This window comes from Syzygium oleosum, unplaced genomic scaffold (genome assembly GCF_021117445.2).
Source record: "Syzygium oleosum isolate NSW1041296 unplaced genomic scaffold, Sole_v2.1 Sole_v2.08, whole genome shotgun sequence".
NCBI lineage: Eukaryota > Viridiplantae > Streptophyta > Magnoliopsida > Myrtales > Myrtaceae > Syzygium > Syzygium oleosum.
In genome coordinates, this window is record NW_026607492.1 from 1679638 (window position 1) to 1796137 (window position 116500).

Below are 116500 nucleotides of genomic sequence, written 5' to 3' on the forward strand. Positions count from 1 at the left end.
TCAACCAACAATTTATAATCTTTTAGCTACTTCTCTCCTGCATTATAGTATTTGCAGCCGACCAAGATTTGGAGCCAAAACAGCAGGAGGCGCAGGTCGTGCCAAGCACTTAGAAAACTGGAGCCGCTCCTTTCTGAGCACAGATGCTAAATTCGCTCTTAATCACCTCCGTGCATGCACCTAAACCCTAGACAAGCACGTAACGTTTCCAATGATTTGGCACGATCCATCACCCCTAAAGCCCTTGCAATCAGATTGAATGTATCATCAGCGCATACAATACCAATCAGTTGTGCCTGCTGTACGCCATTTTTCTGCAACTGGGTTGGTCCAGATTGTTTAAAGAAGAGCGTGGTGCACATGGAGAAATGTTTTTGTCATGATTTCAGTCATTAATTAGACGTGCTAACTGCTAACTAATCCCTGGTTAATTGGACACAAGAAGAAAATAGAAGGAGAAATCAGTGAGCTGTTTCAGAATATTCTCAACATTTCCATTTTCCAATGGGCTTTCTAAGTCCCTCCTGATACGACTGTTTAAGCAAATCTTTTGGTAGGTACTCGGCTAATTATAGCTTATATTTTTTCAATTAAGCTATCTTTACTAATCTTCTTCTTATTTGGTTCCATATGATTACAACTTTTGGTTTAGTAGAATCATATGTAATGGTCCCTTTTGATGAACGACAAGCTGAGCACATACGAACGTTGAAGCATGCTTTATTTTTTTACGCATGCTATGGGTTTTGTCTTGATAGCATGAAGACTTGATGGCATCAAGTCAAGCATGCAGTTTAATTTAAACACCCATGTGATGATAATCTACCATTGCCTACAGTTCAGGACAGTTTGCATGTTAACTAATGTTACAAATTGACCCTAATCATAAATTATTTCCATGTGGTTCTGGCTCTTTCCTAGAGCAAGCAAGAGCCAACCCTAAAGCCAATGACAAAGCTCTTCTGTGATCAAGAGACGGTTTAGCTGAATGCCAAGTTGCCAACTTTGAAATTAAGAAGTTGGCCGGAGACTAAGAAAAATAAGTGGACCGTCTTAAATTAATTTCCTTCCTCGAACATGCCAGTGTTGTGACTAGATAGTTTAATCGCTTATGCAAATAATTTGAAGTCATGGCGTGTACTTAGCTTTCGATACGACCGACATGATCATAATATATATGAGGTAACGATGTTCCTATTGAGTGTCGGGTCTCAGGTGAAGATTGTGACGGAATTCATTTTCATTCGCATTGATTACTCACGTTGACGATAGATCATTTTTGTCAGTACGTCTTACAATAACGACATGTCTGGATTGATGTTCCACTCATATCTAGTGTATCTAATTTTTTGACAAATGCATTGCAGTATATGATAGGAGCAAGACTGGTTCTTCAAACCGGTCATAATCTCAATCGTTCGACAACATAAAACTATGCATTAAGATACAACAAGGTCGACAAAAATATGGTCAATTCGATCCGTCCGTGGATTAATTTTGATTATCATGTGAGTTTATAAAAAAAAACTATGGCCTTATCACATACAATTTTAGCTCTCAATAAGTATGTTTACTGTCTAACCAAAAAAAAAAGTACGTTTACTGTTATGCATTGTAAGATTTGGTGGGACTATTGCCAACTGTTCTAAAAGTTTAAGCTATTAGATGAATAAAAGCGTAATTTAACATTTAATTATTCTAACATGTGTCAAACACCATAGCCTTTTACTGCTAGGAAACATGCCTCCGTGAATTACTTGATGGGTCTGGGCCTGGGCCTGGGCCTTCTGATGGGCCCGCCCGGGCCCGAAGTTCGGTATCGGGCATAGTAAAGTTGCTCGACATGTGAGAACCCGGCCCGCTCACCGTTTTGCCTGATTCGACCCGATCGGGCTCGTTCGGTTCGGGCCGGGCCACCGACCGCCGACCGGGATGTGTTCGCCTCACCGAAGCAGTGTTCGCCGTTCAGCTTCAGCGTTCCTTGCTCCCTCCGATCGAATCTCGTCGTTGGGTCGCCTGCGATCTGAAGCTGTTTCAGTTTTGAGCTCGCCAATGTCGGAATCTTTCATGTTCGGACACTGATGTCGTTGAAACCGAACGTGGGGACATGGTCTTCGGAGCGCGGAACTTTTGAGAGAGTCGCAATCGAGGAAGAGCAAGTATGATAGCCCTGCAGCGAGCGGCTAAATCCATCCACACAGCCGTCAGCGCCCCGCGCGTCTCTAAATTCTCCCTCCACGCTCCTAAATGTGTAAGCTTTTTGCTCACTCGCGCTCTCGAAATCTCGTTATCCTTGATCTCGTGTTCTTGGGTTTTGAGCATGTCATCTGATTGTTCGAGTTCCGTAGGTCTTGGGTCGATTCCGTTATGTGGTGGAGATGGGTTTGGGTTCATCCTCTGTATTTCACAGAAGCGTAGGTGAACCAGGATGTTGAATGTTGGTCGAGTGCAGATTTTATGTTGGGACCTTGAGTTTCAAGGTGGAATCTTGTGGAATGAGCAGTTGGTGGATTGATGAACGCTTCAGGACCTTATTAAGATCAGTGGGTTGCTCAAGTCACTGTCTTTCTTGGAGAGCACAAGTTAGATAATCTCGGGTCGCCCTTACTTGTATCATAAGGGAGGATGTCAAACCTATGATAGGTTGGTACCGTATGCAGAGAAGAGTGATAAGTAGTAAGGTTTCATAGTTTTATTCCCGGGAAGTTGTGGATTAGGTTGTCTCTGCTGAATGATGGATATTGAGCATTTGAAGCATGGTTTAAGCATTCATAAACTTCTCTAGGTGTTTCTGTTGATAAAAAAAACAGATGCAATTTGCTAAGCTTTTATTGCTAGACAAATGTCGTAGAAACCTGGACCGCAAGCTGCTGAAGCAATCAGTAATCCGCCACTTATGGTTCAGCAGTGTTCTTTTTCCCTGTATTGTATCCTTAGCCTTGTTGTAAGGTGTTGCACAACATTGCACACGCAAGCTTCAGTTCATATGTTTACTGATAGTGGAGAACTGGCAGAAATGCATCCTATCAAGCTACTTATCGCGTCACATCACTTGCTTATACAAATATTATGTAGTGTGTTGTTACTTCAAATACACTTTTTCCTATTTCAGGTGGAGGTGGAATTCACCAATGGTAGCACATTTAGGTTGTCTGCTGAGTTTCTCAGAATTTGCAGTCCTGCTGCAGATGGCAAGATGAGGTCTGTAGGTGGTGAAAAGGTTGATATTCAAGATATATGCATTCATCTCTTGTGTATTCAGAAATGCAACGGCCTACTTTCCTTTACAAAAAGAGAAGAAGAATTTTTCATGCATTCTCTTAACATGTGAAGCTTTTTTTTTTTTTGCTCCGCATGTGAAGGGGTACTGCAAAATTAAAATGAAATACTTAGCCATATCTACCTCTATGATAGTCGTTCGTCTTGTAGCCTTACTTTGTGTTCACATTTGTGGGGTCAAATTAACTTCATCATGAAGACTAGAATGATGGATTCAAATATTCTTTCTTGTGGATCCGATAAATTTGTCACTAAATAGTACTATCGCTTTACTTGGCAGATGCTAGTATTGAAATAAGTTCTACTGTTCAGATCTGCGCTTGAAAAATTCAACTTGATGGAAAAAGGCTATCCCGTGTTGCTTGCACTTTTCTTATAATAAAATAACGGCAGTGCTACTCTGGAGTTGACAGGAACTTGTTCCGATGATAAGAGACAAGTTTCTATCAACTGAGTTAACTGAACCAAATCTATCCTTCTCCTAAGATCGTCTCACAATTTGGAAATTCCTGACCCTTTGGATAACTGGTTCTTTGTTTTTAGATTCTAGGTGTTTCCTGAGCCACCAATTCCTAAGATGGCGCTCATGTTAATGGGAAAAGTATGAAAGGCTCTAATTGTGTACATAGTTTAGCTGATATACCAGTATCCTGGGTTATAACCCGCATTCAAGGATGGATTTAGTGGGAAGAAGGGTTTTTACCACTGTGATAAGTGATGCACACACCTTTGGACTTCAGCAAAGTAGTGAGTCTTTGCAACCTAGGCATAATGAGTTGCTAATTTCAGTTAACTTGAATTAATTTTTCTGTACATATGTTGTGTTACACCGTGGGGAAATTGGCTATCCTATTTGCCCATAAATAAATAAAGAAACGTCTAAAGTTAGCTTACTAAGATTGTAGTAGGAAACCAACAAAACAAAAAGATTGCAGTAGGAAATCTTCCCTTATGTATTGACCCCCAAAGATTGGCATTGAATCTGTCCATAGCTGAACTGATTTTTTTGGTTCTTCGATACCATCATTTCATTTAACGTGTTACCTCTCGAGTCTCATAATTGATCTGATTCTTATGTGGCCAAAAAGCATGCCCGTCGATGTTCATGCTCCACTATCATTTGGCTCAAACGCTACATGTTCCTCATCAGGTAATATTTGGACGTCGTCATGTTGGAATTATGAAAGTCGAACCTATAGGAAACTACGGGGTGAGGTAATTTCAAGATGGTTCCTCAAAAGGAAAAATTGTTACAGCTTGAACGTTTTTTGATTTTCCTACTAAATTCTGTAATCTTAATGATGCAGGATAATTTTTGATGACTTGCATAAAACTGGCATCTATACATGGGACTATTTTTATCATCTTGGAAGCAACAAATTTACCCTCATGAGAGATTACATTAATACACTGAAGAAGCATGGACTTAGCCGGGATCCTTCCAGAAGAAAATGATAGCGACTTATCTTCTGTGGTTGTAACTGGTAGTTTACATGGTAAGATGTTCAGCTGGAGGAAAAGTAATTTCAGCAATGGATAAGGTCTAATCTTTGATCCAATTACTTGCATGCGCTGCTCAAGAGTCGGAGCTGATTGCTTGAAATGGAATTGGAAATTTATTATTTAGACAGTTGAAGATTGTAATTTCAGGTTTCTGTTGGGCTTTAGTCTTCACAGGTATCTGGAGTAGGTTCTTTCAGCTTGTGCTTCTCTGGCTTCTTGGTTGGTGTGGTATTGAAGATTTGAAGGCTTTTCAGATTCGAGGGAAAATCTCCCAGTTCTGGATTTTAAAAAGAAGGCTTGATAATTGTTCTGATTCAGTACGATTCGAATTAAAAACGGCTGTAGATGAAAATGGACCTCCTAGGAGCCATGGAAGATTTAAAGGGATTGCATTGGCAGAAGAGTTCAAGAAGATCGAATCAGATGTAATAAAAATGATGTCTTGTCTACGACCCCTGGTGATATCATAGAAAATTATGTCTACAATTGTTGCAATTTGTGTACTAATAGTCTCAAATGCTAATATAGTTTTCGCAAGAGAATGTCTGTTTCTAGTTTGTTAGAGCATTTGCTATGTTTTTTCTTTTCTTAGAAGAATGTAGTGATAAACTAGCAGTTTGCACGGTTACATCATGTTTGAGTTCATGTCCTATGTTGTAGGGGAGGTAACACAGTTTTATGTAGTATTCAACAGATGGATGCACTCCTTATGTTTTATGGTGGAAGTTTACGCTTCAAGGAAAAGAAAATTTATATGCTTCGGTCCAACTCACAGATTAAATCAGAAAAAAAAAATGGATCAAGTTTCTTCTTTATGCTTTGGCCGTTGAAGAATTTAAAGATGTTTGGTCTGATAAATGCAAAGATCGGTACCAGATATTTGGTAGTTGGTATATCGGCAAAGGGTTTACAGGTTAAACTTGTGCAAATCTTCACAAACAGAATTAGCTCCGAAGCATAGCAGTGTAGGATTGATGGTACTTGTTCTGTTATGCAGAGGTTGACGTTTCAACTGCTGGTGGTTCAGCCATTAACATCATTGTCCTCTAAATCAACAGTTCAGGCCATGGCCATTGGGCACCCACATGACTCTAGCCCTCAAATGAGCGGGAAAAATATTACGTAGACTAATCTTATAGATGATGACGCCGGCAAATCGAGTTTAACCATCGTGCAAAATGCACGGGGAATGTGTATTTTTGGCAGGATCTTGGGTGGAGATCCCTTTGTCCCCTAATTTGAGCTAAATACATGCGAACTCTTCAATTGAGTTTCTGGCCTGGACTGCCTGATCCTGGATTTATGTTTATTTTTTAGCATTGTGAATACGGTAACGATTTCTTAAACTTGGGCAATATTCGAACTGTGGATCTGTCAAGTATTTGCTTCACTGATCCGCTACTTTCTCCAACAGCACGACAAATACGTTCCGGTAGGGGCCAAAAAAGATCAATACCAGTCAAGCCAACAGTTATCTTTTCTTAAAGGAAAATACTCGAAAATGTTTAATGATGTTGATTAAAGTTTTCAACGTTAACGTCAAACAAGTGGGGCCCGAATGAGCCGAAAAAGAGGGAACCACTTGAAAACCAACTGAAGCTTGTTGCAGATGAGACCCCCCACTTTTGTGGTGATATTAAAAAAGAGCACGCTTCACTTTCATCTCCATAGACAGTAGACACATGATGATGAGGTCTACATTGAGAACGTGGTTTATGCACCTTTTGCTTTACTTTTGAATTTCAAATTCAATCCAAACAAAAAAAGGGAAAAAAAAATCGAAAAGAGGGGCAACGTTAATCTTGGTGTTTCCAGTTCCAAGTTCGTATCTTTTTTCAGGTTTTGAAGCATTGCCTTAAGCCCCAACCATGGGAGATTCAAGCTGTCTCATGATGCAACCCTTGTCTCACTCATCAGTCTTCACCAATGATGCCACTGAGGTAACTCCAAGAAACTGCACTGTGAATTTGTCGTCTTCCTTTATGTTCTTTTTTTCCTTTTGTATTCAGATTGTTGTGTCCAGATACCGGAAGAGCTCGACGTAGTGTCCTATTCTGTTCTTGTTTATGATCAACTTCACCTGATCATGGCATGACTACCATAAATTTAGCTGGAGGGTTGGTGTAAATTGATGTTTCTTCTACTCATCACACTTCATTATATCGATAATTCTTCATGACTCGTGTTCGATGGGGTAGTCTGCTAAATATTAGTGCTAGATCCACCCGGAACTGTCTACTTGAAATGAATCAACAGGTACTCGATATAGGAGAACTTTACATATCTGTGGTTCTTGGGAACATTTGGATCTGAATTTAGCATTAAATGTACTAAATCTTCCTTAACGCAGGGGAACCCGATTCATGCTCTTGGGCAGTCAGTCTCATTTGGCAGGTTCGTGTCAGAAGAGTCCTTGTCATGGGAGAAGTGGTCGAGCTTCTCTCGGAGACGCTACGTCGAAGAGGCCGAGAAGTATTCCCGGCCGGGATCGGTCGCGGAAAAGAAAGCCTTTTTCGAGGCTCACTACAAGAAAATGGCCGAGAAGAAAGCGGCAGCCTTGCTTGAGCAAGCGAATGCAGACTCGAGCAATGTTGCTGACTTGGAACTTGAAGGTGATGAATCAGATTTTCAGGAAATTGTGAATCCTAACCAAGAGGTCAAGAACCTAAGGCAAGTGCATAATCTGGGTGGTGAGATGGAGAAAAATGATAGCAGGGAGGATAGAGGATCACAGTTAACTGATAAATCCGTCGTGATTGTGGAAAATGCCAAGGATGAATCATTGAAAGAGCTTGGAACGGACTCTTCCCCGGCCATATCCTCCGAGGTGGGCTTTGCTACTTTAGCAGTGAGAAATATTTAATGAGTTAAAAATGAGAAGGGGCCTTGATCCACAAATAAATTCTGTTAGCGAGTGTCACAATGGCTGGTCATAGGTGAACTCAAGGCTCATATGAAACTCTAAACATTAGTAGAGGCTGAAATCACCTCAGCGGCACTTGCTATAATTCTTATGATAAGCCTTGTCAATGTTTTTTATTGCCCTATATCACAACAATGAATACATTTTATGATGACTGCAGGCACTTAAAAGCACAACATCAGCATACCCTTCAGCCACTCCTTTGTCCGGGAAGAGGTACCTTGTTTATTTTTATTTGCACAGTGAAAATTCTGTTGTTTTGATTTGAATGACTGCGATCATTAAAGCATGGCAATCTCCAACGTCCATTCAACATTTCCGAGTGGTGTTGCAGAGTACCGGGGGATCACATAACCACCGGAAAGAAAACTGGCCAGAAAAGGCGCTCTCTTGCTACCGGGTAAGAAGTCTCGACTCTCATTCCAATGACCAATGATCACATTGCTTTTCATTTCAGGGGCTTACCATGTGTACTTTAGGGTTCTGCAGAATAGGATTATTGCAGTATTTCCCCGTGTTGACCGTACTCAGGTGGAGTCAGATATTGGAATGTCATCTCAAGTCTCACCCAGTCTTACTGAGTTCTGTATATAAAATACTATGATGGCAAAAGTAACATTTTCCGCTAATTGCATCCTTGCGGATGTCCTGGGACCAATTTTTCCTTTCCGTTTGCGAAGTTGGAGGACAACATGTTCAAATTGGTGCTCATCTTTCCATATGGGCTAAATACTGTGAGAGAGGATCAGTACTCCTGTTGTGCACATTGGTTGTCTTAATCATTAGCCGAAAAAAATAGGCTATTAAGATCATCTTAGTCACATCTTCTGCTTCAAGAAGCATCAACTGCTTGTGGCACATCCCTATCCAAATTCCTGTTAAAGTAGAGCTCAGTTATATTGACTCATCTCATTCTTTTTACCAGGTTTTTGAAGTTTCTGTCTGCATGCAAAAGCAATTTACAGTCACCAAAGTCATCTCCACCCAGATTGAGCACCAAAGGAAAAACTGCAAAAGGCAAGAAGGTAAGGCAGCATCTCTCTCTCTCTCTCTCTCTCTCTCATGCCATTTCTAGAAGTTAGAGAGCCGGACAAAACCATGGAGGTTTGGAAAATAATGTACAGATGTAGCAAGATTAGAGGTCATCTTCTCTAGAATGAGATTTTGTTAATCTTGAACATTTAGTATGAAATCATGCATAGTAACTTGACTGCATCGAAAAGCCAAGCTAAAAATATCCCATTCTCAAGCAGTAGAACTTGCCCTTTGCCTTTCTTTTCATTTTTTTTCTCCTCTTAAGCTTATTAACTTGGTTCAGCCTGCAACACTAACATTCACTTACACAGGACGAAGAAAGTAAAGAACCAAGTAAATGGAGTCATAGCTTTTGTTTTTGCGTGGGGAACTCTTCAAGTATTCGCAAAGGAAAAGAAAGAGCAGAGCATCAGATGAAAAGCGTATGTCCCTGGTTCATATCGACCTATTTTCCTTCTTAGTCTAAACAGTAGACAGATCTATTAGGAGCTTTTTCTTTTTTCTTTTTCTTCTCATATCTAATTTTGCAGGCCCAACACTCCTTCCCAATCCACCAGGAGAGGAAGAAAGCTCATGACAACAACGATGATGCAAAGCACGATCTCTCTATCTCCTCAAAGATCTTTGATGAATGACGATCACCGAAAACATGTTAAGGGAAGGAAGGGTCAAGCGCCAACGAAGTCTAATGCTTTGGAGGCTTGTTAATATACATCTCCTAGAAAATATTCAAGTGTAAAGATGAGTTGCTACAACTACTACATGAGGAATTGCACCAAACGCTGTTCAGGAGGCTAATTCCTGTCGAATACATCGAAGAACAATCTCTTATTGTCGTGAAACAAATATCAACCCGAGGAAAATGCTTGGACATGGACTGGATTGATTTGGAGAGCTCATACTGTATGCATAGTTTCATGCTCTCACTAGTCAGTATGCTGTAAAAATTTGGATTTTTCTGTTCCTGAAACTTTGTGATTCGTTTGAGAACTGTCTGTCTCTAGTGATTCAATCAGAAATAAAGAGAGAATGAAAGCGTAGAAAGCAAGAACGTGCATTTACTCTTACGCTATGCTTGGAACGATTGAGCGAGGGAAGTGGACAAAAGCAATTACTAACATTTTGTAATCAAGAGGAGCAAAACAAATGAAAGCGGAATGTTAGATGCATCAAGACTATAATCAAAGTAATATGGTCAATTCTCATAAGTATGGAGCACGACTCACTCCCCTACATATTTCACTCATAGTCTGTCACATCATTTCATGAATTAGCTCTCTGTGCTCAAGAGCTGATTCAGTACATTAGAAAGACTTCCGCAGAAATCAAGGAGAGATGATCATGTCTGCTGAGATATCACAGGCACACATTTCTCATGGGCAAGCTGTTTTGCTTCCTTCTCTTTCCCATGTTCAATGGGCTTCAGTCGAACCAAACTTGAAAGGTTCTTGCAGATCCAGGCCCAGGTCGAAAACCCCACATTAAAACCTTTCACTGCTTCGCATGGCAATTCTGCTGTCGTTCTTGGTGCATCCCATTTATCAATCCATGGCTACTTCGTCGCTGCTGATGCGCAAGACCCTGAAATCTTTTCGAAATCCCTCCTCCATCTTGGCGTCCCTGACCACCCATTCCCGGCGGCTCAGCTCCACCGTCGCCGCCCAAACCCAGCCCGACAGCCCGTCTTCCTCCTCCTTCACGTTCTCCGCCGACGACGCAATATATGTCAAGGCTCCGAGCCCGAAGCCGGCGTCCGCCTCCGACCCATCTTCGGTGACGATGCCGATGGCGTTCATGACGGGGTCCATCGTGGGGAGGCGGTTCTACAAGCAGGTGACGACGAGGGAGGCCGACGATGGGAACGGCTGGACCGTGATGCTCGATTACAGGACCCTGAAGACGCCTTCCAAGAGGGCTCTCAAGCTCCCGACCCACGCCCTCGCCAAGGCCATTGCTGCCGAGTGGGAGTATCAGGTGCTTGGAAACTATCATTTGTCTCAGCTCAATTTCATTCCTTTCTATGGCTTTTCTTGAATTTCAAATGAGTAGGGGATGTTTAGCTGGTTACGTTAGTGCGAAGTTGATCTGGTGTTGATTCGTTGTATAGAAGTTCTAGTTCTGAGTTGTGCTTGAAGATCATATGGTTCGAGCTGTGTAGTGAAATGAATGATCATTGTAGCAAACAGATGGGATAAGGCCTTTCACGATGCCTCTGATGAAACTCGCTTGCACGGCACTGGAGAGAGTTCCGCTTACCCGGCCGAAGATCATTGAACACCTGATGAAGAAATTCAATCAAGACCTGGTCTTCTGCCGCGCGCCGGAGGACAATGTCTTGACGAGTGATGTTCACGGTATGTTATTAGTGAATGTGACATGTGAGTTCTGATTTGCTCTTGAGTATGTTTTTGGATCTTTGATTTTGAGTCGGCAATTATGTATGGAACTTCGCGAGTTTATGCCCCCTTATTTAACCAAAACTAATATCATGTCGGAGCTCGGTTAAATCTCTGCTGATGCATTTTAACCACAACAAATCATTAGACCTGGACCAATGTTTGGGGGATAATATGCAGAATGAATCTCTCCGAACTCTTGAGCGACAATATTCTGCACTGTTTGTTTACTTAATGTATTTTTCATGTCAACTCAGCACCGCTCGTTTAGCTTTAGCTTTCTTTAGCTATGGTGACCAACTAATCTGTTGCATAAATTTCGTAGATAGGCAGGTGGAGAAAATTGATCCTTTGCTCGATTGGTTGAAGTCAGAATTTGGATTTAAGCCTGTTCTGTACTCGAGCTTTTTCGGCGGCAAGCAGGATGAGGGGTTGATAAAGGCTATAGAAAACCTTCTGAAGAACACCGATGACTGTGAACTGGCGGCGATTGATGCTATGGCTGCAGCAGCGCACTCTTTGGTCATTGCTCTTGGAATTTTTCGTGGAAAATTGCAGATTGAGGGAGCTATTGAGTTAATCAGACTTGAAGAAGACTTCCAGGTACATCTATTTGATTTTTTCTTTGTCATGGCCCAGTAACTCTCTCTCTCTCTGTCTCTCTACCCATATACCACCATTCCTTACCCACATTCATAAACTACTCACCTGGAGGCGTCACATATAATGAACGACATACGCCTCAGGTTGAAGCTTGGACGGCAAGCCAGACTCTAGCAGCGGCACTTCATTTCATGGTGATATATAGTTTTGGAGAGTAAAGTCATCTTGTATGTCCCTGCAGGTGGACAGGTGGGGTCTAGTGGAAGGCGGTCATGATGTTGATATTGCGGATCTCAAGGTGCAGATATCATCTGCAGCTGTTTTTCTTGCACTCTCAAGAAGGATTTAGTTCTAGTGCTCCCGATCCTTCAGATTTCGTTATAACTTTGTAGTGTGAGGCGCAGCATTTGTCGCTTTAGTTTTTTATACTCGTTCTGTTTATATGTCTATGGGCAACCAAACAATTTGTAACAATAAAATTTTTGCCTGGTTTGCGAAATGAGATACTGTACTTAAATGATCAGATCTCGCTGATCACACATCAGCGCATGCTTAGACTTCCTATTGACGTAAAACACTTGTGCATGAGACTTTTTTTTGTATCTAGCGATTGTGGCTCAAAAGGCCAAACCATTCACTTGTTATCTCTGCTTATGGACTTGAGTCCTGAAAATCCAAAATGAGGAAGGACTTGAAGGAAACGAAATGGCATTCTGCCGGCATACAGTTCATCGAAAACTTTACTCGCCTGCTGTTCTGAGATATCCATTAAAATCATGTAACCTTTTTTCTTGAATGTCTCTCCCATTCCGAGTCTGGTGAGTCTATAAGCTAGGAATTCTGTATCCATGAGGATTCCCTGCCTTTGGCGAGGGAAGATGATGAGCTCTAGATTTGCTTCTTAACTTTTTTGGCTATAAGGACTTCTACTACATGACTTGGCTAACCAGTGCCGACTGTCTCGAGTTGAGGCTCAAAAAAGAATCATCCAAAAGAAAATGAGGAGGAGAGCATTGCAATTCAAGGCCTCTCTTTACAGCACTTGACGCATACGGGTGGCTGCTTCGTGATGTCGCAGTCACAGCATGCTGTATCGCAGTTATTGTTGCATCCTGTGAAAGCAGAAATGTTGAGGATCAGAGATTGCAGTCCCTGCTTCAACTATGGCTCATCTGAACTAATTAAAGCGTGTGCATGAATCGCCTGTGCATGTACACAAGAAAGATTGGATATGTTCGATTTTTCATCTGCCTACAAGTTCGATCGAATTGGTTCAGTCTTTGTTAACTCCACATAGAAGCGCAAAAGAAAAGCAACAGATGTAGTGGACAAGAAACTGGTGCATTACCTGTTACAGTGACATATTGAGATGTCTCGTAGTCCGGCTGATTCACAAAAAATTGGAGCCGAGAACTCGACTGGACAAGATTCGTGCTGAAATAGACGAAGATCAAAAGGACCCCAAAACATAATCTTGTGAAATTCATGATTTCCAAGATTGTAATCTATTGCCTGACGTAAGTTAGCAGCTTGGTGGGTGAAGTCGCCATCATTCTCAGAGTTTATATAGCACATAAGAGGTGTAGACATATTATATTCAAACATTGTCTCTTTTATATCCATCCGCAGTATCATCCTAAATCTGTGTGATCAGAAATAATTCGGATGTTGCTCTTTCATATTACTTTAACCTGTCTGGAGTCCAGAAACATCATTACAAAGGTGTGAACAGTCTTGCTTAATAAGTTTTGGATAGACAGTGCCCTTGCATGTGCTTTATATAAGAATCTGCTTAATAAATTGTGAGTGCTCTTGATTGCATTCCTCCACTTCATCATATATTAGAGATGGTTGAGCAACTTCCCTCCTAACCAAGCATTCCAGAATGATCCTAACAACTTTCTTGAAAAGGTTTACATTCCCTAATGCAAAAGAAATAAGATACTGAATCGATACTAAAAACTTTCATGACAAGGTAACGAGGAGATAAAAGTACCAAGCAAAACAGAGTCTCATTCTTCATATCATATTTTGTGGCTTAATGATAATCATCCATTACCAAGATCTTAAATTCAAAATGTCATGACTTATATTCCTAACAGGAAAAAACAAGAATAATGATGGAGCCATTCATATGCCCATACAATACCAAAACTGGTTTAGTTTCTATAGGGAACATAAATCTAAAGAATGATCTGTCCAACTCCTGCTTCTGCTTCCGAATCATCGGGGAAAAGCCGGTTACCATGTTGCATGCCAGAGCTTGGTGAGAATACTCCCAAACAAAGTCTAAAACAAGTACATGAAAGAAAAGCGCAAGGGACTAAGAGTAGATTGCAGAGTCCCGCGAAAATGCAAAGATAAAGCACCAATGTCACTGCCATATCCACGCCAGTTAGAACCATGCAGGTGTATCTTCATGAGGAGCTATTCCAAATGAAGAGGAGGCAGAATCTTGCGAAACTGGATGATCGAACAAGCACGCGTTTCCATATTTACAAAGCCCAAACTGTACATAATTCCTGCAAGTTCTCCTATCCTGCAAAAAATGACCGCATGTACCTAAGCAATCGATTTTTCAGCGTGACACCCGAATGAAACTTAAGTTTGACGGCAATAATAAGAACAGAATAAACAAAAATGTCAATTTTCCGGGAAAGTCATTTGATTAGAAGATGTAAGGTCGTGGTCCACTGGAGATGAAGAATCGTAAGCGATTTTAGCCTAAATAGATTAAATCGATGCATGAAAACCGAAATACTTTTGAACTTTAATTAACAAGTTGCACAGTTCTTATGGGCAATGCAATGACTTACAGATCTCAAGGGGAGCGCCTTATCAGTTTGAAAATAGGAGGGTCCTGCCGAAACCCGGTGCTTTGGATGGTGAAATTTACAAGTATGTCCGTATTTGCAATGACCTGTCTTCATGAAATAAGCACACTCAGGTTGACCGGGTCGTTGAGGGTATTCTTCAGGAGGTAGCAGCCCTTTACTGTGCCCTGCCCCTTCTTGCGAATACGCCCAAGCCTATAAAACAACAGATTGGCGCAAAATTACCCATTTTGCAGATAATTCAATCCTGCTTTCTCAAGTAATAGCACTCCAAAACGTGCTTGAAAAAATATATATAAAGCAGCATTTACACTACTGACAAGGAAGAAGATGCAGAAATGAAAAAATAAAGGAAAAAAAAATCAACACTCGTGAAAAGACATACAAAAACACAAAAGCATAAACTAATCACATAGATTTGTTAACTCTTCCATGTGTAGAAAAATGCACCTTTTGAGAACTTTGAGAAATCCCAGGGACATGGGACAGTCCATTCTCCCAGTACGGCTGGGTCCCAGAAGCAGCATTCAAAGACCGGGATGCTAAATATTCCTGTAAAATTCCATTATATCTCAGATAATCAGAGTTTCCCATAGGACTCTCCTCAGGATGCTTCGGCTCCCTTCCAACGGATGCAAGATCGGCTGAGGTCTCATCAGGACTGAAGTCCCCAACCATTGTAGGATTAGGATGGTGAAACCTGCAATCAAGTCCATATCGACACGTGCCATTCTGCATGTAGAAGGCGCACTCTGCTTTTCCCTGAAGTGAAGTATGAAAATCATATAAGTCGCGCACATTGCTTTTAATGTGTGCTTAAAATGGAGCTTATGGATCAATTGATCAAGGGAGGGAGAAAAAGGCCTAACAAGTTAACTAAAATTGAACTTGCAAATTTGTAGCATGAAAGAATATACTCTTTACCAATCTTATTGGCAGGCCAAGGAAATTAAGTTGTGGTTGGTCTGTGATTTCAATTCTTTCTTTGGAATGGCTATATCTGCAAGCTTCTCCATACTTGCACCCTCCAGCAGTCGAGTAATACTACAAAATTAAGCGCAAAACTCAATTTTCAGGACAACACGTGTGCATACACATGCGTGTGCACAAAAGAAAGAACGAAAGAGGCGATCAGATGTCATTTTGAGATAAATGTAGGAGGCTGCTATATTGCACACAGCCAAAAAGCAAGCTATTGCTGTCACTATCAGATAGATGAAGCACATTTCTAATCTAGCCCTCATATACCTAGACATATAAACTGAAAAGGATCTTATATGAAAGCCATTCGTACGAGAAGTTCATCTCCAGTCGTGGGTGAATGTCACAACATCATTAGGACATAAACCGCATAACTACCTACATATTTAGGGAACATGCAAACATTGACTAGTGAATATCAAGAAAGTCCAGCCCATAAAGGAGTATTCATTCAGCAACCATTCAGATGTCGCTAACGCCTGCACAATGCTGTGAGTTTTGCAAGTAAGACCGGTACATTTCCTATTAAACATTTCATCGAACAACTTACCTTCTATATCATCAATTTATCACACCTCGGCTCGACTGAACCAAAGACAGAGCAACACAAAACCGTTAAAACGAGTGGCACAAATCCTAACCTTGCACTCAATCTGCTTAGTCGGCTCCAAGATCTCTCCCCTTTCCTGCTTCTCCGCGAAACCCTTCAAGAATCATGTCAACCGGTTCATACATCAACCCACCGCAAATCTTTAAGAAAGCAAAACACACACACACAAACACATGAACGAATATTACGAAAAGCCTAGGAACACATACCGAATGCTGAAAGACCTGAGGCTCGCCCATGCCCGTCCTCTTCTCAGGGTGATTGAACCTGCAATTCACGCCGAACTTGCACCACCCATTCCGCACATAAAAATGGCAGTCCCGCGCGTACATCCCAAAAGGGTAGTGCGAATTCTCTCCCCAATCGTCCCAATTCCCATCTTTCTCTTCGCTCGCTTCGTCTCCCGCGTCCTCCAAGGCCACATTCCGAATCCCCTCCACGAGCGCAAGTTCCGCGTCCGGACCGACAGCAGGAGGCGGAGATGAAGAAAAGGGTGGCGGCCCATCTGGGTCGGGCTGCGTCGGCTGGTGCCGTTGGAGGAGCTCGAGGGAGGAGGGAAAGATTTCGGCTTCGCCCTCGAAAGTTGCCATCTTTCGTTCTCTGTTCAAGAAGAAGAATGCAATGCAGAGTGAGTGAGTGAGGGAATGTGCCCCCCCCCCCCGCCCCTTCACTTTCGCTCGCGCTCGATACGGTCTCGTCTCGTCAATCAATCATCGTACACAATCACACATCAAATGCGACAAAGGTGCTATCTTTTTTGTCGTTCTCTTTTGCTTAACGACGCAAAATAATCTCCAAGAATCGACAAAAGACAAACTACATCTGAAGCTGCTAGTGTGCATGGCGAGACCACCTGATGAAAAAAACAGAAGGCCGCAACTACCGAGAGATCGAATTCACAAAGATCTGTCCGAAATCAAACATGACATACGATATGACACGAAACGAATTGTCAAGCATTACCTCGGTTTCACGAGCTTCCGGTGAGCTAGCGTCGGAGTATGCTGAGTTGATGTTTTCAAGACGGCTCCAAAATAATGAATAGGAACGGCGATTCGAATCCAAGCTTTAGATAAACAAGTATAGCACAGAGCACCTTTGCGATTGGATTGGTATAAGTATTAGTCTGCGGTACCTCGAGAAAAGGAAAGATATCATTATCGAATCTCTTGTTTTTACGGCTTGAATGACCTTCTTTAAATCCTATATCGAGGTTTAGATTTTTTTCGATATTTGGAATCGACCCTTTATCGCACCGTACCAAAGCGGAAATGGCAAAACTTTTAATACGGTAGTGGCATGGCATTCATGTTGAAATTGCTAATTTATGTTAATCATGTTTAAACTAAACTGGAGGTAATTCAATTCATTTGAATTGATATAGAGTGTCATATCTGTTGATTTGTAATCGAGGTCAATCTAATGAGATTATTGGCCAAGTCAAAATTGTATCTTTTGATCATGTATCGAGTATCAAGTTTAAAAAGCCTTCCCATATGTGCAAACGATTGAAGAAATTGTTATACCTTCATAAAAATAAGTTAGGTGCAATAAGGAGACTGATACTTTGGGCTTAATCGGACCCGGTCGGCGGCCTTGTCAAACGAGCAGGCGATCAAACTCATTATCAGCTCTACAGATAACCTAGTCGATGTTGGCTTAGTTTACTCATTCAATGCAGTCAGAACTCCAGGCACAGTCATAACTATGGATCTCTTTAATGTTTCCTCTGCATTGTCATCTTTCTGTATAATTATCCATAAGGTTACAAACACTAGCTGTAATCTGTCATCGAATTCGTCTATTGATGATCTCTTTGAGAAAGAATGAACTCACACCACGGAAAACTATGAAACTACACCTGATCCTAACTGAAATGGGCCGGGGAAGGTAGGGAAATTGTTACGCCCGTCGTCATGCGATGTCAACGTCTCTGGGAGCGTGTTGCGACCCTTGAACAGACCCGTTGCTAGCCTTTTCGCTCTTGAAAGATTTTTGGCTGGGTTTTCGTACAAAGGCGCTCTTCGATCTTTTAATACTTCGACTCCCGCCGTTGGATTTGCTTCCGATATTCTTCCTGGCAAGATCCTCTGACAATTTCTTTACGAGAGTATCGAATCGACGCCTGAATGTTGGATACCTCGATATGGACTTGGTGATCCCTCGGAGCCTTCATTATAACATCAAAATTATGGAACACGCAAACAGACTTAAGTGGCAAAAGTATTGAAATCCAAATAGAAAAATTGCAGACAAGTGTTCTCATTATGCTTACCTTCGAGCTAAAGCTTCGAGCTCAGCTCTTTTACGCTCGGTTTCCGGAGGTGGGCCTAGATATGAATTCTTGAACCTTTCAGGGTCAGCACTTAGCAAAACAAGTTTACATAGATAGTCCTCCTCAGCCACATTGACGTTCTCTGCTTTAATCTGCTCCTTGATAACCAAAAGGGGATTAAGGAACCAATCATAAAATGCATCTTTAGGTTTATTGGTGCTTGTTACTTCAGTATTATCACCTGCATTTTCACAACATTATTCCAGCAAATGTTTAAATACCTCAGATCATAGCATGCAAAAGGAAAAAAATTTACAAAGAAAATTGGTGAAAATCGCAAAAAACTTTGCTTTTAGGAAAGAACTTACGCAGTAAGATACCCATAGAATTAGCTTTTACTGAACGCAAGAGTACTTGTAGCAGGCAATAAGTCGGCAAGCCTATGCTTATCACTCCACTACCTCTGCTCGCTTTGGCATCTTCAATGTCTTGAGGGATTATCAATCCCTCAGATACCATGCTTTCTCCATAGCGTTGACACTCGTCAAACAAGCCATTAAGTAACTACACAAGCACAATTTTCTATTTGCTTAGTGAAAACAATTAAAAGAAAGCAAGAGAAAAAAGAGCACAGAGTTTATTCAATGTGGAGCTACGGAGGGGGCAAATGCGGAAGCCCGTTTCTTGATGCACACATGGAAGCTGCAGACATTCATTCCCCAAAGATGAGGTTCTTGAAGCAAAGAGGGATATCACAAGCTACCTCAAGTGGGTTCAACTCGATAATGGTGTCTTTTAGTGAAACTGTACGAGCTGGAGGACCTTTAATAGGAGCAGGCTTGGAAATAGAAGCGGCAAGAGAGGAAGTCTTTGACAGCCGGGCCTTTTGTCTCCTGTAGTTTGGCCTGATGGACAGACAATTCTGTGAGCATGTACGGAATCCACATTTCCATCAAATTGGATCTTCAATCAGAAAAAAAAAAAGTAAGTACCTAGGAAAGCAGGACCCTTCTTGCATGTCAAGAATGTCATTGCTGTATTCATCATAGATCGCCAAGGATGCCACAACATAACAAAGCCCCAACCAGATGGAGCACTCCTGTAATTCCATCACCAGATGAGTTTGACCACACAGTATGTACAAAACAGTTGTTACCGATCTCCAGATTTGCTTATTCTTAAGGTGTTCCTTGAGAACCCCCAAATGACTCCTTATTCTAGTCAGGTTGTCCTATTAACTGGCATACTATGAAGAATTTAAGGAAAGACACGCTACATTTTAAGTTGAACCACTGCTATATGAATTCAGAAAATCTACCTTGACCACCCTTAAGACTCCATTTTAGTCCTATTCAATAAAAGTTTCACTGTCAACTGAGCAGAACAACCTCGTAATATTGGTAATGCCAACTGACGAGGCGCATAAACAGGACAAACTCCATATTTATAGGCAAAACAATAAGGTACATGCGCCTAGAACTTTAGTACTTGAAATGAGAAAGGGTAGGATTTGGCAAAAGGACACTATAAGTGCCATAAGTTGTGTACGGAGATCACTTTGGTGCCATAACTTTTTTTCGGATCACTTTGGTGCCAAGTCGGAGGAAAAGAGATCACTTTAGTGACTCCGGCCAAAATTCCAGCCAAAAAAAGAGCCACGTCAGATTTCCGGCGAGCCATGTCAGCATCGGAAATTAATAAAAAAAGAGCCACGTCAGATTTCCGGCGACCATGTCAGCATTGGCACTAAAGTGATCGTTTTTCAAAAAAGTTGACACCAAAGTGATCCGAAAAAAAGTTATGGCACCAAAGTGATCTCCGTACACAACTTATGGCACTTATAGTGTCCTTTTGCCGGTAGGATTTTTTTAACAGTAGAAAGAAAGAGGAATTTAACCTGATAAACAACAACTCCTGCAAAGGCACCAAGGAAGATGCTGGATAGCATGGAGGCCAATACGGCTCCAACCACCGCCAAAGGCCAGAGTATGATGGCAAGACCAGCGAATGGAACACAAATCGTCTCCAGGAATGGGCCTTCACGACCAATGAGATCGTGAAACAAACGGTGCCATCCCTTGAAGAGCATGTAAGGGCTTTTGTATAGGGCAATGAGTGAGATCATAAGCATGTCAACCATAAATCCAAGCACTGCAACTACAACAGTACCTGGAAGATATAGCAACCTGCAAAGAAATTTCACATTAATAGATAAAAAGAAGTAGAAATAATTTTAGGAAAAATTTCTAATTATGTAAAGTTTAAAACTCCAACTTAGAGAACAAGTTGTGTCAATGCTATTTGGGGGGATGGGTGACCACATGCTTTTTACAGCTGCTCTGGGCTATATCAAAGGGACTCGTTCTAGGCAATAATCTCTCAATAGTGGGTTCACAGTTCAACGGGATTCACACAAGCTCAAAACTGCTGAAAATCACTACGTATCTTCATCCTAGGAGACATTTGTACTTCAGAGAAAATATCACTGTATAAATTTGCATTCTTGACCCGAAATTAGAGCCTTTGATCTGCACATTGTTTATTTACACTCTTAAAGCTTGTAACACCCAAGTGTAACTACTGAATATGTTGGTTGATGTCTTACTTAATAAACCCAAACATTCAGTGTAAACAAGCTCAATGTGTCTACCTGTAAGAGTTGTAACAGAGACTGAAACATTGGCTCTACGCAGGCACAATTAACGTGCACTTAGGATATTTTTTGTTTTTTTGGCCTTCGTTGCTCAAGGAATTTGACTTAGGTCAAAATTGAAGTACAGGAGCAGGCACAAAGATCAGACCTAATCTCATGATATTTCCCCTCCGCAGGCTCTTGATGCTGTAGGTCATCCATATAAGATAAGTAAGAGTGGAAGCATACATCCTTAAAATCCCGAACGATAGTGAAGCTCCCTTTGACTGTGCTCCAAGTTCCATCCTGGGAAACATTGGAAAATTGTCAATACTCTTGGTCTAGGCAAGGGACCAGCAAAACAAAGACTTCATACATAGAAGCAGTGGAAAAACTCGTTGGTCTTCTCCTCTCCAACGGCATCAAAAGTGGCAAATATTGGTGAAAGAAACCCATATGCTATTCCACCAACGACGCTGCCAGCAATGCCAAGCACTGGCCACAAAATCAAGGGAATAGGCATGCACAGTACAAGGACAAGCTTCAATCCAGGCCCTAATTGCTTCGATCTGCCAAACAGACAATAGTTAAAATGGAGGACCTCCAATTTTGAATGAGGCAACTCTGAGTGATAAGGTTCAAGGAATCACCTCAGAATACAATAACAGGTCCAGAAACAGTGAATGGGCCAAAGACCCAATATAATAGCAGAGTTGCCGATTGTTATAATAAGGCACGCCAAGGGACAAAATATGACACCTGAAATACAATATATATTCAATTTCCAGCACTCAAAATCACATTTTTATGCATTGACAAGAGAACTTAGAAAGCCGGGTTGGGGTGCAAAATGGTAATAACCTAGAAACTACGGTTGCTATCATCTAAATAATCAGCCTCTCCAAAATTTGAATAGCCCAGGGAAACCAGAGAAAAGAAAACAATGAGTTGATGCAGGATGATTATTCAAGTGGTTTAGTTGGGGAAAAACATTGCAAGGGGCTCCTGCCGCCCTTCTTGTTTTCAGCAAGTCACTGAGATGTCCTCTCGATTCAGAAGAAAACGCCACTCGGCAACGTCTAGCCAAAGAAGAATTACGTACTTGCCAATTTAGCAGGCGGAACTAATCGAGTCAAAAGTATAACCAACATTCTATAATGTTCAGAGATGAAAAAACATCAGCGACTTAATTGTTCTTCCTCCAAACGACTGTTTCCAACATACGGATCGGAAACAAACCCAGTGCAGTCACGTTCTTCAATAGCACAGAAAAAAAATGGAAGCAAATAACAAGCGAAGACTGCATAGAATCCTGACCTTTGATTGTGCCCAAGAGCAGAAGCCCAGTGAAGTAAGGCAAGAAGCAAATGAAGTTCGATATCTTAGCCAGAGCCCCTCTCGGAGGCTCCATGATCTCTCCTCAATCCCCCAAGATCTCCCTCAATCACTGCACACCCACTTCACATCTCGTCCCACTTCCTTGTTCAGACCCAAAAAGATAACAAATTTTCAGCCATGTAAAACAATCAATTCACGTCGCAGAGGAGACCCGAAAAAACAAAAACAGCAAAAGAGACCCACAAAAGAGAGACGAGCGAAACTCACACTACCTCTTCGATTCAGTCATCTCCTGACTTCTGGCGTTAGAATAAAGTAAAGAATTGAGTAAAGTTCAACCCTTCGTATCGTAGCTCTCGGTACTGGGAAATCGAAGCTCTGGATGAACAGAGGATGTGAAAAACTTGTAGCTGCGGTCTGGGGATGGAACATAAGAAGAGAACAAGACACGTTCGCAACTGTTTGAAGACCTCAAACCCGGAACGATGAATTGCGGGTAGAACAGTTACTGTCGGATTTCCGAAAAGGAAACCAATCTTCTCGACGCTTCAAAAGCTACTCTCTCTCTCTCCTGTTTTCTTCAAGATTGTATCTTTCTCTTCGGAACCATTTTAGTCACGTAATTAAAACGCAAACTCGAAGCGACGCGCCTCGTTCAAGTCCCGCTTCACTGTCGCTAAGCGTTGAAACATAGCCATAGAAGCAAGGGAAGAACCCGCTTTCGGGATAAGAGGGGGCTCACCAACCAATATCGACAAACTTTCATTCTCTGTTTCTCCTTTTTTTGGGCTTTTTATTGTTTTGGTTTCTTCGATGGATTCAAGGTAAACACATTAGCTTACGAAATGAATTCACATGAAAAATATGATAGAATTATGAACTTGACAAGTGGGACGTATTCAAATAATAGGTTCCTTGGAGTAGTAGCACTATTTAAATCAATTCCGAGTTATCTCTTTTATCTTATACGAAATGGTGTCAAAGTTTTGGTTTTGGTAACGTAACATCCAATGTGCGAATGTTGATTTTGGTCACCATTGACGACGATGAATGGTGGTTGTGGTCGGCCCCCGAATGGGAATGGGCAACGCATTCCTTTCACTTCATGCTTTATTTTGGGTGGACTGCTGTCATTTGTTGTCTGTAGGAGTAAGATCGGCGAGTCCCTTGTTTTGTTTTGGGGATAGGAGGTGAGGAGAATTAGGGTAGAAAAATGACTAAATTTTTGCAAATTTCCCTTCTCTCACTTTCTCGTGAAATTTTTTGAATTTCCTCCTCTTTTTATCTGAATTTCCTTTCTCCCATTTCCCCACTATTTCCTCACCTCTCAAAGTTGCTTCCTAATACACTTTTCGATTAAAGTTTTACCAAATGGTATTTACTTTAATGAAAACCTTTAGGCTAAAGTCCTTTTGTATTTCCCCAAAAGTGAACCAAAAGTAGCTTAAGACTTTAAGTGTCCAAGCCTCATAAAAGAAAGAGATAATGTATCGAGTATGATTGAATTTGGGAAAATGACAAAAATGATCCCTAAATTTTAATCTAATGTGCAATGTTATCCCTGAACCGAACTTTCAATTTATTCATTGTAGTCCCTTGAGTATTAGTAAATGTTCAATCTAATCCATAAACTTTATCAAAGTGTTCAATGTCGTCTTTTTATTGATTCAACTTAAATGAAATTTATCATGTGGCAGACCGGATTGCCAAAGCCCATTGTAGAAACGCCCTCCCCTCTAATTGGATTACTAAATCCCCCAACCCTTTTGGGATATTTTATGTTTCGATATTGAACATCTTTGTTTTGATTACAGCACTTAATGAATGAAGTACTTTTTCGACCAAAAAAAAAACTTAGATAGAATTTGCCGATGTAGCATCCAATCCATAAAGTATGAATGGTAGAACAAAAAAAAGTTACATGTGGATTATCCACATAAGATAATTATCTCAATTCAAGATATAATAATCCACGTCATCAAATTACAATGGACATGTTAGCGCCTAAATTTTTTTACCTTTTTTAAATTAGTTGGATAAAATGATGGACATATTAACTCATTATTTTTTTTAAATCCAACTCAACATATAATAATTCACATCATCAAATAACATCTAGTTCGTCGTTTGAGCAAATGGAAGAACTATATTGAACATTTACAATAGTTCAGGAACCACCTTGAACAGCTTAAAAGGCCAAAAATCACATTACACATTGGGATAAAGTTCATGGACCGTTTGTACTATTTTCCCATTGAATTTTAACTCTTCTTTGAAATTCAAAATTGTACATTTACATTTCTTGCTTCAAAATGGTCCATGCACTTTATGAAAGTACAAGAGAAGCAAAATGCATTTTTTAATTATTGAGTTACACTCACTTGTTATATTTGCTAACTTCCAAAAAATTAATAAATAGGTGCTTTGAGAATATAAAAAAAAAATTCCATGTGAAATAACACTGGAGTGTTGACCAAAATCAAAATCTAAAAAATCTATCATTCTTAATTTTCATAAAATTATTCTAATTTTTTTTTGCATAATTACTATATGAAATCATTGAAGAGAAAATTCGCCCCCAATCCACTTTCCTTCGGTGACTTACGTCTTCTCTATTTAAGTGACTAATTTAGTTATCTTTATAAATGATAAATAGGAAATTGATGATTCTTCGACTTCTCTAACTTTTTTTTTTTTGGTCAGACTCGACTTCTCTAACTAAGATGTGCTTTTTATTTGATGTAAAAAGATTAGAGTGCATCTCCCCTCGGCTAATCAAAGACCAGTTGACTATAGTTATAGAAAAAGAAACACACATTTGATATACTCTGATTTCACAACATAAATTCGATTTTCAGGTAGAACCGGAATTTGACTAAAACTGACCGGTTCGGTGATAAGAACCTATTGTTGATACTATAATAAGTATAGATGAACATGACTTCTCAACTTATAATTTTATGGAAATATGATGAATTTGCTTTTCCAACATATCGATCAGTGATTTCCTCCGTTTGACCCGTTAAAAACATGAAGTATACATTCTTATTAAATACCATGACTTTGAATTCACTATATATTCTCGTCAATCTAGCATTGTGAAATTATAGACTAATGTATTAACCGTCGAGATCTGTTGAGGTGCCATTAAAAGAATCAAACGGGGTAGTGGATCCTTGTCCCCGATTGAAAACTAGAGAAAACTTAAGGATTATCATGTTTGGACTATCCAATTTTACCCGTATCTTATAGTTCCATGAGATTATCATTTATGGAATATCTCATGTTCTTGCAATTTATCCATACCATGCAGAGACATCACTTCGCGTACCGATTTCATAAATTTAGTCTTATGAAGAGTGATGGAAGATTCAGAAATCCGAATGACACAACTTCACAGACTAATACAGAAACAAGAGATCAGCAAACTTATTGATAAGTTACATGCATCAACTCGGTCCCAAAACACGACAGTAGCACAAAACACAGATTCAAGAAGTATTCCACACACACACAGACACAAGATCACACCACAGTCGATCTATCATCAATGGATCTCAACCCTCTTGACCTCGGGCTTCTTCTCCTCCACCTTGGGCACGATGACGGTGAGCACCCCATCCGCCATGCACGCCTTGATCTCCTCCCTCTTCGCATTCCTCGGCAGCCTGAACCGCCTCGAGAACTTGCCCCGGAAACGCTCTACCCTGTGCCACTTCTCGGCCTCGCTCTTCTTGCCATCTCTGTCCTCGGCTTCTTTGTCCTCTGGCGCCTTCCTCTCCCCGCTGATTTCCAGGTACCCGTCGCTGTCAACCTCCACCTTCACCTCCTCCTTCTTCAGCCCCGGGAGGTCGGCGATGAACACGTGAGCCTCCGGGGTCTCCTTCCAGTCGGTCGGGGTGTTGAGCACCGGGCACTTGTTGACCACCGACAGGAACGGGTCCAAGATCTCGTTCCCCATAAGCTGAGAAATCAGAGACATTGTTAGCCGCTGAAACGGTGGTGATCAGAATATTGATTATCGGGTGGGTTATGTGTGTGTGCTGAAGTGGTTTGGGTGAAGCTTGGGTTTATAAGGGCGAGCTTGGATCCGTTCTTGAAGTTTCTTGTCTGTTCCATTTGGTAGAAATTTTTGTTTGTGGGTTGATGTGATTACTGAAAAGATAAGATCTAATCAAAGGGTGGTTCTACGACCTTCCTGCATGCTGTGCTCGCTTGAACCTTCTCCTGCGTTCCACACACTGTTTTAGCATCATTTCTTTTCCTTTTTCACCACGACTTAAGCTCTAACCGTATGTCGACTAACCTCGTAAGGTAATATGTGCAAAATCGAAACCCGGTAGGTGGTATAGGTGACTCAAACGTGGAATTGCTGTCGCTTGGTACATAATGTAAAGAATATGATTATTTTTTTTTAAAAACAAAAATGATTTGAATATGAGACGATGCTCATGTGCATCGACTGTAATCATGATTCATTTAGGCACGAATTCTTATAATATGATACTCATGCGCATCGACTGTAATCATGTGCATGTATATATATATTTGCGTCACTTGATCATATGACGTATGCTAAATTTACGCGTAGCGTTCACCCAATTAAAAAATATGGATGAACTTGATAAGCTAAGTATGCACATTCAATGTGCTTATTGATTTCTGTAATTTTAAAAGCATATAGCTAGCCAGATCAAAGTGATAAAATATAATAAAGATCAGATGTGCCTTTAGTTATTTTATGGAAGTATATGCGAAAAATGCATTAAAATTGGATGGATAAAAACTGGGAGAAGCGTATCTATGCTTTATATTTACTAGCTATTTATGCAAAAAAAAAATAAGGAATTTTTTCGTAGGCTGGTCATCATGACTTTGTTTTCCGCATATATATATATATACTCAAAAATTAAGAGATGATTCCAAAATCTTCCAATCCCTAAGTTGTCGAATACGGATAACGTTACATCAATGGCCGTGGCACTTAATTTCCATTGCATTAAATGCCCCAGAAAGATGAGGAATGAATTGTTATGCAATTGGACTAATTTTAATTTTCCAAATTAGTAGTTGCGTGTCATCATCAATCACCACAGCATGGGTTGCCCTTGAGCTAAGGTCACTGACCCCAGCTCTGCTGAAATGTCAGAGAAAATGATTGAAGCCCAACACATTTGATGTCGCCTTGACGTTACCTTACTTCAAGATTTGTCCATAATATCAATGGCCTAATTGATAAAGTATATGTCGAGGAAGCTTAGGCCCGCCTCGTTAACTAACGTAATCTCTCTAGTTTGATCATGAGCAAAGTCATTTATTTCCGGTCAAAAAGATTCCCGATAAATTAAATTATCGCCAAAATTCAAACGAGGTTTACATCTCGGGATGATAATCAATTAAATCGTGGTATTCGGCGGACCAAAGCTGGCATCTGTCATATTAGTAGATTGTACATTATGAACAGATATACAAGTTTAGGTTTAGCTCGCAATCTCTTTACCTTCGAGCTCTCTCTAAAAGACTCGAAAAACTTTTATTAAAAGCAAGAAACACACCACGTACGTCGAAACATTATTCTGCCCTTTTTTGCCTATCGTCTGTTTGCTATACATAATCATATGCTGCAAGCTTGGATTAATCTTCGCAATCTCTTCTCACAAATCGGCCCTGCAACATAAGAAAGAAAAACGTCAAATTCCATCAGCAAAAGGAAAAACATTCCCAAATAAAGGAAGAAAAAAGAAAAAAAGAAAGAAGGGATAATGACACAAACAGTCCATGAACTTTGACTCAATGCGCAATTTGATCCATAAACTTTTAATTTGTTCAATGTAGTCCATGAACTTTAGGCTAATGTTCAATGTGATCCTTGAACTTTTATTTTGTTCAATATCATCCTTAAATTTTTGGTACATGTTCAATTCAGTCCCTAAACTATATGAAAATGTTCAATGTAGTCCATGAACTTGAATTAATGGAAATAACTGCATTTAACATTTTTATATAGTTCAAGGACTGAATTGAACATGTACCAAAAGTTCAGGGATGACATTGAACAAATTAAAAGTTCAGGGATCACATTGCACATTGGGTTAAAGTTCAGGGATCACATTGAACAAATTAAAAGTTCAGTTACCAAGTTGCGCATTGAATCAAAGTTCATGGACTGTTTGTGTCATTTTGCCAAGAAAGAAAGAAAGAAAGAGAAACGGTGTGAACCTTGATACGAGGTCGTTTCTGGGCATTGAGCTTCCTGACTTCGTACCGGATGCGCTTGGAGAAGAGCCTGCTGTGCCTCTTCTCCTTGTACCGCATCACGCTCGCCTCTCTTTGCCTGATCTTGTCGCTGAACTCGCCACCGTCCTCCATAGTCACATCCCTGTTGATGGTGGCGGCTTCGCTTTCTGCTGCTTTCTCCGGGACTGTCCACACATTCTCCCATCCATCCATCGCCCCCTGCTTGATTCACACAACCAAACGAAGAAGACCCAATGAAACTATTCTCGCCTTTGAATACCATCTACATGTTTGTAGTGTAGAAACAGACGATGTAACAGGAAGGAAACGTGGGATGATGGGAGTGCGTGGGTATTGGGACTGGCGTGAATCTTTTCGAACCCTACATCTGCACATTTTCTTGAAGAGTCCACAGCATGAGCACTTCTCATGTGGGTCTTTGCCGAGACAAAGTAGCTAGACTTATTCTATTAATGGAATGCAATGGATAGAGTTAATCACGATAGACAGACCGTGTGGGAAGACGCATCTTTTCCATGAAGGGACATTATTTTCCTGCGAGCCTTGCCAAATAAAGCTTCTTCCAGCCATATGTCTGATTGATGGGTCACATGTATCACGCATATGCAGAGTTAACCAAAGTTAAAACAGGGGTGATGTATGTACTTGTATCTCACCAATCAAAAGCATAGTTTGAATATGGTTGGAAGGAATTTCCTTCAACCGGGATTATAGAAGTTAAAAAAGTGGAAAGGAAAGATTAGTGTTGGTGATTCTTTGGGCATTATCATTAGAATCCCACACTCATGACAGAATATTCGGTTTGAGTCATAACTATTACTTATTTTGAGTAAGATCATCACTGCTGCCCTATGGTGCTAATGGGAGCAAAGTCAGGGGTCATCCTACGCCATAGCATGATCGAATGCTACCGACGAACTGAGACTTCTTGGGGCGATCGAGGGGCTTCGCATCGATGACAAAAAGGCCCCAAACTATTTGGGATTGATCTCTACATTACTGGATCAACGATCGTGATAGTGCGCTAAACTCAAACCTTTTCAAGACTACAATAATATCACCGATCGATGTCATGCTAACATGGGCCCACGACAGCGCTCACTCCGGAGCAAACGGACCCCCATTAAATGAAAGCATTAAAGAAAAAGGTCAAGGAGCTTTTAGATTCCTGTGAAGCCATCCATCGAACTGAAAAAGAAGAAGGATAAACCAAATCTCTGCATAATCTAACCAACCAAAAACTCCCTACTTTGCATTTAACACGTGAAAATCTCAAAAAAAAAATCTTTAGAAAGAGATATTGATAAATTTGATTTGGCAATTACCGCAGTTCATGATATAGATCAAGTAGAGAGAGATAAAGGATTAAAATATACAGACCTAAGCATCTCAACGATAGTGAGAAATCAATCATAAGTGCATAAATGCATGCTTTTCAGGTTAGTAGCCACTGTGGCCGTGAGCCCCGGATTAATGGGGCCAAAATTGATTAATGGATTCACGTCGGTCAGAATTTTCGACTCCATTAATTTCCATAAATATGCGAAAATCATATCTGGATCGCATGCATCGACGCAAGAGCGAGGGTGTGACGTGTGCCTGTCGGTGCAAATGTTGGAAACGCGCCTGACTCGAAACGAAGAAGTGATTAGCGATGATGAATGATGATCGACGAAATAGAGGAGGGATTGATGAAGATGGTCTTACGTTATCAACACGCATCAAGTCAGGCACGGTCTGAGGCGTCTCGTGATTCGCATCCCCGCCGCACACGAAGAGCGAGCCCTTGTCGGACCAGGCGTCCAAGATCTCCTGGTAATCGAGCTTCAGCGACAGCATCGCCCCCTGCTGCGCCGTCCGCCCTCCCCGCCACGCGTCGGCGGCGCAGCTGGTCACCTCCTCCATCTCCGCCTTCTTCTCCGCCTCGACGATGACCTCGCTGTAGCACACCCACTTCTCTTCGCTCTCCCCCCTCTCTCTGCTGCTGCTCTTCATGGCGCACCGTATCAGCGACGACACCGCCGATTCCTCCTCCTCCACCACCCCGGAGGAGGCGGCGGCCGCGGCGGCGACGGCCGGGGCGGGGGCGGCGGGGTCGAGGAGGCCGGTGAGGGTGGCGGCGGCGGCGGCGGCGGCGGAGTCGAACAGCAGGGCGACGTCGTTCTCGTCCTGGAGCTGCTGGCCTTGATCCCCGCCGCCGTCGCCGCCGTTGGCCAAGTGGGCTCCCGGGTGGAGGGGGAACAGCTCCAGCTGGTGCTTCTGGCGGTGGCGGCGCACGGTCTTGCGGTGGTAAGTGCGGTTCATTTGGGGGGCGGGGGCGGCGGCGGCGGCGCTCGTCCGGGAGCTCTGAGGGGAGATTTGAAGGCCGAGGCTCAAGAACTTGGGCCTGCGAATCTTGGTTCTTGATCTGCGAGATGGGTTGGTGAGGGAGGCCAGGGTTTGCTTTTGCTTCTTCTTTGGTTTGCCGGGCATGGAGGACTTGGACCTGGTCTTCATGTCCGCAGGAGGAGGGCAGTTCTTGGGACACATCTCTCGCTGATCATCACTCTCTCTCTCTCTCTCTCTCTCTCTCTCTCTCTCTAGGTTGCTTTCAGTCAGTCAGTCCGCCATTGGTGTCTCTCTCTCTATAGAAGAAAAGGCCAGAAAAAGTGCATGAGCTTTTCGGAGCGCGGGACCCACTGTGGAGGGGAGAGAGAGATGCTGACTCATGCCAGGGCCGAGGCGAGGGGGAGAGAGGAGGGAGACGGGGGTTGCTTTATCGACACGTGGCGCGTTGCTACTGGAGGACAAGGTGGATAGTGCTGTGTTATCTAGATTTCGTTTGGCTTTGGTTGGATTTTGCCAAGATTCTTGCTTGCACCGGAGGATTCCCCCGTGAGCTTAATTCATCTCAATTCTTGAGTCACGTCGGTCTCGTGTTGTAATTATCCATACGAATGGATTTATGATGTATTAAGCTCGCATGTATCCGGATCACCCGAAAGTTTTTCTAAATTTTTGAACGGTACAAAAATTTTGAATTTCAAGACTTTTGGATCCGGGGGCGAGAGGGTAGTTTTAGCACGACAAAATGAAATGAAATAGGGAAATGAGAACGATGACTCCAGTAATTTTGTTTGGTAAATTTTGGGAATGGAAGGGAACGAATTCTCTCATATTTGGTGGTTTGGAAAAAAATGGAAGAGAACGATTCGATTTGAGTTTAGTATGTATTCTAGATTAGTGGAATACTTGATCCCTCAATTTTCCTATTATAATCCATTCCGTGTTTTTGTTTTTTTGGTAATTGTCGGAACATATAAAAAATGGAAAGTTTTTAGTTGATTAATGAGTTCTATTATTTTGCAATTCCACGCTACCAACTCCTAAATAAGGGATCTTCAAGGGCTTGTAGAAGCACCTTGCGAGTGATGTAGCGTTGATTTAGATTGCTTAACTTACTAAGCTACTCTCGTTGAGTGGCAATGATAGTTTTGTCACGACACAATCTTTTCAAAGAGGAATTGTGAACTTGGCTAAGACACGCTAACATAAATTGCCAGCCTTACAAAACATAACGTAGTGACATTTAAGAGAGGAAGTAAATCCTTTTTAAAACGTTTGCAATTTCCTCTAACTAAGACGAGGGAAAACCATTGGTTGCCAGACATCATCAACGTCTATTTTCGGTTAGGTTTGCACGTGAACGGTACTCATATTCAAACCACCAAGCAAAGGGTTTCTATGGCTAAGGACGAAGAAAGAAAGGTTTCGACTTCCAATATACCGTCCTTCGTATAATCGACACATTAGAAATGAAAATATTTACTCATCAAGTATGATTAGCACTTTAATTAGCCCAAAAGAAAAAAGAGAAAAAAAAAAGGAAAAGAACCTGGATGAAAAGAGGAAGACGGGGCATTCCGAGAATTGAACTCGGGACCTCTCGCACCCTAAGCGAGAATCATACCACTAGACCAAATGCCCAGAGCTGCCATGCTCCTGTAACTTTATAATATAATTATTTTCTGTTCTTCTGATGTACACTGAAATCACCAACTCATACTCGTTGCTCTACACATAACCATTATGAAGATGAACTGTGAAGACGATGTCTATCATTTGCAGGAACCAGGATGCATCTCTTTTCTATCGATCCTTGTCGCTCTCTATAACGTGCAATTGATTTGGTTTCGAGTTAATACGGATCAATTCAGTATAGGCATACCTTGGCTTGAGCTTAACTATGTTACATAGTTATATATCACACAACGTAAATATGGGCAAACAAGCATTAAAATGAGAAACTGTTGCTTATGGCAACAAAACCGATCAGTTTTGCTTTCATCTTCGATTATATCCTGTTCGAGTTGATTCTAAAAGTCAAGTTCAAGTTGGTCAATGGTTGATTTGAGAGGTTAATTGTCGTGAAAATCCCGAGAATCATCGTAAGAAAGTACAAAATTCGTGAACGTTTAAGACGTGCAAGCACTGTTCTTAATGATAATTTCTATCTTTTAGAGGTGTAGAAAGCAGAACCTATCCAAAATTTCACGAACTATTCGATATAGTGCGCATGGCACTGTTGAAGGAAACAATGAACAATAGCGAAACATGTAAAACCAGTAGAGAGAATATAAAAAGAGAGTGCTCCGTATATTGTTTTCCGTGCATCAAACAACAAAGAGAAAGCCGATACATATAGGAGAATTAGCAACGTCTTTATTACGAAACAGCTCGAAAATTTAGAAAGAAATTTTGATTGCGTGTGTATCTCACGCGCAAGGAAGAGAGGGAAATCCAATTTTTACACTTGGTTTGATCCAATCTCATGCGCACGACCCAACATCTTTAACTTTGTTATAATCAATCTAGTATTGTAAATCCATTAATTCGATGGACAAGAGAAAGCTTCGTGAACAATGCCGGACAAAGCAATGCAAGGAAAACGAGTTTTTTTTAAATACTTTATGCAACGTTAGTCTCTTTGTAATTGAAAATGCTTGTGTTGAGGAGCCACTAATTGCCGGACTCAAACACATTCAAAACAATTACATCGTCGTTCAAGAGCCGATGTTTGCATCAGCTTCTCTGAACTTATACGTCAAACCAGAACGAAATAGACCATGAAACAAACTCACAAAACAAAGAGAACCCAGAAACTATTTTCTCTCGAAACCAACCTTTATCTTGACTCCTACAACTTAAAGGAAAAAGAACGCGGCGGCAGCAAGAGCAGTGGGGGCCGAGATCTTGATAGCGGAGGTGCCGCTGCTGGCGGGAGCGTTGGCCGCTGGTGCAACGGAGGCCTCGCTGGAGGGTGCGGGCGGAGACGACAGGTCGCTGGAGGGAGACGATGCTGGTGCCTCAGCGGTAGCAGGAGACCTGGCGGAGGAGGCCTGAGGAGCCTCGGAGACGGGCGGGGGCATGGAAGCCTCGGGGGCAGTCGACACAGCAGGGGCCGATGCCTTGGGGGACGAGGCAGTGGATGATGACAAGGAACCTTGGGGGGCGGCAGCAGGCGTGGCTGCGGTCGCCTCGGCTGAGACTGATCCGACAATTGCCGCGACAGCTAGGGCAAGCACCACAAGTCGACTAGCCATCTTCACCGCAGTATATCTTCGTTAGCTAGAGAATTACGACTCCAAAACGAAAACGAAACGAAGAACTTCCTTCTTCTTTTCTTGTTTCGAGGTTGATTTCAGAGAATGCAGCTTTCTCTAGGAACGTAGAGAAACGCTGCGAGAGCTTGAAGATCTGAGAGGGGAAGATCTGCGACGAGAAAGAGAGGATTAAATAGGGATTAAAAGGTAGGTTAAAATAGATAATAGCCATTTTGGTTTTTAGGTTATTTTTGGTGAACGTACGTACGTGTTTTGAGAGTAGTGATCGTGTTATTATTACATGCAAGTCGACGTGCGTGGTGGGAAGAGGCCTCGTTTTATTTTTGGGCAGTGTCCTTTACTTAGAAGGATGAGAGATTTTTCTGGGAGTTTGAGGTTAATGATTGAAAAGAAAATTTGTATTTTAATTGATAACCACTTCATTCCTAGACGTGAAAAGACTTAAATGCCCCCCCAAATTCGATGGAAAAACTTCGGCCATGATAATGAATGGGATTGGCCGAATTTTTTAATCCATAGGTTCAGTCCATTTAATCCAATTAAGCTCAAGACCTCCGTGTACCGGTCCATTAGCTCTGATGCAACTCTATGGGTTTAATTAAAATGCTTTTAATGTCTATAATTTAATGATATTTTTTGTTAAGGGGCCAAGATCGATACCTAATTTTTAATGCAATTAATGATTAAATGGGTCGCTAAAATTTAAAGTGTCAACAATTCACAATCTCGAGGGTTCATTTTGTATCCGTTTTTTTAATACTAGAAATTAAAGTGTTTTTTTATACTAAAAATTAATGATTGTAAATGCATGTACCATGTTTTACTTATTTTATTTTGCGGAATCTTCTATCTGAAGAGGATTCATTGCTTTGGTTTTTCATTTCCCATTCTTTACTCTTGAGCTTGAAAAAAGACAAAAAATAAAATAAGACTTGATTGGTAAAAAGCCAGAAAAAGGCAACCTGTGAACGAACATGAGGCTATTGATCAATCTCTCGTGCAACTAGAAACACGATGTGGCTTTTCTTCGAAGGACGTGTGCGGTGCTGTCTTGTAACGATATGACTGTAAGAATAATAGCAAAGCCAAATATAATTTAATTAGTATAATCAGAAGTTGAGATATTTATCACATTATGAACAATGTTGTATACAATTACTAAACTTTAAATAATCGTAAATATATTAAATGAGTTTCTGTTTATATAGCAACGTTTGCTAACCACAATGACTGTACATTTATGAAAGTGTAGTTGTTTAGGTACAACGGAAACACTCCGTAATTAATTTAATTCAGCTAGTTGGGTGAACGGGTAAAAAAATTAGACGAAGTCTTTTAAATCCATGACATGGTTAGCTGAAGCTAGCAAGGAAGTGAAGGTCATTAATGCTTTGGAAAATAACAAGCGACCAATGAGAACTTGAAGTACTTTTCCATGTGACAAAAAGGGACCAATAATGTAAACCCTTAGCTGCTAAGTCTCGGCCAGACCCCCAAAACAAAATTAATTTTGAGAAATGAAAGGGGGTTGTGGCCGAGAGCTGGTTTTTAGGAGAGAAACCAAGCTTTTTGCTTGAAAAATTTGTCAATTCTTCAACAAATTCAAGATTTGGACCTTGCCTTCGGAGCACCCATTTCTTGTGCTGGAAGACATTTAAGAGCAATTCTAAGTATGGATTGCTATGTACGCCTAGATCGAGGCCTAAGTCATAGACTCTGTCGGTAAGACATTTAAGACCAGTTCTAAGTGCGGATCGCTATCTATGCCTCAGATGGAGGCCTAAGGCATAGATTGAATTGGACTAGTAAGACCACTATATGTATACACATGACATCGCTTGGCCTTTTCTAATTGTGAAGCATTAAGAATATAACTTTAATAATAATTATATAGCTAAATAAGATTCAATTAGTTTAATTAGAAGTTAAGATGTTTATCCCAAAGTTTTCTCGGTTGCAACCCGATAATGGATTTTACATCTTTGACACGTTGGTGTGCATCTATAGCTCAAAGCAATTGATAAGAGGACAAGAACTTGGACCATCTCGCCATCCAGCATTCAATTAAAGAGGGACTTTTACAAGTCTTCCCTTAGTTACGCCTATGCACAGCCAGCATTTATTGACCGCGTTCCAAAACATCCACAGTTATAGCAAGATCTATAAACCTAATCTATTCATAGGTTGCGATCGTCCGGTTCGAACACGCTACACCCCCAATCCCCCAAATCTTTTTTTCTTTTCGCGAGAGGAGAGAATACCGTCTGAAAGTTTTATATCTTGATAATTTCGAGAATCCGGACGATCATCAAAATAAAACCTTTTAAGACATGCTTAGGTTTGGTGTGATCATCCTATATATAAATACACAAAGACAACACATTTTGCACCCCATCAAACAAAGCTAAAAGCTTGAGCGAATCGCCTGATGGCTGAGGACCAACCCTTTACAGTGCCTTTTCCAACTCTCGTCTCTCGGTCTCTCCTGAGTCTCTTGCACTCTCGTCTCCCTCAATCCCTCTCTCTGAATTCCTCTCTAACCATGAAATAGATGACGCACTGTCTTTTCTTCCTCTTGGTGTTCGTCCTCACGCTTTCGGCGACCACGATAGCTGTCGATGATGAGGTCTCGAATGACCGGATCGCCAGATTACCGGGCCAGCCGGAGATGCACGTGGCCCAGTTCTCTGGCTACGTCTCCGTCAATAGGGGGGCGTCTCTCTTCTACTGGCTAGTAGAAGCTGTTGGAGACGGCGGGAAGAAGCCCCTCGTCCTGTGGCTAAACGGAGGACCCGGGTGCTCCTCCATCGGCTATGGCGCGTTTCAGGAGCTCGGTCCGTTCCGAGTCTCCCCCGACGGCGAAACACTGGTCACCAACCCGTATTCATGGAACCGAGGTGCGCATGCAAACATGAACAGAGTCCATATACAAAATTTATGTAATATCTTCTTTTTTCTCCATTTTTTTCACTCAAATTTCTGGTTTTTTCGTGCAGAAGCGAACTTGTTGTTCTTGGATTCGCCAGCAGGAGTTGGTTTTTCTTCCTCGACTGACAACTTCACTCGTTATGGAGACCACCCCACTGGTCCGTACCAAGTTTTTCTTCTTTTCCCTCACCAAGGTTTGGCGACTTTTTTTTCGCTCATTATGAATTTCTTTCCTCGTCTTCTGTGAATGAAATTCTAGCCCATGAAGCTTATACATTCCTGAAAGGATGGTTCAAGAGATTCCCAGGGTATAAAGGCCGAGCCTTCTACATCGCTGGAGAAAGCTACGCCGGTAAGTATCATTCAATTATCATCTTTCTAAAGCCCAGATCGAATCTCTAAACTCATGTTTTGATCTTTGACCTCAGGTCATTATGTTCCGTCGTTGGCAGAGATCATTCTGAAGAAGAACTCCAGGAAAGCTAATCCGGTGATGAATCTCAAAGGCATTTTGGTAAAGAGGGGGCAGAACTGTTTCATCTTTAAAGCATGATTAAGAATTACAAAAGAGGAGCAGATTAGTACTTGAAACAATCATATTCTTTGTATATTTCCTAAAGGTGTATGTTTAATGTTTACGGATGTATTAGTGACCACTAGCCCCAATAACTTCTTAAAAATGTCCTTCAGATGGGTAATCCTACCTTGGACCTGGAGTTCGAACTGAAAGGCAGAGCTCTATACTACTGGAGCCACGGTCTCGTCTCAGACGACACTTACCAAGGGCTGTCAAGTACTTTGTGCAGCTCTCCGAAGACATATAGAGCGAAGGCATGCAAGCCCTACTTAACATATTTGCGAGAGGAAATTGGAAATGTGAATCTATTTGATATACTTTCGACGGATTGTGAAGCTGAGGAGGAGGTAATTATTCACTATTTCACCGTGCTTTGTAACCTAACAAATGATAAATACTCACTGTACCATATCTAGATTTCTAACACTGATTTTTCTTGAACAAGGGGTCCAAGTTTTGTCTCGAAAGGATTACCTCCAGGTACATGAACAAAAAGGACGTGCAGGAAGCCTTCCATGCAATCCCCACCGCATGGACACACTGCAGGTTTTTGTCTTCTATCTTACATTATCTCCTTCTCATTTCCGATTAGTTTTAGCTTTGATTAAGCAGTCAGGTCTTATCAAACTAGTTTCTTTCGCCTTGCAGTCGCCCTATACAACATAATTACAGCCATCCTGCTAAGGAACAGTCGATGTTGCCCACCCTGAAGCTGCTCATCCAGTCGGGCTTGCATATTTGGATCTACAGGTAACTGATGATGAAATTATCAATAGAAGGAAACCGACGTGCCGACTTGTGCAACAAAAATCGATCTGTGCTCTATGGCTTTTGTTCTTTTCAAGATGGTGAACTAGTTGGAAGCGTAGCAGAAAGTCAAAAAAATAAGTAAATAATGTTTTGCTTCATAGTGTTTTTGCAGTTAAAGCAGCTCTTCTATTCAACTTGAATATCTTTCTTTTTATTTTGTATCAGTGGAGATACAGATGCAACAGTTCCCTTCGTAGCCACTCGGGCTGCTATTTCCAAGCTGCATCTCAAGAGGAACGCAAAATGGTATCCCTGGGGCCATAATAGCAAGGTAATGTAATCGTTGCTTTAATGATCCCACATCTCAGATTAAACCGGGGTTGATTAACTTTCCCTTTGCTCACGGCCGATGTCGATATTGACATGATATCAGATTGGCGGCTGGTCTGAGATATACGAAGGCATGATCTTCGCGACAGTCAGAGGCTGCGGTCATGACGTCCCCATGTATGCGCCTGCTCAAGCGCTCGATGTGTTCGAGCACTTTTTAGCTCAGAGGCTGTTGCCTAAGTATATGGAGTGATGCAATATCTGTAACCTTGTGGGATTTTTCAAAACGTTGATCTAGTTGCTATCGTAGAATATCATGTGATATAAAAATAATATCTAGCGCCGTTTCTTGTTGCTCAATTTCGGAAGTATGTTCACTATACAAACATGATCAATGTTTTCTTCAATTATGAGTATCATATTTTGAATGGGATAGACGAAATAGTGAAGTGAATCAAGAAACTTAAAATGGTAACTATGAACATGTGTTTTTTTCTTTTTTGTTAAATACGCTCTAAGCAAAAACAACAAAGAAGTACTCCAGCCATCTAAGTAAAACGAGAGAAACAAAGAGCTGCGATTTACGTTCTCATTTTTCTAATATCATTGTGCTGTCCGATCTTAATTAGCAATGGACTACAATACAACTAATCTTTATCAGACGTGACAGTCTTCCCAATTTGATCCCACTGGATAACTATGTTATGAAAATACATCCAGTGGGATTAAAGATAGCTCCATGGGAGTTTATGCATGCTTGTACTTCTTCAGTTCTTCATAAGGAAAAGGTCTCTGGTCAAGTGGAATTAAAGGGTCGGACTTTTTCACCCTAGGGGCAACTTTTTTTCTAGGCATGGCTTTGGGCTCTCCAACTAGGGCGATCGGTTCCCGGTTTCCAAAATTAAGAATTGTGGACTGATTACGTAGGATTTAGTTCACATTTTACTAATTTTTGTCAACAAATTTATGTCAATGAAGTTCACTTAGGTTTAGTTCACATTTTATTAATTTTTTAGAAGAAATAAAAAAAAAATATGTAGTCAGTCCGGTCTGGTTCGGTCCGGTTCCCCTTTGGAATTGTGAACCGAGCCGCTCAGACACCGGTTCCACTTTTAGAAATTGGGAACCGAACCGATACTCACGGGAATTGGACTCTGGTTGGAGCAGTTCCCAGTTTGGGCGGTCCGTTTTGCAGACCCTTAGCTTTAATAACATATTTACCAAATTAAGAAAACGTTAATTACCCACACGGAATGTTTGCCGGAGCGGCATGCTTCATTGCCAGTAGATGGAAGAGGAAGAGGCATATTGCATTTATTTGACCCACATGGCAACGTTTGCTAAGGGTTAGACTTCCAGGTACCGCTTTAAATAAACATTAGGGTGCGTTTGATTCGCGAAAAAGGATGAATGATTCGGAAATCATTTTTCTAAAAGTGATCGCTTGTATCGTTTATAATCTATAATAAGATAATGTACTACTTCTCGACAGATTTTCTTATCTTCTGCTCATTCTTTTTTGGAGATATGTTGATGATAATAACGGATATATAAATTAAGGTCGGATTATAGGATTAAGATAATGCAGCTCTAATCAATACAATTGCGCGAATAAATTAATTGCAAAGGAAATTAAACGGGGGCACACATCAGGCCTCCATTCATCAATGTGAATTATTTATTTTCTCTTCTTCTTCTTTTTCCAATTAATAATCTTATTAGCAAGATAGTCATGAATAAAACAAATTTATAAAATATTTATAGAAAAAAACATCCAATTGTTAGAATATTGGACGGTGCGGATTATAACTGATATTACGAAGGACTGTTGAAAGAAAATCTAATAACTCCTCAATAAATACAGGCGTTAAACTTTCATCCCTCTACTCCTATAAAAATGGCTGTTTCGAATAGGATAATAAAAAATCACTTTTCAGTCAAGATTGTATAGGTGGGGGAGCTACAATAACAATAAATTTGTCTAATTCCTTAAAAAAAAACCTCCTTAGATCCAGTTCAAAATCCACCCCAAACTTTTCTTTATCTAAAAAAAACCCCAAACTTTTGGTCCAGTCCCAAATTTATCCCAGACTGTTTTTTTTTTGTCTAGGAGAAAAATCACAAATTTTTACTCTTCTCCCAAATCTGCCTCCATTAACCCTTTGTCCAAACATTGCCGTTAGTTGTTCTTAATTTTCATATCCTAGAACGGTTTCATTTTGGAGATAACTTTCCATGTCACTTAGTTGATGCGGATTTATTATTGATGTGGAAATGCCACGACGGTGGGAGATTTGACAATAGATTGAAAATTTGTAATTTTTTTAGACAAACCAAAGTTCGGAATAAATTTGGGACTGAACCTAAAGTTTGGGGTTTTCTCCAAGACAAAAAAAGTTCGGGGTAAAATTGGAACTAAACCTAAAATTGAGGGTTTTCTAGAGAATTAGGCTAATTATCTATTCTTATCCCGGGCTCTTAATTCTTTTTCTCATGGTAGCAGCTTTCTACAATTAAATCAACCAAAGACCATGATTTTAGAAAATTAATCTTAGCTTGTGATTGCAGGTACTGCACAGAATTAAAAACTATGTCCATGAAGCAAGTGATTACGGGAGTGCTCGTGGCCATCATGCTGTTCGAGTTTGGAATGGCGACAGCCCCGGATTCTTCAAGTCGTCTCAAGCGTGAACTCCGGGCGTTCTACGTGAAACGGATGCACGAATGCCGAGATTTATGTCACGACGTGAGGGAGTGTGGTGACAAGAATAAGCAAAGCAGAAAGTATGATAAGATATGTTATGAATATTGCGATGCCTTTTGTTCTAAATTTTGGTACAATATGGAATCATGGTACCTCATGTAGACAATAAGTACGGACATACTCCATTTTTTATGTTATCGACCAAGGTTTGGCTTGCATCTTATGTGATCTGTCATGGACAATTACCCAATCAATTCTAAACATGTTATACGGATGTCGATTCGGTTATAAACTTTTCGGATTTTGTCAATATAGTGCTGAAACTTTCCGCAAAATTTCAATATAGTCCGGCCATACGATGCCGTATAATATCTAAGTTGAGGCAGTAAATAGGAATTGAGCTGACGAAAGAGACTTGCATTTCTATACTTCAGTTTGGGGTTGGGAACGTTTCGCTTCTTGCAGACTGACAAAATGTTGCTCACTAACCTAGTTGTAGTAAAAAAAATGACTAAATTTCGATCCAGACCTCAATTTTCAAGCGTTGCATGAAAATGCATGAACTTATATTTGAAAGAAAATTTAAACCTTCGATAGAATTTTAGTCAAAATGTGTGTGCATGGTGTCTGAGATGACAAATGGATCATGACATAACATATGTAGCAAGTGCCATGTCAGCATATGTTGCTTCCATATTGGTTCGAACCAATACGTGAATTGGGGGCTTGGGGATCTTCACAAAGTAAGAGCACATTCGCCAAATTTTCCCCAACTTTCGACATTCAATATGATTTTGTGAAGAACCCTAATCCTAAGCCCCAATTCGCATTGCTCTCTCTCTCTCTCTCAATATGATTTGGTGCCTTTTGCACGACACTTTGGAATTTTGTGTCAAAAATTATCTACCGGATTGCTTGAAAGTCGGGTCAACCCTCTTTCCGAACGAAAGTTGTTATTAGTCTTTCCCTATTCTTTCGATTTTTTGTTTTTTGAAACCCCGTCAAAAAATAACACATAGCCAAACTCAAACCTGCAAGCTGATCCGAACACAAGAGGCGAGAGAGAGATGATGGCAGAGGAGCCACCGCCGGCGGTTTACTCCTGCTCTCCCTCCGCCGACGGCTGCGGAGCGGTAAAGGAATGCGAGGCAATGATCCAGAGGAGTCTTCGATGTGACAATGCCCATAGACTTGCCGCTTCCACGCCTCATTTTGGTTTTCATTTGCACTTCCATGCTTAACAATTTCGCCTTTTGGCTCCAAGTAGGGTTTAGAGTTTCAGGGATTTCGCCTCTCTCGCTTCTTTGCTTCGATTACTTAAGGGTTTATACGGTGAATTCGAAAGACGACATTCTATTACCATATTTTTTGTGACCATTAATTTGTATCCGATCATTAATGTGAATTAGAATATAGGTGTGTAACTCATTTTGACATTCCTACTTTTATGCGACACTGAAATTTTGGGTCAAATTTACTGGATGACCGTTGATATCTTGTTACGCGACATTTGAAAATTGGGGCCAGGGCTCTTCCGGACAAAAGTTGATGTCTTGTTTTTTTCCTTTATTATCTAAAAACGCGTCAAATTGCAAATTTCGGACCCGCCAGTTGACCCGAACACAAGAGGAGAGAGAGAGAGGATGGCCGAGGAGCCCCCGCCGGCGGCTTCCTCCCCCTCTCCCGCCGCCGACGGCGGCAGAACGGTGAAGGAGTGCGAGGAGATGATCCAGAGGAGCCTCCGAAGTAAGAATCCCCCATCCAAATTTGCCGCTTCCCCGCCTCGTTTGCATCTCCTTCATTCGCGCGTCAGGATAAAGATCTCACCTTTAGGCTCCGAGTAGGGTTTAGGGTTTTAGGGATTTCGCCCTTCTCGTTCCTTCGCTTTCGATTGCTTTGCTCGAGAGTTCGCGTTGTGAAATGGGGGAAGACGACGTCCTGTTGCCATGTTGTTTTTCTGTTCAATTTCCCTTTCAGCGATCATTTGTCCGTGTGGAAAGTGAAGAGCTTGAGGACAATCGCTTTATAGCTTCGTGGAGCTATGGAATTTGCCTCGTCGTCTTCGGACCTCCGTTTGAAATCTTCCCGCGTGTCGTTTGTGCAGCTCCAATGGTGAGATTCCTGAAGGAGCAGTTGGAGAAGGCGGGGTGCGCGCTGGGGGACAACTTCATCAAGGCTGTTAACTGCGACGGGAAAGTCAGCGGCGGCTACATGCCGGGCCTAGGGGTATATGAGTTTGAATTACCTGCATACATCATTGGAAATGAAGTCGATCCATGTGTATACATAATGGGTCTAATGCTAAACTCTTGAAAGTTTCGTTCTTCGCATATAATTTGGTGGATCTGTTAGATAATCACCTTGGTGATAAGAGCAGAGGAATAAAGAGGCTGTTGGTGTTTGAGTTCGTCAAGCTTAGCTTGTACCGTATACCAAGCTTTTGAAGTCTGATGAACTTGTCGGGTGAAATTTGGTTTTCAGTTTATATCCTCTCGTATTTCCTCAAACCTTGTTTGTCAGAATCTCTTTTCTCTTTTTCGATGTTTCATTCTTTTGTTTGATGTGATGAGCTGTCATTCATGAGCACCACATCGCTTTCTCAGATAGTCGTGTGTAGTAACCACATGGAACTCCAAGATGATGTAAATCAAGTAGTCATACATGAACTCATTCATGCGTATGATGAGTGCCGAGCTGCAAATTTGGACTGGAGTAATTGTGCCCATCACGCTTGTAGCGAGGTATGATAATCAATTCTTGTAACTGCCGTTTGCTTTTGGGAGATGCAGCCTTTAAACAGGGCTGTTTATATCTTTGGTGAATATGTCTGATAATTAGATACGTGCCGGCCATTTAAGCGGTGATTGTCACTACAAACGGGAGCTATTGCGGGGTTACATGAAGATACGTGGTCATGAGCAGGTAAATTGAAATTTACTTGTCTTTCCCAAAAATCCATTCCTGATATAAAAATGCGTGAAATAGGGAGTACAATGTGCTCTTTGTCAGTTTTGAAGCATTTGGAATGTGTATGCGTACCTGGACACAAATGGCTGCATAGGGACCAATTGCCCTTAATTCTAGTGAAGGCCCTTGGATTCTTCTAGTTGCAGCGTATCTTATGCATCTGGGCAACTTACCTAGGCCTATACATCTCCACACTCTATCATAGAAGGACTGCTGTTTGTCAAGTCTTACAATATCTGAGTGTGCTATATGCAATTAGAATATACTTGTGTATGGTTTTATTTGACAGTTGCTTATTGAAACATTCTTTCTCGTTTTGTTTTTCTGATTGGAGACCTTCTTATGGAGCTTTACTTCAGAATTTTGGCAATTAGGAAACATTCTGGTCCAGGCCATGACAATGATGATGCTATCAAATATTTAAGCAGAGGCTGCAAAAAAGAAATTTAGATGAAGAAGGAGACTTGCAATTTTTTTGTTCAATTTGGGACTAGTGGTGAGGAAAGTCTGTAGAGAATCAGATCACATGAAAAAAGTGGGGACCTTTCAGTTTAGTTTCTTACAGTTACAGACCAACAAAATGCTGTTAATAATCTGAGCCCTTCTCTCATGTTCAAACCCAAAAAGGAAGAGCAGAGCAAATCGTCGTACTGAAACTTGTGTTGTAAATTTCCTAGCCTATTTACTTCATTGAAATCTTGAGGTCCATTTGCATATTGTATGTCTCCATTCACTTGTATCGGGTTGTGACCATTATTTTCTCGTTAATTACTGTCTAATTCTTAGGCAACTACTGAATGCTCAGCAAATAATGCAATGCAATTAAGGTTTTCAGCACTTCTTTTTTTTTGGTCGGAAGGTTCTCAGCACTTTGCTCAGTGCTCTTTCAGATATGGTCTTCCTTTTCCATATGAACTACATGAGCAATACTTTGTACTTTTTGAGCGTTTGATTGATCATGTCTGTTATGCTCATCTTGTCTTGACATTTGTAAGGAATGTGTGAGGAGAAGAGTAATGAAGTCGGTTACTGCGAATCCTCACTGCTCAGAAGCAGCTGCAAAGGATGCGATGGAAGCTGTGTGGGATGTCTGTTACAATGATACGAAGCCATTTGATAGAGCTCCGTGATTTTGTGGTTTCTGGCGCTTGTTGATGCCAATCAAGTGGAATTATTATTCCTAGAATCTTTCAATGAACACTGGAGTTCAAAGCAGATTGGAATGCGGATCGAATCTTTAGTCGCAGAGGAATAGAACAACCAAAATGAAGTCTTTATGGCTTCCATTTTCTTTCCTCTTTTTACTTTTCCCTATCAAACTGTTGCAAGATGAGCATCCCATAATTGTCTATTGTTTATTGCTTTCACCCGGCAGCATTGATGCCAATTTTTTAGGTCAAAGGATGACGATTGTTTGTCCAGGAGGTTTACTGTAGTAAAACTTATTGTTTTTGTTTACTGTGCTGAGAAAAGTTTTTATTCTTTGAAGAAATTGATGCTCTTGCTTATTCTGAGCTTATTTTGTCTATATGGCCTTAATTATACTCTGAAAACTGGATCGGTGCTGGTTGAGGGGTTCATAGAAGCAAAATAACTCGATAAATTCTGTGCTGGCTTGCCTCAGTTTTGTTGCATTATCAGAGATTATGGAGTTTAAATCCATGTTCTGGTTTGAGAACGAAGAAGTTACTCGAAAGACTTTTGCTAAGGTTTATATCATTTAAGAAACTCGTGGTAGATTTAATGCTTAAGAAATTTATCAGAACCTGATGCCATTCGGATGAGGAAGACCTTGCGGAGTCTATGAAGACTGAGAAAAGAACAAGGAAAGCCAGCATTGGAGTCACCAGGTGTTCAATTAAACGCCAAAACCTCTTTTCTTTTTGCCATAGTGATATAGAGATCCCACAGCCGGAGCCAACTACACAACCAGAGAAAACATAATCCAAGTAAACCAATAATGCCCACACAACCAAGGTCATGCATAAAATTACACAGTGGTAAATTTGACAAGATAGGATGATCGGGTTGCTGTGTTTCGCTTCTGGTATCTGTTTTAAAATCTTATCCATTTCGTATCCGATCCAACCGGTCGACGCTCTTCCGTGCCTTTTCCAACTGGTGATCGATGCTCTTTCTGGATTTCTCGTGGCAATCCACACTTCTCCGGGACCTTTGCATGTGGTCAAAAGACATTCGTAATTTCTCAAGCTTATCAGCACTGAGACCCTGATTTTTCAGCTTCTCAGGCCTGTCCGTGCTCTTCCTCGGCTTCTCTCTCCTGTCGGTGCTCTTTCTAGACACTTCGTACACATCAGTGCTCTTGCGGGGCTGTTCAAACTGATCCGTGCTTTGCCTGGAGCTGTATCTTTGGGAAGGAGACTTCTCGACAGTAGTTATGAACTTCTTAAGATGCCTTATATATTCAGGGTAGAGCTCTAAATCACAGTGATTTCCGCCTTTAATCCATAAGGGTTCATACTTCTCCTTACACAGTTCCCATAGTTGCTTCCCGTGGGAGCAATCGACAACTTCATCTGCAGTTCCCTGTAAATGGTATAAAATTGTTTTAAGCATTCGTCTGTACAAACATGAAAATAAACGAGGTCTTCAACTACAAAAGAACAGAAAAAAGCACTATGCAAGCCAAGAGCGGGATAACAATATTAATGATATCTCCAATTTCATATAGAGGAGGTCCGATCACTTTCTTTGCTACGATATGCCTACTCCTATTAGCATTGCTTCAACTTACCATTGTCTCAATGCGATGTTTTTATCCTCCTATTACTGGAACAATGACTTTCTGGGAATTTCTTCCCAAAAATAGAAGGGTCTAAAGTATGCTTTCTGTTTCGAGCAAATTATATAAGAGGAAACACACAATCGAATGCAACTTTCAGTTGATGTTCTATAATTTTCCAACGCAAGAAGACCAGACTAGACCTGCTAATTTGCATGGGCACTTGCTCACAGAGGACTAATTTCAGAAGGCACAACCAATTCTCTTAAATAAATGAAAATTGCACAGAAGTCCTGTCTAGGTCATCCGCAGAAATTTAGATGGACCACAATGCCTGTTCTGACAATGCATCTGTCCTTAAATTTTCTAGTTTGTTCTCACCGCAATATTGAGCTAAATTTCTCAACTATGTTAGATCAGAGACGACACAAAAAATGTCCCCTCATCCCTTCCGCTACTAATGGACAGTAGGTTCTACATAACGCATGCAGAATATTTTATCCTCGAGAAGGAAATTTCACTACAGTCCATAACATTATCATCCGACTATCCACACTAAAGCAATAACAGCCATCTTCCACTTGGATATGGCTCCTCTGCATGTGATGACATGGAGAAAGCATTGGGTCAGCATGTTATGGGTAAATACATCTATACTGTGGTATATGGTGCAACCCACCATACTCCATGGTCCATATGCATATTAGTGCCTGTACCAAACTCCCCTAATAATTTCTGAACAACGTGTCATGTAAGAAAAATATTGCTAGTAATTGCTTATGATGTCAGCACTGAAGGTCAGGATGACAGGACAGTATCCAAACATGATGTCTCACGAGGCATGCCGTGGATCTTACCTTTCTGGAATACTAAAGAAAGGGTAGCAAACACTTGATGAAGAAGAAACATAACTACATGTCTGACAACTCAAGCTTCAAAGAACAAAGAGAAGCAGCAAAAAGGGTGGTATCAGAATGTGAGAAAAGATCAAACAAATTACAGCAAGTGGTTAGTTGTCTGCACGCAAGGAATTTCCACATAATTTAGAAAAATCGAGTTGTTGTCATCCTGATTCCATGGAACATAAAGAGACTAATTTGCATTAGATCAATTCATGCATATGGCGGTTTGCCAGTCAAGCACAATATAGCCATTGAATAAATATATACTCACATGAATGATGAGGACTGGACAATTAACCAGTGGAATTTTGTCAATATTCTGCCAAGCAACAAAATTGTCATATCAAGTGAGAGAAAGAATTAATCCTCGAGCAGGAGGAAAAACATTAATATTAAACCAAGAGTATTGCTACCTTGTATATATCAAACCAGTATGTACGCTTTACAGGATACATGACTCTCACACCAGAAAGTATAGGGCTGTGCAAAACAACAGCCCTTAGCTGAGGCAGTCTTGCAGCAAGATCCACAGTGGGGCCGCTACCAACAGATTGTCCATAAAGGATGATATCTTCCTGCTTAGCGCCATAACTATCTTCGAGACACTTGTATGCAGCTTCTATATCCGCATAAGTATTCTGCTCGCTTGGCTGCGACAATGTAAGGGATTGGCTTCAGAAAAGCTTTTCTCTTCAAGATAAAGCTTTTTAGCTTCCACAGAAAGCATATTAAATGTGCAACAAACTTATTTACTTGATAAAATTTTCTTCGGATTCTAACACACCTTTCCAGATGATTGTCCATACCCTGAATAATCGTACCTGCAGAAGTTATGTTAATCATTAGAACTCGCATCATTCATTGAAAATTCAATTATGTATTCTGCGATACATACTTTTGAACATGGACCTGGAGATTCAATATTTTCACATCCTAGTAAGAAATTTGAAACCTCTTGAGGACTCAAGTCTAGATGTTCAATGCGAAGAATAAAAAAAGATTAGCCATGACTTCAAGTGGAAATAATAAAAAGACTACTTCGAAGCTACAACAATGCAAGCTGGCAAAATCTCACACGACTTGTGCTGTCCATATGCATTCTTCATACAGAGTATTGTTTTGCATAGAAACCAGTTGAATAGAGCTTATCAAAGTCAGATTCCAAGAGGAAGGTGTATTTTAAATTTACTGGAATTATTTTAGCTACTTCTAGCTTTAAATTATCGCAAAAACATATATTTCGCAATTATGAATGCTGTTAAAATTCGAAAAAGTATGTCAGAACTTTATATTACTCCGACGGCGCAATTGATGACTTTAACTAAACCCTCTCGCTTATATACATAGCTGATAAAGTAAACAAAACCACCAACTTGAACGACACTTCTATGGATCGCTTGCAAATGTAGACATTGACCGATTTCTGTTATATAAAAACTAAACTAATCTCTAGGATATTTTCACGAAATTTTTACCTAAACTCCAAGAGAACCAACTGTTAATGCAAGACACAGAAAAAGATGTTTTCCACCGAACACAAGAAAAACTGAGCTTTCAGTGAGCCAATGCTGATTACAGTGAAGATTAGTCCATTGCCTAAACACTAAAATGGTCTCACCAGTCCTTGTAAGCTGATGATAGAGTAAAAGATCACATGTAGCTATACTTCTAAATAAGGTAAGCAGAGCAAGAAAACAACAGATAGGAACCCGATCATCCAAGCAACATCAAGTTCGAAATTTGAATCCACCAGTGGATAACAAATCTAGCTTATCATTTCTCCGAACACTTCAATCAGCTCAACTCCTCAACCGTCCAGGCTTCAAAAGGGATCTAACAAGAGCTAGATACCAGATCAACTCAATCTCCACCTCCGAAAAAGAATTTCCCATAATTACCAGCTCAATGCTCAACATAATCCCCCACAAATTCTCCCAGCTTACAAAGAAAACCAAAAGCTACACAATTCCCACACAACGGCAAAAATTAGCAAAACGGGAGCCCCCCCAAAACAGGAAAGAAATACAAAAAAGAAGCAAAACCCAGGTTCAGGAATAGCCCGAAAAGTCCAAAAAACAGTAACCTCTCAGCTCAAAAATTACACACCAAGAACGAGAGCCATTTAAGAAAAAGGGGCGAGCGAGCTGCAAAAACAGTACCCCATGAGATTGACGCGCAAGTGGATGCTCAATTCGATGAAGAGCTCGTACATCTGGCCCAGATCGGCGGCGTTGCCGTGGGAGTAGAGGAGGGTGGAGGTGGCCATGGGGTGCCTCACGTACACCGCCACCACCTCCGTCCCCCGCCGCGTCGGCAGCCGCAGCACCTCCACGTTCTCCCGGTGCGGGAACGGGCTGAGCAGCAGCAGCCCCGTCAGGTCGTCCGTCACCAGCTTGTACGACGGCGGGCTCGGCGGGAAGAAGGCGAACTTGGCCGCCATCGAGGACGTCACACCCCCCATGATCACCACCGATCACACACACACACACACACACTCACCCACTCACTCCTTTCACTCACTCCCTAACTATGCTCTGTTCCTTCCGAAGGACAAAAAGAAAACTTTCCCGCTTTTTCCGGCTCCGCAACGACTCATAGAAAATGGGTTTCTTTCCTTCTGGCGAGTTCAGATCGACAATCCTCCCTCCCCTTTCGCCTCCTTTTCCATGCTTTTTCGCCCCCGAAGTTGCGAGGCAATAGACAGAGACAGAAGAGAGAGAGAGAGAGAGTAGATGTGGTTCGTTTGTTCTTTACAGGAGTAGGAGTGAGAGAGTCTGGTGTTGTTGGGTGGTTAATTAAAAAGAAAGGAAGAAAATTTTATTTTATTTTATTTTTTATTTTTTTCTAAGTGGCCTTTTGGTTAATTTGTTATTTATTTAATTATTTTGATTTTAATGTATGGGTCGTGAAAAGGAAAAGGGGGAACGGGTGGTCCATCATTTTGCGCGGGGCGTTTTGGTTTTAATTTAATCTTTTTCTTCTTTTTGGTGGGGCCAAATTTGCACAATGGTTTTAATAAGCACCTTTTACCTAAGAACACTCCTTCATTCATGCCTTTTAAGTCTCCTTAATCAGTCTAATGATTCGAGTACCCTCAGATCAATTTTTATCGTTACGCACCGGAATGCCGCACGGTACCGGATTCGGGGGCATCTTCCGGATTCGGGCGATGGACGACGGCACGATCGAGTAAATCCACTCGAAACAGTCGTCGACCCAATCTTCGAATGTCTCCGGATTCCGACTCGAGCCGGACCGGGCACGATCCGGGGATCTGGAGATTTCATAACGGGGGAAAAAAACATAATCCGAACCGAACCCTTTTCACGACGATCGGGCCAAAACGAAAGGAAAAAAAAACGAGAGGAGAAAAACAAGGATACCTAATCTCTATCTTAAGACAGATTAGACGGCAATTAGACTGTACTTAGTTTGTGATGTCGTATTCTTCTTAGTTGTAATACACCACGCAAGTGACCCCTTTTGGGGGCTGAGTTATCGAAGGGGGAAGGAGGAGGAAATCAACAGTCGAGAAGAGCAAAGGAGAAAAAATTCAAATGGAAGTGGGGCATCTGCGCATAGAAAAAATGATTAATTAGTACCATGATTACTACGATGGACCCTCCCTCCCTCCCTTCGTTATTACGTGGATTAGATTAGCGACCGAAAGGTATCGCCATCCTTCATTATAAAGTCCGGGTCCAGCTGGACCGAATCGGGACTTCGTATTCCACTCCGATCCGACCCGATCCGACCCACGCGTGACCCGCCCTAGCTCACCGCCTCTTTCCTTTTCCTCTATATATGTGTAAGTACCCATTTCATAAATTCGATCTGCCGATTGTTAGATAACCAAAATAAGGTTGCATTGTCGCTTTTCGACGTGCCCTGTCGTCGTGACACGCGCGACCGATGGTTTTCCAAAGATCGAACATGTCGTGGTTAAGTACGTTCTACAAGAGTTCCGAAAGTGCTCGTTAACGGAACTCATTGACATATAAGACCAAACCATCCGACATGTCGAAGGTTTTGCTATCCCTCGGCCCGTGAGTTTTTGTCTCACCGATTCTCTATTTTATGTCATACTCTTCCGGAGCCGGCGAATTGGATTCCGAATACTTCTCCACCTCTAACCCCTTCGGTTGTGAACGTCGTTTCACTGATTAATTAATCGTATAAAAAAAAGGAAAGAGAAAAAAAAAAGGAAAGAATCTAATGGTTTTCATCCTGTCCTTGTTCCTAACGAGCGAATTCTTGAACATAGAAAAGCATCATTGCCTTAAAATAACGAGGAAAATCGGGAAGGAATAAGGCCAAAGCTTTGATGAAGACGGTTTGGCAGAAATGCTGATTGACCAGGGAAGCTCAACAGTCGCCATCCCGAAAAGTTATCAAACGATACTAAAGGATTCCCATTCCCTTTTCACAGTTTTTTTTTTTTTACTTTTCCCCGTCCCAAGAGAGATGCCGGCACACACTAGTAGTAAACGACCTTTTTGGACCCGAGGATGTCCTTAAAAGATTCCATTTCGATCTTTATTCGGATCTCGAGATCATCTAAATATAAAACTTCTAAAGGGTATTCCCTTCTCCTGTGAAAGATAAAGATACAAAAGGTGTAGGAGAATAGGCAAGCATCGGCACGTAAAAATAAGAAATACATTCGTAGAGTCCATCGTCCCTGTATATCAAATGAACAGGCCGTGGAGAACTTATAGGAGCTTCGGCTCCTTTTCTACGGTGAGATTACACTATAACCAGACACCAAAAGCTCGACGAACGCGGTTCAGCAGGAATACTAAATGAGCGGGAAGTTCAACAGTCGCCATTCCAAAGGTCGTCAAACAATACTAGAGGATTCTCCTTCCCCCCTTAGCACTTTTTAACTTTTCCCGTCCCAAAAGAGATGCCAAAGAACTGCACACGCACCTGTAGCAAACAGCATTTCACAGGTGAAAATGCCCGCTCGACCAAGCTTTGGGTAAATCATCATGGTCTTTTGTCTGGTCCTAGAAAAGATCTGGTCGCAGTGAAAGTCCGAGTCTTAGAGCGACCCACCTCGTGCATCTACATATATAGTTTAGTTACTGCTCCATATGTATACAGCACATGCACCCAACTAATTGTCCAATTAATCATCAAAAGCAATGAGATTATCGATCGTCATCGTCAATCGCGAGATATCTTCCCCATAAGCCCGATTTCAATCACGAGATAGAGGGCGCACGAATCCCGCACTCGACTCGTCGATGCGGTAACCGAACAGCTGTCGAACAAGTAACCGACGTACCCACGTGATCTTCACCGGCTCTAAGCTTAAGCTTACAGACAATTTACCCTCTGCTTTTGATCAGTGCGGGACTACTTTACATGGGAAGAAGACGCAGCAAAATTCACCTCGACATCTAATCAAGAACATGAGAAGGAAGATTTGATTTGCTAAAGACGTATCAAGACAAACAGAAAGGAGATCGCGAGAAAGTAACCGGATCGCATGTGCTACATGTTCAGTCGGTCAAACTAACCTGGTGGACCTCATGATATGAAAATGTTTTCTACTCGAACCTTTCTGGTGGTAGGCCCTGTCTCCACAGTGCAAATGCAATGCACGATCCGCCCACAGCTTAGGGGACCCAAAATCCAGGACTAAGGTTGGAACCCCGGGTCAATGGCAAGAGCACCAATTATTCCCACAAAGAATGCGACTAAACAACAACCAAGATAATTAATGAAGAACGAGGAATGAGAGCAGGAACGGAAGGAAAGCATGTTCATATCATCATGGGTCCCAGAAAATGAAGGGCGGGAAAGAGAAAGGAACAGGGGGCTCACTGCCGCTTTTAATCCATCTTCTTGTTCTTCCACTGATGGGATAATGAGACATGTCTGTCAGCCGAAACATAGATGCAGATCTGAGTGGTTCATATTGCTACCATCGTAAAATAATTACGTAGATTCAGCTCATTCAAGTACTTGCAACCAAGGATCCATCAAAGATTACCCTCTAGCAGATATCAACAACTACTAACAGATGCAACATGTGAGTGGATCAACAGTTAAACATGCAACTTTTTAACTAATTTTTCCACGCGTTATCTCCCATAGAAAGTCTCATGGCCGACAAAATAGGAGCATCAGAAGGAACTGATACAAGTTCATAATACTCTCGCAGGTACGGAAGCATGATATCAGCAGGTTGTTGTTCATCTAGCAAGAAAGGCCTTTTGCAAACATAAATGAAGGTACGCACCGGAGTCGACGGCGTTTGAATACCTAAACTTGATCGAAGTGTTCCAACCAAAGGTGATCGGTTCGTGGATATGTTCCAGACCTGGAATTTGAAACTTCCTCTGTTAGAACCAATTCCCAGTTTTTTGAATTTGGAACCTACTCTGTTTGCCTTGAAACCTACCCTGTTTTTTTGGTCCAATTCTCAGGTAAATCAGGAACCGGTCTCTAACTTTTTTTTACTTCATTTTTTCTAAAAACCAAGACAAATAATAGCTACAACAAAGTAGTACGAGCAACAAAATGGCTCAAAGTAAAATATCGATACAAAATAAATAGAAATATAAAGCAATAGAGAAATTAAGTTCATTTAAGAAAGGAAAATCATCTTCTTCTAACTTCATAAAACAGGTTCTAATCATCGGTTCCCCGATGAATGGGTGAGTTCAGCACCAGATTTTTTGAACCGGGAACTGGACCTGTTTCCATGACCGGTTCGGTCCGGTTCTCAGGTAGAACCGGACCGGTTGTGTAGCCTAATTCCAACACTCTTTCGACCTTATAAGCCGAGAAGTTTATCAGAGAAGCAATCATTGTCAATGCAAAAGCATTTGTCCATTCATCTAATCATACCCTGTCTCTGGCTCTTCCTCTACACTGGTATAGGCGATTCACTTAAACAAGACAACTATAAGGAGAAGGACTAACAGCATAATCCTAAGGCAAAGGGCACTCATGCAACCACCATCTCTTCACCGCCGACACCCATTTCAACTTCCCTCAGTCTGACTCTTATGTCTCATGTTATATAATCTTTTAATCTTCTGAATATCCTCATCATTCTGCAACTCCACCGATATTTCCACCAATCATATATTCTACTGATAGCCTGATTCACTGATCTACTAAAGAAATTCTCAAGCAATCAGTCCAAGTTCAAACACCTGCCTTGGTCTCCATACTGCCAAAAAGAATGCTGTCAAAAGCCACTATTCACATGTACGATACAAGTACATTTGTGCTCTTGCAGGCAAACTACAGCCAACCATCTATTCAACATACCGAGTGACTAACAAGCTGAACTTCAAAGATCCAGGAAACACATCTTGGATACTTCAAAGGTAAATTACTGTGCTCACAATTGTCTTCTTGCCATTCAACTGAGGTTGGATGATTAAACTCATTCCAAACTTCAGCACCTTTCATTCAACTATGTGTATGTAATCTCATGGTGTGATGCATTATAAGGTAATGAACCTTCCGATTGTTAACAATGTGGCCAATCTGATCTTGTAATACTGATTCTCTTACAGTGGCTACACCATGAACTGTTTCCGACAATCTCGGTCAAACTCCCATTTGAACAGACTATGCTGATACGGAACCACCCGATGGCCACTCCTATATTATTATGCACCAAATTAAGATGCAGTATAGATGTCCATTCCACCAGCATTACATACGATAAGTACTTTGGTGTAGAGTGCAGTGCACTATCTATGAAAGAAAATGTTACATACATGGGCATGACATCCTCGTATGGTCTACCCATCAGCACAGAAATAGGAATTAATTTATTCAAACCCTTAAACTATCCAACCTTAACTAGGGAAACTTTATTCTCACCAATATAAAGCAAGGACATGAACAGTCATGTAGCAATTACTCAACCAAGCACCGCCCACAATACCATCCGAAATGACATACTTTCAGGCACCATAAGATTTGCCATAGCACTTAGGCAACCTGACCACGACCAGACCAAGCAGCCACAGTGCTTCAGTTAACAGAGACACCAAGAACACATGACAACAGATGCACGTTGCACGTTCAGAAGAAAGCTATCCAGCTTTCATGCCTTGGCAATGCAGAAGAAAGAGTGAAAAAGCTGATACACCTGAATAATGCAACATTCCCAATGCCAGATCACAAAGCAAAGCACAATAGCCTTACAAACTGCGCACGAAAGATTAGGCAAAACCCAGAACGGACATAGAGCATACTCAACGGTGAAGGCAGGCGCAAATGAAGAACCAAAACTTATTTTCTCCGCCGAAAATCCATCATACAACTGATAATCTCTCAGAAAAAAACCATAGAGGTGAAAATCAGCTCAGAGCCACCCAATTTCAGCATCGAATGTGATCCATCCCACCTCTCCGAAGGATTCAAAACAGAGGATAAAGTAAAATCTAATCAAGCCATGTGAATCAGAACAACCTAGGGTTCCAAAGTACAAATTCCCCGAGAATACCTAGGTCTGCCTCCTAAGCCGCTTCCGGAGCTTCTTATACTTGTGCTTGTTCATCTTCCTCTTCCTCTTCTTCTTCACGCTATCGGCCCACACCGCGCTCGCATCGCTCGAATCCGCCGCACCATCCTCTTCGCTCTCGGCGGAAGAACCCGACGGAAGAGTCGGTCCTAAATAGAGCCCGAAGGGGTAGGACGGGAAGACCGGCGGAGGTACCGGAGGTCGCGTCGCATTCTCTGCACTAGCGGGTGAACCCCAGAGAGGGATCTTCGACGGCAACCCGTCGGCGACGTGGGGTTGGTAGAGGGGGCAAAGCGGCGGCGGCGGCGGCGGCGGCGGCGGCGGCGTTTGGAGTTGGCGTAGAGCGGTGGCGACCCTTGCAGAGAGCGATCTTGTGAGGAGTCTCTGCAGAGAAGAAGAAGAAGAAGAAGAAGAAGCGGCCATTGAAGTAGCAATTCCTCTGGCCCTCTCTGTCTCGGAGCACGGCAATTTTGAGACGCGAGAGGGAGAGGGGGGAGGGCAAAAACGGCGAATTTTGCACGTCGTTTTGGTCGTTCATGTATTCTCTGGGCTGACCATGTTGTCCTCCTCGGACCGTAGTCATCTGGACAAATGTTAAGCACTTGTTAAGTTTATTCTGATAAATCTTGAGAATGCTAGTTTTTACGCTCATTTTGTTAAGTGTGACTTTAGAATTGTCGATGCGTTGTTAATATGATTTAACAAGAGTTTTTCGCTATTTTAAATTGCATGAAATTGCGTTCTCATGGACGTACGTTAAAAATTGGCGCAAAAAAAGGCATTTGGCCCGTTGATTCTATCTCTCGGTCTAGTTTCTTGAAGAATTTTTCTTAATGTACTTCAATCGGACTCTTGATTCGAAATATTGAGAAGTGCGAAATCTCATAATTAATGCCGATTAGTCTTGAATGGAGGAATGGCAAAATTGTGGCTGCAATTGAGCGTGTGGCATGTGATTCACAATGACAAAAAGTTCACGGTGATGCTCGACCCCGGCTCAGCACCGCCCACCCCTCAGCCTTGTCGAAGCTGAGCAGCCTCTTGATCTGCTGCATTGCCGGGTCGTGCTCGTCTGCCTTCCTGAGCTGGATCTTCAAGAAGAGCATCGACTCGAGCCGGGAGGTGTGGCTCAGCTTCTCGACAATGATAATCGCAGTTGTGCACCGCACGTGCTCCCACTTGCTGCTCTTGCCCACATCGACCATCTCCAGGGGAGTACTCGCGGCCTGCTGCGCTGATGTGGTGAACTTGTGGATCCGCTCGATGTTGTCACCGCCGTACAGGAATATGTACTCGCCATCTCTGATCTGATGAGGGACAAAATAGAAGATCTGAATGTCATAAACCTTTGAACTAATATGATGAAAATGTTAACTTGACATGATTGTGAGTTACCCAATTCAGAATTGTTTGATCAACGCCATTGACAAGAAGCTCAAGCCTTCATGTCTCTTCCTTCCACAGAGCCTCCTCTCTCAGTGTAGTGAAAGGGAAGACACTGCTTCCCCAAATCCACATCATGCGAATGGCATTGGGGCAGAAAACCTTGCCTTGTGGGTCAAGCACCACCAGGATGGGCTTGTTCCTGAAGTGCCACCTCTCCTTGATGAACTGGATCACCACCTAGTTGATCTGGTTTGGGTGGGACACGGTGCACCACGGCATCGTGGACTGCAGGGCCTCGAACTGCTTCATTATTGGGTCAGTCCCCATGACCGTGCAGTCCACCACGGGGATCCACACCACCTCATACTGGTGGATCTCGTGCCGTGTCGCGTGCAGCTTGGACTGCTGTGGATCTACTCCAGGATGGAAAGCTCCTCCTGTGAGATGTCCAGCCCCGAGATCAGCAGCAGCCCGTTCCTCTTCCTCAGGACTTCGTTGTTGACCTGTATGTCCCAAGATAGAATGGAAAATTGCGGTCAAGTCATTTTCCAGTGGAAGGATTCATAGTTGTAGCGAAATGCGAGACAAGCTATAGAGATCGAAACCCTTTCTTGGTAGTCCTCTCAACAAGTGGCTGAATACCATCCTCGGGATAAATTAGAGCGTTATGGATCTTCATATTGTCATTGTGGATGGTTTCAAAAAGATTCAGGAGTGTCCGATAGGCTTTGACATCCTGCATTTCCTCTGCGTCACTGGTAACTCGGTTAAGCCTTCTTCGAAAAGGTTTCTTTCTCTTCATTACTACCCACGAAAATTATAGAGGCTCTATATAGATCAGTGTCTAATTAATTACATGTGTTGGTAATATATGGCAAATTGCTTCTGCAAATGTTCATGTATGTTCCTCAGTTTGTGAGCCAAGGTCGATAGATCCCGTGCCTCAGTTGTGGATGTTTTGTACCTGCAAATCGTCACTTCCATGTCATGATTCGTTGTGGGAGGCTTCTACATAAATAATCATTCATATTTTTATTTTCAGCAATGTGATTAACTCTGTTATTAACCCTAGCTACAGAATGATTTGTATCTTTATCTTATAATTGAGCGGGAGAAGAGAAATCGAAACAGCTCGAGAGTGCATGCTCATGGCTGAAGCTAGTGAGGTTGGTGATCTGGCTAGCACAAGCCACAGTGCTCCTTATGGTCCAGTAGACGGGGGTTGGGACGTGGGGCCTGTTAGAAAGAGTCAAAGTTGTTTTTTTATGTTTTTCAATTAATAGCTAGTCGTGTGTTTCTGTCACTTAGTGGGTCCTAGTTTTCAGGACTTAGTTGGCAGCATGTTGCTGCACACGTTCACCATTTTGAATCAAAGTAGTTGTTATTTTTGTTGGGATCTCTTCTGTTGATGTACAGCCTATAAAACGGCTAAGTTGTTAATTTCAATAGTATGGACGAATGCAGTAAGCATCTTCAACCAGTGTGTCTCTCCTTTCTGGGTTTCTTTTTGGTGCTTGCAAAGCACAGCCATCTTCTGCATTTTTACTGTATTAGTGGTATCAGATCCAGGTTAGCAAAAAAGAAAGTGAGGGTTGAGTGTTGAGAGTTAAACACGTGAGGAAAGAGAGTCTTGCCGCAAAGTTTTTTTCTTGACACTTTGTTTGCAGCAGCAATCATGGCCACAGATTCCAATTTTGTCCAACCGGCAATCCCTCGCTTTGATGGTCATTATGACCATTGGAGCATGTTGATGGAAAATTTTCTAAGGTCCAAAGAATTTTGGGAAGTTGTTTCTTCTGGAATTCCTGAACAGGAAGAAGGAGCCACGTTGACAGCAGCATAGCGGACGGCTCTAGAAGCAATTAGGTTGAAAGATCTTAAAGCCAAGAACTATCTCTTTCAGGCCATTGACAGATTTGTCTTGGAGACAATCCTTTGCAAGGATACTTCCAAGCAAATATGGGATTCTATGAAAAAGAAGTATCAAGGCTCTGCAAGAGCAAAGAGACAACAACTGCAAGCTCTTCGTACGGAGTTCGAAACGCTACGAATGAAATCAGGGGAGTCGGTCACAGATTATTTCTCAAGAACGATGGCAATCGTTAATAAGATGCGAATCCACGGTGACAAGACGGAGGATGTCACCATTGTTGAAAAATTCTTCGATCCTTGACGCCAAAATTCAATTTTGTTGTCTGCGCCATAGAAGAAGCTAAGGATATTGAAGAACTTTCAATTGATGAACTGCAAGGTTCTTTATTGGTTCATGAACAGAAGCTCCAACACCAAGATACGGAAGAACAAGCCTTGAAGACCTCTACTAATTTCCGTCATTCTTCAGCAACAAGAATGAATAATGGTAGAGGGAGAGGAAGAGGATTCCACCAACGCAACAGCACCATCAATCCAAGAATTGTAGGCTCTTCTTCTAATGATGCACGAAGTGGAGGTCGAGGTTGGTATTCAGGTGGTTTTAAGCCAAAACCAACAGATAAATCTAAAGTTGAATGCTTTAGATGCCACAAATATGGACACTACAAGTCCGAATGTCGAACCAATCTTAGTCGACATGTGGAAGCAACAAATTTTGCTGCAGCAAATGAAGAAGAAGGAGAGAAGCTCCTAATGGCATGTCAAGAGAAAGAAATGTCTTCACCAAATTTATGGTACCTTGACACTGGTTGTAGTAATCATATGTGTGGCAACAAGGAGGCATTTTCTTCTATCGATGAAACCCACCGCACAAAAGTGAAGCTTGGAGATGATTCTGCCATTTCAGTCATGGGAAAAGGTACTGTTCAAATTTCTTCAAGAGGGAAAATGCAGACCATTAATGATGTTTTCTATATTCCTGAATTGAAAACAAACCTCATGAGTGCTGGCCAATTACTTGAGAAGGGGTATGAAATTGTATTTAGATGTGGAGTTTGCAAGATTTATGATCAGCAGCAGAACTTGCTTGTTCAAGTTGATATGACATCAAATAGAATGTTTCCTCTTTACCTTCATGATTCTGATCATGCTTGTTACGTGGCAAAATTAAAAGAGGAAGCATGGATATGGCATTTTAGATATGGGCATCTTAATTTTGGTGGTTTGCGGACACTATACCAAAAGCAAATGGTGGAGGGACTCCCTGCTATCAAAATCCCATCAGAAGTTTGCGAGGATTGTGTTGTCAGTAAACAACATCGAGCTCAGTTTCCACAAGGCAAGGCGCGGAGGGCAAAAAAGCAGCTTGAGCTGGCTCATTCAGATCTTTGCGGTCCAATTTCACCGGTTTCTAATGGAGGTAAACGATATCTGATCACATTCATTGATGATTTTAGTCGAAAGGTGTGGGTGTATTTCTTGCATGAAAAATCTGAAGCTTTTGAAGCATTTAAGAATTTCAAGAGTCTTGTCGAAAAAGAAAGCGGCAATCCAATCAAAGTTCTTCGAACTGATCGTGGAGGAGAGTACAAGTCTCTTGAGTTTGATGATTTTTGTACGAAGCATGGAATTCGTAGGCAACTTACTGCAGCCTATACACCACAACAAAATGGTGTATGTGAGAGGAAGAATCGAACCATCCTCAACATGGTGCGAAGTCTATTGCGAAGTAGTGGAATTCCGAAGAAGTTTTGGCCAGAGGCTGTAAATTGGAGTGTCCATCTCTTGAACAAAAGTCCCACACCTGCTGTTCTGAATATGACTCCTGAAGAAGCTTGGAATGGACGAAGGCCGACGGTTGATTACTTCAAAATTTTCGGGTGTATAACATATGCTTGCGTTCCAGATCAAAAAAGGAAAAAGCTTGACGATAAAGGAGTAAAATGCATCTTTCTTGGTGTAAGTGATCAAACAAAAGCTTACAAACTCTATGATCCTGTGACCAAGAAGATTATAATCAGCCGTGATGTAGTATTTGACGAAGAAAATTTCTGGCTTTGGAATGATCAAGCTGAAGGGGCTGCACCAATTGTAGCTGATTTTGAAGAGATTGGCGAGGAAGACCAACAACACAATTTGGTCTCAGCTCGCAACAGTTCTGACCCTATTGAAACGGAGGAGCAGCAGCCCAATTCAGATATTGCTGCAACACATGATGAACACCCCCAACGTCACCGACAAAGGCCAGCATGGATGAGAGATTATGAGGTGTCTGGAGTTGATCAAGGCGAAGATCCGTTAACTCACTTTGCTTTGTTTGCAGATAGTGATCCAACTACTTTTGATGAAGCAGTAAAACATCAAAAGTGGAGAGATGCAATGGATGCTGAAATTAAAGCAATTGAGAAAAACAATACTTGGGACTTAACAAATCTTCCCAAAGGCCACAAGACTATTGGTGTCAAGTGGGTCTTCAAGACAAAGCTGAACAAGGATGGTGGCATTGACAAATACAAGGCGCGTTTGGTGACAAAAGGCTATAGGCAAGAATTCGGAGTGGATTACAAAGAGGTGTTCGCGCCAGTTGCGAGACTTGACACAATTCGATTGGTGATTGCGCTAGCAACTCAGAGATCGTGGTCTATCCATCAGTTAGATGTCAAGTCTGCCTTTTTACATGGTGATCTCCAAGAACAGGTATTCATTGACCAACCTCCTGGATATGTGAAGCCTGGTTGTGAGAATAAATTATACAAATTAAAGAAGGCTTTATATGGATTAAAGCAAGCTCCTCGAGCTTGGTACAGTAGGATTGAAGCTTATTTTTTGAAGGAAAGCTTTACGAAGTTTCCTTATGAACATACTTTGTTTATTAAGGTTGATCATGGTGGGAAACTACTTCTTGTATGCTTGTATGTAGATGATCTCATCTACACAGGGAATGATGGTGCCATGATGGAGACATTTAAGCAATCCATGATGCATGAATTTGAGATGACAGATCTTGGGTTAATGCACTATTTCTTAGGCATTGAAGTTAATCAATCTGCAGCTGGTACATTTGTTTGCCAAAAGAAATATGTGCAGGAGATTTTAGAGAAGTTTCAGTTGAAGGATTGCAATTCAGTTGCCACACCGATAGAGGTTGGATTAAAGCTCACCAAGGATCTCGGTGGAAGGAAAGTGAATAGCACTATGTACAAGCAAATTGTGGGAAGTCTCATGTACTTAACAGCAACAAGGCCTGACATCATGTATGGTGTTAGTCTCATCAGTAGATACATGGAGAGTCCCACCGAAAAACACCTTCAGGCTACAAAGCGTATTTTACGCTATTTGAAAGGGACATCATCTCTTGGGTTATTTTACAACAAAGGAGAAAGATCAGATTTGCTTGGTTTTACTGATAGTGATTATGCTGGTGATATGGATGACCGAAAAAGCACTTCTGGTTATGTGTTTATGCTTGGTTCAGGGGCTGTCTCATGGTGTTCAAAGAAGCAACCAATTGTTACTCTTTCGACCACTGAGGCTGAGTTTGTGGCTGCCACCTCGAGTGCTTGTCAAGCTATTTGGTTAAGGAAGATTCTTGGAGAACTTCGATTTAAACTAGAAGAAGCAACGACAATTTTCTGTGACAACAATTCAGCCATCAAATTGTCAAAGAATCCAGTTCTACATGGGAGAAGCAAGCATATAGATGTGAAGTATCATTTCTTGAGGGATCTTACAAAAGATGGTGTGATTGATCTTGTTTTCTGCAGAAGTGAAGATCAAGTTGCTGATTTGTTCACAAAACCTCTTAAAATGGCCACATTTCAGAAATTAAGGAAGCTCCTTGGAGTTTGTTCGATGGATGCCTCAGATTAAAGGAGAGTTTATTTCTACACATTTAAAATGATCACTTGTAGTATCAGTTTAAGGGAGGGCATGTTAGAAAGAGTCAAAGTTGTTTTTTATGTTTTTCAATTAATAGCTAGTCGTGTGTTTCTGTTACTTAGTGGGTCCTAGTTTTCAGGACTTAGTTGGCATCATGTTGCTACACACGTGCACCATTTTGAATCAAAGTAGTTGTTATTTTTGTTGGGATCTCTTCTGTTGATGTACAGCCTATAAAACGGCTAAGTTGTTAATTTCAATAGTATGGACGAATGCAGTAAGCATCTTCAACCAGTGTGTCTCTCCTTTCTGGGTTTCTTTTTGGTGCTTGCAAAGCACAGCCATCTTCTGCATTTTTACTGTATCAGGGCCATGGTGGCCGACAGCGCCGGGTTCTTGCTGGAGATGGAATCTGAGGAAAGTACCTTATTGTCCGCCATGCCCATCGCAACTAGAAGCGTGGCCTCGAAGAGGTTGTTGAGAGTGTCGAACACGGACTTGAGCGCGCCCGAGTGCCCCTTGATCACTGGCCGCTGCATCAACGTGGCCATCGAATTGGCGAGCTGGTTGGAGGATGGGGCCTGGGGCAGGAGCCAGAACTCGCCGTACTTGTGCATGGAGGACGCCACGGCATCGTCTTGTCGGTCGTCATCATGGCCATTACGGATATAGAAACTCTAGGGAAAATATGACAGTGGTTTGAGGAAAGATGGGAAAAATATTGTTATCTGGGTTTTGTGCGATTGATATAGCCCTAAGTCTGGTCTCTATGAATAGAAACGATAGATGGAGTAAAGCCCGGGGATGAATTGACTTTCCTGCTTCAACTGTAGTTAAATGTTTCGTACGTTGAACTGAAGCTTTGGCCTCTTCTTTTTGGTTATTTTTGGTCCAGCCTAGCAAGATACTTGGGACCATGCATGAAGCTTTCTCCGTGTAATGTCCGAAGCAGACAGTGATTTATGTGGGATTCTGATTAATTTCTTCTAATAATATAATAAATGTACAAAAGAACAGTACAAATGCAGTATGATTTCGGCCAAAAGCCAGCATCGGAATTGCTCAAAACTCAAAGCTGGTCCGTACCAACTTTGGGGTTTTAGCCTTTTGCCAAATGCTGAAACTAATTTTTTTTCTTCCCAAACTACACTCACTTATTCTTTAATATTTCGATTTTGCCCGTTATTGTTACTGTTCAACTGCTTTGCGAAAGGGCAGCCAACGACATCGGATCTGGACGGCGAAGGGCCGACGAGGTCGCCCGACTCAGGTGACGGCCGCTTGAGGTCACGCGACCCATGCGGCCGTTGCCTAAGGTCGCGCGAGTCCAGGCGACGGCACCTGGGTCGCGCGACCTCAAGTCTCGTCGCCTAAGGTCGAGCGACCCCCAGCAAGAGCCGCCTGGGTCGCACGACCCTCGCCGAGGGTCGCCCAACCTTGGGCGATGGCCACTAGTGCCAGATTTGGCTCGCTGGTGGTCGCCCGACCTCAGGCAATGGCCGCCAGCGCCAGATCTGGCTCGTCGGTGGCTGTAGCCCTTCGCCAGCTTCGGCGAAGGGTAACCTTTTTTTTTTTTAATAAAAAAGGGTCCCAAAGCCCTTTGCAAAAAAAATATATACAAACACTACTTAGGCCAAAGTAGCTTCACAAAGAATTTTTTACCAAACGTCATTTGTATTTTCCCAAGAGTTTTTAACTTAAAGGTATTTGCATTTCCCCAAGGCTCATTTGCAAAGTTGAACTAAACGGCCCGTAACGGGAGCACGATTCACATGATCAAATTCCCTTTTGCTTTACTTGAAGTAGATGTGATTGCGCAAAGTCCTGTCTTCTTCTTTTTTCATCTTTATGAAAGGTCTTTACTGGATTTATTGACGGGGAGCATCCATCATCAATAAAAGTTTGGTGACCCCCCAAAAAAAAAATTTCTACTCTCGGTTTAGTCTTGCAAGGTAAAACCATGTCCAAGCATAGTTTGCTCTTTAAAAGTCCATAAATATATATATGCTTACTACGCATTATAGGTCTGCTCACGTGTCCCGTCATATATGATCATCACTCAACGGTTATCAGATTTCGAACTTCTGTCATTATTTCCCGTTTTCCTATGTTATCTACTTATCTACCTATCAATTTTGGGAAAAGAAAATTAATGGCGTCATATCCTTCATGCGACTTTTTTTTATTGTCGTAATGTTTCAAACGATCACTTATGAGTCAAAATATTTTAAAACCATGCATGAAATCCTACATGACTTGTCGGAGAGATGCTGATTGTTAACAGCGAAAATATTTTAAAACCACTGTCGTTTAAGCCCTTTCTTGCCCCTAATTTGAGGATCAAAGAAGTAGCATTTGGCACAGGATACTATTTCTCAACCTAGTTTCGTGAAGAATTCTTCTCAATGTATTTCGTTGTGGCCTTTCTGAGTTTTGATTCGAGATATCGAGAAATAAGAAAATCTTGATTATTAGTGCCAATACATCTTGAACTAAGGAATGACCATATAATAGCTGCGATAGAGCAATGGCATATGATTGATCAGGTGATAATGACAATTTCATGGAAGACCAAAAACATAATAGAGGTGAAGAGAAGAGGGAGTGCAAAATCTTGAGAGGACAGAACTCATCAAAGGGTCCCTCTCTCTATTCTTACTGAGTAGAGAAAATGTAAGCAAACACATGGCCTTTTATTATGTCCCACAAGACATTCATATATCCCTCGACCCTCCTCCATACAAAGGCTTTGATTGATTGATCACTCATAGATGCTGGGAACTACCTCATCATGGCAGCAGAAGAAGGTGGTGAGTTCCTCCATGAGACTGTGGCACTCCGGGCACCGCATGCTCTCCGGGACCGTGCTCTGGAAATCCAACTGGCAGCATAGGGGCATCAAGTCCTGAATCCTGTCGTGGTGCTCCTTGAACGCCACGCCGTACCCCTTGGTCACCACGTTCCCCTTCCACAGGTCGTATTCTAGCAGCGCCGGCAAGACCGTGGTCCCGTGCCCGTTCATCGTGATGCTCGACCCCCGGCTCAGCATCGCCCACCCCCCGGCCTTGTCGAAGCTGAGCAGCCTCTTGATCTGCTGCATCGCGGGGTTGTGCTCGTCCGCCTTCCCGAGCTGGATCTTCGAGAAGAGCATAGACTCGAGCCGGGTCCAGAATAACCACACCATGGTCGGGTCCTGCCAGGTGTAGCTCAGCTTCTCATTGTTGATGATGGCAGTCATGCGCTGCACCTGCTCCCACTTGCTGCTCTTGCCAACATAGACCATCTCCAGCAGAATCCTCGCTGTCAGCGCGACCTGCCGTGCTGACTTGGTGAACGTGCGGATCCACTCGATGTCATTGCCACCGTACAGGAATATGTACTTGCCATCTCTAATCTGATTAGGGACAGAATTGAAGATCTCAATGTCACAAACCTCTGAACTAATATGATGAAAATGTCGACTTGACATGATTGTGAGTTACCCAATTCAGAATTTTTTGATCATTGCCAGTGACGAGAAGCTCAAGCGTCCATGTCTCTTCCTTCCACAGAGCCTCCTCTCTTGGTGTAGTGAAAGGGAAGGCAATGCTTCCCCAAATCCACATCATGTGAATGGCATTGGGGCACAGAACCTTGCCTTGTGGGTCAAGCACCACCAGGATGGGCTTGTTCCTGAAGTGCAACATCTCCTTGACGAACTGGATCACCACCTTGCTGATCAGGCGTGGGTGGAGCACGGTGTACCACGGCATCGTGGACTGCTGGTCATCGAACTGCTTCTGCTTTCCCTTGGTCCACTTGACCGAGTGGTCCACCACGGGGATCCACACCATCTCATGTGTTGTCGCATGCAGCTTGGACTCGCTGTGGATCTGCTTTAGGATGGACAGCTCGTGCTGTGAGATGTCCAGCCATGAGATCAGCAGCCACACATTCTTCCCCCTCAGGACTTCGATGTTGACCTGTATTATTAGAAAATCCAATCCAAAAGCTTAAATTATTAAATGGAGGGCAGACCATAGCATATAAGACTGTCAAGCAATGTGAGATATTTGAACACATATGTCGTAAGATAGAACAAAAAATCGCAGTCAAATCATTTTATATTTGAAGGGTTAATAGTTACAAAATGATGAGACTTGCTATGGAGATCGAACCCTTGTCTTTGTAGTCCCATCCACAAGCGGCAGAATATCATCCTTGGGATAAATCAGAGACTTCAGGATCTTCATATTGTCAATGTGGATGGCTTTAAGGTGATTCGGGAGAGTCTGATAGGCTTTGTCGTGCTGCTCTTTTTCCGCTGCATGACCATGAACTTGGTTAAGCCTTCTTCGAAAAGGTTTCTTTCTCTTCATTTACCATGTACAAAAACAATGGAGGGTCTATATAGATCACTGGGTTACCGCTTACTAATCGGTGACATGTGATACATCGCTCCTGCAAATATTCTTTTACGGTCTTCAGTTTGTGATCCAAGGTTGACAGCTCCCATGCCTCAGTTTTGGATGTTATGTACCTGCAAATTCTCACTTCCATGTTATGATTTCTTGTGGGAGGCGTCTACACAAGTAATGATTCATAGTTTCAAGATTAACTCTGTTGTTAACCCATTAGCTATAGAATGATCTGTATCTGTGCCTTATAAATTATAAATGAGCCGCGAGAGGAGAAATCGAAATAACTCGAGAGCGCATACTCGTGGCTGAAGCTAGTGAGGTTGGTGACCTGGCTAGCACAAGACACAGCGCTTCTTATGGTCCAGTAGACGACATATGGGACGCGGGCCATGGCGGCTGACAACTCGGGGACCTCGCTGGGGATGTAAGCTGAGGAAAGTATGCTGAGTTCATCCAAAGTTGAGGAAAGTATCCTGAGTTCATCCACGAACCCGGTCGCTTCAAGCATGGTCTGGATGAGGCTGTTGAGCTTGTCAAGCCGGGACTTGAGTGCGCCCGAGTGCTCCATGGTCACGGGCAGCTGCTTCAGGATAGCCATCGGCTTGGCGAGCTGGTTGAAGGAGTAGACCTGGTTCAAGAGCCAGAACTCGCCGTAGTTGAAGGCGAAGGCCGCAAGGGTCAGCACCAGCTTGGCGTGCCAGGAGAAGGGGGCGAGCATGTTGAGTATGGAGAGCGTCGTCTTGTGCGCCTCGCCCCCGGTCAGCGCCTTCTCAGATAGCTGAGGATTGGTTGCCAGGTGGCAAAAGTCAGTAAAGAATTTGATTTTGTTGCCAAGAATTGATTGCTCTTCATATAATTTTGTGGTGGAATTTGAATTCGATGAAGCGCAAAATGAAACTTCTCATGAACCACCTCGCCAGAAATCCGACTGATGGTATAGGACAACGCGTCGAGCATGGTGGTGATGCTGGCCTCGAAAGTCTCGTCCGCCATGTATGCCGCCGTGAACTCATAAGAAAAACAGATAGTTGAGATTGATTATTGTCGTGATATTGCTCATCCTTTGTCAGGGAAATGGTGAGTGATATTAAACCGAACAAATCTCTCCTAGCCAAATTACTGTAAAATGTACTCAAAGCATTTGATTCCAGGTCAAGGCAGACAAAAGAAGTCATTCCTACTCTATTACCACGGGGGCGACGTCGGTGTCAACATTTAAGGTGGCGCGGTCGAGGATATTTTCAACTAGATAAAGGAGCGGCTCCACTTCAAACTCGTGTCCGTCGGGGGCGTGAGCCTCCTCAACCTGCTTCATCATCAGGTCCTCATCAGACATCGTCATCATGCTCCGAACCCTGCCCTTGTCGATCGTCGTCGTGGCCATAACGGATATCTAAACTCTAGAAAAATGTTAACACTATGGTTTTAGGAAGGAAGGGAAATATATTTTTATCTGGGTTTTGTGTCATTGATATAGCCCTTAGTCTGGTTTCTATAAAGACTTAAAGAGGAATGATAGATGGAGTAAAGCCTTGGGATGAATCGACTTCCTTGCTTCAACTGTAGTTAAATGTTTTTTTTTACGTTAAATTGAAGCTTTGGCCTCTTTTTTGGTCAGTATTGTTCCAGCCTAGAAAGATGCTGGGGACCATGCATGGAGCTTTCTCTGTGTAAATGTCCAATGCAGACAGTGACTTTTGTGCGATAATGATTAATTTCTTCTAATAATCAAGTAATTAGCAGAGATGAGATATGGTTGGCAGAGTAATGTTTATTTAATGTTGAATTAAATCCTCGCTAGCAAAATATAATCAGGGTATTTTTTATATAAGCAAAGTGCCTTTTGCTTTACTTGAAGTAGATAATGACCAGACAAGTCCTTTCTTCTTCTTCTTTTCATCTTTATGAAAAGTCTTTGCTGGATTTATTGATAGGACCATCGATTATCGGTAACCTTTAGGTGAATAGGCACGGTTGGAGTTTTAAATTTCATAAAAATTTCGATATGCATTGATGGGTTCCTCACGAATACCCTCATATATGATCATTCATACGTTATCCACTTTTTTACCAATCAACTCGGGAAAATTAAAATTAACGATACCATAAACGATACTTACTTTAGGGTCATAACTTTTAGAAAATTTTAGGTGAAGTTACGTAGGCGATTTCCCTTCCCTGAAAATCCATGGCATTAATTTAATATTACGCAATCCGGCATGACTCATCATTCGAACAGATGACGAGAGTTGAAATATTTCCAAGACGATTATGTTTAAATTCTTTCTTACCCTCAAATTGAGAATTTGGGACTAGATAAGATTGCAACTCAAACCCTAACCCCTATTAGAGTTCTTTCTAAATCTAGTGGATAATCCCTAGGGAGGGACTTTCGACGACAACTCGTCGACGACCCGGAGATGGTGGAGGGTGAAAAGTGACAGCGGCGGCGTTTGGAGTTGACGGAAAGTGCTGGCGACCCTTGCAGAGAGTGATCTTCTGAGGACTCTCTAGAGAGAAGAAGAAGAAGGAAGAAGAAGAAGCCATCGAAGACCAAAAACATAGTAGAGGAGAAGAGAAGAGGGAGTGCAAAATCTTGATAGGACAAAGAACTCATCAAAGGTTCCCTCTGTATATTCTTATTTAATCTCAAACATCGGGTGTTGATTATTGGACATCATCCTTCACACTCCAGACACAAATCAAAGCAAGCAAATTCAAGCACACACGTGGCTTTTTATTAAGTCCCACAAGACATTCATATGTCACTTCTCCATATAAAGGCTTTGATTGATTGATCACTCATAGATGCTGGGAACAACCTCATCGTGGCAGCAGACGAAGGTGGTGAGCTTCTCCATGAGTCTCTTGCACTCGGGGCACCGCATGCTCTCCGGGATCCTTCCCGTCGTGCTCTGGAACTCGAACCGGCAGCAAGGGTGCGTCACGTCTTGGATCTTGTCGTGGTGCTCCTTCAACGCCACGTCGTACCCCTTGGTCGCCACGTGCACCTTCCACGCGTCGTACTCCAGCAGCGCAGGCAGGACAGTGGTCCCGTGCCCACTCACCATGATGCTCGACCCCCGGCCCAGCACAGCCCACCCCCCGGTCTTGTCGAAGCTGAGCAGCCTCTTGATCTGCTGCATCACGGGGTCGTACTCGTCCGTCTTCCCCAGCTGGATCTTCGAGAAGAACATCGACTCGAGCCGGGTCCAAAAGTACCACACCATGGTCAGGTCCTGCCAGGTGTAGCTCAGTTTCTCAAGGTTGATGGTCTCGATCACGCGCCGCAGTTGCTCTCGTTTGCCGCTCTTGCCCACATAGACCATCTCCAAGGGAATCCTCGCGGCTGATGCGACCAGGCGTGCCGCCACGGTGAACTTGCGGATCCACTCGATATCATCGCCGCCGTACAGGAATATGTACTTGCCTTCTTTAATCTGATGAGGGACAAAATTGAAGATCTCAATGTCACAAACCTTTGAATTAATACGATAAAAATGCTAACTTGACATGATCTTGAGTTACCCAATTCAGAATTGTTTGATCAATGCCATCGACAAGAAGCTCAAGCCTCCATGTCTCTTCCTTCCACAGAGCCTCCTCTCTCAGTGTAGTGAAAGGGAAGGCATTGCTTCCCCAAATCCACATCATGTGAATGGCATTGGGGCACACAACCCTGCCTTGTGGGTCAAGCACCACCAGGATGGGCTTGTTCCTGAAGTGCCACTTCTCCTTGATGAGCCGGATCACCGCCTTGTGGATCAGGCTTGGGTGGTTCACGGTGTACCACGGCATTGTGGATTTCAAGGCCTCGAAGTGCTTCTGCGTTGGGTCGGTCCACTGGACTGAGCGGTCCACCACGGGGATCCACACCAGCTCATACTGGTGCATCTCCTGCCGTGTCGCATGCAACTTGGACTCGCTGTGGATCTGCTCCAGGATGGACAGCTCTTCCTGCGAGATGTCCAGCCCCGAGATCAGCAGCAACACGTTCCTCCTCCTCAGGACTTCGATGCTGACCTGTATGTCCCGAGATAGAACAGAAAATCTCGGTCAAATCATTTTCGATTTGAAAGGCTCATGGTTGTTGCATAATGGTGAGGCTGGCTATAGAGATCGAACCCTTTTCTTTGTAGTCCCCTCAACAAGTGGCTGAATATCATCCTTGGGATAAATCAGAGCCTTCAGGATCTTCATATTGTCAATGTGGATGGTTTCAATGAGCTTCAGGAGAGTCTGATAGGCTTCGACAAGCCGCTTTTCCTCTGCGCCATCGTTAACTCGGTTAGGCCTTCCCCGAAAAGGTTTCTTTCTCTTCAATTACTATATAAGAAAATAATAGAGGGTCTATATAGATCAGTGGCTCATTTATTACCAATGTGTTGGGAACATATGGTAATTTGCTCCCGCAAATGTTCATATATGTTCATCAGTTTGTGAGCCAACGTTGATAGCTCCCATTGCTCAGTTGTGGATGTTATGTACCTGCAAATTCTCACTTCCATGTTATGATTTCATGTGGGAGGCATCTACATAAATAATCGTTCAGAGATATACTTTCAGTAATATGATTAACTCTGCTATTAACCCATCAGCTATATAATGATTTGTATCTATGCCTTATAATTGAGCGCGAGTAGAGAAATCGAAATAAATCGAGAGCGCATACTCAAGGCCATGGCTAGTGAGGCTGGTGATCTGGCTAGCACAAGCCACAGCGCTCCTTATGGTCCAGTAAACGGCAGTTGGGACTTGGTCCCTGGCGGCTGACAACGCGGGGACCTCACTGGAGATGTAAGCTGAGGGAAGTTCCGTGAGGTCCACCACGCACCTCGTGACTTTAAGCATGGCCTGGATGAGGCTGTCGAGCGCGTCGAACAGGGACTTCAGCGCACCCGAGTGCTCCATGATCATGGGCAGCTGCTTCAGGATCGCCATCGACTTGGCGAGCTGGTTGGAGGAGTAGATCTGGGCCAAGAGCCAGAACTCGCCATAGTTGTTGGCGAAGGACGCCAGTGTCAGCACCAGCTTGGCGTCCCACGAGAAGGGGGTGAGCAACTTGAATATGGAGAGCGTGGTCGCGTGTGCGTCACCCCCATTCAGTGCTTTCATGTTTAGCTGAGAATCGGTTTCCAGCTAGCAAATGTCAGTAGAAGACTTGATTCTCAAACAAATAAATCGATTGCTCTTCATTTAATTTCGTGGCAGTATTCGAGATTGATGAAGCGCAACATAAAATTTGTTCGTAAACTACCTCGCAGGAAACCCGATCGATGATATAGGACAACGCGTCGAGTACGTCGCTGTAGCTGGCCTGGTTAGTTTTGTCCTCCATGTTTTCCGTCTGCGCTGGTGATCCCTATACACATCAAGAGCCAAGCATGCAATGATTTAGAATTAGAAACGAGAGACGATGAAACTCATCAGAACATACCATTTAGATTGATTATTGTCGTGATATTGCTCATTCTTTGTCAGAGAAATGGTGAGTGATATTAAACTGAACAAATCTCTCTAGCTAAATCAAATATATCTGCAAAATGTACTCCAAGCATTTGATTCCAGGTCACCGCGAAAAGGCAGACAAAAAGGATCATTCCTACTCCATTACCACGGCAGCGACAGTGTCGGCATCCAAGTTAGTGCGCTTGAGGATATCCTCGACAAGATGGAGGAGCAGCTCCACATCAACCTCGCGGCCGTCGGGGACATGAGTCCCCACGACCTGCTTCATCAGCATGTTGTCGTCGGACACTGTGGTCATGCTCCGATCCCCGCCCTTGATCAGCCTCTGCATGGCGGGCGGCATCATCTTGCCCGTCGTTGTCATGGCCATAATGGGATATATGAACTCTGGTAAAAAATTAACACTATGGTTCTAGGAAAGATCGGAAGAATATTTTTATCTGGGTTTTGTGTGATTGATATAGCCCTAAGTCTGGTCTCTATTAATAACAATGACAGATGGAGTAAAGCCTTGGGATGAATCGACTTCCTTGCTTCAATCGCAATTTAGTGTTATGTACGTTAAATTGAAGCTTTGGCCTCTCTTTTTTCACACTTTATCTAGCTAGGAAGATCCTTGGGACCATGCCGTGAGCATTTCTCTGTGCACTGTCCGAAGAAGACAGTGATTTTTGTGGAATTCTGATTAATTTCTTCTAATAGGTAAATAATGAACACAGATTGAGATAATCATTAGGGTGAGTAAACCTGTTGCTCAAAAGAACAGTGCAAATATAGTGATAGAATATTAGATATTAAATCATGCATTCATCCTAACAAGCGTAAGCTTTTCGAATAGTTGGCGATATGTCACGCCCGTACCCACTTTGGAACGTAACATCCCGTCATGGTCGATTATGGTGCAACGTTCCAGGAAACGTCGCCGACCCAACACCCAATCGAGAGATCAATCGCATACGGAAGCACGTATATAAATATAAATATAAATATAAATATATATATATATATATACCCGTACAAATAAACACATGAGACCAAGGTAAAACAACCAGCAATCAAACAACTCTGAAAATATACATACACTAGCATTGCCATAGAAAACTTTTTACAACCTTCAACTATACAACGATAGTGAAAAGCACACACCAGCAGTTACTCGATCAAAAGTGGGGGTCCGGTCACGCCGTCGGCCCCCTATAATACCAAGCCACGTACTCCTGGGTGTGGTAGTAATCCTCCCCCACGTTCACAACAAAACCGAGTAATATCTCACATAGGTTGCTCCGTCTCCACAGGGAGGTACGCTAGGCGACCGCTGGATATGATGCGGTATCCCAAAAGAGGTGGTGTCCTCGGCATCCTATAGTGGAGGGTCTGAAATATTTCGATTTACACAACTAGTGAGATAAATCTCACCTTTGAGTTCAACCCCTAAACCTAGGCTAGGCTAGCATGCAATCTCCTGACCGGAAACAAATATTTATAATCACAACACGACAATAATCAAACCATTCTGAAATCTCATGATTGAGGGTATATTTCATATAATCAAAGCCCTTTTTGCTTTACTTAAAGTAGATGTGAATAGGCAAAGTCCTTACTTCTTCTTATTTAATCTGTATGAAAAGTCTTTATTGGATTTATCGATAGGACCATCGATTATCGGGAAAATTATCGAAAAAAAAATCATTAACCTATTGTACGGATGCAAATTCAATTATAAACCTTTCGATTTGACCAATTTAATCATCTAAACCCTTTGATGATTTATCGATATAGTCATTCCTAGGCCAATTTTGGTGACAATCTCTCGACATGGACATTAGCCATCATACGTGGCATGGCCAATTTAATCCTAAGTCCTTTGAAGATTTTTTCACTGTGGGCCGACTCACCGACCCTCACCAGACTTGGTAGAATAAAATAAAGGACAAGAAAGAAAATATATAGAAATTCAAAAAATTCAAAATTTTAAAAAATTGCAAAACTTGTCAACGTTAGCAGGTCGTGCCATGTAAAATGGCCGACGTCCATGTTAACTGATTTTAGGACTTTTTTTGGTAATTATCCATACTGATTATCAATATCCGTTAGGTGAAGATAAATAATTCCCTTCTTAGTATCCATAGGCAAGAACGGTTTGCATTCTAAAGTTCATAAATATTTTCGAATATACATTATAGGGAACCTCACGAGTCCTCTCATAAGTGATCATCTCTTAACAATTGTCAGATTTCGAATTTTCTTCAATTTCTTATAAGAATAAGTCAATTGGCAGTCCTAAAACTTGTTAAGAGAGTGCGATCAAGTTCTAATACTTGTCACGAAAGTGCAATCAAGTCCTAAAACTTGTCAAATTGATGCAATTGAGCTATTCTTTTAACTCTGTCCAACTTGGTTAACGGAAAATGCTGACGTGGCTTTTTTTTAGAATTTTTCTCTTCTACGTGACATTTTTTAATCATTTCTTCTCTTCGGCGCTGCATTAACCTTGCCAAAACATGAAACATAAAACTTGTTAAATTTGTGCAATTGAGTCATTTTGTTAACTCCATCCAACTTGGATAATAAAAAATGCTGATGTGACTTTTTTTCTTTAGTTTCTCTATCCCAAGTGGCTTTTTTTTTTTTATCATTTTATCAAAACTTGAAACATAAGATTAAAACAACGTCGTTTTGATTCTAATCCTAATTTTCTAACGAAAATGATATTAAAAAAAAAAACATGTCCAGAAAAGAGAACGTGGTGGAAGTCCCTCAGACTACACTAGTCTATCTTTAAGTAAGTTCCAAAAAAAACAAGCTTGAAATAATGACTTTAATTCGATGGTTGTCGAGCTCAACAGGTACATCAGAAATTGATCTCAATAGAGAATTTGAAAAGGAAAGAAAAAGCAACAATTGGTATGTAGCTTCATCTATGGCAACTAACGGACACGAAGAACATGAAGAAAACCAACCACGCTCATAAATTTCGCAAGAAAAAAACGCCAGCACAATCGCCCACATTTGCAAGGAACCATCGAAAACCAACGACCTCCTAACAAGGAAAAAAAAAATAGGGAGGAAAATAACGAAACCTAGCACAAGGAAATCCAGAGAAGCTAGGACTAGGCCAAAAAATTAGGGCTCCAGAGGAACGAAAATTTGGCACCAGCCGGCCCTCGCCGAGATTTGGCGCTAGATCTAGGTGGAGGGCTGCGACCCTTGCCTAGATTTGGGTGGGGCTTGCTGGACTCTCGATGACCCTGCCGGCCCTTTTCGACAATGGTGGGTCGGCGTCGGCGAAGACCTACTACGTTATCTTTTTTGTGTTTTTGAAAAGAAAAATTATCTTTTTTTTTGTTTTTTATTCTAACTTAATTAAGATTTTGGTTTAAAAAATATGATTTAGACCAAATGATGTCAATCTAGTCCTATATTTTATGTTTTAGTAGGTTCAATGCCACTTGGAAGAGAGAAAATCATAAAAAGAAAAGAAAGTCATGTAGGAGAGAAACTTTTTGTAAGTTATAACACTCAATTGCATTTTCGTGACTAGTTTTAAAATTTCATTACACTTATCCCATTTCCTATATTATCCACATACCTACTTATAATTTTAGGGGAAATAACACTATAACATTTATTTTTGTGCTAGAACTTTTAGAAATCATTCGTTGAAGTTACATCCGCGATTTTTTTCTTGCTTGAAAATCTTGGATAGAATTAATTTAATACAACATCATTGTTGGCAAGATAATGAACAGTGAAAATATCTTTAAGAACGATTTTATTTAAACCCTTTCTTGCCCCCAAATCCAACGAGGCTCGTGTTCGGTTGCACCAACGCCTTGGTTGCCGTTTGGACAAGACGGGGCCGCCTCCCTACTATTCCTATTGTCCAAAAAGTCATAAACTTATTGCACTTTTGCCAATTCGATATTAAACTTTTCAATTTAGCCAATTGAGTCCTAAATATTTTGACAATTTGTCAATTACGTCAATCCGATCAATTTTAGCCAGAAATCGCTGACTTGGATACCGGCCGTCCGACGTGGGACGCCCGGCACTGATGTAGATCCAAAAACATAATTAGAGGGGAGGAGAAGAGGGAGAGCAAAATCTTTGAGATGACAAAGGGTTCATAAGAGATTCACACTCTCTAATTCTTATTTAATCTTAAACATCACATGTTGATTATTGGATATCATCCTTCACACTCCAAACTCAAATCAAAACAGGGAAATTCAAGCGCACACATGGCTTTTTATTATGTCCCACAAGACATTCATATGCCCCTCCTCCATATAAAGGCTTTGATTGATTGATCACTCATAAATGCTGGGAACAGGCTCATCGTGGCAGCAGACGAAGGTGGTGAGCTTCTCCATGCGTCTCTTGCACTCGGGGCACCGAATGCTCTCCGGGATCCTTCCCGCCGTGCTCTGGAACTCGAACCGGCAGCACGGTTGCGTCGCCTTGTGGATATTGCCGTGGCGCTCCCCGAACGCGTTGTCGAACCCCTTGGTCGGCACGGACTCCTTCCACTGGTCGTACTCCTGCAGCGCCTGCAGGACCGTGGTCCCGTGCCCGTTCACCGTGATGCTGGACCCCTTGCTCAGTACCGCCCACCCACCGGCCCTGTCAAAGCTGAGCAGCATCTTGATCTGCTGCATCATGGGGTCGGACTCGTCCGCCTTCCCGAGCTGGATCTTCGAGAAGAGCATCGACTCAAGCCGGGTCCAGAAGAACCACACCATGGTCAGGTCCACCCAGGTGTAGCTCAGCTTCTCAAGGCTGATGGTCTCGATCGCACGCCGCACCTGCTCTCGTTTGTTGCTCTTGCCCACATAGACCATCTCCAGGGGGATCTTTGAGGCTTGCGCGACCTGGCGTGCCGCCACAGTGAACTTGTGGATCCACTCGATGTCATCGCCGCCGTACAGGAATATGTACTTGCCTTCCTTAATCTGATGAGGGACAAAATTGAAGATCTCAATGTCACAAACCTTTGAATTCATATGATAAAAATGCTAACTTGACATGAACGTGAGTTACCCAATTCAGAATTGTTTGATCAATGCCATCGACAAGAAGCTCAAGCCTCCATGTCTCTTCCTTCCACAGATCCTCCTCTCTCAGTGTAGTGAAAGGGAAGGCATTGCTTCCCCAAATCCACATCATGTGAATGGCATTGGGGCACACTTCCCTGCCTTGTTGGTCAAGCACCACCAGGATGGGCTTGTTCCTGAAGTGCCACTTCTCCTTGATGAGCCGGATCACCGCCCTGTCGATCAGGTTTGGGTGGATCACGGTGTACCACGGCATTGTGGATTTCAAGCCCTCGAAGTGCTTCTGCATTGGGTCGGTCCACTGGACTGAGCGGTCCACCACGGGGATCCACACCAGCTCATACTGGTGCATCTCCTGCCGTGTCGCATGCAACTTGGACTCGCTGTGGATCTGCTCCAGGATGGCCAGCTCGTCCTGCGAGATGTCCAGCCCCGAGATCAGCAGCAATACGTTTCTCCTCCTCAGGACTTCGATGTTGACCTGTATGTCGCAAGATAGACAGAAAATCGCGGTCAAATCAATTTCGATATGAAGGGTTCATGGTTGTTGCGTAATGGGGAGACTGGCTATAGAGATCGAACCCTTTTCTTTGTAGTCCCCTCAACAAGTGGCAGAATATCATCCTTAGGATAAATCAGAGCCTTCAGGATCTTCATATTGTCAATGTGGATGGCTCCAAGGAGATTCAGGAGGTTCTGATAGGTTTCGGCATGCTGGTTTTCCTCTGCGTCACCATTAACTAGGTTAAGCCTTCTCCAAAAAGGTTTCTTTCTCTTCAATTACTATATAAGAAAATAATAGAGGATCAATATAGATCAGTGGCTCATTTATTACCAATGTGTTGGTAACATATGTTAATTTGCTTCTGCAAATGTTCATATATGTTCGTCAGTTTGTGAGCCAAAGTTGATAGCTCCCATGCCTCAGTAGTGGAAGTTATGTACCTGCAAATTCTCACTTCCATGTCATGATTTCATGTGGGAGGCATCGACCTAAATAATCATTCAGAGATATACTTTCAGTAATATGATTAACTCTGCTATTAACCCATTAGCTATTTAACGCCTTATAATTGAGCGCGAGTAGAGGAATCAAAATAGTTCAAGAGCGCATACTCAAGGCCATAGCTGGTGAGGCTGGTGATCTGGCTAGCACAAGCCACGGCGCTCCTTATGGTCCAGTAAACGGCAGTTGGGACATGGGCCATGGCGGCTGACAACGCGGGGAGCTCGCCGGAGATGTAAGCTGAGGGAAGCTCCTTGAGGTCCACCACGCACCTCGTGACTTTGAGCATGGCCTGGATGAGGCTGTTGAGCGCGTCAAACCGGGACTTGAGCACACCCGAGTGCTCCATGATCATGGGCAGCTGCTTCAGGATTGCCATCGACTTGGCGAGCTGGTTGGTGGAGTAGATCTGGGCCAAGAGCCAGAACTCGCCGTAGTTGAAGGCGAAGGCCGCCAGTGTCAGCACCAGCTTGGCGTCCCACGGGAAGGGGTTGAGCATGTTGAATATGGAGAGCGTGGTCGCATGCGCCTCGCCCCCGCTCAGCGCCTTCACGGATAGCTGAGGATCGGTTGCCAGCTGGCAAACGTCAGTAGAAAGACTTGTGTTTCTAACAAGGAATTGATTGCTCTTCATTTAACTTCATGGGGAAATTCGAAATAGATGAAGCGCAAAATGAAATTTTTCATAGATCACCTCGCAGGAAATCCGGTCGATGATATAGGACAGCGCGTCGAGCATGGCGTTGAAGCTTGCCTGGTAACTCTTTTCCTCAATGTTTTCCGTGGACAATTGTGATTCCTATACGCAGCGAGATCCATGCATGCTTGATTTAGAATTAGAAACGAGAAATTATAGTACTCAAAAGAAATACAGATAATTGAGATCGATTATTGTCGTGAATTTGCTCGTTCTTTTTTCAGAGATATGGTGAGTGATACTAAGCTGGACAAATCTCTCCTCGCTAAATTAAACATATTTGATCAAGTACACCGCAAGAAGGCAGACAATATAGATAATTCCTACTCCATTACCATGGTGGCGACAGTGCCAGCATTCAAGGTAGCGCGGTTGAGGATGTCCTCGACAAGACGGAGGAGCGGCTTCACATCAACCTCGCGGCCGTCGGGGTTGTGAGTCTCTATGACCTGCTTCATCATCACGTTGTCGTCGGACATCGTGATCATGCTCCGATCCCCGCCCTTGATCAGCCTCTGCATGGCGGGCGGCATCATCTTGCTGGTTGGCATCATCTTGCTGGTCGGCATCATGGCCATGACGGGATATGCAAACTCTAGAGAAAATACGACACGAGGGTTTTATGAAAGGTGGGGAGAGATATTTTTATCTGTGTTTTGTGTGATCGATATAGCCCTAAGCCTGGTCTCTATTTATAGGAATGATAGATGGAGTAAAGCCTCGGTATGAATCGACTTCCTTGCTTCAATTGTAATTTAATGTTTTGTACGTTAAATTGAAGCCTTGGCCTCTCTCTTTTTATGAACTTTGTCCAGCTAGGAAGATACTTGGGACCATGCATGGAGCTTTCCCTGTGCAATGTCCGGAGCAGATGGTAATCTTTGTGGTATTCTGATTAACTTCTAATGATTAAATGAAGAACACTGATAAGATATTGGTTAGGAAGAGCGATTCTCGTGCTCAAAACAACAGTACAAATGTAGCAATGGACATCTCAGGCTTTCATGCCAAAAGTAATGTTTGTTTGTTTAGTGCCTAATCAAATCTTCGATAGCGACATATAGTCAGGGCATGGTCCATACAATCTAAGTCCCTTTTGCTTTACTTGAAGTAGACATGATTAAGACTTAAGTCGTTTCTTCCGATTCCCCATGTCATCAGATCTTCTCCAGGCAACTGTGTCGGCATCACGCGTCGAGCCGATTTACAAGTCTCTAATGTACCGGTTGCAATTTCTTTCGTGATAGCTCATGCTTCCTAGAAGACGGATGCCTAACACTAAACATGAGGATTTGATTTACACAATATGCACTCGAAGGTTAATATCATGGAGAATTGTAAGAAGATTTCATTTTTTTTTTTTTTTTTTTGCTTCCTTGCTTGGTTGAGTTGGGTACGTATTGCGTTTCACCACCTTACGCCAATGAAGCTTTTCCACTACAAAACAAGAAGCAAGAAAGCGAAAAATAGAGGAAAATAGGAGGGAACAACATATTCGATTCCTTGCTTCCCATTGGAGGGTCACCGAATCATTTCACTATTAACAAAAATGGCCAAATTCGCAACCCAAATCACGTTTTGTGCTGCTGATCAATCTCGCTATAGCATATTCCCGAATGACATGCAGTGCCAGTACGTAACAGCCTGCTTTCTGTTCATAGCCAATCAAGTTTTTCACATCGAGGACGCTTTATCTGACGCCGATCGAAATATTCAGAGTCGCGTAAGTTTTTGCGAGGTTCCGAGACGAGTCCTGTCGTTTCTATATCGTTGATTGACTTGATTTGATAGAACGGGTATTTAGGAAAACCTTTTTTGATTCTCTTATGCATGAATGTGTTACTCTTCAAGAAATCATCTTTGAACGACAAGAATCGAAGCGAAAATTCTTTGCTTGATCTACTCGATCTGTTACAGCGACATCCTTAATTCAGACATAGAAGCTCATGCAGGAAGAGTAATGGACAATTCAACTTGATGCATTCATTCATGTACGTTTTCTTGATTCATTTTGGGGGCTGGCTGATCTGCTCATTCATATACAGGTTTTGAAGTTCTTGTGGGCAATCACAGCGTAGAAAGGATCCGACCCGCTTAGCAATCCCAAGAACCCGAAGATCCAATCGAGAGGCGATTTGCTTTCCCGAGCAACTGAAGAGCCGGGCAGCTTGCGGATTATCTCCGGCTCTGCGAACCCTTCGATGCACTGGAAGTACTGCACCACTAGCTGCACTCGGCCATACGCAGTCCCGTCTCGCCAGGCGGTGATCGCTTTCTCATAGAATAGCCTGTTGCTGAAGCTCACGATGAATACGCCACCGGGCCTCAACACCCGAAACGCCTCTGCAAACACCTGCAAAAGGAAATTGAAATCACTCTCGATCTCATTTAACTCATCCTGTCATTATCGCGCTCGACATTGCACAGTGTCAACCGACTCCTGAAACTTATTCGATCTTTAAGTACATCTAGTTCCTGAGGAGCGTTGGAAATTGGTGATCCATTTTTTTAAGAAGCCTCTTGTCCAAACTAGAGGAGCCTAGAACTACGCGGAAAGCAAGCCAGTTGAGAAATGCAAAACTGTCTAGAAATGCATACAAAACTCAATTCTACTAATGGTAGTTGGAGCGTGTGGCCTCGAATGAAAGCAAAAAGAAAATCTCTGACAAAGCAGAGATACCATGCACGACAAAGTCGGTCCATTGAGCCTGTATAAAAGCTTGGTACTCATTCATTCGTGCGGGTGTGTGGGAAGCGTAGAACAGAAACATCTTATCATATCATTGTAGCTCCTCCATCACACCTCCTCCAATTATCGTAAAGCAATTTCTATAAACTAGTAAAAAATATTGTTGTCCCACAAAACCTTGCCTTTGTCCCTTGAACTATCCTACCTTGTCCCTGTTGACCAAAAACTATCACCGACATCGAAATCATGTTTCCCCGCGCATTCAACTTTTCGAAAGAGAGAATCGATATAGAGATCCTCTCCACTGAACACAATCCAATAAGGAGTCTAAATGTCATCCGTTCATTCTAACCTCGATCCAATTTGAGATAGGCTTAAGCCGCTAAGGAGTGTAGATAATTTACGGGCTCTAAGATTACCATACCCGAATCGCGATTCGCTCATGGTTTTCAATCCTTCAAATTAAGAGTCGAATGGCGCTAGAGATATACATAAAGTAGACCTGATTACAAAAGCGACCTGATCATCCACTCGCTCGCTCAAACGCAATCACAATCCGTTTCCTCTGAACTAAGGCAGTTTGCCATTACGATGCAAATGCAGTTGACCATAGCCGAGTCTTATTCACTTCTGCATTCGCAAGCGATCGGGAATATCTTAGTTTTGATTGCTTAACAAGTGTCCAGAAAGCTCATGAATGATTTTACCTCCTCGGGCTGCTGGAGGTACTGCACGCTGACTGTGCACAGCACGGCGTCGAAGCTCTCGCTCGCCAGCTCCAGCCTCGGCTCGCGGTTCAGGTCCTTGACGAAGAAGTAGTCCAAGCGCGGGTTCCTCGCGAGCTCCTGCGCGTTCATGCCGTGACCCACCACCCTCTTGTACGAGACCTCTTCCGGTAGGTGGCTCACCCACGAGCTCATCAGGTCCAGCACCTCCGATCCGAGGCTCACCCGGTCCCTGTAGAGGTCCGTCAACGTGGCGAGGAAGCCGTCGTCCACATGCTTCACGAAGCGCGGGAACGAGTAGAAGTCGCGGTCTGGCAGGGCGTTGAGCTTAGTCCGGGATTCTGGGGACAGCACCAGCCGCTTGATCCTGCCCGCCGACGAGGGCATCGGTTGGTCCGAGGAGGCAGGGGTGGGGGTTTTGTTGCTGCCGCTGCCGTCCGGGGTGGTGACGTTGTTGGTGATTCGGAGGAGGGGTTTTAATTTGGTGGGTGGGAGAAAGGCCGAGGGTTTGCGGGTGGTGATTGGAGAAGATGGCGGCCATGGGCGGCTGTGGTGGCGGTGGCAGTGGCGGTGGTGGTGGCAGTGGTGGGTACGGGCTACGAGCATGGATCGAAGTGTGTGTGACTGAGAGGGAGGGAGGGAGAGACGCCTGGAAAGAGATAACGTTCTTCTGGTGGATGGAGGAAGAAAATTTTAAGATGGCCTTTTTTTTGTTTCTATATGTTATGTTTTTGGTGGCCCGAACCAAAGGTGAGACAGACGATCAGATGTAATACACGTTAACGGAATATTCAGTTTGAATCATGGTCGATATTCATTTGAGCGAGCCTATAACTACCGGCACGATCCCAATCAGAACAAGGAGGAGTCGTTTTACCCCGCAAAACACACGCTGCACCAATGTCACAAATCAATCGAGATTTGCACACGCTAAGGGATTACCAGGGGATTCTAATTCGTGATCGAGGAAAGCTTCGACTCACGTGGGCAATGAGTTTTGAAACTAGCTCGGCTAATCACGAGCGAGCGCGGCAACCCGGTAATAAATGAACAGTATTTTGTTTTGTGAGATCGCAAGTTTAAGCCATGTCGTAAAACTAGTCAAAGTTGAATTTCGGGCATTTCCTATTTTGATCGAAGAGATTCCATGGATCGTAAAACGTCGGTGGGCTGCGATGACGGGCTCGGACATTTACAGACTGAATGAGTGATCATAGCTTAAAAAAAGCATTCCGAAAGAGATGGATAGGATCCCCTTTTTCTTGGCAATAGATGTAAGGCCTCGAGGAATGCACGTAGAGAGCAAACATGGACACCCACATGCAAACACGGGCTTGCCGGAAGGATTCACACTTGACAGTGATGTCAAATTGCCATATATTCCAAGCAAGCAGCTAAGAAATAGGCCCCATGGTCTCGAGCTCTCAGCCTACTTGGAATGGCCCAAATGCAAAACCCTAATCGCCTTCGTAAAAATTTCGGTAAGAAAAAATTAAGGTTTAGGTAACATTAGTTAAATCGAAGCTTAATACAAATTTTCAAATAATATGGAGTATTAGTGCGGGTCGGCGGCTCCCGGAGAGGTCCACGGCTCGCGGAGAGGTCCAACTCAACATTAAAAATAAAAACGACGCCGTTTAGCCCGCCGACGTGTACTTTTTCAAAAAATTAAATTATATTAAATAAATAAAGCAGTGCGAGGGAGCCCTCGCAGGCTGCGCCGCCAACCCACCACCGTCGCACGGGTCGCGACGGCGAGGTCTCGCATCGCCCAGAAAGGCGAGGCAGGACCTCCGTCGCAGTGGTCGCGATGGCGAGGTCTCGCCTCGCGGATCACGCCCTCGGCGGGCTCGGCGAGGGTCGCCGGCCCGGCCGGGGCTGCGACCTCGCCAACCACTGCGACCACCACCGCCGGCCCTTCCCGGCGGTGGTGGGTTAGCGGCAGCGGCGGGGCTCCTCGCCGCCTGTAACCTTTTTTTTTCTTTTTTTTTTTTAATTATTTTTATTTTTCTAAAAATTAAAAAATTCGAAAAAAAAAAGCCACATAATTTCCACGTGTACAAGTCGACCATTTTTTTTTAATATAAATGTCGGGTCAGCTTTGCGGGAATTTTGGCCGGAGTCACAAAGTGATCTATTTTCTCCGACTTGGCATCAAAGTGATCCGAAAAAGTTACGGCACAAAGTGATCGCCGTACACAAGTTGTGGACTTCTGGTGTACTTTTGCCAAAAATTAAGGTTTAGGTAGCATTAGTTAAATCGAAGCTTAATACAAATCTTCAAATAATATGGAGTATTAGTGCGGGTCTAGGTCGCAAAACCATCTTCTTTTTTTAATCACGTGCAGCAGAGAAAAATCTCGGCTCTCACCGAAACCAATTCGGCGTATCACCAGAAAGGCCGCTCGATTAAGCAACAAATTTCCCCGTCGAGACATGCGAAACTCTAGTCCTCGGAGATGTAACTTGAGATGATTTTTTTTACAAGTAAATCAATGAGATAAATAACTTTTCGGCACAATTACTTCCACAACCACGAGCCGTACAAAAGCCCAATATAAACACTGTGGTTTTCACTTCATCAATTCGAGGTTTGTGCATGGGAGAGGTGAAGCCGACGCCAACGTAATTCTTGACTGTCCAACCTAGTAAAAACATTTTCCATGGGACATTCTCTTGTTTTCTTGATTTTCCTTCATGCTTTTGACAATCTATAGCGTTCAGTGACCACCGAAAAAAAAAATTGATAATCGTGGAAAGAAACTAAATTCCCAGTATTTCCTTTTTTTTTTATTTTTACCCTAAAGAAGGGATTATCTATTAGTAATTTCGTCCCGTAAAAATCGAAAGAAAATCTCAAAAGGGGTGGGGCGAAACGGGGAGAAAAAGAAAGACCAGCTAGCATGATTAAGTACCTAAATAATCGCACTATTATATTCTTTGAAGTCCTTTCTTTATTGCACTTAAGTACCCAAATAATCGCGATTCGCTTCTTCTTCTTCTTTCTTTTTCGAATTTCAAGATGACTACAATGGGCCAATGAATCGGTAAAGGAAAGGACTTAATGGAGAAAAGCCAACACGAGCAACCTTCTTGTTTTTCCACTGACTGAAACTAGGGTTTTGCTCCCTCAGATGTGGGGGAAAATTTCAGCAAGTCGGTGTGGTCCTCAAAGTTAACTTTGCACGTAATATTCGCTTTAAGGTAATTATAGTGTTCGAGACCTAAAGCGTGAAGAGAGACAATAAGGCCTAAAATAATTTTCAATGAGCACGAGGGAGGGGGAGACGAAGAGAGCTTTTGCCCTTTATCTCCTGTTGGAAAGACGAACGAAAGGAAGCTCATGATGGAAACGGGGGGCTACACGTTGTGACGAGCAATGATTGCGTTCGATGAAGGGAGTTGATCTCCAGCTATGGCTCATCATTGGGATCCTGCTACCTGCCAATTTTGCCAATCAAAGGAGGGGGAAGAAAAGGGGAGGAGAACGAGGGGGGTCCCAAATCCATTGCACGTGCACCCTGCACACTGTCTCTTCCTCATTATAAAGGAGGGGGACATGGGACATGGGCAATCCACTTCACCTTTTTTTTTTGCTTTGCCTCCCTATTGCCTCCTCGAGGGACCGTACTAGTAAAAACACGCCCAGATTCCTTTGGTTATAATTGGCATGGTGTGAATCGAAAGCATGGAGTACGTTCCTAGCCCCGACCTCAAAGAGGCATCGTTGGAGTAACTCTCTTCTGAGGTGTTTTGACACCAAAAGTAATCCGATCTATGCACGCGCGCCTAGCACATGAATAAAGAAGGCGTGTGAATGGCACGGGAACAGGGATAAAACAAGGATGTGTACAGCACATGAGTAGGATCCCACACGTAGTGGTCCAATCGATAGGTACAGAAGTCGACAAGTGTAGATTGACAACAATGAGCTTTAATGTCACATGTCCAATTGTCGAAATATGATAACGGATGATTCGGAACCACCAATATGGGTGCCGGCGGTAAGTTCTGGTACCATTCGAAACTTGAAATTGTTGAGGCGATTGACCCCGGAAATGCACACTGTGGAGGGAACGGTTACCATTTGGAGACCGGGTCATAGAATGATCATTGATGACTACAAAACCGTCTTCACACTAGAAAAAAAGTTATTCGTGTTGAGATTTAGAGGCGTAACACTTGAAAGTGAAAGCCTCGATCGTCGGTAACTATCGTTGGCAACTCTCGAAGGTGAACGACTTTAATTGGTAACTCTCAAGGAAAAACACTCAAGGAGAGGAGAGGAATAAACTATTTTATTATGATTTGATTCACCTTGCAATACTTCAACTAGACTTGCCTTTATATAGGCAAAATACATGACTCTTGATATGACTCATAAATGACTATACATGTATATGATATTAACTAGATATCGAAACACGAAAGGTCAAGACCAAATACAAACAATCACATTAACTAATCATTGAAATACGAAAGGTCAAGACTAATCAAGAAAAATCTAGAGAGATAAGACGGTGATATCTTCAATAATTCGCAACGTGGGCAAAGTTTGCGAAAGTAGAGGAAGACAGATGAGACCGATAGAAGTTATTGCTGGACATCATTACAAGAAGCAAGAAGAACAGATGAGGACATTAGAAATGGCTGAGCAGCACCTACGAGCGCTTACTATACGAAAAACAAAGGACTATGGACGAATTTGATGGAAGATATTGGAAGGAGCATAACTGCTAGAAGTATAATCGCTGAACACCATCGAAGGACAGTTACCGTACCTTCACTATAAATACCACCGGTGGAGGAGCAGAAAGCCCCCGGCACAAATCAAACAAAAGGAGTATGGGCGAATTTATTTGATGGAAGATATTGGAAGGAGCATAACCACTGGAAGTATAACCCCTGAACTGTCATTTGGACAGTTACCATATTGGAGAATAATGTTGTAATGTGGAGAGGTTAATATATCCTAATTATCTCATAACTATTAGCTTAAATTTTTTAGTGAAGGTAGACTAGACATGTTAAAGGATTCGAACTTGAGCTCCCTCTTGATAATCAAGAACAAGTGGTATCAGAGCCAATGCATCAACCGGTTGATTAGTCGACCCCCAATCCGTTCTATCGTTTTTTCATATCTCCAAAACAAAAAGAAGAATTTCCATGATCGATGTGGTCCCGATGACAACCTTCGGGATTCGGCCTAGTGGCGGAAGGAGATGAGCACGGGCAGTCGGCGGAGGCCCCTCCCCCGTCCACTCCAACCAATCGTCCCTTCCCTTATTATAAACGTTTGGAGGCATTCCGAAACAACAGAGACTCACGAGAAAAGCCGAGAAATGTGTTCGATTCGATGATGAGCAATGTCTGGTCGGATCTCGATCGCGTACGTCAACATCGGCAGCCCAACACGTAGAGAGCCCTAAAGCGTAGAGAGTGTCAACGAAAAGCTAACTTTGCAAGACCTTTGGGGTTCCATTGGTGCTCGTGGGTGGTGGAAATTTCACTCACTTGTTCCCCAGGGGATCTGCTTTAGGGGACCGGCGGCTCTTATTTTATGGGCATGTAGTGTACCGTGGCCAGGCCTTTTTCTTGACCCATCGATTTCGGCTACGAAATTTTTGAATGGCATCCCTGTTAGTGCGCCTAATCGAGCGAGAGCCGCACTACATGCTGTTGACTATTGAGTCGGAACAAAATTGTTGACCAAGAGGGACCGAAATTTGTCGTGTTGTACAGAGATCGGCTCGGGTTACATTCATACTTACACGTTCTTCTACTGGTTTTGGTAGGAAAAACCTGAGCGATTGGGACGTTGTGAAATTGGCAGATGACCTTATCTTTCTCGGTTGCGGGAGTTCGGATCGATGCGGAGGAAGGCAAAGGCGCGCGCCGGGACCGACACGAGGGGTCCATACTATTATGAACTCGACCCGCTTGGGTTCGACCGATCAAGATTAAAGAATACTTCGCCTTGAGAGACCCTTGTTAATCTAAACGGTTCATGTGTCTTTAAGTCTTATGAAATCCGTGCTTAGACGACCGTTTCTATCGTTGGATATATCTAGCTTAGCCCACCCTTGCCTTCTTTTCTAGTGTTCTCAGGTATTTGATTTGTCTCTATTTTTAACTTTACTTGGAATAAGGAGGGAAGACATGGTGATGACTCTTTTTTCAGGCCCATTGAAACTTAATCATGCATGGAGACAAAGGCTTTTCCCGCTGGTCTCTCTAGGTTGAGTGACCGTATAAAAATACAATTCAGTCATAAACCTATTACAATTTTACCAATTCGATCCTAAGGGTGCATTTAATAACTTGCAAATAATGACTGATTCTATTCTTTTGTTCCGTGGAACAAAAAAATAACAGAAATCCGTTTGGTAAATTTTTTATTCCTGGGCACAAATTTGTTCCCAGAATCAGTCTTGGAGCGGAATCAAGAATAAAAAAAAAGTTACGTCTTGATTGCGGGAAGAAGAATCAGAAATAGAAGAGAATTTTTTTTTTCTTTTTCTTCTTTTCTGTTCTTCTTTCCTACCGTTCTTCTTTCCTAGCCAACCACCGGCAACTGGCCACAGGTGAGGACCGGCGAGGGCATTGCGGCCCTCGCCGGCCTTTTCCAGCCCGAGCCCGCCTTTTCCAGCCCAAGCCCGAGCCGGCGAGGGCCGCCCCCCAGGCTCGCGGCCTAGGCGAGGGCGGTGGCGATAATCCAACCCTCACTAGATCCAGCGAGGGCGGCCCTCACCCAGGCCGCGAGCCTCAAAGGCGGCTCTCGTCGGCTTGAGCGAGGGCTGGAAAAGGTCGACGACCTGGCCATGGCCAAGAAGGAGAAAAAGAAAAAAAAAAGAGAAAGAAATATTAAAATATTTTAAAATATTATTAATAAAAAGAAATTTTGTGCCGTTACCAAACATATTTTTGTTCTTTTTCTATTCCAGGAATGGAAATTTTGGGTCGTTACCAAATGCCTTCAAATGCTTAGAAATTGTTTCCGGGAACAAAATAAAAAAAGTCATTTTTGAGCAAAAATTGTTTCCGAGAACATAATAGTTACCAAACGCACCCTAAACCTTTTTATTCTTGAACATATTATATTAGTGTCAATTCAATCCGTCCAGTCAATTTTGGCCGTCCGACGCTGATGTGGATTTTTTAAAATAATATCGCCGGCCACAGGCGAGGGTGTCGCGGCACTAGAGGGGAAAAACTAAAAGAATAAAAAGAAAAAAGGGAAAAAAATATATATAAAAAAATCAAATATTATTTAAATATTAATTTAAAAAGTCCACGTCAGTGCCACGTAGGCCGGCCAGCGTCCATGTCGGTGATTTCTAGTCAAAATTGATCGAATGGATTCAATTGGTAATAAGTGAAAAGGTTTAGCACTCAATTGGCAAAAAGTGAAAAGGTTTAAGATTGAACGTACAAAAGTACAATAGGTTTTAGGACTTTTTGGGACAATTTTCCCGACTCTAAATAGAGCCGCACCCAGTCGATTGATCGATTCCTATAGATAGTTCTAACAGAGGAAGCAAGTGGCCGAATTGATTGATTCCGCCAATAGACCGCTCTCTACGTCAGAAACGCCGCAGCGTCAACCCTTCGCCGATTCTCGCAGACGTGCAGAAGTGCCGTGTACATATAGCTGCTTCCGAATGCTTTCGCTATAACCCAAACCGCACGAAAAAGAAAAAGGGTCGGACAAAACCTATGCCATTCTTTAAAAGGTCTTTTTTTTTTTTTTGCTAGAATTCCTTAAAAAGGATGGCATGTTCGGGTCATCGTGTCGCGAGAAGAGGTCGTATTAAGACAGGGAAGTGACAGATTTATGGCAGGTTATCGGCACGGAGTAATTTCTAATGTATAAACCACCGATAAAATGGAAAGTGTGTAAATTTTCTAAAGCGAAGGCAAGCGTCCGGCTGCTCCATCGGGATATCGCAATCCTCCTTTTGGGGAAACATGATTAACGCAGAACCAAAAGGCGGGCGAAAACAGCAGTGAATTTAAGTTGGTGGCATGTTATTTAAGGCGAGGAGAATACCAAGCTATCTCAAGAGAGCGATTCGCCAAAATTCACGTATAGTGCCGTGCTCTGCCGTGCTGTGCCGTGCTGCGCGGTGCGTGCGTGTATTTAGAGCTTTGTTTTTGCTGAAAAACTCAAAGGAAGGCCATGGACATCTTCTGTTGCCATTTGCCCGACACCGTGCTTGCTGTCTTCCTTGGCCTTTGCTTGGCTTTTCTGTTTCTCTTCTTCAGCTCCTCCTTCTCGAAGCAGGACGTTAGGGCGAGAAACCTGCCTCGGGGAAGCGAGGGATGGCCTCTTCTCGGAGAAACTCTCGCCTTCCTCTCGCCTCACCGGTCCAACTCTCTCGGTAGCTTCTTGCAAGATCACTGCTCTAGGTATGACTCATCGAGCAAATATGCATCCTTTTCCTCTTTTGTTTTCCTTTTTTTTTTTTTCTTCCGTTTGTCGGTCGCAGGGAGCAAAAAGTCAACCGTGAGCCTTCGATTCGGAAAAGACTCCGACAAACGGGGCAACCGAACCTTTCGGTTCGACTAGGCAGACTTTAGATACTGTTTGTCCACTATCTTTGGACTTGCAATGTAAGAGATGATGATCTCGTTCAATGCATGCGCAGGTATGGTAAGGTATTCAAGTCCCATCTCTTCGGGTCACCGACCATAGTCTCGTGCGACCACGAGCTCAACACGTTCATCCTCCGGAACGAGGAGAGTCTGTTCAAAGCGAGCTATCCGAAGCCCATGCACGGGATCCTCGGCAAGTACTCTCTGATCCTCGTCTCCGGAGACCTCCACAAGAAGCTGAGGAGCGTGGCCGTCAACTTCGTCACCGCCTCCAAGTCGACCTCCGAATTCCACCTCTGCGTCGAGGGGTTGTCAGTCTCCATGTTGGAGTCGTGGAAAGGGCGTGAACAAGTTGCCTTCTGTAAAGAAGCCAAATTGGTAAGTCCTCTTTTGATATGAGCTTAATTCAGCGTCTATCAAGCACACAAATGGTGATTTGATGTGAAATCTGCCGACCATGATGTCTTTCTGAGATTGAAGATATTATTTTCTGTTATACAAAATTTTAATACTTATAATCACCGCTAATTAAATTTGACAAAGCGGTATCAGAATGTCGATATGCTTGTACTTTCATGCATACACTTTAAATTTGCGATATTCATAATCATTTCAGCACCCTTTAGTATCCTGAGTAAAAATTCTATCCGAATCATCGATGCAGGACAAGATAAAAAAGAAATTATTTTTTAACTAGTCAGTGCTGTATATTAGAAGATTGGTATAGGCGATCATGATACTTGAAAACTCATTGTTTATATTCTCTCTCTTTTGTTTCCAATTTTTGCAGTTTGCACTAAGCCTTATGGTGAAGACCCTTTTGAGTATTGAACCAGAAGATCCGAGGGCAAGGAAGATACTTGCTGATTTCTTGACCTATATGAAGGGTTTCGTGTCCTTGCCCTTATATATTCCCGGCACCCCATACGCCATGGCCGTGAAGGTACACACTCAAAGCATAGGAATCTGAATATTGGGGACATTTCTTTAGGATATTTTTCTTAGCAAGGAATAATTAGAATATTTATCTTGATTATCTGTACATTTCAGGGGTGCGCATATATCTCTCTTTAATTATGCTCGTGTACTTTTTCATTGTTTGATATAGAAATATACATCTCTTATCTCTGAATATATTATATTCAATGTCTTATAGTAATGTCGCTGAAAAATCGATTGCTCTTTTGAACCCTGAGCAGGCAAGAGCGAGGCTTTCCTCAACCGTGAGAGAGATCATAGAAGAGAGAAGAAGGACAAGCAATGAGGTGGGTTTGAAGAAAGGAGACTTCATGGACGTGATTCTGGGGAACGAGGGGTTGAACGAGGAAGAGATGGTGAGCATCGTGTTGGACATCTTGCTTGGCGGCTACGAAACCACGGCCACCCTCATGGCCTTGATCGTCTTCTTTCTCGCCCGCGAACCCGCCTCTCTCCTCCAACTCAAGGTATAGCTCTCTCTCTCTCTCTCTCTCTCTCTCTCTCTCTCTCTCTCTCTCTCTCTCTCTCTCTCTCTCTCTCTCTCTCTCTCTCTCTCAATTAGACATAGCGAGTTCGTGATCATGCACGCATCAGCAATAACAGCTCAAGGATGATAGCTGGAATTTCGCCGGCAAATTTCATCCAGGAAGCCAAAGTGTTTTTTCAGTATACGTGTTGGAAGATATGTGTGTACAGTCAGTAATGAGTTTCAATTGAGAAGGTACTGATGTTTTCTTATCTCTCTGTCTTTGTTTGTTTGCACTTTTGCACGCAGGAAGAGCACCAAGCAATAAGGCGGAAAAAGGGGAGAGAAGAGCCCTTGAACTGTGAAGATTACAAGCAAATGGAGTACACTAATGATGTATGATCGAGATAACCACACATATTATATCCTTTTAAATCTTAATCAGTAGGACACACCTGCAAGTTCTAACATGCTAATGCAAAGCTTAAAATAAATAGGTCATATGTGAAGCTTTGAGATGTGGGAATGTGGTCAAATTTGTGCATCGCAAAGCCCTTCAGGACATTGAGTTCAAAGGTAGTTCTCTAGTGGTGTTGTTGAAACAACACCCCCCCCCCCCCCCTCTCTCTCTCTCGAAAACTGGATTAATCTTGTGAAAACACTCTTTCAGGATTGACCATACCTTCGGGTTGGAAAGTATTTCCCGTCTTCATCGGGACGCATCTTGATCCAACTCTTCATGAAAACCCCATGAAATTTGATCCTTCGAGATGGAAGGTGTGTACGAATATACTCTTTGGCTATAAAAATCATAAAAACATGAATAAGTTAGAAAAAATTCGATTACATGGTAATTACCCAATTTAAGTGGGATATGACTTGTATTGACGGAATAAATCAAACCTCCCCAATGATGAAGAAAAAGAAGCCTTGTCTCACTTATTTTGAAAGCATCTAAAGCTTTTCTCACTAGTATGGTTGTTTGAATAAGACCCAATGCATATAAAAAGCAGAAAATAAAGTAAAAAAAACAACATGTTTTTCTTATTTTTCCACTTAATCATCATGAAATGCAAGACCTTGTTCACGTATGTCGACAGGATAAAGCAATGAACAAGAAGGTCATGCCTTTCGGAGGTGGACTTCGACTTTGTCCCGGCGCCGAACTCGCTCGACTCATAATTGCCTTCTTTCTTCATCACCTCGTCCTCAGCTACAGGTACCATAAAAATAATATATTTATATATGGAAATCTTCATTCACGCCATACACTATGCAAGCAAACAATAACGTGTAATGCAATTTTGATCTTCGCATTCTATAATGATTCAAACAATAGACAGGCAAAGACGAATCTGTGTTGATACCGCAATAACGTGACATGGATACGACCAATCACGATGAGATGTTGCAGACATTGTAGCGAGAACACTATGCGATTAGTTTGGCTAGAGCCTTTACTTACATAAGCTGGTGGATCGCTTCTGTTGTTCATGTGCAAAGCAGGTGGAAGACAAAACCAGATGACTTCCCCATTGCGTACCCTTATGTGGAGTTCAAGAGGGGCTTGGTGCTGGAGATCGAGCCAACAGAACGCCACGGCTAATTTACAGACAAAGGAAGATATGCTAGAAGGACAGGTTTGTAGGGGGAGAATAAATAACAAAATGCCTTGATTACGTTCTTTTTTAATGTAAATGAAAAAGATATAATGAGATGGCAGCCTCTTTTTCCAACTTTGGGTCTTATATGATCGAAAAAACCCTAGGACTTAGGTAAGGTGAGAATAATGATAAATTGCCATTATCATCTTTTGAGGGACAAAAAATAGTCGCGAGTGGAGGACGATGAATGCAATTTGCACAGATGTAAAACGACAGTTACCTTGATTATCAATTAGATTATGCAAAGGTGACATTGGACCACTGCCTTTAAGATGCAATTCACGTGCCGACCCAAAGTGAGACCGGACACTGCCATTGATTGTCCCATTTTTTGGTCTCTCTTTTTTTACTCTTTAGCTCCTTTGCTATCTATGTTTATTGCAGAAAGGGATAAAAGAAGGCCCTGCAAAAAAAGAAAAATGGGATTCGAAATGAAATTCGTGCGCATCATTATCTGGTTCTGCACGTCGCATTGAGTATGGCAGCCGTGAATCATGCTAGGGTTCATCATTAAGACGTATCCGACAGATAAGATGGTGCATCATCTAGGAATCCTTTTCATGGTAAGTGAACTTTTGTCTTTGTTAGAACTATAGGAAGACAATAATGGAGAAAGTTCAGATTGAAGAAGTTCGAGTCTAACTTAACATGTGATGATGTAAGCGGTTGGTGCCTATCGCATTTGCATGTATCGACGATAGGGAATTGGTCGAGACATAAATGAGAGTGTTGTTGAGGGTAGGAAAAGCAAACCCGCTCAAGATCTTAGCTACCCCATGCGGAATTAAAAGCCTAATATTGTTCTTGAGATATGTCAGATGGATCTTTTCTATGATTGATGGAGGAATTACTTTCTAGTGTAATCATGAAAATGGTGATATTACTTACACCGAATAGAGATATTAATGTATGGTTCATAAAGCACGCAGATCAATATAATTTCGACCATTAATTACGTTACTTGTTTCATGAAATTTACATGGTTAAATTTTTTTTTTTGGTCAAAAGAAAATTTCATTCTTCACTAAAATGACAGATGAATGGATTCATAGAAAATCTCAGAAATCACCACAAAAAAGCAAGCTCCTACAGTTGCAAAACAAACCAAAATCCAGAAATCAAGGTATATTATCATAGCATGGTCGGCAAAAGTAAGCACACGCTCGTTCTTCAAGAAAAGATATGTGAATATATCCAAGAAAAAGGATCGGCAACCGATAAGCAAATCACACATCACTATCAGTGATGCGTATAAACCGAAATCTCCATATGTAGTTTTGGCTTTTGCTTTCAGTGGTGTGTGCTTACATTCGACGTCTCAAGACTGTCACCATACGAAGACAACAAAAGCACGTTAAACAAACTTAAATATGACACCTGTGAGCAAGTGCGAGACACTAGAACTTCTAATAAAAATATGTTAAACGAGCACAAATCTGACACAAAGGCCGCTGTAAACATTATTGAAACTTAAGGCTGATTACTTATACATTAAAACTCTTAGATCTAGATCTAGATCGGAAGAAAAAAACTCTCAGATCTAAGATCGAGAGAGCAAAACTCTCTAATCTAAATCTAAATCGAAAGAGTAGAGCAAGAAACAAGAGAAATAGAAAGAAGAGCAACCAAAGAGGGAGGGGAGCCCCTCCAGAAGTTGAAGAAGCGAAGAAGGGCTGAAACTCAAAAAGGGAGAGGGAGAGTTTTTAAAAGGTAGAACTTAGGCATGGTTAATGATTGAAATGGGTTTGGTTTGCCTGATTTATAAACCATCTAATATTTTCAACGAATGTCACTCTCGCGGTGTTGGGAGTCGTGAGCGATGCTTACTTCAAAATTATGTTGGAGGTCAAATTTGTGCAAAACACACTTTGAGTCCAATCGTTGAGTTTCATTTCATGGCAATATTAACTCCAACAAAATTGGTTGAGCAACCGAGCGCTTGAAGTTGATGTGAATGTGACAAATTTTGTCAAATCATGTCGTCTCGCGCACAAAGTAATCTCGAGGGCTATTGCTCGACACATCTATAAGTGAAATCCTGTCCAATGCACGTGAATCATGTGAATGTGGTGGTCTGTTTCACGTGCACCTATAAAAATTAGTCAAACCAATAGGCTTAAATACTTGCACACAAAAAATAAGAGTATTATTTAAGGTCATACATTTCATACGCAACGAGGGTCCATCTAACTCAAAAGGGATTAGTCAAATAGATCGAGACACAACTTTAAGTGTCACTTGAAGAAGATTGTTCATGTGCGTGACTACCGACGAAGACTATATCCTCAGTGCCGCTCTTATGATGGCTCGTTATAGGTTGGAAGACTAGAGTCATTTGATGAGATTAATGGAGGTACTTTTCAATAGAGATAATCAACGGATGAGCAGCCTACTTGTCCTGCTCAGTAGACCCATCAAATGGGTGAGTCGAGTCACGTTTGGGTTGGGCCAAACATGATTCGGCCTAAATATACCCATTTTGACCAATTTCTATGCAATACAAATCTAATGACCCATGCCCAATTTATACCCGACTCAATCATATTGCTAAAACACTTCCATATTGAACCAGCTAGAAAAACTTATACCCAAACCGAGATGAGAGTGTAGAGTGAATGAGCGCAAAATCAAGTGAATGCGAGAGAGAATAAAGAGAGAGTGGCAAAGGTAGATTGGGTCTAAGTAAGTTGTAAACCTATATTCGACTCATTTATAATCCATTTAATACACATATTATGTTTAAACTCATTTACAACCCATTTACTGAATATAACTAATTCATACGACAACTTAGCCTATCATATATGAATTAAGGAATGAGTTTATGACCCATTCTGACAGGTCTACTGCGCAGGTCCGGAAGATGAATAGGAGCTGGACTGGCATGAGAAAGCCGACCGGCTCAACCATAGTCCGGGCCCGACCTGGATATTTCTGCGTAAAGTAATATGTTGCAGCTCGGGAGCTACAATGGGCCCACGTTAGGGCCCGGTTCATTCAGGACCCGCCCAGTGATCAGGCCCAGCCCTTCAGGCGCCATTACCGGCCCAGTTCACGCGTCACTAAGCCGAGACCGAGAGAGAGAGAGAGTCCTCTGCCATCTTTTTTTTTTTCTTTCTTGACGAGGAAGCCGGCGAGAGTGACGAAGAGAAAAAACTAACGAGAAGAGGCAAAGCCTGTGTGGAGCAAAACGAACGAGCAGGGTCACATTCTCTCTCTTGCCTGTCGTCTCTGCATTGTCAGTGGATCGATCCTTCGGTGTCCGCTTCGTGCGCAGGTTTCTCTTCGCTGCTTTGTTGGCTTCGACCGCACTTCAGTTGTGTTTTGTCGTCGACTCGTAGGAGCCTTTGGCTTTTGTTCTTCTTTCGTTAGATTCTGTCGTTGTCCCTGAATCGTTCCTGTGAGGTTGCGGTCAGAGGTCGCATGGCGAGATTAGGCAAAATTTGTTGCTTCCTTTTGACGTGAGGCTGGAGGGAGGAGGATAGTGAGATAGGTAACTTGCTCGATTAAGTAGCTCGATCAATCGAGCTTCGTGTTTCCGGTAGCTACTTTGTTGTTAGCGTCTGTATGATCATTTGCTACGAGGTGGAAGAATGTTTGTGGGGTGACAGTAACGGTGCCGTGAGAATCTGTTTGGCTTGGACCAGGTTCTGAGGATGGGAGCTTTTTGTTGCTGTTGGCGGCATCGGTGGTGGCATATCACACCTCTTAAAGATCTAATTATCTATAGTCAGCTGAATTCTGCCCTTGTTATCGCCCTCCGGGGTTGGTTGCTTCTGAAACAGGCTTCTTGTCGTGGGGTCTTTGCTAGATCATGCATGTCTCTCATTAGAGCAGTTACGAGTTGTATTTTTTACTACCATGTTGTACATTGGACTATATCGAGATGAATTTTGTGGGAACTTGAAGATGGCTTGTTTTACCCTCTTTTAACTATGTTTCTCTCATTGGTTAAGTGATTTCTGTGGGTGGACCTAACATTTCTTGGCTGTCTTTTTGTAGGTCTACTTAAATCCAAAATGTCTAAAGCAACAATAGATCTCCCTCCAAAAGGTGGATTTAGTTTCGATCTGTGCAGAAGAAATGATATGCTATCAAAGAAGGGTGCTAGGGCTCCGTCATATCGGAAAACAGGAACAACCATTGTTGGAATAATTTTTCAGGTATTGCTTTACATTAGATTTGTTTATCAGCGCAGTGAGCTATTATTTTCTAGCTACCACTAATTAAAGTGGTAATTAAGGGAATGTGTAAAGTTCAACTATGTTTTTCAGATGAGCGAGCCAAATATCACCTTGATAGTCAAGTCTCCTTCAATTTGCTTTGTGTTTGTGATTCCAAGGCCAAAAACCAGTGAACTTGGACCAGTGAAATATTAGAAGTGATGTCAGTTCTTGGGTAAACACCCTGTAAAATCTTGTGTATCTAGATAGGCTAACCTTATTTATATGAATAAATTTCTCCAGCCTTTCTGAGAACCTTTGAAATTATCATAGCTTGGCTGGTTTCATTCGTACTGATTATGATGGGCACTACTGCACTTTAAACTTTTGTCCTTATGTCTATTCTATATAAAACTTTAATTACTTAGTGTTTGTTTGGATTCACTCGGCTGAGAGGTTGTTGATGAATCCTACTGTTGAGTATTTGCTTTTTAGTTTCCAATGAGAAAGTACCGGTTAGAGTGATACCTGACCTATTCTAAGAAACAATGGAATTTTGATGCTTTCTTTTTGTGCCTTATTGGTGCTTACGATCCTTAGTCAATTCATGGGAGTGGTAGGGCTGTCTTAGACATCGCATGGCTTTTTTTTCTTTGGTTACAAACCCCCCACCCCCCCCCCCCCCCCCCCACCCCCCCCACCCCCCCGGCCCCCAAACAAACACCTCAATTCCCATTTTCGCCGTTAAAAGATTAGCATTATTTCAATCCTGAGTTGATGTCATTATATTTTGCAAGAATACTAGAGGGTGAAATAAGAGCATATTAGAGTACAGTGTATTGGCCATAGCAGTATTGGACCGTGAATGGTTATATGTTTGATGTGGGTTTATCACTTTCGATAATAGTTAAATATGCTCATTTGCATTTCTCTGTCTTCTTGAAATCTTCTTTCTGTAGGATGGAGTTATTCTTGGAGCAGATACTAGAGCTACCGAAGGGCCCATAGTTTGTGATAAGAATTGCGAGAAAATCCACTACATGGCACCAAACATATATTGCTGTGGTGCTGGGACTGCTGCCGATACAGAGGCTGTGACAGGTTCAATTTTCCACTTTACACTTATCTCTAACATTAGCTTGGAGTTATCTGATATTTTCGGTGTCAAGTCTGTACTTACTAAAAAAAGTGTCAAACCTGTGATTTCTCACTATTGTTTTGGTGAAGCTTACGCGTTTATTTCTTATATGCTGTCCTTCCGTCCCTCAGACATGGTAAGCTCGCAGTTACAGCTACATCGCTACCATACGAACCGAGATTCTAGGGTTGTGACAGCTTTGACCCTCCTTAAGCGACATCTTTTCAGGTATTGCTTCTCTTTTTTCCTGATTTAGTGGTGGTGAACATATCTGAAATTCTCTCTTCTGATTCTGGTTCTATATGTCCTACGCAGCTACCAGGGTCATGTCCAAGCTGCTTTGGTACTCGGTGGTGTTGATATCACAGGACCTCATCTGCATACGGTGCGTTTGAGATAAAGGACTGCTGGCGATGCCTCTTTTGGCTTGATAAGCTTAACTTCTTGTAAATTTGGATGTAATGTCTTCTTCTGCAGATATATCCCCATGGATCAACTGACACCTTGCCATTTGCTACGATGGGATCTGGTTCTCTGGCTGCAATGTCTGTATTTGAATCAAAGTATAGGGAAGGCTTAACTGTAAGTCTTTTTGTTATATTAGGGATGGTTGCTAATTTTGCCAAACCTTCTTTTGTCCACCTTAACTGTAATTCTGGCTGATTCAATCAATTACAGTTGTGTTTAGCATATCTTGTACTGCGTCTAGTTATATATATGTCTTTGAAAGGAAAAAGGGAAGGATTAGCTCATAGTTTGTCTCTTTGGAAGAAAACTGAGGATATTGATGGAGCATTCATATTCATTTTCCTGCAGAAAGATGAAGGAATTAATCTTGTTTCCGAGGCGATATGTGCTGGTATATTCAATGACCTGGGAAGTGGAAGCAATGTTGATATTTGTGTAATAACGAAGGTCTGTGGTCACTCACCAATTGCAATTCTTCCTGTACCCAAAAGTGCAAAAAGCAAAGAAACTTGTTTTATTAGAGATCTATTATGAGACTTGTGTTGATGTCCAGTTTCTCCAATTTTGTTCACAGGGTCACAAGGAATACCTCAGAAACCACCTTTTGCCGAATTCTGATGTTTACGCACTCAAGAGGGAGTACACTTTTCCTAAGAAGACTGGTCAGTACCCTTTACGCTGAGCTCTTTATTGTCTCTTCATGATTTGTCGTTACAATTTGTTCTAGCTTGAGTTTTATGTAGTAGATATACGATATTGCTGAAGTAGCTTGGTTTTACTTGTTTTGGGGATCTCCGCAGCATTAGGGTAGTTTTCTTGTCTGGCAGTTTTTTTTCCTTGGCCACATTTCTGTGTCTGACAGTTGAGAAATGCATTTAGACACCATACAGATTTTTGGGCTTCTCAGAGTTCAGCAACCACATGACTTTAAGCACAGTAAATACAGCATATCATTTGTCTTGCTCTCATGATCTATTTAAAGCCAAAATTTCAGGTTCCTGTGCTCTGAGTCACGATTTCAATTCTCTCCTGTTAAGTGACATGACTGCCATTCAGTATGGTTGTTCGGACTTTATATGTTTGTGCCTTCTGTGCTTGCAGAGGTTCTGCTGACCAAAATCACGCCATTGAGGGAGAAAGTGGAAATCATTGAAGGAGGAGATGCGATGGAAGAGTAATCATCACTGGCGGTTGGAGAGGGTTGAGCTTTTCATTGGCTCTATTGCAGCTCCGATGCTTCATGAACGGGCGTGAGATGGGCGCATATAAATTCGAGTAGCTGCTAGCCTTCAATTCAAAAGCTAGAGCGACTGATTTGCTTGTTCATCCTTTGCGCACTTATGTTTTGTGTAGCACCACCTTAGTGACATCTCAAGTTGAGCCTTGCTCGAAAGCGCTTGCTGTTTAATGGATTTCATTCAGGCACGGTTTGAACTTTCCTCAGGTGTCCGTCCGTCATGTGAAATTTTTTTGATATGTCAGTAAGGACCGCTGGACCGCGCATGAGTTAGGAAGCAGATTCGCAGCTCTTTGGCCGCATATTGTGCGCTTTTGGCCGACGAATCGCAGGGCCTTGATCTCATGGTTACGCAAAGCATATATGGTAAGGGGTTAAATGGACCGTGCCAATTCAGTCTGGGACAACATCCGACCGGTCTAAATCGATTAACTATGTTGGATCGATCTGTTGGATTGAAACCGGTTTGGTCCGAGCCTCGAAATATAATTTTCTTCGATGATGTTAGTTACTAGTGACGGATAACGTAACGCCAAGTAGTCCATTTTCTCTAATTCAGAAAGGAAAATGACACAAACAGTTCCTGAACTTTGATCCAATATGCAATTTGGTCCCTGAACTTTTAATTTTATTCAATGTAGTCCATGAATTTTAGCCGGATATTCAATTTGGTCCCTGAACTTTTAATTTGTTCAATGTGGTCCCTGAATTTTTAGTATGTGTTCAATTTAGTCCCTGAACTATTTGAAAATGTTCAATGTAGTCATTCTATTAATTCAAGTGTAAGGACTACATTGAACATTTTCATATAGTTCAGGGACTAAATTGAACAAGTGCTAAAAGTTCAGGGACCACATTGAACAGATTAAAAGTTCAAGGATCAAATTGAACATTAAGCTAAAGTTCAGGGACTACATTGAACAAATTAAAAGTTCAGGGACCAAAATTGCACATTAGGTCAAAGTTCAGGGACTGTTTGTGTCATTATCCCAATTCAGAATTCAAAGTTCGCTCCGGTTAAAACTTAAAAACAATCAAAAGGCCCACCTTCAATCTGTCACCATTGACCCAGAATGCTGATTTGGACATTAGAACGGATTAGACTAATAAAGCTTGCGTGCACATTTTTATGTTCGCTCATTATCGCACGAGCATTTAGGGACTATTTCGAGCCCAAATCACGCTGCTATATCAAGAAAAAGCTCAATGTAAAGGCAACATAGGACTAAAATTAAATGTCGAAAGTGTCTAATACCAGGTGTCGTGTCGGGTTGTCCCTTTAATCAAACGTCGCTATCCGGATTAGCCCCGCGATTAAGATTGGGGGGGTTTAATTACAATGTTTTGTGATTAAAGAAGGAAAGATACGATGCGTATGTGGAAGCTTGGAAGCAAAGATGCCTTAAGAAGCGTGCGCCGGTGACTCCCCTACGTCGCTTCCGTTTACTTTCCTCCCTCATCTTCCTCCTCTTTTCAAATCCCCCTCATCCACATCCGATTCCGCTGTTTCACCCCCCTCTCTCTCTCTCTCTCTCTCTCCCTCTCCCTCTCCGATCCCGCCGTTCCAGCAGCCCCGCTGCCCCCCCTCCGCCGCCCTCCGCCACCCCCGCTCGGCGGCGGCGACGACGACGACGTCCCAGTCATGTCGTACGACTACCTCTTCAAGTACATCATCATCGGCGACACGGGTGAGCCCCCCCCATCCGGACCCGCGGAGCTCCTGGTTTTTAGGCTCTCCGATTCCGGAAACCCTAATTTTTCTTTTTTTTTTATTCTTGTTTGGGGGGTGCTTTGCTTGCAGGCGTGGGCAAATCGTGCCTGCTTCTTCAATTCACGGACAAGAGGTTCCAGCCCGTCCATGATCTCACCATCGGTGTCGAGTTCGGCGCTCGCATGGTCACCATCGATGGTAGACCGATCAAGCTGCAGATTTGGGACACGGTGAGCTGCGTTTCTTTCTTTTCCTCAAACAAATGTTTCGCGACTTTGTTTCGACATCGTAGACTTCATGAGCTCGATGAGCTGAACCGCGTGCCGCTCGGTACGGTCTTGGATTGAGGTTTGTAAAGGTTTGTGTTTTGGGGTCGTGGCATAAGAAACTAGTGCGCTCTTGCAATTTTTAGTTCGAATTGGGACTCCGTAGTACTTTAGTGGGAGACTTGCGATTTGTTGCTGATTCTGAGATGGACCCGATGGATGATGACTTTTGCCATTTGGAGGAACTCTCCTCTAAGAGTTGAAGATGGCTATAAGATATCATGCGGCTCTTCGATCTCAGTGTCTTGCATTTCTATATTTGTACTTAATCGGATGGGACATCGAGTTGGTTCACAGGCAGTTGTCATTAGCATGACGAGCTTTCGGTGATATGCTGATTTGTCCCAAAATGGGTAACGTTAGAGTATCTTGTTGGCAGTGATGGAATTTCGTGTTTTTGTGTTTTCATTGTATCTAGAAGCATTGGATGTGTGAAACTTGTAAGTTCTGCTCTATGTGGGGACTTTTCTTGTCATTACTTCAGAAGCTTTGTTGAATTAGTCCTTTAATTCTCGGAAAATACTAGGAATCGAAATATGGAAGTCGAACTGCGGCCTCCCGTCCCTGTTTGCTTTACAAGCTGAAGGATGACTGAAGGAGGGACTTATCAGCCTGGAGGTTGGGAAAATTTTAGTGAAGTTATTTAATGCCCTGGATCCGTCGGCCGACTGAAGTAAATATCAAGCAAAATTGAGCTTGTTTTTAGCAATATGAACACGTCATTAGTGGCCTATGTTTAGATTAATCACGGGACGACAGATGTCATAGTGGTGAATTGTGGCAGTGAAGGTCAGTCCTAGTCTTGGGACATGATGTACCTTTTCCTCGCGGTCAATGAGAAAACTTTGAACTTGATTGATATAACTTGTGTCATTAACCACGTCAAAGACGGAGAGATGCAGAGAGAAGCCAGTGATACCTACTTCTACGCTATTTTGGCTCGTATAGAGTAGTTTACATGGAACCTCTTTCTCCGCATTTCCAGTTAGTTGTTTTTTTGTTTATACATCCGCAGTTTGTCAAAGAATTCAGAAACGCTTGAATTTGAGATAATGCACAGTACAATTGTCTGTATGTTTACACTAAGTATTGCTCATGACTCATTTGAAATCTTTGTTTCATTACAGGCAGGACAGGAATCTTTCAGATCCATCACTAGATCTTACTATAGAGGAGCAGCTGGAGCACTTCTAGTTTATGACATCACCCGGTATGTAAAATTCGAAATGCTAGTGTCTGTCTGTTTCTTTTTTTTCTGGGAGGGAAAGAGAATGGGTAGAATGATCTCCTTACGATCTCGTGTCCAGGTTAAATTAGCTACTTCCTTAGACATTGAGTATCTTCATAATATGGATGTTGCTAAACGGCAATGAAAGCTATGCTGCAAACTTAAAAGGGGAGAAAATGTGATCAACAGATTATGAGGATATAGAACCTATGATTAGAGAATATTTACATTGGAATCTGATGTTATCATCCATCGTGAGATACAAGTGTCAGAAACTTTAGAAATTTGTTGGAGGAATATAAAGTTATGAAGAGTTCCCTGGGGAGATGTGTTACAGTTTGTCTTATTATCGTGATCATTTTGTATTTTTTATTTTTTTGCTGAGATCAGAATTCTCTTGTATTTTAGGAGAGATACATTTAATCATCTTGCAAGCTGGTTGGAGGATGCTCGGCAGCATGCAAATCCTAACATGACAATCATGCTTATAGGAAACAAATCTGATCTATCTCACCGGAGGGCTGTCAGCAAAGAAGAAGGAGAACAGTTTGCAAAGGAAAATGGACTTCTATTTTTGGAGGCATCTGCAAGAACAGCACAAAATGTTGAGGAGGTGATTTCACTCTACCATCTCTTCTCCATCCCATCGTGGGTGAGTCCACAGCAGCATGACATTGGTCCTTACGATCTTGTACCTTTTTAATCCTCCAGGCTTTTGTAAAGACTGCATCACAGATCCTACAGAATATACAAGACGGAGTATTTGATGTATCCAATGAGGTATACGTTCTCTCCCCCACTACACAGACATAGCTTATGTTTATCAGCCAAGATACACACACTTCAAACTTTTCAGGTTTTGATTTAGCTGATTTTTTATTTTCAACGCTAGCACGAGTCGTTGATGGCTATTTCATTTGTGTGGATGAGTTGTAGGTTTCGTTGAACAACCGGACCATATGTATGCTCAATATGTCAGATTTAAACGTGGGCAATTGTTTCAAAAGCGATTATCTTAAAACATTTTGTTGTTTCAAATTGCACTTGCAGACTTCTGGAATCAAGGTAGGATATGGACGCCCTCAAGGTCAAGCCGGTGCAAGTGGAACCGTAGCTCAGCGGGGTGGATGTTGCAGCTGATTGAGGACAGTGCAGCATTGGTGTTGGTGATCTTCTGCGATCTGTCAATTCTGATCTTCGCCCTGAAATTTTCTATATGTTCTGATGCTGCTTTAGATAAAGTGAAATGTACAGATCTGCTCACAGGCGTTCCTCGATAGCTATCATATTTGTAGACCCAGTAAATCTCTTGATCACTTTGACTTGCTCCATGTCATGAATGATTCGTCTCTGTGCTTTAGGAGCTTGCATGATTTTTAACCAATTTGGTCATCGTTGGAGTACCTTCTCAAAAGTATGAAGTTCAAATGACTGTTTTCTCGATTGGGCATGCCCACTCAATCTGCGGGTGAACAAGGTGAATCAAGATGAATTTCATCTTGAATCTTGTGAATAGCAATAGAAACATGGCACTACTTGCGTGCGCGTCTTCACTTATACTACAGATCAGCATAACCTCGCGCAGTCAAGTGAGATGACCTTTTATGCTTGCACAATCACTCGTATAGATTTAAGTTTGTAGTAGGACACTGGGAGGGAAGGTAACTAATGTTAATAACAAACGGCATACTCTTTGCATGCAAGGTTAGTTTTTATACGTTCAATTTTCCCTGTACTATACAAGGTGGAAGCAGCTTTACTCTCGAACTCTGTTCATAACTAGTTTATATATTCCACGGAGTCATTGACCCACTAGAAATGAGAAATTTCGTGATTTTTCATTCACATATTCATGGAATACGATGCGGGTCATCACTGAGGCAAAATTGCTCAGTGTCATGTTCTTTAACGCGGTACGTTCCGATTGTTCCCTCTCCCTGTTTTTTTTTTTCAGCAGGGTTTTTTCTCTGTTGAAGCCGTCGCCCAGCCCTCTTTTTTGAAGCTACATCCTCAAAGGAGAGAACTCTCTCTCTTTCTCTATCCATCTTCCTTTCCCTTTTGGTTTCTCTATCTCTTCATTTTCAAGACTTCTTCTTGATTTCGTGGACAACACGGTTGACATCCTTCACGAAAGTGGGGAAATTTGTCCCTATGAGCCCTGAAAATCGAAATACAAGTGCCTTGGAAGATTCTGAAAATCGAAACACAAGCGCCTTGGAAGATTCTGCTCTCTTTGGATCTGCTCATTCGCTTTAGTTTCGGGTGCTTGCTCCAAATAGTCGAGCGTTTTGCAAGTCTCCGAGGCTCTTCTACCACTGCATTCAAAAGTAGGCTTATCTAAAAGTGATTTTGTGATCAATTAGTATCTTTTTTACATCTTTTCTCTCCCGATCTAGAGCTTGATTTAGATTTTGATGCTTTTTGCATCTCCTCTCTCCCTAGATCTTGATTTAGATTTTGATGCTTTTTGCATCTCTTCTCTCCCGATCTAGAGCTAGATTTAGATTTCACTACTCTTCTATCTCGATCTAGATATAGATTTGGGATATACAAGGCGTTTTTTATGCTCTTTCGTCCTGTTGGTGTTGTTATCTCTATGCAGTAATGGTGCTAGAGACACCGAACCTAAGCGAGCATTGTCTTTTGGCATAGCTGTATCTACTAGAGTGAAATCTAGAGGAAAATTCCGACGCATGCTCATCACCAATGATAATATGAGATTCGGTAATTGGTTGCCGATTGTGCTTTTGATGTGATGACAGATCCATTCTTGTAGAATGAGCAAGCCTCTACATGCGGCACCAAGTTTATTCATTTTTTAAATTTACTTGCTTTTTGGGATTTGCATTTTTGTCTTAAAGTCATGTACCTCTCTTTCATGTGAAATAAAAATTTTCCTTCCAACAAAAAATAGAAAGAAAAACCTTGGTACGACCTATCCTCCGTCGTACAGAGTTTAAAACAAGATGAATCGTGTCATTTATACTTCCACCACATCTCAGGCATTACAAATCAATGAAGGTGGCAGATACACAACAGAATCAATTGATCTTAAAATATAAGGAGCCAAAGGAATTTTAGGCCAACAAGTTCAGTAAAGACGGGAACCGCTACTAGCGTATAATTGAATGAACCGAGTGACTGATATACCAGCAAAATTGTAGCCAAACAAAATTGAGGCATGTTCCCATATAAGTATTTTACATAGTCAAAATATGCTGTTGAGCACATATGCCAGAAAAATGTGTTGTTATCAGGCTTGGCTTTTTACGGCCAAATTAGACACCTGAGAACAGTGCGACTAAGAAGCGCCGAACACCTGCAGACAAGAAGTCGTGCTTCAGACAACGGTGCAAAGATATATATCTAATAGTGTCTCGACAAAGGAAACTTACCCCAGCCAGAATATCTTTAGAGAGACGAGGTTTGTTTTGGGCTGCATTTTCAGCAACCGGTTGCTTTTGTGGGAACTGGCGAATCACCTTCACCACCGGATGGCTGATCGGTTGCTCAGGACTTTTCGCTGAACCTTCTTGTAACTCTTGCTTCTGTAAAGCAAAACGACGACACAGGGTTACCACCATAACTGAAGTGATTGACATGAAATATATCGTTGAAAAGGTAAAAAGATAATTACATCTTTCCGGAAGAGTTACAAATTTCATACTTGCACAAGATTAAGAAGAGTTATTTCTGCTACCACATCCTCTATGGATGATATGAGCAAGTCTTTCACACATGACACGCCCAAACGACACTGATGAACATGTCTACACAACAAAAGATACTCCAAAAAGATGTTAGAGGGTACTTCCCGTAGTCTAGGAAGATAATTAAAGTATTCACACAAGAAAACAGTACAGGTTTTTTAGATTCCCAATTTTTCAAGGATGTTAAAAGATGCTTTGCGTATTCTAGCCATCTCTCAAGAATCAGTACCAGTGTCCGCCATTAGACCTTCAAAATGCATTCTCAAGAGTCATGATGAGGTCTCTGCTCAGCCTGGTGTTGCTGACTAGTCACTAGTGCCAAACTAGAAATTGCTAAGGTCTTGCAAGTACTATTATGAAACATCTACAAGGAGTACGGAGAAGGACCCTTTACCTTCTTGAGCCGTTCTTCTATGGAACTTAAGGCTCGGGACTTATCGACCTTAGAAAGATAGAAATCCCGCTCCCTCTTGGCAGCGGAAAGTTCTAAAGCCAGCTTTTGCTCCCGAATAGCATTCTTATAAGCTGCATTACAAACATCACGATACAAAACACAATCAGCTCCAGCAGACAACGAGTATGGCATGAAATATCTCATCGTGCTACGTACCGATTTCTTCAGTAAGATCATCCCACTTGAATTTGCTCAAATACTTGATATTCCAGAGATCATAATAAAATGAGGACCTCTTCTTCCCTCCTTAACAGAATCAAACATACAGATAATTAATAGTAGACACCAAGAAACATATTCAACAAAGCTCACGAACAAGGCAAATCAAATGCAAAAGAAAGAGTATTAACAAGAACTAGGGGCAAAAGGTGCTCTGTTTAAGTACTCAAAATATTCACTTTTGGCAAAGCACACCCACCATTGTTCAATAAAAGGAATGAAAAGTTACCTATTTGTTCACCATTTAACACGTCGGCAACTCTCTTTGCAACACTTTTCTTGGCAAATTCAACCCATCTGCACAACAAAAACACATTAAATCAAGGAAACAACATACGTCCACAGATCAAAAACCTAATACCGATGGTATCCAGAAGTCAGCTTTTGACTGAGGTAAGACTAATACAGAGCATAAAAGAAAATGCGAAACTTTTGCAAGTCCAAAGTGGATCATACCCTTCCGAGAATTCTTGTCCACGAAAGCCGCCAGCTCGTTTGCGCTTCACTTGAGCCGCGGGATCTATGATGTAAGGTATACATAGCTAGTTACAACAAGCACGTCGATTACGTTAACAAGGAGAAGCCTTACACTTCGCCAAGAACCGCTTGTAAACCACAAGTACAACCAAAAGAAACTTCGTTCCAGCAAAACGCGGCAATCCATAACTTCGAGCGGGAACAAGTTAAATCAAACATCTAGGAAGGGCATTGCATGTACCTTCAGGTGCAAGATATATCCTCTGAATCTCTCCATACTGAGAAAGAATCCGACGAAGTTTCACATGATCCATGTGAGGAGGAATCCGGCTCAAGTAGCAGACCCCGCGATTCCCGGCTCGAGCAGCCTCTTCCGCCAATTGCTTCTTCTTCTTCTTCCTAATTGTCTTCAACGGCTTCTCGCCATTCGATTCCATCTTCAATTCGTCCGGAGGATTCGCGGAGTCGACATCCCTCGCTCTCGCAGGGCCGGCGCCTTCATTCTGATTACTATCCTCTCCGTTCTCACGACCGTCAATCTCGCTATCGATGCTCATAGCTCGCTGTTCACCGCCCTCCGCAGCTTCCTCTAGAAGCTTCTTCTTCCTTCTCCTTTTCCTACTCTCCTCCCTCTCGTCACCGCCGGCCTCCGATTCCCTTTCGCTCACCATTGCCTCGATCTCCTTCTTCTTCTTCCTTCTCTTTTCCTTTTTGACAGTAGAATCCAAGCGTTCCTCCTCCATTGAAGTCGATCCCGCGCGTCTCGTCCTCGTTCCCTCAACGAAACCTATGACAGATAGTAGGAGCGGAAACGACCGAGGCTCTCACCTTCCGGCGATGGCGCGGCGGCTGGCTGGCTCAGGCGGCGGTCGCCGTTCGCAGAAGAGGGCGAGAGCGAGGAGCAGAGGCGACGAGTCGGCTCGAGTGCCAAGAGGGGAAGACAAGAACACCGAAGCCATCGGTTACTTCGAAGCTGATACAAAAAGCCCATGAAAATGGTGGGCCAACAAATTCAGGCCCAAAATGAAACTTGAGATATCTTTCATTTCGGCCCAAAAGCCCACCTATTTGTTGCAAAATCTAAAGGGAAAATACCACCAAAAACCCCAAATAATGTCATTTGTGACAAATTTATCTTAAACTTTTTTTTGTAACACGAAAATTCCAAACTATGCCATTTGTGACAAATTTATCCTGAACTTTTTTTGTGACACAAAAAATCCCAAATTATGTCATTTATAACACATTTACCCCACATTACTTTGGCCCATGGACATTTTCTTCTTTTTCCTTTTTCTGTTTTTTTCCTTTTTTAATTCTTTTCTTCTCTTCAGCGGAGGAAGCCGGCGAGGGCAGGCCTCGCCTGACGCCAGCAAGGGCAGCCCTCGCCCCACCCCGACGCGGCGAGGGTCGCCTTGCCGGCTTCAGGCCCGTCCACGGAGAAGAAGAAAAAAAAAAAGGAAAAAAACAGAAAAAGGAAAAGACGAAAATGCCCATTGGCCAAAGTAATGTGTAAATGTGTCACAAGTGGCATAGTTTGAAGTTTTTCGTGTCACAAAAAAGTTCGAGGTAAATGTGTCACAAGTGGCATAGTTTGAAGTTTTTCGTGTCACAAAAAAAGTTCGGGTAAATGTGTCACAAGTGGCATAGTTTAAAGTTTTCGTGTCACAAAAAAAGTTCGTGGTAAATGTGTCACAAGTGGCATAGTTTGAAGTTTTTCATGTCACAAAAAAAAGTTCAGGGTAAATTTGTCACAAGTGGCATAGTTTAGGATTTTTGGTGATATTTTCCCAAATCTAAATGAAGTCCTTTGCTTTTTCAATTACAGGAGGAACTAATTTTTTTTTAACTTTGCCTCCATTTATTTCGCGAAAAATGAATAATTTAGAAAATATTTCCCTAAAAATGATACAATAAGAAATGAAGGAGAAATATTTTCTTCGTCCACAAAGATGATTAGATATAAATTGGTTGTCAATGATAAAGACGTTTTTCATTGACCGGTTATTTCAAGCGTTATGAACAATCATTTATAGGAAAATACTTGCCAATTCATTCATTTTCCACGAAATATACGAACCCTTCATTTTCATCATCTTTTTTTTTTTGGCTTTTATCGTGTTTATCCAGCCGCTTCCCAACCGAGAAATCTAATTTACCTCTCCATTTTTTTTTTTTGTCTCTCTTCTCTTTTCTATATACATGTGGGTGGAATGCTAACAGAAATCAAACCCCGGATCCGATACTCTCCAACTCCGCCCCCCCATTCATTTACCAGCAGGGCCACATGTCTGTTGGTAGGTGAATAATGCACTAAATATCACGAACATCGACTTGTTATTGAGGACCAATCCACTACATACCGATAAGGACAACAAGGTTGCCATTCATTTGGCTTTTGGAAAAATGCAAAAAAAAATTAGGTGAAATGGTTTTTCCAAAATGCAAATAGCGTTTGGTAGAGTGCAATTTAAAAACACGTTGGAAAGTAACTTTGACTTAAATGTTATCTAGAAAAAACCAGATCTAATGCCAGCCAGTTGTCGACGGTCCAGATCTGACACAGGCCAGCCTCGCCTGAGGTCTTGCCGACGCCAAATGAAAGTTTAGCGAGGGTAAAGTTGGAAGAAACAATATACATTAACATTCCGAAAAATGCTTATGTACCTGCCATGGGTCAAAGGCCTTATAGGCCTTGTATATACAATTGCATCTCCTTAAAGAACTCAAAAAAAATTTGTCAAACGGTACTTGGATTTGCTCGAAATGCTTTTGGGAAAGTGGTCATCAAAAGCACCTCAAATCTATCGGTCGTAATATATTTCTCTACAGGGTCGACAAAGCTTTGGCATTGCACGTTGGGAAACTGATCCAATATTCGAATTTTCGGGTCGGGTCACATTTGATATGGACCCTGATTTTGCACGAACAAATCGACCAAGCGACCCGATCCGATAGATAAACAAATCAGAGACGATTATTACTGGAAGCAAGAAAAGGCTTCTGCTTAATAAGCGAAGCTCTGAACGGAGACCTTCGGAAACGATCCATGGCCTCCGGCGCCATACGCACGACCTCGCTCGCCGCCGCCGCCGCCGGATCGCTCCAAGCGCTTCTTTACCGGCATCGGGTTCACCTGGAGGAACAGGTAGTTGCCGGCGAAGAGGTCGCCGAAGTGGGACTGGCTCTCCCTCAGCCTCCTCACCACCTTCGCGCACGAGACCCTGACCGCCCTCACCAGCCTCGCCCGCCTCCGCAGGAGCCTCCTCAACCCGGGGACCCTGAGCCCGAACCTCTTCTTGACGGCGACCCTCTTGAGCCTAGTGTACCACGGCTTGGACCTCGCGATCGCCCTATGCCTCTCGAAGGCGACGTCGCCGTCGTCGCCGTCGACGCCAGGGCCCTCTGTTTTCAGTCTCTGGTATCGGAATGTGGCGGCGGACGCCATGTGAGAGAGAGAGAGAGAGAGGGAGAGGGAGAGGGAGATGGGGGTTGGGGAATGAGATGTCGCCAGATGGGAGAGTGTGGATCACTTTGAAGGAGGATCTTGTGGAGGATGGATGATAGATTACATTACGGTTGAGCTCGCAGCGGCAGTTGAGTTGCGTTAAATGCTAGTTCAAATCCTTGCAGTTGGTTTCATTTCAGCCGGACTTTATGAGCCGATATCAATGCTTCTCAACGCGACCGACACCGACCGGTCTAGCATCAACTTGGCGATCGGTCGATGGACGGAAACCCTTCCTGCCTTCTCGACCGTCGTCCGCATGTTCGTGGTCAAGATCAGATCACGCGTGCCAGTCAACATACCGTTTGCTCCTTCCTTGTTGACAACGTGTTGCATCCATCGGTCCATACTCAGTAGTCGGATTTTGCTCTGTTTTAGTCGATGACTTTGATTTGTCGCTAGGGCCCTGTTGGAAGGACGTGCCATCGACGAACGACGTCGGGGATGCCGGCCAAATTAGGGGTGTGCAATAGAACCGGAAACCACTCGGACCGTCCGGGACCGTCCGGAACCGGACCGGGACCGATGGTTCATAAGGGACCCAATCCGGTTCCCGGTTCCAATTTTTAGGAACCGATGGGTATTAGTCCAGTTCCTAGTTTCAGGAATGAAACCGCCCGCACACCGACCCAGACCGAACCGGTAATATAATAATAAATATATATTTAAAAAAAATTAAAAAAAAAGAGAAAAATCATAAAATTTTAAACTAAACCTAACTCGCTCGACGCTCGGTCTCACATTGAGCAAGGAAATACCTTCTTTCACTTTCGCCTCGCGCTCACTCTCACTCTCACTCTCACTCTCTCACTCCTCTCGGTCGATGCTCACCTTACCATCTCCGACTCTCAATCTCCGTCTCCGTCCTTGGCTAGTGGGACCGATTCCATGGACCCACCTAGGAACCGGACCGTCGGTGCAATCCGGTTCCCGGATGGGTCCATGGAATCAACAGACGGTTCCCGATTCCAATTTTTTAGAACCGGTTTTTAGTGGGCAATTCTCGGTTCTAGGGTGGGAAACGCCCACCTGGACCATGCTCACCCCTATGGCCAATGGCAGCTCGACACCACCACTTAGCGAAAACTAGGGGTAACTTGACGATAACTCGGGCTCGAGGGAAGTTGGTCGAGGAACTAGTGGGGGTCATTGAAGACCAAATTTAGACTACCTAGAGCAATGACTCGTGGTGGCGGTTCATACTGTTGGGAAAATATCAACGTGAATCGGGAAGAACAATGAAGTCAGACTTTGAGGCGTGATATCACTTTCTTTAAGGAATTATTTGCCCCACAATGTTGCTAATGGTTACTGACAAAAATCCTCCAGGATACAACAAAATCTCAATGAGAATATCAAATAGCAATTCCGGTATTTCTCCAGAGCCTCTCAAGAGAAACAATTAGAAAAGATGGCTGTACATCTCTTGGAAGAAATGAGAAATTGTTGTTCTTAATGAACAAAAACGTTGAAAAAAAAATTTATACGTTGAACAAACACAACCTTTTGAATGTGGAGAAGTTATGTACGAACAGACACGACTTTCCAAAGGTTAAGAAATTACGTCCGAATAGACACAACCTTCCAAAGGTTGTAAAAGCGCATAATAACCGTTAGGCAAAATATAATAAATTCGAAATTAAATTATTAAAAAATAACCGTCACTCTATTGCGAACAGTCACATTGTTTCGATATGACAAAACAGTTATTTTATAATAATAAATTCGAAATTTAATAAATAAATAAAAATGATCGTTGATTAGTGCCAAATCTCGTCCGTGTGCACACTCACATCCTTTCGATGTGGGACAAGCCACCTCTTTGTTTGTTTTACAAACAAACTACCAACACATACTTAGGCAAACGTGATGTACCAAATGTATTTCGACTTTTAAGAACAAAAATTTGCGGGAACATATGTTTCCCCTTGAACGTGAATGCATTTTTAGTTATCTAAGACTTATATAAGCGCAATATGAACCTATAAGAACAGCTATCCGTCTAACTACAAATGCGAAAACACGGGCTAACGCGTTTAAGAAAGACGTCTTTGGAGGTCGGTGTGCAAAAATCCGACAGGGAAATGCAACGCCGGACTCGGCGGACTCACAAGCCAAACATTAGGTATGAAAGATGCAAAGCCTTTAAGGTTCCGCGTTGGAAGACAACTATCACTCTTTTCTTTGTGTAGGTGACATGAAAAATGACACAAACAGTCCATAAACTTTGACTCAATGTACAATTTGATCCCTCAACTTTTAATTTGTTCAGTGTAGTTCATGAACTTTAACCCAATGTTCAATGTGGTC

General features: G+C 42.4%; 19 protein-coding genes, 1 non-coding gene and 1 pseudogene across 35 annotated transcripts; 8 read left to right on the top strand and 13 right to left on the bottom strand.

The window, feature by feature from the left end:
• Positions 1 to 1955: 1955 nt before the first annotated feature.
• Positions 1956 to 5324, top strand: LOC115672912 (uncharacterized). 2 transcript variants are annotated; one of them, XM_056314094.1, is made up of 5 exons: positions 1960 to 2251; positions 3113 to 3220; positions 4430 to 4494; positions 4587 to 4775; positions 4948 to 5324. In XM_056314094.1, the coding sequence occupies exons 1-4, from the start codon at positions 2162 to 2164 to the stop codon at positions 4732 to 4734; spliced, it is 411 nt and encodes a 136-aa protein (XP_056170069.1). In that variant the 5' UTR covers positions 1960 to 2161; the 3' UTR covers positions 4735 to 4775; positions 4948 to 5324. The 2 variants fall into 2 exon arrangements, with proteins under 2 accessions (XP_030450768.1, XP_056170069.1); XM_030594908.2 differs by lacking the exon at positions 4948 to 5324 and having other exon boundaries at positions 1956 to 2251; positions 4430 to 4489; positions 4587 to 4799.
• Positions 5325 to 6384: 1060 nt separating this feature from the next.
• LOC115672862 (uncharacterized) lies at positions 6385 to 9724 on the top strand. Of its 3 annotated transcripts, none has more exons than XM_030594840.2 (7): positions 6385 to 6722; positions 7133 to 7609; positions 7866 to 7921; positions 8040 to 8105; positions 8631 to 8730; positions 9052 to 9162; positions 9271 to 9724. In XM_030594840.2, the coding sequence occupies exons 1-7, from the start codon at positions 6651 to 6653 to the stop codon at positions 9373 to 9375; spliced, it is 987 nt and encodes a 328-aa protein (XP_030450700.1). In that variant the 5' UTR covers positions 6385 to 6650; the 3' UTR covers positions 9376 to 9724. The 3 variants fall into 3 exon arrangements, with proteins under 3 accessions (XP_030450700.1, XP_056170068.1, XP_056170067.1); XM_056314093.1 differs by lacking the exon at positions 6385 to 6722 and adding an exon at positions 6805 to 7038 and having other exon boundaries at positions 9298 to 9724; XM_056314092.1 differs by lacking the exon at positions 6385 to 6722 and adding an exon at positions 6807 to 7038.
• Positions 9725 to 10071: 347 nt separating this feature from the next.
• LOC115672795 (uncharacterized) lies at positions 10072 to 12262 on the top strand. 2 transcript variants are annotated; one of them, XM_056314091.1, is made up of 4 exons: positions 10072 to 10714; positions 10927 to 11094; positions 11462 to 11739; positions 11981 to 12262. In XM_056314091.1, exons 1-4 carry the CDS (start codon positions 10156 to 10158, stop codon positions 12086 to 12088), a joined length of 1113 nt encoding a protein of 370 aa, XP_056170066.1. In that variant the 5' UTR covers positions 10072 to 10155; the 3' UTR covers positions 12089 to 12262. The 2 variants fall into 2 exon arrangements, with proteins under 2 accessions (XP_056170066.1, XP_030450609.1); XM_030594749.2 differs by having other exon boundaries at positions 10287 to 10714; positions 10920 to 11094.
• Positions 12263 to 13732: 1470 nt separating this feature from the next.
• LOC115672794 (zinc finger CCCH domain-containing protein 43-like) lies at positions 13733 to 17313 on the bottom strand. Of its 2 annotated transcripts, XM_030594745.2 has the most exons (7): positions 17128 to 17313; positions 16374 to 16764; positions 16196 to 16258; positions 15498 to 15617; positions 15024 to 15335; positions 14556 to 14768; positions 13733 to 14278 (listed from the first exon to the last, which is right to left on the bottom strand). In XM_030594745.2, exons 2-7 carry the CDS (start codon positions 16752 to 16754, stop codon positions 14135 to 14137), a joined length of 1233 nt encoding a protein of 410 aa, XP_030450605.2. In that variant the 5' UTR covers positions 16755 to 16764; positions 17128 to 17313; the 3' UTR covers positions 13733 to 14134. The 2 variants fall into 2 exon arrangements, with proteins under 2 accessions (XP_030450605.2, XP_056170065.1); XM_056314090.1 differs by lacking the exon at positions 17128 to 17313 and having other exon boundaries at positions 16374 to 17017.
• Positions 17314 to 17866: 553 nt separating this feature from the next.
• LOC115672624 (uncharacterized membrane protein At3g27390-like) lies at positions 17867 to 23161 on the bottom strand. 4 transcript variants are annotated; one of them, XM_056314095.1, is made up of 11 exons: positions 22682 to 23161; positions 22389 to 22546; positions 21722 to 21830; positions 21448 to 21640; positions 21241 to 21377; positions 20337 to 20625; positions 19432 to 19538; positions 19203 to 19344; positions 18808 to 19003; positions 18440 to 18680; positions 17867 to 18334 (listed from the first exon to the last, which is right to left on the bottom strand). In XM_056314095.1, exons 2-11 carry the CDS (start codon positions 22480 to 22482, stop codon positions 18079 to 18081), a joined length of 1764 nt encoding a protein of 587 aa, XP_056170070.1. In that variant the 5' UTR covers positions 22483 to 22546; positions 22682 to 23161; the 3' UTR covers positions 17867 to 18078. The 4 variants fall into 4 exon arrangements, with proteins under 4 accessions (XP_056170070.1, XP_030450347.2, XP_056170071.1 ...); XM_030594487.2 differs by having other exon boundaries at positions 22389 to 22550; XM_056314096.1 differs by having other exon boundaries at positions 22677 to 23161.
• A 2632-nt stretch (positions 23162 to 25793) lies between these two features.
• On the bottom strand, positions 25794 to 26467 carry LOC115672629 (18.1 kDa class I heat shock protein-like). Its single transcript, XM_030594493.2, has one exon. The coding sequence runs from the start codon at positions 26389 to 26391 to the stop codon at positions 25957 to 25959; it is 435 nt and encodes a 144-aa protein (XP_030450353.1). The 5' UTR covers positions 26392 to 26467; the 3' UTR covers positions 25794 to 25956.
• A 1450-nt stretch (positions 26468 to 27917) lies between these two features.
• On the bottom strand, positions 27918 to 31275 carry LOC115672627 (uncharacterized). Of its 3 annotated transcripts, none has more exons than XM_030594489.2 (3): positions 30375 to 31271; positions 28629 to 28868; positions 27918 to 28076 (listed from the first exon to the last, which is right to left on the bottom strand). In XM_030594489.2, exons 1-3 carry the CDS (start codon positions 31194 to 31196, stop codon positions 28044 to 28046), a joined length of 1095 nt encoding a protein of 364 aa, XP_030450349.2. In that variant the 5' UTR covers positions 31197 to 31271; the 3' UTR covers positions 27918 to 28043. The 3 variants fall into 3 exon arrangements, 2 of the variants coding, with proteins under 2 accessions (XP_030450349.2, XP_030450350.2); XM_030594490.2 differs by having other exon boundaries at positions 28629 to 28865; positions 30375 to 31267; XR_008817126.1 differs by lacking the exon at positions 27918 to 28076 and adding an exon at positions 30048 to 30293 and having other exon boundaries at positions 28714 to 28865; positions 30375 to 31275.
• A 1286-nt stretch (positions 31276 to 32561) lies between these two features.
• TRNAP-AGG (transfer RNA proline (anticodon AGG)) lies at positions 32562 to 32633 on the bottom strand. Its single transcript has one exon. It is a non-coding gene; the product is annotated as a tRNA-Pro (tRNA).
• A 1217-nt stretch (positions 32634 to 33850) lies between these two features.
• Positions 33851 to 34249, bottom strand: LOC115672466 (uncharacterized). The gene has a single exon (XM_030594278.2). It carries the CDS (start codon positions 34247 to 34249, stop codon positions 33851 to 33853), a length of 399 nt encoding a protein of 132 aa, XP_030450138.2.
• Positions 34250 to 36743: 2494 nt separating this feature from the next.
• On the top strand, positions 36744 to 39108 carry LOC115672465 (serine carboxypeptidase-like 28). Its single transcript, XM_030594277.2, has 9 exons — positions 36744 to 37167; positions 37267 to 37356; positions 37458 to 37550; positions 37627 to 37712; positions 37889 to 38122; positions 38221 to 38321; positions 38424 to 38525; positions 38751 to 38856; positions 38959 to 39108. Exons 1-9 carry the CDS (start codon positions 36822 to 36824, stop codon positions 39106 to 39108), a joined length of 1308 nt encoding a protein of 435 aa, XP_030450137.2. The 5' UTR covers positions 36744 to 36821.
• Positions 39109 to 43150: 4042 nt separating this feature from the next.
• LOC115672628 (mitochondrial inner membrane protease ATP23) lies at positions 43151 to 45792 on the top strand. Of its 3 annotated transcripts, none has more exons than XM_030594491.2 (5): positions 43151 to 43305; positions 43664 to 43785; positions 44163 to 44300; positions 44398 to 44481; positions 45522 to 45792. In XM_030594491.2, exons 1-5 carry the CDS (start codon positions 43203 to 43205, stop codon positions 45654 to 45656), a joined length of 582 nt encoding a protein of 193 aa, XP_030450351.1. In that variant the 5' UTR covers positions 43151 to 43202; the 3' UTR covers positions 45657 to 45792. The 3 variants fall into 3 exon arrangements, with proteins under 3 accessions (XP_030450351.1, XP_056169902.1, XP_056169903.1); XM_056313927.1 differs by having other exon boundaries at positions 43264 to 43399; positions 43664 to 43839; XM_056313928.1 differs by having other exon boundaries at positions 43271 to 43399.
• Positions 45793 to 46379: 587 nt separating this feature from the next.
• Positions 46380 to 50887, bottom strand: LOC115672625 (uncharacterized). Its single transcript, XM_030594488.2, has 5 exons — positions 50331 to 50887; positions 48956 to 48992; positions 48585 to 48821; positions 48443 to 48490; positions 46380 to 47073 (listed from the first exon to the last, which is right to left on the bottom strand). The coding sequence occupies exons 1-5, from the start codon at positions 50630 to 50632 to the stop codon at positions 46591 to 46593; spliced, it is 1107 nt and encodes a 368-aa protein (XP_030450348.1). The 5' UTR covers positions 50633 to 50887; the 3' UTR covers positions 46380 to 46590.
• A 6758-nt stretch (positions 50888 to 57645) lies between these two features.
• LOC115672463 (protein SIEVE ELEMENT OCCLUSION B-like) lies at positions 57646 to 64425 on the bottom strand (annotated as a pseudogene).
• Positions 64426 to 66413: 1988 nt separating this feature from the next.
• Positions 66414 to 69717, bottom strand: LOC115672623 (protein SIEVE ELEMENT OCCLUSION B-like). Its single transcript, XM_030594486.2, has 7 exons — positions 69398 to 69717; positions 69121 to 69216; positions 68508 to 68986; positions 68215 to 68327; positions 67966 to 68111; positions 67291 to 67770; positions 66414 to 67202 (listed from the first exon to the last, which is right to left on the bottom strand). Exons 1-7 carry the CDS (start codon positions 69590 to 69592, stop codon positions 66570 to 66572), a joined length of 2142 nt encoding a protein of 713 aa, XP_030450346.2. The 5' UTR covers positions 69593 to 69717; the 3' UTR covers positions 66414 to 66569.
• A 1096-nt stretch (positions 69718 to 70813) lies between these two features.
• Positions 70814 to 81105, bottom strand: LOC115672630 (protein SIEVE ELEMENT OCCLUSION B-like). Of its 3 annotated transcripts, none has more exons than XM_056313924.1 (7): positions 80770 to 81105; positions 73466 to 73570; positions 72881 to 73329; positions 72587 to 72696; positions 72334 to 72476; positions 71737 to 72231; positions 70814 to 71648 (listed from the first exon to the last, which is right to left on the bottom strand). In XM_056313924.1, exons 1-7 carry the CDS (start codon positions 81010 to 81012, stop codon positions 71007 to 71009), a joined length of 2187 nt encoding a protein of 728 aa, XP_056169899.1. In that variant the 5' UTR covers positions 81013 to 81105; the 3' UTR covers positions 70814 to 71006. The 3 variants fall into 3 exon arrangements, with proteins under 3 accessions (XP_056169899.1, XP_056169900.1, XP_056169898.1); XM_056313925.1 differs by lacking the exon at positions 80770 to 81105 and adding an exon at positions 73823 to 74139; XM_056313923.1 differs by lacking the exons at positions 70814 to 71648; positions 71737 to 72231; positions 72334 to 72476; ... (1 more) ...; positions 72881 to 73329; positions 73466 to 73570 and adding exons at positions 77801 to 78629; positions 78718 to 79212; positions 79314 to 79456; ... (1 more) ...; positions 79848 to 80296; positions 80432 to 80536 and having other exon boundaries at positions 80770 to 81098.
• A 1188-nt stretch (positions 81106 to 82293) lies between these two features.
• LOC115672500 (uncharacterized) lies at positions 82294 to 84549 on the bottom strand. The gene is made up of 2 exons (XM_030594309.2): positions 83831 to 84549; positions 82294 to 82787 (listed from the first exon to the last, which is right to left on the bottom strand). The coding sequence occupies exons 1-2, from the start codon at positions 84452 to 84454 to the stop codon at positions 82470 to 82472; spliced, it is 942 nt and encodes a 313-aa protein (XP_030450169.2). The 5' UTR covers positions 84455 to 84549; the 3' UTR covers positions 82294 to 82469.
• Positions 84550 to 91757: 7208 nt separating this feature from the next.
• Positions 91758 to 95811, top strand: LOC115672800 (cytochrome P450 724B1). The gene is made up of 9 exons (XM_030594753.2): positions 91758 to 92257; positions 92497 to 92821; positions 93234 to 93386; positions 93643 to 93888; positions 94197 to 94283; positions 94385 to 94463; positions 94558 to 94664; positions 94988 to 95106; positions 95394 to 95811. Exons 1-9 carry the CDS (start codon positions 92028 to 92030, stop codon positions 95491 to 95493), a joined length of 1446 nt encoding a protein of 481 aa, XP_030450613.2. The 5' UTR covers positions 91758 to 92027; the 3' UTR covers positions 95494 to 95811.
• Positions 95812 to 98653: 2842 nt separating this feature from the next.
• LOC115672437 (proteasome subunit beta type-7-A-like) lies at positions 98654 to 102758 on the top strand. Its single transcript, XM_030594245.2, has 9 exons — positions 98654 to 98828; positions 99554 to 99714; positions 100674 to 100815; positions 100984 to 101080; positions 101168 to 101237; positions 101330 to 101434; positions 101669 to 101767; positions 101895 to 101982; positions 102422 to 102758. The coding sequence occupies exons 2-9, from the start codon at positions 99571 to 99573 to the stop codon at positions 102496 to 102498; spliced, it is 822 nt and encodes a 273-aa protein (XP_030450105.1). The 5' UTR covers positions 98654 to 98828; positions 99554 to 99570; the 3' UTR covers positions 102499 to 102758.
• A 1320-nt stretch (positions 102759 to 104078) lies between these two features.
• On the top strand, positions 104079 to 107206 carry LOC115672896 (ras-related protein RABB1b). Of its 2 annotated transcripts, none has more exons than XM_030594887.2 (6): positions 104079 to 104245; positions 104359 to 104498; positions 105722 to 105804; positions 106231 to 106435; positions 106534 to 106602; positions 106873 to 107206. In XM_030594887.2, the coding sequence occupies exons 1-6, from the start codon at positions 104200 to 104202 to the stop codon at positions 106960 to 106962; spliced, it is 633 nt and encodes a 210-aa protein (XP_030450747.1). In that variant the 5' UTR covers positions 104079 to 104199; the 3' UTR covers positions 106963 to 107206. The 2 variants fall into 2 exon arrangements, with proteins under 2 accessions (XP_030450747.1, XP_056170168.1); XM_056314193.1 differs by having other exon boundaries at positions 104093 to 104222.
• Positions 107207 to 109266: 2060 nt separating this feature from the next.
• On the bottom strand, positions 109267 to 111632 carry LOC115672435 (pre-rRNA-processing protein ESF2). The gene is given in 7 exon segments (XM_056313590.1): positions 109267 to 109284; positions 109287 to 109370; positions 109927 to 110057; positions 110143 to 110232; positions 110435 to 110502; positions 110662 to 110725; positions 110924 to 111632. Coding segments are annotated over 7 exon segments (957 nt in total). The 5' UTR covers positions 111426 to 111632.
• A 1901-nt stretch (positions 111633 to 113533) lies between these two features.
• LOC115672759 (uncharacterized) lies at positions 113534 to 114205 on the bottom strand (the record flags this gene model as incomplete). Its single annotated transcript, XM_030594689.2, has 1 exon — positions 113534 to 114205. A coding segment is annotated over one exon (516 nt), but the record flags the coding sequence as incomplete, so codon positions are not given.
• Between the last annotated feature and the right edge of the window lie 2295 nt (positions 114206 to 116500).

Bases quoted from the DNA above. Each gene is read 5' to 3' on its own strand.
- LOC115672896 (XM_030594887.2), top strand. From the start codon at position 104,200: ATGTCGTACGACTACCTCTTCAAGTACATCATCATCGGCGACACGG. The intron at 104,246-104,358 runs GTGAGCCCCCCC...CTTTGCTTGCAG, and splicing joins CATCATCATCGGCGACACGG to GCGTGGGCAAATCGTGCCTG. The intron at 106,603-106,872 runs GTATACGTTCTC...TTGCACTTGCAG, and splicing joins TATTTGATGTATCCAATGAG to ACTTCTGGAATCAAGGTAGG.
- LOC115672623 (XM_030594486.2), bottom strand. From the start codon at position 69,592: ATGGCCACGACGACGATCGACAAGGGCAGGGTTCGGAGCATGATGACG. The intron at 68,112-68,214 runs GTAACCCAGTGA...ATGGTCATGCAG, and splicing joins ATGTCACCGATTAGTAAGCG to CGGAAAAAGAGCAGCACGAC. The intron at 67,203-67,290 runs GTAACTCACAAT...GTCCCTAATCAG, and splicing joins ATCAAAAAATTCTGAATTGG to ATTAGAGATGGCAAGTACAT.
- LOC115672912 (XM_056314094.1), top strand. From the start codon at position 2,162: ATGATAGCCCTGCAGCGAGCGGCTAAATCCATCCACACAGCCGTCAGC. The intron at 2,252-3,112 runs GTAAGCTTTTTG...TTCCTATTTCAG, and splicing joins CCCTCCACGCTCCTAAATGT to GTGGAGGTGGAATTCACCAA. The intron at 4,495-4,586 runs GTAATTTCAAGA...TTAATGATGCAG, and splicing joins ATAGGAAACTACGGGGTGAG to GATAATTTTTGATGACTTGC.
- LOC115672465 (XM_030594277.2), top strand. From the start codon at position 36,822: ATGACGCACTGTCTTTTCTTCCTCTTGGTGTTCGTCCTCACGCTTTCG. The intron at 37,168-37,266 runs GTGCGCATGCAA...TTTTTCGTGCAG, and splicing joins CCCGTATTCATGGAACCGAG to AAGCGAACTTGTTGTTCTTG. The intron at 38,857-38,958 runs GTAATGTAATCG...ACATGATATCAG, and splicing joins CCTGGGGCCATAATAGCAAG to ATTGGCGGCTGGTCTGAGAT.
- LOC115672500 (XM_030594309.2), bottom strand. From the start codon at position 84,454: ATGCTCGTAGCCCGTACCCACCACTGCCACCACCACCGCCACTGCCAC. The intron at 82,788-83,830 runs GTAAAATCATTC...TTCCTTTTGCAG, and splicing joins ACCTCCAGCAGCCCGAGGAG to GTGTTTGCAGAGGCGTTTCG.
- LOC115672437 (XM_030594245.2), top strand. From the start codon at position 99,571: ATGTCTAAAGCAACAATAGATCTCCCTCCAAAAGGTGGATTTAGTTTC. The intron at 100,816-100,983 runs GTTCAATTTTCC...TCCGTCCCTCAG, and splicing joins CGATACAGAGGCTGTGACAG to ACATGGTAAGCTCGCAGTTA. The intron at 101,435-101,668 runs GTAAGTCTTTTT...ATTTTCCTGCAG, and splicing joins AGTATAGGGAAGGCTTAACT to AAAGATGAAGGAATTAATCT.
- LOC115672800 (XM_030594753.2), top strand. From the start codon at position 92,028: ATGGACATCTTCTGTTGCCATTTGCCCGACACCGTGCTTGCTGTCTTC. The intron at 93,387-93,642 runs GTACACACTCAA...AACCCTGAGCAG, and splicing joins CATACGCCATGGCCGTGAAG to GCAAGAGCGAGGCTTTCCTC. The intron at 95,107-95,393 runs GTACCATAAAAA...TGTGCAAAGCAG, and splicing joins CACCTCGTCCTCAGCTACAG to GTGGAAGACAAAACCAGATG.
- LOC115672629 (XM_030594493.2), bottom strand. From the start codon at position 26,391: ATGTCTCTGATTTCTCAGCTTATGGGGAACGAGATCTTGGACCCGTTC.
- LOC115672862 (XM_056314092.1), top strand. From the start codon at position 6,958: ATGACTCGTGTTCGATGGGGTAGTCTGCTAAATATTAGTGCTAGATCC. The intron at 7,610-7,865 runs GTGGGCTTTGCT...TGATGACTGCAG, and splicing joins CCCCGGCCATATCCTCCGAG to GCACTTAAAAGCACAACATC. The intron at 9,163-9,270 runs GTATGTCCCTGG...CTAATTTTGCAG, and splicing joins CAGAGCATCAGATGAAAAGC to GCCCAACACTCCTTCCCAAT.
- LOC115672794 (XM_030594745.2), bottom strand. From the start codon at position 16,754: ATGGCAACTTTCGAGGGCGAAGCCGAAATCTTTCCCTCCTCCCTCGAG. The intron at 15,336-15,497 runs GTAAAGAGTATA...ACTTCACTTCAG, and splicing joins TTGGCCTGCCAATAAGATTG to GGAAAAGCAGAGTGCGCCTT. The intron at 14,769-15,023 runs GTGCATTTTTCT...GTTGTTTTATAG, and splicing joins TTTCTCAAAGTTCTCAAAAG to GCTTGGGCGTATTCGCAAGA.
- LOC115672627 (XM_030594489.2), bottom strand. From the start codon at position 31,196: ATGTGTCCCAAGAACTGCCCTCCTCCTGCGGACATGAAGACCAGGTCC. The intron at 28,869-30,374 runs GTAAGACCATCT...GTGTGAATCAAG, and splicing joins ACTTGATGCGTGTTGATAAC to CAGGGGGCGATGGATGGATG. The intron at 28,077-28,628 runs GTTCACACCGTT...CTTATGTTGCAG, and splicing joins AGAAACGACCTCGTATCAAG to GGCCGATTTGTGAGAAGAGA.
- LOC115672466 (XM_030594278.2), bottom strand. From the start codon at position 34,249: ATGGCTAGTCGACTTGTGGTGCTTGCCCTAGCTGTCGCGGCAATTGTC.
- LOC115672624 (XM_056314095.1), bottom strand. From the start codon at position 22,482: ATGGAGCCTCCGAGAGGGGCTCTGGCTAAGATATCGAACTTCATTTGC. The intron at 21,641-21,721 runs GTGATTCCTTGA...TCTGTTTGGCAG, and splicing joins ACCTGTTATTGTATTCTGAG to ATCGAAGCAATTAGGGCCTG. The intron at 19,539-20,336 runs GTTAAATTCCTC...ATGGAATTACAG, and splicing joins CAGGAGTTGTTGTTTATCAG to GAGTGCTCCATCTGGTTGGG.
- LOC115672630 (XM_056313924.1), bottom strand. From the start codon at position 81,012: ATGGCCATGATGCCGACCAGCAAGATGATGCCAACCAGCAAGATGATG. The intron at 73,330-73,465 runs GTAGTTTACGAA...ACCGATTCTCAG, and splicing joins TCGATCGGGTTTCCTGCGAG to CTAAACATGAAAGCACTGAA. The intron at 72,232-72,333 runs GTTCGATCTCTA...CGGGACATACAG, and splicing joins AGGGGACTACAAAGAAAAGG to GTCAGCATCGAAGTCCTGAG.
- LOC115672628 (XM_030594491.2), top strand. From the start codon at position 43,203: ATGGCCGAGGAGCCCCCGCCGGCGGCTTCCTCCCCCTCTCCCGCCGCC. The intron at 44,301-44,397 runs GTATGATAATCA...TCTGATAATTAG, and splicing joins CCCATCACGCTTGTAGCGAG to ATACGTGCCGGCCATTTAAG. The intron at 44,482-45,521 runs GTAAATTGAAAT...GACATTTGTAAG, and splicing joins AGATACGTGGTCATGAGCAG to GAATGTGTGAGGAGAAGAGT.
- LOC115672795 (XM_056314091.1), top strand. From the start codon at position 10,156: ATGGGCTTCAGTCGAACCAAACTTGAAAGGTTCTTGCAGATCCAGGCC. The intron at 10,715-10,926 runs GTGCTTGGAAAC...TGTAGCAAACAG, and splicing joins CTGCCGAGTGGGAGTATCAG to ATGGGATAAGGCCTTTCACG. The intron at 11,740-11,980 runs GTACATCTATTT...ATGTCCCTGCAG, and splicing joins GACTTGAAGAAGACTTCCAG to GTGGACAGGTGGGGTCTAGT.
- LOC115672625 (XM_030594488.2), bottom strand. From the start codon at position 50,632: ATGGGGGGTGTGACGTCCTCGATGGCGGCCAAGTTCGCCTTCTTCCCG. The intron at 48,993-50,330 runs GTACTGTTTTTG...TAACTTCTGCAG, and splicing joins TTGCGCGTCAATCTCATGGG to GTACGATTATTCAGGGTATG. The intron at 48,822-48,955 runs GTGTGTTAGAAT...ACATTGTCGCAG, and splicing joins ATGGACAATCATCTGGAAAG to CCAAGCGAGCAGAATACTTA.